At 38.5% G+C, this 137964-nt stretch overlaps 10 protein-coding genes across 17 annotated transcripts; 5 read left to right on the top strand and 5 right to left on the bottom strand.

Annotated features, from left to right (window-relative positions):
- Positions 1-1655: 1655 nt before the first annotated feature.
- myl13 (myosin, light chain 13) lies at positions 1656-4992 on the bottom strand. The gene is made up of 5 exons (XM_063886518.1): positions 4742-4992; positions 3045-3072; positions 2498-2647; positions 2169-2342; positions 1656-2065 (listed from the first exon to the last, which is right to left on the bottom strand). The coding sequence occupies exons 1-5, from the start codon at positions 4850-4852 to the stop codon at positions 1959-1961; spliced, it is 570 nt and encodes a 189-aa protein (XP_063742588.1). The 5' UTR covers positions 4853-4992; the 3' UTR covers positions 1656-1958.
- An 11695-nt stretch (positions 4993-16687) lies between these two features.
- Positions 16688-57524, top strand: pth1r (parathyroid hormone 1 receptor). Its single transcript, XM_063884876.1, has 13 exons — positions 16688-17813; positions 35461-35563; positions 41562-41672; positions 42017-42138; positions 45656-45750; positions 47612-47798; positions 50042-50195; positions 50648-50708; positions 51782-51848; positions 52001-52095; positions 52982-53123; positions 53493-53534; positions 53623-57524. Exons 1-13 carry the CDS (start codon positions 17757-17759, stop codon positions 53983-53985), a joined length of 1599 nt encoding a protein of 532 aa, XP_063740946.1. The 5' UTR covers positions 16688-17756; the 3' UTR covers positions 53986-57524.
- A 178-nt stretch (positions 57525-57702) lies between these two features.
- Positions 57703-66836, bottom strand: tmie (transmembrane inner ear). The gene is made up of 4 exons (XM_063886742.1): positions 66425-66836; positions 64132-64249; positions 63161-63310; positions 57703-58013 (listed from the first exon to the last, which is right to left on the bottom strand). The coding sequence occupies exons 1-4, from the start codon at positions 66533-66535 to the stop codon at positions 57703-57705; spliced, it is 690 nt and encodes a 229-aa protein (XP_063742812.1). The 5' UTR covers positions 66536-66836.
- A 4327-nt stretch (positions 66837-71163) lies between these two features.
- Positions 71164-80297, bottom strand: ccdc13 (coiled-coil domain containing 13). 4 transcript variants are annotated; one of them, XM_063886643.1, is made up of 14 exons: positions 79987-80297; positions 78528-78718; positions 78184-78332; positions 77954-78096; positions 77752-77832; positions 77548-77664; positions 77361-77465; positions 77050-77220; positions 76804-76980; positions 75940-76143; positions 75670-75770; positions 75403-75465; positions 74790-74907; positions 71164-74689 (listed from the first exon to the last, which is right to left on the bottom strand). In XM_063886643.1, the coding sequence occupies exons 2-13, from the start codon at positions 78707-78709 to the stop codon at positions 74829-74831; spliced, it is 1572 nt and encodes a 523-aa protein (XP_063742713.1). In that variant the 5' UTR covers positions 78710-78718; positions 79987-80297; the 3' UTR covers positions 71164-74689; positions 74790-74828. The 4 variants fall into 4 exon arrangements, with proteins under 4 accessions (XP_063742713.1, XP_063742715.1, XP_063742714.1 ...); XM_063886645.1 differs by having other exon boundaries at positions 77548-77661; XM_063886644.1 differs by lacking the exon at positions 79987-80297 and adding an exon at positions 79299-79952.
- A 741-nt stretch (positions 80298-81038) lies between these two features.
- Positions 81039-83965, bottom strand: higd1a (HIG1 hypoxia inducible domain family, member 1A). The gene is made up of 4 exons (XM_063885942.1): positions 83755-83965; positions 83212-83286; positions 82660-82794; positions 81039-82451 (listed from the first exon to the last, which is right to left on the bottom strand). Exons 2-4 carry the CDS (start codon positions 83279-83281, stop codon positions 82378-82380), a joined length of 279 nt encoding a protein of 92 aa, XP_063742012.1. The 5' UTR covers positions 83282-83286; positions 83755-83965; the 3' UTR covers positions 81039-82377.
- A 5005-nt stretch (positions 83966-88970) lies between these two features.
- On the top strand, positions 88971-91338 carry LOC134866467 (7-alpha-hydroxycholest-4-en-3-one 12-alpha-hydroxylase-like). Its single transcript, XM_063886671.1, has one exon. It carries the CDS (start codon positions 88991-88993, stop codon positions 90524-90526), a length of 1536 nt encoding a protein of 511 aa, XP_063742741.1. The 5' UTR covers positions 88971-88990; the 3' UTR covers positions 90527-91338.
- A 1536-nt stretch (positions 91339-92874) lies between these two features.
- On the top strand, positions 92875-103020 carry gjc2 (gap junction protein gamma 2). Of its 3 annotated transcripts, none has more exons than XM_063886907.1 (2): positions 92875-93018; positions 101032-103020. In XM_063886907.1, exon 2 carries the CDS (start codon positions 101061-101063, stop codon positions 102315-102317), a length of 1257 nt encoding a protein of 418 aa, XP_063742977.1. In that variant the 5' UTR covers positions 92875-93018; positions 101032-101060; the 3' UTR covers positions 102318-103020. The 3 variants fall into 3 exon arrangements, with proteins under 3 accessions (XP_063742977.1, XP_063742978.1, XP_063742979.1); XM_063886908.1 differs by lacking the exon at positions 92875-93018 and adding an exon at positions 98574-99255; XM_063886909.1 differs by lacking the exon at positions 92875-93018 and adding an exon at positions 100550-100598.
- Positions 103021-104993: 1973 nt separating this feature from the next.
- Positions 104994-108153, top strand: iba57 (iron-sulfur cluster assembly factor IBA57). The gene is made up of 3 exons (XM_063885850.1): positions 104994-105462; positions 106979-107328; positions 107445-108153. The coding sequence occupies exons 1-3, from the start codon at positions 105131-105133 to the stop codon at positions 107834-107836; spliced, it is 1074 nt and encodes a 357-aa protein (XP_063741920.1). The 5' UTR covers positions 104994-105130; the 3' UTR covers positions 107837-108153.
- An 89-nt stretch (positions 108154-108242) lies between these two features.
- Positions 108243-110625, bottom strand: jmjd4 (jumonji domain containing 4). Of its 2 annotated transcripts, none has more exons than XM_063885846.1 (6): positions 109924-110625; positions 109643-109808; positions 109426-109551; positions 109079-109292; positions 108787-108933; positions 108243-108683 (listed from the first exon to the last, which is right to left on the bottom strand). In XM_063885846.1, the coding sequence occupies exons 1-6, from the start codon at positions 110174-110176 to the stop codon at positions 108348-108350; spliced, it is 1242 nt and encodes a 413-aa protein (XP_063741916.1). In that variant the 5' UTR covers positions 110177-110625; the 3' UTR covers positions 108243-108347. The 2 variants fall into 2 exon arrangements, with proteins under 2 accessions (XP_063741916.1, XP_063741915.1); XM_063885845.1 differs by having other exon boundaries at positions 109025-109292; positions 109924-110624.
- Positions 110619-116880, top strand: snap47 (synaptosome associated protein 47). Of its 2 annotated transcripts, none has more exons than XM_063885847.1 (5): positions 110619-110870; positions 111290-111811; positions 112008-112510; positions 112813-112937; positions 115784-116880. In XM_063885847.1, exons 2-5 carry the CDS (start codon positions 111315-111317, stop codon positions 115928-115930), a joined length of 1272 nt encoding a protein of 423 aa, XP_063741917.1. In that variant the 5' UTR covers positions 110619-110870; positions 111290-111314; the 3' UTR covers positions 115931-116880. The 2 variants fall into 2 exon arrangements, with proteins under 2 accessions (XP_063741917.1, XP_063741919.1); XM_063885849.1 differs by having other exon boundaries at positions 110625-110756.
- Positions 116881-137964: the final 21084 nt, after the last annotated feature.

Here is a 137964-nt window from a genome sequence, read left to right as displayed (position 1 = left end):
TGAAATACTCCAACAACCATTAACTGGTGCGATCCATGAGGTCTAATGTGAAATTTACTGTGCACAAATAACTGCTAAATATATAGCCTGGTGCTCAGGAGAGCTGAGCTGAATGACAATATGAGGTGGTCTGATGAAGGTCAGCAGACCAGAGAGGAAGAAGTGCTTGCAGAAGTTATTTGTGGTGAATGTGAAGGTCATGTTTATATTAAAATTAAAATAGTTTATGTGAATTTGTTTCCAAATTATATTTTCCAAAAACCCCGTGGGCTAGTTATTACAACTTATGCTATGCAGACAAACAATGTTCAAGCCCAGAGCCAACTTTTAGTTATAATGTATACCCCCAATTTTTTTCAAACATACCAAATATAGCACTTCCTGGGGATATGTATATAAATTAATGCTTAAAATGTTGGTTTAAATATTTCATTTGATTTTAAAGTGTTAACATTGTTTTTATTCAAAGCCCCTTACGGATAAATACAACTAAGAGGATTATGATCCTTGGCCTCCATTTGAACAATTTGAACACACTGCTATCTCACAGCTTAGTTGGTGGCGTCGAGAGAGTTGTTCAAAATACTGTGTAAAGTAAATGCATTTTAAAAACACCAGTATATACTAAAAATCTAAATTAAATCTAAAAAGTATTGATATTCTGTGAGAGCAAGTAAAGATGTAATTTGTCAAATTTGCAGCTGCTGGAGAGATGTAGGTTTTTGTCATATTGTGACTGCAGATTGTTTTTCAAAATGATTGAACATTTGCAAAAACTAAGGAGATTTCATTTTCCAAACCTGTTCAATTAAAATTATATTGCATGAGACACCAAACTACCCTGAACTCAAAAAGTTCAAGCAGCAGTGGAGCAGCATAGAATTAATCATATCAAATCCTGTGAAAAGGTTGTGTTAAATGTATCTGATTGCAAATGTGTCTTTTGAAAGAATAAGAGAAAAATAGAGTCTTTTTTTATCAACCTCAAATGGAGGAACGTCTGTATTGCATATTTTAAGGGAAACACATCTATCAGTTCTGATAATTAGACTTATTATAAGTCTTTATGTGAAGAGTTGAAAGAAGTGGATTCATCATCAACGTGATCAAACCAGTCATGGATTGGATCAAATAGAAATTTGAAATTAAATAACATTCAGTTTTGTGGCACCAGCAAAATGGATGGCTTGTGACCTTGAGAGGTTTTGTCTGATCTCATTGGCCAATCCAAAAAGGTTGAAGCATTAATGATGGATTAGACAAATACAACCATGCTTTCGGGGTGTTTGATTTATTCATTCATTCAGAAATGAAGAGCGTGTTGTTTTTTGTCATGTGTACTGAATCAATACATTTAGAACAAAGTCGAAAATGATTTGAACAACAGTTCCCCCTGCTGGCTAAATGAGGGAACTATTACTACACTTTTCAAATGAAGCAACCATTTCTTTTTCTGTATTTTGTGAAAACCTATTTATATTATTTGTATTTTATGACTTGCCATTTTTATTCAGTTGTTTGCTTTTAGTAAAATACCTTAATAAAGTTGAACACAACATTAAATATGCGCCTACTTTAGGTTTAAGAGTGTATTAGCCACATGAAGCTAAAATGGCAATTGTATACACTGAGTTGTTTTGAGAAAGAAAACACAATCAAATTGAATGTATTTATTCATTATGATCTCCAATATTAACAGGGATTGGGTGCAATGTGTGCACTGAATCTACACAAGCGGTCGTAGATAAACAAGGTGAAATATAATGAGTTGTAAATTCATGGAAATGGAAATTATACACGATGGGATTTACAGAACCATAAGGATCTTCTGCGCTCAAGAATTCAGGGATTTCCTGGTGAAGGACAAGCAAACTAATTAGCCTACACAGTCCTTGTGATTTGATAATGAGTGACGCACAACCAGAATGACAATGACGTTGAATACGCTTGTAGACCTTTTAAGATGCCATAATGTATTTCACAAAAGCTTCATAATTGATGCATCCATTAGCATCCTCCTGGTTTTGCATCAGTTGATCCACCTCATCCTCCTTCATCTTCTCCCCTGTGGCGCATAGGAAAGAAAACAGCAGGACAGTTTGTTCAGCAAGCATCCTAATAATGATCGCTTTATGAAAATCGTTGTGTTATAAAACTCTTTAGCTCACCCAGTGTTGCCAGAACATGTCTAAGCTCAGCTCCCATGACTGTTCCATTCCCCTCTTTGTCAAACACCCTCAGACCCTCCACAAAGTCCTCATATGTGCCACAGTCCTTGGATTTGCAGATGTGTTGGTGCATGGGCAGAAACTGGTCAAAGTCAAGCATCTTGGTCTGCATTTCTGTGTGAAAAAGTGGTTTTACCAAAGGAAATGAAATCTGCGCAGGCTGCCGTTATGATTGATGTTGAACTAAACTACATTAAACTAACTAAAACTAAACATTTGTACCAGTTTAAGTGCAGAATATAAACATCAAACTGTGCAAGGTTGACCACCTTCAGCCTTTGGCTTTCCAAGGACATGCATGATCTCTGTGTTGGTGGGATTCTGGCCCAAAGCCCTAATCAGATCACCACACTGGGCGTAAGCTATTTTCATCTCGCTGGCTGGTGTTGTGTCAAACAGCTGGAAGGAATCTCTGAAGTCTAAAAATACAAAGAAAAACAGATTATTCCTCGGATAACTTTTGAGTTCATTGTGATCCAAGATAGATGCAGAATCTTTGAAATAAGGCCTTGAAGATGCTTCAAAGTAATCATGTATTATGACATCGATGAGATGAATAAGTCATTTTCCAGAAGAAGAAGGAGCCAGAAAGAGTCCATCCCTAAAGTGCCTTCATCCCCTTTTGAAAGGGATTTGCTTAGATGGAAATATTTACTTAATAATAATATCCCTGATCTGTTGAATCATCAGCTGTTGCCTTCCATTTCTCACACACTAATAGAGAGGGCACGATTACACAAACCACTCAATCCATCTATAAATAGCTGACACTTCATGAAACACAAACTACAACTATGACAACAATGTCAATCTTACCCTCAATTTGCTCTGGGGTGAATTCCAGCTGAAAAGAGACAAAGCAAACCAGGCGGTGAGATGCGTGATTATCACAGTTCACAAGGCAAGTGAGGGAAATGTACAGCAGAACAAATTTAGAAAATAAACACAGAACAAACTATTAAGTTTGATCTTTGGCCTGACCTTTGTCTTTACGGCACTTATCCAACAGATCAAGTTACATTCTGATCATAGTGTGTTGTTTATCGTTGACCTTGGGTCCGACAACGGCTTGTTACAGTCCGTCTGCTACTTGTTTGAGTGTATTTTTAGTCGCATTATGTGGCCAGGAAAGTTTGATACTGTTAACACCATCGGGAGGTTGAATAGAATTACATAGGTCAATACATTAAAAGTTGATGACAATGTGCTGTGCTGTTTGGATGCACTCACTTTAAGAACAACTTATCAACCAAATGTAAATATCTGGTTCAAAGCGTACAAGATAAGCTTGTTTACTTGACAACTGGTACAATACAATTCATGAGATGTATGTGAATAACTTTTTTAATAAGGCTTAGGGATTGTTTTTTGAGGAAACATTGAAAAAGTGGAGATATTACATATCCAAAGGACGACCATCTCTTGTTTGATTGTGCTTCTGTTTACTGCCAGAATGTCTGTGTATGTGTATGTGTACATATGTGTATATACCTTGTTTAGAACTTTATTATCACTCTCTAGGAACTCTTTCCAGGGACTCTTCAAGACCAACACAATCTTTTAAGAAGTGTATATCAAAGAAATCTAGCATCAGAACGAAAGGTCGAAACTTTTTAAAAATAATTGCTGTTTATTTAATATGTCTGTGTTCTATAGCAGGGAAAGAGATGTTGAACCAGCAACATGGAAATTGAATCATACGTCTTAAAATACATTATTGTTCCTGATATGGATGACAAATGATGGCTATTTATACTGTATATTTTGGCCTCCTATCAGATCGTGCCCATTGTTTCTATCTGATGTCTGGATTTATACAAACCCTAGCTCCCCATGAAGCTTTGTGAAAATATTATCCAAACACTTATCTGAACTTGGTTAAAGATGAATAGCGATGGATGTAATTATCTATATTTTTCTTCCTTTCCAGATTTTCCAACCACTTGCCCCCAGAAAAATGGTGCGGGTGGTCTGCTATTCTCAGACATAATGAAAATCATATTTTGTGGCTTTAACCAAGGTCCATTGTAACATGGAGACTCCCTCAACCAGGAAAACATTTATCCATTGAGAAGGGGCCAAGTCAGCAGAAGACTTTTCCATGTCTGGTATCAGTTTGTCTCCGAACCTCCCCAACAAGAAGTCACAGCTGCATGTTTGAAGTTTAACAAAGTGCTGAAATAACTATAATCAACATACAAATTGCAAATATAACCTTTCATGTGTACAGTCCTGTTTACCTTGCACTGCCGATTTTAAGTCACACGGGGTCTCTAACGCTCTTTACACACCAGCTTTGCTTTCAAACAGACCATTGTTGTGAAATCTCCTTATAAGTAATATCTAATAGTAATATCAATAGAAGTGCTACAATTAAAACATAATTTGTGTATTTACAGGTTAAGTTTCATTTCAAGTGTGAGTAATTACTGATAATTAGACCAACACACTCAAATCTGTCTGAAAACAGAGCTCTGCATTGCTTGTTATTGCTGTTTTTTCTTTTGTTTTACCGTTACTGTTGTAGGGTCAAACTCCGGGGTCTTAGGGATCTCTGGCTCTGGGGGTTTGGGGGCTGCTGGTGCTGCTGCAGGTTTTGGCTCTTCTTTCTTCTTCGGGGCCATCGCAATAATTCAAAGTGGAGGAAAGGCACAGCAGAAGGGTACAGTGCACTGCGGTTAGATGTGGACCATTAGAGGTTAGGTCCCTTTATCCACTGTCCACAGGTGTCATGTCCTCCACCCCCCCCTACAATGGCCAACCACACTGCCAACAATACAGGGAGGACTATAAAAGGATATGGCTTTGTGCTTCTATTTAAGACAAAGGTTGCCATTGTTGCTGTATATCATCAGAATGTCAAAGCTCTATACGCCTGGGAATCAATCTATTTCCATCAACATCAGTGAGACCTTGGTGTAACCTCTGCAATCCTGGACAGTTGACCGTGTTCAGTGAAATGTGGTGGTTATTAGTGAGGAGGGGATGAAGACAAAGATGATTACTGGACAAGAGGGGGTGAAGATGTTGAAATTACAGTGCAGCAATGCTGTCTGATGGGAAGTGGGAACTTCAGCTCCAAGCAATTATCCTTGATTATTATTCATCGCAACCAATGACGGAGCAGTATGTACCTTGTGCACATGCTGTGCCAAGAGACACATTTATGACCATTTATCTGGTCTGATCATAGGGATTTGCAAGGCATTAAATAAAAATCTGCTGGCCTAAAATAGGATTCATAGAATGCTCTCACCGTCTGATCTCTGACTTTCGGGTGTAGTTATACAGGCCTCTCTAAAGGCTGGGCATCAACAACACAGTCAGGAAAGTACAATGAAAGAAATCGGGGATGACACTAAGTGCCACTTGGTGAAACTGCCATTCACACTTGAATGGAGACAAGCTTTGTATACAGAGTGGCAGCCAGGGTGACGTATCTGCTGTTCACATTGTTTTGAAATGAAGCTCATTTGAGTGTAACCAACCCAAGAAAACATTCAATTGATTTGCAAATCATTGTAGAGTGCAGCAGGCAAAAGCCATACTCTCTGTTCATAAAATAATCATAGTTTGGATTTTTATAAACACTGACTGAGATATTCATTCAAAGATCTTGAAATTAATATTTTTGTTCCCATAAAATGTGCTGAACTTCGTCCTAACTGTAACCTGTAGATATTTTAATAAAGGTTCATGTTTGGGTTTAAGCTGTCACATCTGTGTGTTATTTACTGTGTTTGCCAAGAGGTGTCGCTGTCCTATTACCTACTGTAGGGCACAGGTAATTAAGGTGTGTCATGTCACATGATTGGGTGTGTTTGACCCGGAAAGGCATGTGGATTTTGATCGCTGTAGCGCGAGTGTTGTGAAGTACCACAATGATTGTTCGGGCAATTTATGAAATATGAATGAAATGGACTCTACTCTGATGATGGCAACATAGACAATACATGGATTGTATTATGCTGCAACGAGTTTACTGATTCTTCATGGAAGCTACAAAACAAACGGTATCTAGTAGTAGGTATCTATAGCATGTCAGCCAGGTCATCCCCCGTTAAAACCCCAGGGTAGTTTTAGTATTAGTCTAAAGCTCCCACAGTAACCTGTGAGTCCACCTATAGAACAGCACGCTAAGATATACATATATATCTGCAACCCTTTTCATCTGGTCGGGGAACAATGGACTTAAATATAGACTTGATGGAAGATTCAACATTTTCGTTAAGAAAGTAATAATCATCTATCCTGAAGTTTTTGTGTTTGCACCGGTCCTACACTACCTTGTTTTGATGATGCTTTAATACACATTTTTGTTTCATTTGGCTTTTTCATTGTTGATGGTTTGTATTCATGTGTATTATTTGCATTGTGTACTGTATTTATACAAGTATGTGCTTCACAAACGATCTCGAACCTTCTATTTACACAAAGAAATCCTGGCTTCAAGTGCTTAGGCCTACAAGGGCGAAACAATACAATTTAACAATGAGACATTACTCTGCATTGAATGTATGTTATTTAGAAATATGGAAGTTTTACTAAAAGCTATGGATAGTATGCTTAACGAATTACATTTTTGCAGTGATCATTTAGCCTATCACTCAATTAAATTTCATGAAAGCATCTGAAAATATTGTCTACTAAGATAACAAGTTTCTCCCGCTTTTTTCCGCTGCTGTTCTTTGTGAGGTGGGTGCAGTTAACAGCATGGATTAAATGAATGTGTTGATTTATGTGTGGGTGCTGTAATCTATTTTGAATGCGTATACATATTGAGTATAAGCTAAAGAAAAACAATTTCCCCTGCAACTTCAATACTTGATTTATCTGATCAGTGTCTGAAAAACAATCAACATTGGTGATAAACAGTGACACAAATTGGTAGTGTTTGTCTGTTTTTCATATTTGAGCTTTAGAATTTTGTAGATTTTCCCATCCTGCACGAAGGTGCCCGAATAATGATTTCCCCCTCTTGAAACATTTATAGTCTAATCACACAGACTTCAATACATGCCTTTGTCTTTGCACAACCTTTTCAGCTGCTCTGGGCTTGTATGTAAAGCATGGGCTTCCACTCATCTCTCATGTGACAAAAGGGCAACTAATCAAACCAATAGTGGCAAATGGTGAGTATTGGAAAATTCAATCCAGTCTGTGCAGTAAAAGCATGGCCTTCAGCATAATGTGTTGATCTTGCAATGCTGTACAACAAACATCCCCCTTATGTATGTCCATTTTCCTATAATCTTTCAATGCCAGCATTTTTAGAGGAAGCGTTTTTATAGTTCATGAACTTCATTTTATAGTTCAAATACTTTTAAGTCAATATGAGTTTTTAATGAGCTGTGAGCCAACAGGTTGGGGAAATAACAACTCTAAATGGGGGCCGGAACAGAATAGTGAGTGATTATGCAGTTGTATTAATGATTTGGGCAACATTTACCCACATATTTAAAAGCTAATGCGATTACAATTCTGGCGGATAATGTATTGAATTAGACACCAGCCTCAAGCCTTATGGCTTAGGGAAAAGATAGTGAATTAGCATGACCTGTCAGGAGCAATCTGTGCATCAATTGTTTAGAGATTGTTACACCCGGAGAGACTTTTTTGTCTGTCATTGCAAGGTGATAATATTCATTAATGCAACAGAAGGCACTCTAAGATCTATTAAATAACAACTGGAGAATCCCACTCTGAAAAATAATCAGGCTGCCTCTCTTGCTTCCGCTCACTGTGGCTTGGTCGGCCGTGGAAGAGAAGGCACATCGGAGCATAAAATATTTACCAGATTAGTGCGTACTGGAGAAATAATAGTCATGACTGCGGTTTTTTCCTCATTATTTTCAAACAGAACATGACTGAAGTGGTCAATGTCTGGTCAGAGCTAACCTACATAGAGACGCAAACGGAAACTCTGTGTGTCAGTGCGATTATAAACAGATCCAGCCCTACATAGCTCAGCGCCAACCCCCCTTCAGATCGCACCAGGTGATTGCCATTGACAGCCTGCGGCAACAATTCAAGACATGACCAACCACACAGGGTCAAGTTTTTGAAACATCAAAGACCTGCCCAATTTGCTATTTTGGAGTGAGTATGTTAATCTGCCTGGTTTGTACCCTGGAAAGTTTCCAATTTGTGTACAATGCCGATTGTTACTTGGAACCATCAGATGACCTTGGATGCAGCTGTAGCCTTTGTGGTGCAGTGTTTTACAGCCAGTATAAAGGCAGGGCTGTTATATAATTGGGAGTGCAATTTAGACGTGTCCCAAAAAGAAAAACACAAAATAAAATCAGTACTTCAGTACCCAAAGTATCACTGCCATGTAGTTCGATTCTGAGGCGATATATCTCACCCTGCAGTATGTGCTGTTTATGGGTCCCAGGTGTGAAATCCAGTTAGGCAAGATAAAGAGAACCCTATTTTCAGAAGCAGAAAGATGAAAAGGAGAAAACTCTGAAATTGAATGCGGTGCCCCCCTCCTGGTAGGTGGAAGAAATGTAAATCTTTCAGCTACATACATTTTAAAGTGTATGTTTGTTTTTAACTGCATGTTAGATGATCATGGATCTGTAATTGGAGGTTTTGCATGAATTATAAACAGCCCCAGCCTCGTTTTAGTTCATTAAAATGAATTAACTGTCAATATGTACATTACGTACATTACATAGATGTATAATTCATAAGATTAATACCAAATCAGAAATTCAATCAATATGATATCCTTCAAAATCTTACAGAAATGGTCTAACTACTTACATAAACCACAGAACATGTTTTCATTAACATACATGATTGAAATGGATCATAGGTCTAAACTAATTTTGTGTGGTTTTCATTTGATCAATATTGTTTGCAGTCATTTACAACAATGTCTGCCCTAAAAAGAAAAAGCCCTTGTGTATTGTATTTACATTTGCTTTGCTTTAACTAGAGTAGTAGATGTGGGGATGTTCCTTAATCTGCTGACCTCTATTTTCTTTCTTTTTTCCCATTTCCTTTTTGCTACATGTCACAATTCCCCTGAACTGATTGGAGGGTTATTCGGATCACCTCTCCTGCAGGGTGTGGGGACTTGCTCATAATTAAGAAATGAGAAAAGCTTGGTGCTTTTCCTCTCACAGGACTTCTTTGCTGTCTTAACTTTACTGATTGAGCATACTGAAACCTAGCTGGAGTAATTAGTAACAACACCTTTACGCTAGGTTACTGCAACATGGCGGATTGTAATACTATTTGAGCAAGAAGGCTTGACTCACATAATACTCACAGTAAGTAAGTGATATTTTGTATTACATAGCTCCATTATTTGTTTATTTTTTTAATCAAATCCCCTTTAATACACATTTCTTTAAAACAAAATAGATGTAGTTCTATTGTGAAGGCAGTTGAGATTTGTTTCTCACAGTAAGTGTATTTTTATGTGGTTGGTTTTAAGTGTTTCTCCTCCTAATAACGTGTTATGTGAGGAGTCATTACTCCACAGGTGTATGTTTTATAATTCCCATTGACTGACAGGAAATAACTGGCTCCGTATACCTCTCTGTGGAGCTGTGGTGACACTGTTCCACTGTGATCATTTACCAGCACTCAGGATATGTGTGTTCATGCCAATGCTAAAACTAATAAGGTGGTTAATACGCCAGCTGGATTCCGGGTAGATGTGACATATTCATTATCAACTCCACAAGGCATCGGTGAAGTGTGCGACCGTGTAATTAATCTGTCCCCTTGTCCAGCAAGGACCCAGTATCCAGTTTAGAGTTCAGTGCCAGCCTGTACCGGCTTCCCTCCAACATAGACTCTGTTGCCATGTTGTTTGGCAGAAATTCTTATTTAGTAAAGATAATATAAACACTGCTTTTTTGGGACTCACAGCTTGATTTCCGTGTACATTTTTTTATATCCATCTTAGAAAACAACATTAATGATGTGTGTGTGTGTGTGTGTGTGTGTGTGTGTGTGTGTGTGTGTGTGTGTGTGTGTGTGTGTGTGTGTGTGTGTGTGTGTGTGTGTGTGTGTGTGTGTGTGTGTGTGTGTGTGTGTATCGCGTGTGTGTGTGTGTGTGTGTGTGTGTGTGTGTGTGTGCGTATCGCGTGTGTGTGTGTGTGTATGTGTGTGTAACCTAGTCAATTTACTGATTTTTGAACTATTCTCGGTCCCATTCTTTTACAATCAAACACCTCCAACATTGGAATGTTTCTTTCAGTGTTTTGCAAGTGGAAAATTCATGCATCATTCTAAAACCTAACAAGGAACACAAGTATGATTTTTTTGTTTGTTTGTTTTTTTAGGGGGGGGGTGTCAGACTTCAGACGCAGCAGCAGAGCCAGCAGCTGTGCCACTGCGCCCCCCTTTGGCCACATTGACCAGACAACTATAGCTTTCACTGAAAACCAAAACTTTAATGCAATTTGAGAGATTTGTCCTTTCCTTATCTCCCTTCTTCCTCACTTTTTTCATCAACTATGTTTTTACCTTAATTAACATTACTTTGCATTTAGAAACAAAGATGTCATTTTGGACATTGGGATATTTGCATCCCTGAAGCTTTCTGACATTTTCCAAGTTAAATTTGTTTTAAAGCATCTTCACATTGATTTGCTCATTTGATAAAATCCCCTTTCTCCCTATGGCCGTGTTACACCAATATCTACCCTGCCCCCTGCTGTGCGGCTTTCTTACTCATGATCTAATGAAAAGAACAAAGATAATTATGTTTATGTGTTCAAACCTAATACACTGAAACTGAGTCAGTAGAGCAGCCCCTCTGCGGCACATGTTGACCACCACACACTCTGTCCTTGCTGCCAGGCAACTGTGCTTACCGCCAAGTGACTGTGACATGTGCTGGTTTATCTTAAATTGCATTGTGTGTTGTGATCTGTGCACAGTACAGAGACAGCCTCAAAGTAACAAAAAAATCTCCTATCACAGCTTTTCTTCTCGGCCTCAACTCGACTGCTGCTTTTTCTTATTGATCAGTTAAATGACCCACTTTGTCCGTCATATTTATCTACCAGCCTCCGCTGATTTCATTAGTTGCACTGGGCTGTGAAAAGAAAAGATTACGGTGGCGATGCATGTTAATGACAAGATGAGATGTTTCTCGAATGTGAAATATCAAATTCAATATGTCTTGTATAATGAGGCAGGTAATATAAAATGTCATACATGAAAAGACTGACATATAATCATTAAGATGCGGAATCAATTTTCACATCAAACATCTTGTTTGTATGCATTTGATACCACTAGTTGACAGCTTCAGTGTTGCTGTTGTTTTTAAATATGAAATGATTCAAAACAATCTGAAGAAATTGAAGTGCCTGCACTCAATTCAACTGAGTGCAGGCACTTGTTTAAACCAAACTTGATGCGCCCAAGTTTTGTTAATTTTCATTTGCTCCATTAATTTATTGTACAAATATGCGACACACTTAGTTAAATGTAGCATCATTTTCTTAATGATTCACTATTTAAAGTGAGGTTTTTTAGGCAACAAATTAAAAAAAACATACAATATAAAAAGCATTCTGTTATTGAAAGTTGATTTGCGATCTTGTTAACAATAGTTGCTAACACAATCCCCATTTACAAACTGTTCTGAAGCTTTAATTTTAATTTTCTTAGTAATGTTGGGACTTCTTATAGCATTCTGTGAGACCTCTTTTGTCACTTGCTTGACATTGACATTATTACAAACTCCCCCACTCTGTTTTTGTAATTCGGTAAAGTGCATTTTTTTGCCACCACCAATGTCCTATTGCAAAACACTTTGGTTTCTTAGGAATTTGTTGACACTGTTGGACATTGCTGACAGTCAAACATTACATCAAATATTGTACTTGACATGTGTGTTAAGCAACTCTATGTGTTTGAAATCATGGTATTTGTGTTTGATTTATAATTATGCATTTCAGAAAAATAATTTTGAAGCTGTTGCATTTTAGCTGTACTTCCTTTGCAAGAACCCTTCTGTGTATTGAACAAGCTTGAGGTTTGTTTGTGTTTTATAGGGTTGAGGATATCAAAACATATCTATAATGACTAAATTCATACTTCACCAGGTGACAAAAGATCTGCCTGTCAAGCCCCTAATGGAAATACACCCACTATTGATATTTGTGTCATTCCACTGTCAATAAAATGTGACAGCTGTTGAGGTGAAGCGATTCCTTTGTTGGGTGTAGAGGTGACTCAAAGTCATTAGTAACCTCATGTTCCCTTATCTTTTTGGGCCTTACATTTGATCATAGTTGCCTCAATGGCTTTATCTCAGCAGTCTGTATGCCTATAACCCATGTTCGGGTTGTCAGGGACAGAGTTTCTTCTCTATTTTCATGGAGTTCCTATGGGAGAACTGAGTGTGTGAGCTGTCAAGACAATAGGAATTGCTTCAGAGAAGATGAGATGACCCTAATCCAACTGGAAATAGCTTCCCTACAGAGGTTGCACAAATTGTTTAGAGACAAAAAAAGAATATTGGTTGTGTTGTATTTGACGTTTATTGCCTTGAAATGACCACTGAATGGCATGTAGAGTAAAGCTCTAAGTAATGTTCGTATGGAAGAAAAATCCAACTTGAAGTATAAATATTCATACGTGGTTCTTAAAACATACACTCAGGGAAGTGCAAAAAAAAAAAAGATCACCCATGAAAACCATCATGTTGCCAAAACATACATGTGCTTTAAATTTATATGTGGGTTTTAACACAGCTTTTGGGAAATGCGTCACAAAGATATAGGGTTTCAATGTCCCTATTCCTACATTCTTCTGGATGGTTAGGGTATATTATATTCCTTGCTGCTTTTCAGAGGAATTTGTCAAGCAAACATAAATGTAATATGTCAATACTAGCTTATCTGATTTTGTGTTCAATAAACATCAGAGGAAGACCCAAAGAAACATCCAATGGAAAGCCAGTTAATAGTTCAGGAAGAAATGGATACAGTAGTAGGAAAAGACAATACAGACTTTATGTCAATGTACTTTAATATTTGATAGTTTTTTGGAAGTCTCTAAGGCGTACAAACCTGTGTCCGACTTCCATTCGTGATGACACTTTTCTCACTTTCCTGAGATCCATTAGCATCTGACTCATATCATTGAAGCGATCTAAACACATGAAAAAATGGATCTACAAATTGATTTACTTTTGAGTGGGACTCACGCTATGATGGCAGCTTGCCAAGCTCCTTCTAGGAAAATTGCACCATCATTTCATATACTCGACTTTCGCAAATGACTCATTGAACTAACACCTCTTACAACCCCAGAGATGTTTAGAATTGTTCCCATGTTAATAAGCTATCATCTGTTTTGTTGCCTGCAATGGATGACATTTGCAAAGCGCTTTGGAAACTTACAGAGGGTGAATGTTAATCATTCCTGATGGACAGGATAATGATGACATATGATGGTGGTGGTTGCAGAAAATGGGCACAAAGTAGCCAAAGACATTTCAAAGGTAAAGCTTTGACGCTAACAGATTGCAAATGAAGATTAGGCATACTTCTACCACAGTATATGTTAAACTTCTGCTGTAGTATATTGAGTTTCCCATGGAGATGCAGTAGAATGAAATCTTTCTGCATGATGAATACGCAGATGTAATGTATAGTCACAGCATATTATTCATTGTCTTTGAACCCAGGAATAACCTTTTCCTGTTGGGTGAAAAGTCTCGGCTTATTAAGGTTGATTATATTTTACAAAAACATGGCCTCGGAAAGATTAATGCACAGAGTTAAAGAAAAAAGGGAAGGAAGAAAGGGAAGTGGAAAAAGGACATATATTTATATCCTCAGCACTGTACTTGTAACACATGACGATGGACAAGTTTGTGAAGCAGGTACTTAACATTTCACATGAGTAGAGGTAAACATTTAAAAACACCAGCGAATGGTTCAATTTTTGACTGACTAAGAAAAGCAACTAAGCAATAGATTGGACACCAAGGACACTTTCCGGTGCTGTGGGCCCCAAATTTCTCCCACTCAATGTGTCTTTATGTTTCGCTGAAATTTCAAGGCCACTGCGGTAAGTACAAAGTCTTAATACATGGGATAGCTAAGGTGAGCCCAAAAACTGTTCCATTTTGACAAGAAATCTAATGTCAAAGGCCAATGAAGTTGGGGATGCTGAGCTGCTACGACAAGTGCTGTCGCAAAAAAATAGCATGATATACCTTTTGGAGTGGGACTGTGCGTGCAACAGGGCATTCAGTTGTAAATAACATGACAGGTGTCCTAAGAACAATAGTTTTGCTTTCAACACATTTTTGCAGCCTGAATGTGACTGGGGGTCTTCTCTTAGAGTGCAGGGATGAAGTATGTTTGTTGGCCTTTCCGGATGTTAGCATCAAAAGGGGGCCCTCGACAAAATGCAATAGGATTTTTCCGTTGGATTTTTGAATATTGCAGAAAATATAGTCCTTGGCAAAACTTTGGCTAAATGCGATTGCCAGGAAAAAAAGGCCAATGTTAGGCTATGAGTGAACAACATCACAGTTGGATGCACATCACCGCCGCTAGGCTAAAGGCGGACTCAAGTTTGGCGTGTAGATGTTTAGTAGTGTCATTAAATCTTTGTTTTTAGGACAAATGCTCTGGCCAGGACAACGGATGAGTCTTCAAAATCCCTTTAGTGTGTGCAAACCGCAAATCTTTTTTTCCACCAGGACTTGAAAATGCTAACTATTTTTGTGGTTTTAGGAATCATCCCTGCAGCACTCTATTGTTTCCACAAAAAGATAACACTTAACTTTAAGTCTATTTAAGTCCAGCCTCTATTTGGGTGTATTTTTACAGTAGTGCTATAGTTAAAGTGCAAAATAAATTGTATATATATATATATATATATATATATATATATATATTGTATATTTGATGTTCCTTTACTGCTTGAAAATGCTAAAAAGGTCTAGTTAGATTTTAATATTTAAGTGCACATCCGGCAGACGGGCCACAGAGACGCAAGTTCAAATTTGATTTGGTGTCATGTCATATGATGTCATTGTCAACAACATGGGAACTCCACATCTGGAAAAACTGCACTTAACAGTTGCTTTGTGTAAAACCTATGCTCTATATTTAGTAGTAACATATGGCAGAGAAGACTTTTGCTGCAAAAACAGTATTTTCTGTGTTTGATAATGCATGTGTAATCTCTCACAGCAGAGAGATTGTGTGTCAGAGCTTTCGCAGGTTTTCTTTTTTATTGTTTCATTGTTCACTGCTTGTTATGATGTGTTGCAAACAGCAGAGCCTGTGAGGTAATTACTGCATTACCGCATTATTCTGCTACCATAGCTGTGGCCATGCATGGTTTAATAGATGGAACATTTCATTCATTTTGTCACAGTTAAGTGCTGGTTCACTAGACCACACATTCATAACACCATATTGTACCCTCAGCTTTTAGAGCAAAATAGAGATAGAATAAGCAGTGGTTTTGTACAATATAATATTGTGTTATTGTCAAAATCGGCTTGATTCAATAACAGCACGTTTCTGTGTTCTTGTTTGGCAATGTTGTTTTTCAATCAGTCTTTGGACATTTAACACTGAATCTCCCAACAGCTCACTAAACAGCTTCAACTTGGTATTATCCATTTTAAAAATCACAACTTCATGTAATTCTAGAAAACCTGCTTGATGAATTTCAACAGACACTTTGTTTCAGGGGGATGGATTTCCTCGTGCATTTTAAATGTGATTAGTGTTGACAGTACACTCTAATGCTGCCCTATAAATGACTTCCATAATTCATGTCCTAAATTCAAATTCCTACTTAAGTTAATTACGTATTAAGTTAAGTACTGGTTGTGCCTTAAATTGTTCTCTGATACAAACTATTATATCAGATTTGTACACAGATTTGCACCCCCTTACATGTATTGGTTGCTTAGTAATACACATACAGCAGCAGGGTCTGTTTGATAATGAATTAACGCCAAAGCCAATAAGAGTTAAATAGCTACAACTGCTCATGATCAAATTACATTTTTTAAACATTTCCTGAGACTGTGCACAAACACATGTCAAACCTCCCACTGTTAAATGTCCAAACTTGAGAAATATGTTAAATACTATATGTTCAAAAATTATAGTAAAGAAGGATACAGTGCCTGAGATAAAAACGGACGTCTCCTGCATTATGTCTCGGTAATTCAATCCTACTAGATGCAACTTTTGAGAGACTGCAGGGGGAAAAAGTGGTTTGGCGAAGGCCCTGCGATCTGTTGAATGTAGAGTTTGTTTGAGGGGTGAGAAAATATGTCATTTCGGACTCGTGGTTTATTCCAACGTAAGAGAGTGTGCACCAATCAGATGCCTTTACGCTCCACCCTACCTGCCTCCTCTCCGCCCCCCCTCCCCTTTCCATCCACATACTCACTACTGAACACGACCTGCCTCCTGCCACATCTGGAGACGCTTCCCCACACGAGAAACTTCAAGTTTTGCGTTTACTCTGCGCAGAAACACTCAGGCGTTTACGAACTGTCAATCCGTCAGGGAGAATTTGGCTTTGCTCGGTGTAGTAAGTAGAGCTTCTTGAAGCCAAGTTGGCGTTTCTCTCTTTCTCTGAGTTTTTAAAAATGTTTGTTAACATTGGTAAACTGTTCCCGTTTGTGACTTTCATACATTCAGTTCCCGTGTAACTGCCACGCTGAATTGTGTTAGTTAAACGTGGTTTCCTGTTAACATGAAATGACACATTTCCAAGTTGTGCTTTTCTTGATTCAGAAATAAGAAAAGTGAAGCGCGACATTGCGCTACTAGAGTCGATTCACGCAAATCAAGCCAATAGATCTATGAGAAGTTTGAAATTTCACGCTCTGCTCTGTCACAGGATTTGTTTTTATTGATAACTGTAAAAAGTAAACCCTGTCTGAGACTCTGCTTAACTGCTGCCGGCACGATACAAGCTTGACTGCGTTGATGGGGACATGAGTCAGAGAGAATCAAATTGTAAAATCCCACAGCGACTGGTGATGGAGTGATACATTTCGGGCTTGTTTGTGCCCAACACTGATCTAACACTTGGAAGAGAGGACTGGAATAAACCATAAGCCGCACGGCTCCATACTGAAGTGTTTAAGTTAGTCTGGGAGGAAATTTAAAAGACCTAAAAATACAGCGTTGGTTTCTTCCCTACAAAGAATCATTTGAACTTCCCACCGCAGAGCGAGAGCGACATAAATAGTTCTGACATGTGGATGTAATTTCAGACGAGGAAAAAAAAAGACAGATGCAGAGAAATAAAGAGAGCGGGCTGAGCCTGAGCATATAGTAGATTAAAGGAAATTAAATCGAGGGCAGAGCGAGGCGATTACAGAGTTATGATTTCACAAGCCGTCCTAAACATCGAGAGGCCAGATGGAGTGAAGAAATACAAGTCGCTCCACTTTGAAGAGAGTTAGACATATTAAATAATTTCATCCGAGCATCATCAGCGTGTGATTGAACCCCGCAAGGACTCTTGGAGGTAGAGCTGCTCAGGTCAGCAATGGGATCCTCCAACCTGGACTTCCTACTCATCTCACTACTCAGCAGTTTATGCCTGGTAAGTCATTTTATATTTACTGTTTTATTAAAAACAACTGCAGTTCCAGAGGTGCATCCTCTGTGCACACGCCACTGAGAGCAGCATCTCCTAAAAGAGATGCTGAAGAAAATATATTGCCACATTAATTTTTAATAAGAAAAAAACCTGAATGTTGACCATATCTTCAATATTGACTTTGATTTTAATCGAATCTGCTCAGTGCATCTCCTGCAAATAAAAAGGTAGCATGCTTTTGAAAGGTGTATTGTAAAAGATGGACAGAAAATAGAAGTGTTGCAGCAGAATCACCCCTGTGCCTTTAATTGTCTGTGCTGTCATATTTATCTGGCGTTGTTGCAGTAAATACATGCTATTAAAGTGTTGGAGACACAGTTGTTTATCGACACACAAATTGACATATTGACGTGGGCTGAAGGGGTTGAGAGGGCTCCTAACCACAAGCTGCTGTAATTAGTGATCACACTTCCATTAAATCCATCTCCCCATTGTTACAACAGCACCATGTTTGTGTAAATCAGCGCCTGGTAACCTAGTTTCTAATAAGCATGGCATTGTGTTAACTACAAATTGTTTCAAGCTCTCACCTGACTGAACCAAAGCCATTTTGCAGTCATATTTCATTCATAAATACAGCAGCTCTTGAACATGTTCACCTCTCTGATTCACAGCTGTAATTATACTTGCCCAACATTGTGATTTATAATTGCGCTTTCAAATATTGAAATAGCTGTATCCAGAGGGCCTGCCCCATACACACACACACACACACACACACACACACACACACACACACACACACACACACACACACACACACACACACACACACACACACACACACACAGACAGCGTAGCAAGTTGGTTCTGTGTGTGTTTTGGCGGTGGCTGTTGTGCATTCAACAGGCAGTTCGCCCAGGCTCTGAGGTACAGTGCATTTTCCCAGTGATGTGGTCCATCACTGTACCGCAGTGGACCTCTAGACTCATTGGTTTAGATGGCAGAGGAAAACAATTATAACATTGCTGTGTATTTATAGCTGATTCAACATTTAGTCGTTAAAAGGCTCTGTCTGTGCATGGTGTTTACCCGTTTTTACATTTGGTGTTTGCTCAGTCTTCCTCTCTGCAAAAAGGTAATTTTCTCATCAAACTGTGACCAAGCGGTAGATTTCCCTGAAAGCTTAAGCTGTGCGTGGAAAGTGTGTGTCTCAGTTAAAATAAAGTATACATCTTAAATTGAGACACACAGATGTCAAACTAAATGAGTCTGCCATTTTTCCAGAAGCTCAGCACGTATTATTAAAAATATATCCTTTCATAAATGGCAATTTTCAACAGCACAACACTATGATTTAGTTGGGTCCATACATCTGCATTGTGTTTTACCTCACAGCAGGCATGTTGCAGTGACAGCTCACAGACAAAGCTCCTCATCACAGAGCCTTTGTTCAGTGTGACTGGCTGCCTCACACACTCAGTTATTACATGTTTTAAGCGGAAGCTCTGCTTTAGGAACTTTAGTGAGCGTTTAATTTCTCCCTCATGACTGTGTTTTGCCCCGTGATGATTTGCACGTGTCTGATTCCTGACTGGAAGGACTACAGTTGTATCTGTCTACCATAGCCAAGTATTATGTCAGCACTGTAAATGCTCTCACGTCCTGTGGTGCACAAGGCAGTTTTGACCAGTTTGACTCCATGTGGAAAATATCTTGTTAACGACATTAGCCCAGAAACAGCGACTTAGTTCCTCGACGTGGCGAAAATCTCTTGATTAAGTATGTTGCGTTGGACCTGAAAATCTAAAACCATTACAATACAAGTTTACAGTTTCGTCAAAATGGATGAAAAAGTAGAGAATGTGGCATAACAGGCAAATATATCTTTAAACTGATATATTTTATCATTCAAAAGCCTTAACATTTCCTCAGAATCAGATTACCTTTATTCATTGGCCCTAAAGCACATAGTGCCCCCCACATTAACGCGTCTGAGTAGCTTTAGCCAAATAACCCTCTATGGAATTTCATAACACAGATTAAAGTGCGGGATAATCTCAACTCAATCTGTCTGTGGTAATTAGGGCCAGCAGATTACTTCCCACTAATTCATGTGAACTGCTGGTGCATTTGTGAAACATGTGCCTATATTAACATTTATTTTTGCAGGGCTTTTTAACTGATCTCTGGTAGGAATTGTGATAATTTTGTTCACACTTTTGGGAGTTTGTATGTGTGCCTGAAGAAGCATGAAATGAAGCATCTCCTTGGATGTATTCACTTTTAATTATTCTTCCTCTGCAGAATCTTGCCGTTAATCACCATGGACTTTGCTAATTAAAGATAATTCGAGAGATCCTTTTTTATTAAGTATTATCGTGCCCTATGTTAATATAATCCAACAATATTTTTCATAATAACTAAAAGATTTTCAATCTCAAATACAGGAGAGAAAAATAGATTTTTTAAAAATGCATTCGACTTAATGTGGAAAATATAGTTAGAATTGTAAAATAAGTGCCGTAATAATGCTGCCTTATTATTGTACAATTAATTCTGGCCACATCAGTGAGCCTCATTTGCGATGACTGATTTTCATGATTGTTTTTAGGTTCTCTTGTGACAGCTCTTTTGATACTACCTATTGGTCATTTGCCTTTAATGTGTTGCTTGTATTCAGGGAGTTGAAACACTTGATCTTAATCCTCTCTCTTATCAGACCCCATTGAGACATTCCTGTCGACATGATGTCATTTCTTATTTGTTTTGTTAAAGAGAAAAACCCACCAACATTTCATACAAATAGAAATTGTTGTTTTACGCACAATGGGCAGTCCTGTTAATTTACCAATCAGAGTCCAGCCCCACTTCTAACAAAGACAATGAAAACTGTCTATTTATGACTTTATCAAGTTAGTTCAACTTTAGCAGCCGAAGATCTGTGGAGTGGATTGCTAATTGTTGATTAGCTTGAGGAAATTTGAGCTCTCGCCTGATGGGAAACTACAAACCAGGCCAAGGCAGCAAGGCAGGACATGCCATCTGGTCATGGCATTCCAGGAAAACAACAACAACGGACAGAATAAGCATCGATAATCTAGAATTGTTGGCTCACAATAATTATCAATTCGATTTTGTCTATGCTTCCTTGGGTGTTTGTACATATCATATTAGAGGTGTTGTGATACCCTGGAATTAACAAGAGCCGTCATATTAAACAAATCATGGCATAATCAACACAGTTTAAATAATTGCAACACCTCTTAAATCTCACTTTCCATTACTGTTGTTTTATTTGTGCACTTTTGAACAGTTGTTTTACATTACATTTGGTTGACGCTTTTATGGAAAGCAAAAACATAAAGAATTAATCTCTGAACAACAAGCAAAGTGCACATATATTCATATCAAGCAAGTCATATACAGTATTATGATAACCTATGTCTTTCCTATTGTATAACATGACTTTAGTTTGAAAGCTGCCACACTGGTCAGCTACACAAACAAAACCGGCAGTGAGCTTAGGTCTTGCCCCGAGGTAGTTTTGACATTTTGGTATGTAGGCTGATAATTCATTGATACTTATCATACAAGTGGGAAAAGGATGATACAATTTCATTATAGCTTTAATAAGGCGTAGAGTTAATGATTTTCATCCGTCAGGGAACTCCCACTCCCAAGTGCAGGTCCCTGAAACTGATGATATTATCTGGTTATATGATAGGGATTTGAATAGTGTTTGTCACGTGTACCTCATTGACTGGCCTCAATTCAAATAGCCTGAAAGAGATTTTCTCTTTGTAAAGATTAGATATTAAAAAGTTGGTGATGTCTGCTTGTACCGGTATTGTGTCCGTCCTATGGGCTGTCATGTTTGATGCCCTCGCAAAAAATATAACACATTGTTATATCAGGTGGTGGCAGTCCACTGATTGTAAGAATTTATGATTTGCTGTTAGTAAGTGGCTTGAAATAAATAACACACAGTTTCACCTCATCCTAACACTTCAAATAATAGCCCTTTGAAATGCTGACAGTCGTTACAATTCTTCTTGTTCACTGCTGCATATGTTTAAGCTCTCTAAAAGTAGTCATTGTGATGAAATGATTTATCCCACTGGTCTTGGGTGTGTGGTTTGTGTATATTCAAAAAGCTTTTTCTCCCTATTGACATATATTGATCATCTCCTCAAGCTTGATGGGAATTAGCAGGTATGAAGGGGGGTGACAGGCCGAGAAAGCTTTTAAAGTGTTTGACGTGTACTCATGGAAAGTGCTTGAAACCACCGAAAGCTTGCAGCTCTGCGGAGACGGTCTGCAGACAGTTGCACTCACGTCTCAAATGAAATGTCACATCATCGAAAACACACCAAAAATAACAAGTTTACTCCCTCAGATTTGAGAGTATCATGTAATTGCCCGTGATGGACTCTGGATAAATTGAAATCAGCAGGAGTTTAAAACGCTGAAGGGTGTAAGAGGGGATATTTTAGTGCACAGATGGTACCACCTTGGTTCAAATGTAATTTCTCCCTCCAAATGAGATTATGTGGTTGGCAGACTTCAGACATCCTGTTTTGCAATTTAGTTTTACAGCGCGTTATGTGGATTTAAGCAGCATGGAGGTGTAAACTCTGTATCAGCTGCTGTACATGTTGGATATTGTGAGTCCTCGCTGTCGTCACTGGTCAGTTAACATGTTTGTCTGAATTTTCCCTGGGATTAGTTTAGGATTGAGCTCACAGAGGCAACTTGTATTGGGAAAATACTTTTAACACACATGCCATTATGCTCTGTGTTTCACTGCAGAGCTTTACAGTAGCTGAGAGGATTCCTCAGATAATTGCAGAATAATCTAATTACTTGAACTTCTTTTTAAAAGTCATACATCCCGTGCCACAGGTATCTTTTTTTGTGTATTGACTGACACATAGCTCAGTTTTTAGTGGGCTTGTGAGTCAGACTCATAACGTGTGTGTTAATAGGGGAGTCTTCAGTTTCACCAGCATGGTAAGGTTATACCATGGCTGTGTTTGACTCAGGAAAGGGCTTGTTTTCTTGACTTACCGTGACCTCTGCTTTTTTTTCTTAGCTTTCCCCTTGAAAGATGGAAGAGTATGTGTAACTCAATGCCACTTTGACACTTCACTGAAAAACTTTAACTTCTAACAGATTCTTTAATGATGTGCCTCTGCTCTACGAACTTCAGCATTCATAAATAGTTTGACTGTGTACCGTAAGTTTTGCTTGTTGGCAACAACATATTTTTTCCTTTCTTGTATGCCTTTTACATCTTGTAACCTTGACGACTTAATGATGCATTTAAATCAGCTTCCTAGTACTAAATAATCCTGGGAATGACGCATCTTCAAAAGCTAACTAATAGCACTTTGACAAGGATCAGTGAAACAGAGGAGGCAAATTAATGAGGCCAAAGAGGTTTTATCAAACAACATCTGACATAATAGCTCACAAAACACCCCCTCCACATTTCCCTTATTTTGGACATGCCATGCATTCAATTTGTTTTCTCCTGACGATGGACAACTCCAGAGTTTAAGCTGAATACCACAGGCATTGGGGATACTGTTATCTCGTTGAAGTTGAAAACCCATCTTTTTGTCTATCAATATTTGACAAATAGACGGGGGATTGAGTGATAGACTGCCTTTCTCCTGTCTGGCTTTGATAAGGTGATCTGGATTTCATCATGTCCAATATCAAGATTGTTCCACTCAAGCATTGCAATAAGAAATTGCTGGAATAGCACTTTAACTCAACAATTCTAAAGGTTAAAGAATGCTGACTGATTGACAGTGCTTTGATACGTTTTCTTCTTATGTGGTCCTTCCTCATCACTTACCTGCTGTATCAATATTGTGGTGCAGACTTCCTTGCGGGCAATATGCTTGGAATCTCAGAGAACCTCAGTTGAGTTGACATGTGAAAATTCTCAGAAATGTAGATGCCTTTGCAGTTGACCTACGTTTCTGCTCAGCCCAACCCCCGCTGTTGGTGAAGGGATTGAGTTTCCATAATACAGAAGCAGCCAGACATGCTCTACCCTCCTAAATGCAACACCAATTGAGTTTGTTCATAATTCATTTACCCAAATTATCAGGGGCAGGAATGGTATTTTCCCATTTAGTAGCTATATGGTAAAACAGCATATTTTTTTCTCATGATACAATATCAAACTCCAATGGTAACCAATCCTTTTATCCCGTAAAAACAAAAATCTTTTAAGTGTAGTATTTCATACATCTGATCCAGTTGTTTACGTGATTTGAAAGCAGCTCAAATCTGGGCCAGGAATACTCCCCTGGCACATGGCATATGGCTGAGAGGAGGCCGCATTTCTTAAAAGGACCTTTATTAGTTTCATTGCAAAACTCTCGGGCTTATGGGTTTGTAAGTATGCAGTTCACAGCTCCAGATTTTCCAGCAATAAGTAAGAAATCCTCACACTGTACAGAGGAAGTCTAGCTGCATGGCATTTAACGTGTGAGCCAATGAGAAAGCAAACTCTGAATGTGAATGCATGTCAGTTTAGGTTTTTGCAGAAGTAATCCTTATAAAAATACTTGTAATGATCTACAGGAATTTAACTCATATTTGCGACTGACATAAGCGAGTATAAAGGTAATTAACATTAACGTATCAAAGGTCAGATAGATAATTAACTCCAAGTGTTATCACATACTTTTTTTGCACAAGTTATTCCTGCATCATTAGAAGAAGACATTGTCCAATGTCCTGTCTTTCCCTGCTAGACTGGGACAGGCTCCAGCCAACCTTATGGCCCTATATGTTCAGTGGCTCGTAATAAATGAATGAATGGATTTGTAAATAGGTTAAGTAACTATTAAACCATGCAATGTTGGTTGATTACATTTAATATGTCTATGTAAATGTTGTTGCGGTTTAATGTTTGCATGTTATGTTATTTTTTGAACAATCATAATCAGCGCTTCAAAGTTGCGCAACAAAAGCATATTAGTGAATTTGTGCATTGCACCAATCACAACGTTCATGTTGTTATGCACTCAAGTATGTTCGAGGCATTGTTCGAAATGTAACCAGTTGATTTTGCAGCTCTATGTATTGTTTGGTAACCTTGATGTGCTTTATTATTGAGTTTCAATACTTAAAAGGTCACTTTCATGCTTATTTTTGGCTTTATCTCTGCAATAAGGTGTATTGTTGATGTGATGTGGCAATGCAGTTATTGAAAGAACAACACTTCTGTGTTGAAAAGTTCATATTTATTTGTTTTAAATGATTGTTAGGGATAGGGATAATAGGTATTACAAAGCCTACAGTAAAGAATTGTAAATGCCGATCAACTACAGTATACATTCAGCCTGTACTGTAATATAGGAGGCTGCTACATCAGTTTAACAGATTTCCATTCATTCGTTCACACAGAGTTAATTATCCCTTGTCCAAAATGACAACTTAAAGGGAAACCTATGTGCATGTAGGTTAACAGGTCTTGGAGAGCACTACTACATATTCAAAAACAAATCTTAATGCATTTTGCGGTTCAAGAGGGGCTGCACCAACTCTGGTTAATTGGCTCAATTGATGACACTACTTGAGTCAAATACGGTTGGGGCTGCCAATTTTTAAACATTAAAAACAAATGTGATGTTGTGGAGCTAGAAGGAATCACCCAAAGATTAACGGAACTCCGTAGCCCACTTCGCATATTTGCTGCAGGTTATCAGCTCGAAAATACATTAGCCACATCTAGCATAACACACCTTAATCATCACCAGTGAATTCGCATTGTGGTTAATGCAGGCACCAGGTTTTTAAAAGGAAGAAAATGTAGGAAATGAAAAAGGGGTTATTTTTGGTTCTGCTGAAATTAGGTCTCAAAGAATTTTGATAGTGGGCCAAAGAAGCACATTTCTGTCTGCAAGGTACAGTCGTCTGGTTTCGGTTTCTGTGACAAGGCACATTTTGTCTGAATTTTCCCCTGGAAACATTTTTAAATGATTGCTTGCTAACAATTTTGCAGATGAGAAGATGCTCAGAAATCTGATGCTTTATTTTTATATGCTAATAATCAGGTTCACTCGGTTCACCACAGTGTTAGGCCATGACTTTAAGAGTATATTTACAATATTAAAATGTCCATAAAGATGGTGTTATGTTAGCGCTCATTTTCAGTGTCTGATGTGCAAAGCTAATTCTCTTTGACTGAGTAACGGTTGTGTTAACAGTAAGCTGAATGTGTGATATCGACTTGCACACTTTTTTCATCCGTGCAAACTGTTTGCCTTTTCGCTCTCTGCTTTTTACCCAGTTCAAGCCATTTTCAGTCAAATAAAAGCCTGGTTCAAAGACCTCAGCACCAGTGACCCTGTAGTAAGTGGAAATTGGAAAGCCAATGCTGACAAGCCAGTTGCAGGCCTCCCTGTTGGAGCACACCATGAATAGTGTTTGCTTACATTTTCCTCACTGCACTAGACAGTCTGTACATCCTCAAATGAATGCATCAACATTTGTGACTCTGATATGTATTACATCCGTAAACGCAGTCATATATATGTGTCTTTGGAGTTAATCCATTAATGGCTCAGCACATCATTTAGTGGGTTTATGGAATCAGAATTGTACAAGAACATCTTTTTATAGAGCAAGCTGGCTTGTGAGCAGGATTTGACAAATACAATGAAAAAAACCCACCCTATTGAAAACACACGACAATATCTACAGTGGGATTTTTATATAATCTTCTTTATTATCTTGTGTTTCAAAGGGACTTACTGTATGTCTTGTGTAGGCATTTCCCTTGAATTCACATTTGAAATGATGTTGCATGTTATTTATATTAACCCCTCGGCCTTGCTTTAAGGAAAGACGCTACAACAGAAATAGTAAATATCACTTTGAAGGTCATAGTATAGTTCTAGTATAGTCATGTTATATAATGGTGTTCTGTTGTTCAGAAAAAAAATGAACCCTGTGCAACAAAATATTGTGTTAAACTAAATTGTCTCAAATATAAATATATAACTAAGTTATAATAATAATAATAATAATAATAAGGCTGCCGGTTATTTAACCAAAGTGTTATTAATTGTATTTTCTCTTCTAATGAATTAGAGAGATGGCTGACCTTGCTTGATGATTTTAAGTAGTCTTCTGCAAAGCACCTCAATCAAGGTGACCAAGTGCAAAGGTTCACTCTCAGTAGCCACTTCAATAAGCAAATCAAAAGGTTGAATATTAGTAGGCAATGAGGGACACCTTGGGGTGTTTAAATGGTGCCTAATTTGTCTACAATTTAGAGGCTTTATTGGGAAGCCTGTAACAATTAGGGGTTCTTGTGTCCTTGTCCTAGTTGTTAGCAAGCAACAGGCTGCATGGTGCCCCTTTGGTTAACAGTGGATAAGGGACTGATTGCCTCTACATGTGTCACCTTTTTTGCACTCAGCTCCTTCTTCACTCAAATGTTAAACCGTGTCTGCAGCACTGATTGCTGTGTTGTGCTTGGCTCTTGCTAGTAATGGCACACAACATACTTGCTTAGGAAATTATTTTCATCAGGTTCCTAAGGTCACAAGGACAAGCATTTGCTTCTGGCTTCCAAGGCTGCTTCATTGTGTCCACCCCTACCGGTCAAACTGGTCAAATTCTTTGCCCGCTAGCCCCCACCGCACACCAATTTTCTGTGTATGTGTTTTGACTCTTGGAAAGGCAGTTCCACATAGTTTTCTGGTTCGTTGACTTTAGTTTTATCATTATGTCATCAAAATCACTCGGTGAGCTGTGACTTGAAAGCACAAGATCATCCAGAAGGACCAGCTCTAGTTATTGGGCTGCTAATTACAATTATTTTCATTATTGATGAATCTACATCCAAAATTGCGAGAAAAAAAACACACAAAGGAGCATCTTCCAAACACCAAACTAAACAAAAAAATAAGGCACAACGAAAGGTCTTTGATGGCCAATGCTACGTCCTTCAACAGGCTTTATGTAAATCAGGCCAATAGATGTTTTGAAATCCTGCTGAAAAACAGACAAACAGTAGAGGCAGAGCGGGTGTTTCTGGGATAACTTCTTTAAAGCTGCATGGAGAAGGGAAAAGGAGGTCACAACTCCAGCAACACTTTTAGTATATAGAGCATCACTTGTAGTGTATGATGTCGCAAACAGACCGCAGCTATGAACCCCTGGACTAGATCATATTATCAGGTGAAAATATCTTCATTGATTACCTTGTTTCTGTTTTAGTCGCTATTGGGTTTTCATGACCAGCATGAACAAACAGCAGTGTGGTCTGCGTGCCGAGAATACTGATGATGGCCGATACTCCCATCCATTTAGACTTGTTAAAGTGCCTCTCTGTAATGACACTTTGGATTTGTCATGTTAAACAAAATGTTATATGAAGTGAAAAATTGACTTTGAGCAATTCATTATAATGATGACAGTGAGATTGTGGGCTCCAACTGGAACAAGGTTATGCAAATCAAGTGCCGTTAATTGAAGGCAAAGACACATTTGTGGCAGCCGCAAAGACGCTGATGGGAATGTACTGACGTGTTTTTTTTTCGCAGTGGAAACACCACCTGAACCATTAAGTCCACCTGGCTTCATTGTCATCATTCATTTATGAAACCTTTTGTGTAGAATAAAAAAGACCACTGAGAGACTTTCAGTCGTTTTATGGCTCAAGCTGTGTTTTCTTTTTTTGTATTTTGGTAAAAGTGTCATTTAAAAATGGATGAGTCCATTAGAAAGTACCTGCTGTCAATCCTTATAAATATCATAGAGCTAGACCTATTTTTTGTGACCTCACCTATTTGCCTTTACAAGAAGAACTGTAGCTAAAGACAACTTGCAAATATTTTGTAAATAATTAATATTGAATGTGTGATTGTGTTGATTTTTAGTCTGAGTCAATGTTTACCATGAATTAATGATGCTGTTTTCATGCTAACATGACACCATTTCATGTTTTATCTTTAGCTGCTGTGATTTAGAAGATCATTCCTGAGGTTGCCAAGCTGGGACTGATATGGCATCATTTGCCATTAATACTACAGCGTTTGTAGAGAACACAGTCTGTTACAGATGAAAAAATAAGCTTTTAGGATTATATTTCCATTTAGAAATATATTTTTAACCTATGATCCTTATAATCTATATAGAAAAAAGACGACTTAATTTACATTATTGTAGCCCTTTGTCCTGCTTCCAGTCTGCCACAAGTATTATTAGTTGACAATTTGAAAAATCCATTAAGATATTATGAATCGTCCAGTACATTAGATTGTTGCATAGGCAGTAGTTTTTAAGCTTTTAATGAAAATGAAAATGCTTTATTTGCATTGCTTTATTGCTCACATGTCCCTTATGTAACGCACACAAAATGTCATTTTTGTACATGGGAGAACAACCCAATCAGAGCTTTCTGGGCTCTATGGGATGTGTGCTGCCTTTTAGAGCACACACAATGTTTCCATCAAGGACAAAAGTGCTGTTCTTCAGGCTTATGACCAGAGCAGGGTATAATTAGGAACTAAATGCTGCTTTAAGTCAGAATGTGGTCTGCAAGCATTTCCAAAGGACAACCAGTCTTGTGGTTTGCGGTTTTTATCATCAAATGCAAATTGCACAGTTGAAGAGGAGTGGCACTGACTCATAGAGTTTATAATATCCAGGAACCTCATCCGCTAAAACATTCATGCGGTGCAATATGTCAAAAGTAACATATTCATGTTTTTTCCAGATAGTGCCCTGGCCATTAAAAACAAGATTCAGTGGAGATATAATTTTTGTAGACCCCCCTTATTTTGTAGAGAAAAAAACATACAGGAAAGTCCAAAAGCCCTGGAGATCAAATTTTGAATACATGCCAACAACAAGGAAGTGAATGTTAGCCAATGGTGCAAAGAATGGCAAATGACCAAAACAAGTACATTAAACAAACATTGGACTGTATATCCATAATAGAGGCGCTTTACAGTGACCAGAGTAAATATTATCTGTATATTATTTATCATCCATGTGATGAAGTGTGATCTGGAAAGGAAAATCTCACTTTATATGCACATTTACCTAAAAATCTCATCCTCACTGAGGAATCAGCTCACAGAGGAAAACATTATTGGGCGGGTTTGGAGTCGGTATGGAAATTAATAAGTGTGTCTTTCCAGATATAAAGAAGTTACAATCAGAGGTTTATTGTTGACAATCAAAACACAGTTTGAATTTACATCTCGCACACACATTCCCAGAGACGGCAAATCCCACACAACATATGTCTTTAAAAACATCCATCAATAGAGAGAATATTCAAGAATTATGTAAAAATATTCAAGATCACATTCACAAAGAAATCTGCCATTATCCATTCAGCCGCTGTACTCATATTTTGCATGATGAAATTACATCTGAAAAATGCACAAACCGTTCTTGTGCATTGGTGATGTGTTATGTATGATTGATATCTTGGCACAGTCAGTCGATAGAATGAAATATTAAACTCCGTGGTTAGTATTGAGACATATTGATTTTCAATTTATCTTTATTAATGTTCAGGGATTTTTCTGTTGTAGCTCACTTCAAGTCAATTTCTGCTGTGGTTCGAAAACATATATTTTGTAACGCTGGAGATGAAGATGAAGAGGCTGTCTAAACCCTGACTGTTGTTTTGGCTCTCTGCCAGCGACTGGCTGAGCAGAGCCAGCTTTTCGACTTTTAGTGGTCCTCTTGTGCCACCATCAAGCTGCCCTTTCAGTTTACAAATGCATTCATCTCCTATTCCCATGGTTCCAATAGCTGTCCTACAACTGCTCTCACTGTGGCACCATTAGGCCACAGTGGCTGGGAATTAAAAGTATACATTCAGTTGATGGTTCTTTTTTTGCCATAATTTACTCATTGGTCTAACCTTTAATTGGAATTCTTAAGGATATTCCCATGATTGTGACATATTTCATGCCTATTTTGCTCATACATTATAGCTAATAACCTCCTATAATTCATGCTTCATGGAGCCATGATCATTCAAATATAAAAAAATTAAAAAATGAATCCACAATTTTTAGTAATCAATCAGTTAGTTGCAATGCAATTATATATTTTAATATTAATGTCATGTTGTGTTTTAAACTGTCCTTAGATTCATTTATTTATCTTTATTGTTTAAATTATTCAACTAGGGCTAGGGTTAGGGTTTGATAAGTATAGCTGGCATATGTTTATCAAGATGCTTGCATTGTTGATGTATGCAGATGTGGAAATATGCTGTTAGTGATTTTAAGGATCCACACCACCACGATAATGTATAATAATAAAATTTTCTTTCAGTCAGTACGAAGGTCACAACCATTTAAAGCTTCAGACTCTGGATGACACAATACTTTGCGGTCATGATTTTACGAAAATATGGTTTGATATGAGTATAAGATTTTGGACTTAGTTTTGTTCAGTAGTGTAGTGTGTAGACTTTTTCCTGGTCTCAGATACTACCGATGAGATCTTTAGATACTATAGAACTACTAATATAGATAATCACTTGTCTAAAACTCAGTGGAGCTTTCGCTGCTCATTTAAACCCTACTTTTTTGCTTTGTGCTTTCTAATGAAAGTCTACCTTACGAGTTCCAGCATTTCCCTCTCTTATTCACTGTAGGGCATTTCAGGAAATGACTTTGGTCAACCACAACTTTCTTGAAAAAAGAAAAAGCGCAAGGCTGTCCACAATCAAGACTGCTGGTAATGTACCGGAAACCCAGTGTCTCCACTCCATGTATGCACGGCGTCTATCCACATGACTCCATTTGTACATTAATAGAAATGTATTTTTTACTTTACTTAGAAATAGTCCAAAATCAACAAATGAACACTGAATACATGTGGGACCAGACACACTGAACCTTTTTGAGTAAATAAAACTTAGCATTAAGTTACTAAGATATTATAGAAACCAAAATCTGGAATTAGAAATCACTGTAAATGTTCCATCAATCACACACTATGTAGAGTCAGTATTTAGCCATAGTGGTTCAACACTGTCTTGCACACAAGCCTAAAAACAGTTCTCTCAATATTGGTCTTATATCCTTGCAGAGCATTGCAGTCTAAGTCATCAAGCCAGAGTTTGCGAAGACAAATAGAAACATGTGGTTTATTCAAGTGGAGTTTGCAGTCTAGCGACCGGTGATGAAAACACACATATGGCCTGTATTTTTCAAATTTTCATTTTGGCACACATGCAAAAATCATTTGACAAAAAGATTACTGTGTTTTGAGTGAAATGCAGTAAATAAGAATGTCAATGTTTCTCCCCGTAAATGTTTACTTTGGAGGTTTGGAGTCTTGCCAGGAGAGGAGGAGTAGTTTTCAGAAATAATCAGGGGGCACACTTATTACAGGATTCTCTTCTTAAAATGGTAAATTATTCTCTACTATGTCTCTGTGAGCTTGCGCCTGCAGATAAAGAAAGAAATGTCCCTCGTTTTTAAGGGTTAGAAATAATATACCCCAAAACTCCCCACTTCATTTTAATTTAATGTTTTACTGGGGTTCAAATTGAGCTGGAAAGGTTAAGAAATGTGTTGGAACGGCAGCTATACTAGACAGGTTTTTATAAGCAAAAGACTGGTGTAGAAACAGAAAATGTGTGTGTGATAAACATATAACTTCACTTTGAAGTGTGTGATTTTTCCAGGTTTGAAGCTATTTTTCACTTTGAAGTGTTGGCCTGATGGCAAAAATATAAAATATATATAAATGACTGTTCTATAACATATAATAAGAGCTTGGTAATTTAAATTTAAGCTGTGAAAATGCACAATTGCAAAACTGCCAAACCACTGATGCTGTTCTTCATATGCTTTGACGATAATGACACTTGTCCTTTCAGAGCAGTTACCATCCAGATTTACTGTTTCTGGTTTCCTGTTGGTTCAGCTTTTCACCTTAAGTAACACCAGCCGGTTATTCGGATGAAAATAGTGTGACCGCCTCAGCAGCGTTCAGTGGAATATTCTATATTGGCATAGTTCGTACAGTAAACAGGTAGTATCTATCCTTGTTCGCCTGCGGTCAAATGTTGTTCCATTTGTGGTTGTTTACTGTGCAAAGCCATAAACGTCTTCATTCTGTAACCTTATTCAGCCTTCGGACTGGACATCCTTATTTCAGGACTGAGAGTAGTGAAAATATTGATGGATTGAGGTATTATGGTTTTGTGTGCAGAAAATCCATGACAGCTCGGTATTTACAGTTTAATTTTAAGCTTATGAAATGACGCGCTTGCATCAGAGACAATGTATACACGTCTTTGTTCCCAAATTACTTTTTTCTGTAAGCATGCAGATTTAGAAGTTCCTCGGATGCTTACCCTAGACTTTAAACAGGCTGCAGAGAGGGCTTAAAAAGTCTGAATGCAAGTAAACTTTGCTCTGCTGCAATACAAATTGTGCTCAGGTCATTTGTTACAGCCAACTGTTGAGCTATACATCCTGCTTGGTTTAATGTGCATCTTTACTCCAACTGTATAAGCATTTCAGTGGTGCAACAGTAATGTAATGTGCTTTTACAACTTGATAAATCAAACGCTACACTGTAATAATAACCCAAAAAGCACAATATCTTACGAAATAATTCTAACAAGGGTATTTTTTAATACAAATGAATACTTTTCTTTTGATATTTGGATACTTTAGATAAAAGCACATTTTGTTTTGACAGAAGTAACACTCAGTTAATGTTTGTACTGACAATAATGTGCCGTTAAATTGAACAAACACAGATCGCAACATTTCATATGCGCATTTCTAACGAGAGAATCTTGCTAGACAGATTCAAATTAACAAGGGAGAGATGGACAAATCATCTGCAGCAAATTGTGGTTACAGAGAGCCTGAATATGATAATTATATTCTAAGAACATATTAAGTACAGTTATTTGTATCTGTGTATGAACATAACGTCTTCACTCTTTCTGTCTCTTTTTTTTCTTCTTCTCATGTTGGGTCTAAATTGCTTCTTGTCAAATTATTTTCCTGTCTTATTGTAAAACCTGTGAGCAGAATAAGATTTCTACATAACAGCAGCCTGAGAGTCCGCTGCTGTGAGCAAACGTCTGTCTTTAATTTGTTCTGTTTGCTCTGCATCACTGAACCAAAAAAATAAGACTAGGAGGTTTTTTTAGCCATACCTCCGGGCGCATTATATGGCATACACGTTCGTTTGTGTTTTTATATTTCATTTCACAGCAGTATTGGCTCAAAGCACCATGAAAACCCCTGTATAACAGACTATTCTGATTTGTGCGCTGATCCATGCTTTAGTTTCAGAACTAGGCTTGCATTTCTATGTTTTTATTTCCTTATTACTTGTCACACTCTTAAAAAAATATATATGAATGTGGTACTTTTTCAATACAGTCACATTTGTCATGCCAAAAAGTTATCCTCCGACAAACAGAGAGCCAGTCGATGTGACTTATTAGTATGGAAAATGTTTTCATGACTGGAAAAACCACACCTGAGGTTCCACAACACTCTCTAACTCAATGTTCAATAGCTGAGACGTAAAGGGTGTAAGAACATTTTAGGAATATAATAGTGTTGTTGTTCGTGTTATACATTTGTCGAGTTCGATTAATGACCACACAGTTGTTACCACCACAGGAATACAAACTGGGACTATAAACAACAAGTGAAATGGAAACTGTTTATATAAGAAAAAAAATCAGTCCTTTTTTGCTTCATGTCAGGAATAAATGTACTCCTTTAGCACTGACGGCTGGATTGTTACGGTCAAAGTACAATTAATCTGACCTTCTAGATAGACCAGGCTGTCTTTCATCCAGGCCACCCTGTTGCTTTCCCTCATATTCCAAAAGACATTCAAGGAAAATGTCAGCAGTGCAAATTTTCAAGAATATTTCACAGAATGAAAGCAGATTTAGAGCGTGTTGCCTGCAGCACTATGACTTTAGATGAAGAAATCAGTGGCTAGAGGGTTTTAGAAGCAGCTGTGAAGAGAAAATCATGTAGGGAGATACCAAAAGTTGTCAATCTAGCATTGAGTTACAGTCAGTAAGGTTAAGAAAAGTCTAATAAAAAGTAGCAATCCCAAACATGTTGTCTGCGAAGTGAATATCTATTGCTGATGAAAGCAATTGCATATTCAGTGTTACATTAGTGTGTGTGACGCAGTTTCTTGGAAAATTACAATAATGATCTCTTACAAAAGGAGATCCAAAAAATACCTTGTGGTTAATTATTTGTTTCAAAATATCAAAATCAACTAAATTCAATACCAGATGGCTTTTTAGATAATGCATATTTCAGTGTTGAATTGATCATAATGAGTTTTCAATTTGGTAACAATGATTCCCTGTTGAATCAACCACATTGTTCTTTCCAGCTCATGCATTTACCACTTGTTTATATTCTATTGGAGAAAAGATCCATCCCCAATTGTTGAGTTAAAAAAACAAAAACCTGTCTTTTGGAAAAAAGCCTCTTTGGACGTATCAGATATATGGCTTAATGATGTTCTTCTATGGAGGACCTTAGGGTTTCCTACATGGCTCTTGCACATCACTGCCATTTACACTCTAAAGTTCCCTTTATTAACTCAATGTCATTTTCTAATTTTGCAGGCTTACGCTGATGATGTGCTGACAAAAGACGAACAGATAGGCCTTTTGTTCAGAGCCAAACAGAAGTGTGAGGAGAACAACAAGTCAAAGCAGAAGGTTCCTGGTGAGTAGAGAAACAATATGCTTATGTAAAGTGGTAATATGTTCTCAATGTCAATGATAACATGCTTATTATGCAGGTTTATCATTTTCAACATTGAAGTTTAGCATGTTAACATTGTGCAGTATGCAGTGTGTTTCCCCCGTGTGTCTATGCTGCACCAGAATTGCCCTGAAAAAAACTCAACCTCATAATGGTCGATATATCAGCAAGGGGCCATGAACGTCTGTAAAAAGTATCATGACAGACAATGTGAGATAATTGTTTAGATATTTATGTCTGTATCAAAATAGTGGGCTGACTGCAGCCATACGGCAAGGTTCAAGATAAGAATACAAATAAGAAAAAAATCACAGTTTTTAATCCTATATTGCAGGTTGTCTTTTTTGCCGCTGAGCACTTTTTGATGCAAGGGTATCTGTAATCACTCTAAGGCTGATATATGTTTGTCCATCGCTTTTGTTCCGTTAACTAGATAGTGATTTTGTCATGCAATATTCGATTGTAGAAAGGGGGCTTACAGTATTAGTGTTTGATTTTTGTATAGATAACAGATACAAATCGACATGACTGCCCATCATGGTTTGAGTATATTGACCAGAATGCATTGCTTAGAAAACGTATTATGTAGGATACGAGCGATTTTGACAGCTTCCCGTGATGGCAGGGTCCCACTTCATTAAGCTTGATTGGCTCGCCAATAGTTTGATTTTCCACTCCCTGCAAAGAATTTCTCAGAGTTCAAAGAATATCGAGCCATTTCACAGCACATAATGGTTTCATCTGTCATAATAGGCTCAGCTATAGAGGGGGCGATACAATGAATTCCAGTTGGGACAGGAGGTTTAATGGGGAGTGCCATTAATCACCCTGGGGCTAAACTACAGGTAATACTCAAAGCAGAGGGTGCCGATAAGATGTGGAGGAGGACCTAGAAAAATCTGCATTGATGGAGAAAGTAAGGAGGGAAGAGAAAAGGAAGAAATAAATTGACACAAAATATAAAGTGTAGCAAGAACTGTGAGAGTAAACAGTGCAGCCAGCAAAAGAGACATAAATCAAAGTGTGAGAGTGTGAGTGAAGACTGCCTTGTTGTCTTGATTGAAAGTGATTGGTGATTTGTTCTGAATGTGATTGATGATGTGCACCCTCCAGAACGACCTTCATGCTTAATTAAAAAAAGATAGAAGGAAGAGGCTGTTTGTTTTTGTTTACACATTCAGTATGTTTTTCCGGAGCAGTAGTCAGGCAGTTCAACGGTAATGTTAGTTGATGGTAACATTTTAAAATGCTTTTCTCTTTCCTTTGTCCTCCATGTGGCTTTTTCTGGGGGTGGGATTGAAGGCGAAGCTGATCCTGCTCGAGTGTATTTGTGTATTTATGGTTTTCTCGAGGGCAGTATTTTTCCAGCAGACCCCAACATCTACTTTATCCCATTGTGGTTAGTGTCATTTCCCAGCTGATTTTTCGGAGACGGATTTTGGGTTCCAATGCCAAACCAATCATATTATTTTCTCTTTAACCCCAGTGCATTGTGGTCACATTGAATAATTTGACCCTCAGAACGGTACCCCCTTGTGAATGAAACACATCATTAAAAATGTTTTCTTCAAGTCTGAGAACACAAAAGCCTTTGTTGACCATTCCCACTAGTCAGAGAACATTTCCCTGTGTGGTATTGTCCCAACTTTTCATGGTTTTGATAAAAATCCACTTCTTATTTTTTTAATCCGACACAATTGCTACTATTGAAAAATGAAGGCGCCGACCAGAAGCTTGCGAAAGACGTCAAAGGCTTATATAACATGGTGCTTTTTCTCCAAGCGTATTTAACAGGATGCAGTAGATGCTAATGCAGGGCACAGCAGTCAGTCATACATTAGGACTCTCTCAGATAAGAGGCGTGCTGCACATCTGACCACCATTATGTCTAATCCATCCTGACACGTCAAAGTGACTAGCGTGCCTCGTGTCACACTCCATCAGCAACCTCCAAGCACATTTGCAGCTGTCTTTATATTCACAAGAAAAGACTGATACCACTTTCATGTCAATGTCAAGCTACAGCTAGCAGATGGTTAGCTTAGCTTTGCATAAAGACTGGAAACAGCTAACCGTGCTAGCAGGGACAGATTAAGAGTCATTGGGCCCCTGGGCCTGTGACGCCCCCCCCCCCCCCCCCCCCAAAAAAAAAAGAAGCACCACGCTAACCCTCATGCGCAAATCAGCGGTGATAAAGGTTGCGCTAAAAGCACAGTCGAATTTTATTCACGTGTATCTTGATGATTTACAACAAGTCAAAGAACACACATAAGCACACAAGTCAAAAATAAGCAGGCGCAATGCAAAGGGAAATGGTAAATGGTAGCGCGGAGGCTTGGGCTTCAGGGCCCCCTTGGCCCTTGGGCCCCTGGGCCTGGGCCCGGTAGGCCCGTGCAGTAATCCATCCTTGCGTGCTAGGATACAACATCCACCTACCAACACAAACCCAACTTATTTAAATGCAAAGCAAAGGTTTTAATTGGTTAAAATATGAATAGTGCAAACAACAATGTATAATGTGGTGTAATATTTCTTGCCCAAAAGCAGAATATTTATTGCTAGATTTTGTCGATGTTTAGAATTAATGCTAAGCTCGGCTAACTTACTGCTAGTGGAAGTTTCATATTTACTGCATAGACAAATCTTGATTAAAGAAAGTGCCTGTGTGTTTTTTTGCCAACATGACCTAATAATAATTTTGCCTTATGACCTACATAACATGGTCCTTTAATTGTAAAGTGTGATGTAATTGCCCTTTATTTTTGTACTGTATTACAGTAATACATTTATTAATTTAAAACATGTGTTAATATTTTATTTATTGTTTTTAATAAGGTATACTGCTTAATGTTATATTTACAGATTCGGTTTAATACTTAAGATGTAGCTTTTGGTCAGACAAAACATGCAACACCTACACAACTTACTTGACCTTTCACATATTTAATAATTGTTGATAAGCAAAAGATTATAGATACAAAATATGAATACAACTTTTGTGGTAATGTGGTTTTACATCAGGAATGATTTTTATACTGAATCTGGACTCTCACAAGCGCATCAGGAAGGTCTGGCTGGAATCTGTGATGTGCTTGGGGTGAAGTTTCGGGGTACATTAGCACATCATACATTATCTGTTCTGCATACCTGATGCTGCGGGCAAACACTCTGGATATGAATCATCCTGTATGTGGGGGCTGTTTTCTGACCTCTTTCGGAAAATTGCACATCGTTCAATCAATTAAAATAAACATATTACCTTAATAAAAAAGAATCCCTGATGTGGTTGTTGTATGCCTGGATGAGCAATATGTGCTCATTAAACACGCTTGATTTGATTTTTTTTTTACTCAACAACACATGACTTGCTTTGACATAATTTCACCTTAAATGTAACTTTAGTGTCTCCTGTGGTTTTTTGTTTCTAACGATTTAATGTGGAAATAATTACAAATCTGAGCAATATATAATTTAGGAGGCTGTCAAGATTTAAGATTCAGTTCAAGGAAAGCATTTATTGTGCTTTCTGGTGACCCATGTAAATGTTTTCCTTGAAGTGGTCATTAGGACTTGGCCAGAATTCCCTCTTGTGATTTTTCAAAAAATTGTTGTTCCGCTTGTATTTTGGTGTGACCTTAAATTTTTGGGTTGAGGTAACTCAGGGAATAACAGCTTGATTGCATTTTTTAGGACATATTTGCTTTACTTCAGGATTTGTCTTGCCTGTGTCGAGCCTGAACACCCCCATCTGTCTTTTTTTTCTGGCACTGTATAAACATGTGGTTTTCTGAACTATTATAGGAGACGTGGAGTGATGACTGTTTTAGAAACGCTTGCTCTGAAATGTAGGTTTTGCTCTGTAATTAATTGATTGTGCAATTCTAGGTCCAGAGAAAACAAATGATCATGTGTTAGGCTAAAACCATAGTTTTAGTTGAATTTCAGCATTTTATCTATTTGTTTTTGTTTCTCAATTGCGCTTTAAACACACAAAAATCTCCATTGCGTGGCAAAAACAAGGGTTTCATTGAGGGAAACACTGAGGTTTGCTTGGAGAGGACAGTGGAGGGATGTGGGTTCAATGCCCCAGACCTTGCAGTGTGAAAATAGCTCAGCGTTCAAGCTTGTGGTTTGCGTGTAGAATAACATCAGCAATCATTATAAAAGGTTGCATGTATCATGAGAAAATGCAATATGTGTTTTGACATCTGCAGGTCAGAAACCAATGAGTTGGGGGGAAAGAAAACCATATTAAAACCCCAGTGACATCACTATTACCAAAGTCCCTCCGTAGTCAGGATTATATTTAAATCGTGGTCAAGAAATCTACGGGAAATTATATATGTGTGTGTTCTGTGTTTGATTTAAGCCTGTTAGTAGGTGGTCCTATGGTAATGAAACCTATGGCAAAAAATGAACACCAATTCTACTTTTACTCCCAGGATGTGTGGTCTGCGTGATTTTCAAATCTAAATGCTGTTTTTCTCCCAACAGAGATCTGTAGGAATCAGTCAGCTCTTTAATTTAGCACTCCAAGTGACAGGCAAATAAAAAGCATGTCGTCATGGCTTCAGATGTTTCTTTGTATAGTTTGATTATAGGAATGAGAAAATAATGGATCTACTGCAAAGAGAGAATAGTTTCAGTTTTATTCTTAACTACTTATTAGTGGTCAAAGTTGGGCAGATGTTTTCAATAATACAATATGGATGCCAAGCCATAAGTGAGGCTTTTGCCAGGAATCTGTGGGGAAAGGGACTTTGCTTCCACTATCAGAGGGCTGAGGTCCATGGTTTAGCTGACAATTAGGGGCCTCTACGGTCGGAAATGACATTTTTCTTCTCTTTGAGCATGCAGCTCTTTGTCTGAAGTAGACATGTATTTTTGCAAAGTCTCATGTTGTGCATTCTTCATGAAAATAGATGAAAGAGATTTGGTGATCCTCAGGAGAAGCACAGAGTAAGCAATCTTGAAGCTGCCTTTCCACATATTCCTCAGCAGAATCCCACAGATGTGAATCTTTAATTTAATGTGTCATATAGTCAGCCAATCCTGTAATTAAAAGCAAAACTGTGGGAAAGGTAACAGGATGTTATGGTTGTTCTTTTACTTTTTTATTTAATGGTAATGCCTGTTCATTAAGGACCACAAAGATGACAGGGATGAGTTATTCCACAAGACATACAGGATGATCATTTATAATAATATTTGTTATTAATATTAATAATTTGAAAATAGTATATCTTTATTAAATAGTTGAATTGATAGGATTTTGGTGGTCAAAGCCAAGATCACTGTGAATGAAAGAAAAAGGGTTTTGGCAAAAAATCCATATTCATATGCTTATACTGATCATTTTAAACATGTCTAATAAAATAAAACATATAAAATGATGACATTTTGGACAGAAGTTGATGTAAGTGCATTCTCACTGGTTGACGGAAGCACACAACCCGCATTCAACCACCATTTATTAGTATTACGCCATAATAAGATACTAAGGGTACTACAATGCAGTGAGGGTGGCAGGAAATATTTTGAATGAGATCCAAACTGAAATGAATTCCATACCCCAAAAACACAATCTGCTGCAACTAACAAACAAGCATTAATGAAAAAAAATGATTCAATCGACAACTTGTTATCTGCATGTGGGAAATTAAAAACATTTCTAATCTTAATTACAAGAGAACAGATGGGGTGTTTGTTTTCTCCCTAACCAAGGCTTTCTTTAAACACAACAAAGACACATCACACATTACAAAGATGTTTTACAGTGCTGATTTACATACTGTGTAAAGTTCATACCTGGCCTACTTTTCAAAGGACAACATAATCCTTAGCAACATGCTGCACTACTTCTCTTATAAATGCCTACAGCCATGTAATGCTGGAGCTGAGGGAGAAGAGCACTCTGTGGTTCCAGATTTAAAAGTCAGTTCTGCTTTTGTTTCCACAGATAGTTACTGCTCACCAGAATGGGACGGCATTGTTTGTTGGCCTGGAGGGCCTCCGGGAAAACTTGTATCAACCGCCTGTCCGGAGTATATCCATGACTTCAACCATAAAGGTGAGCACTAGCCCTGGATACAGCTAGCAGCTAAAACCGTAAAGCTTTTTTCCAGTTGCTCAAAGGGCATCAGGCCTCTGGGTCTAACATGTACTGTAATCACAACTTGGCTTCTTTGAAACCTCTCTCTCTCTCTCTCTCTCTCTCTCTCTCTCTCTCTCTCTCTCTCTCTCTCTCTCTCTCTCTCTCTCTCTCTCTCTCTCTCTCTCTCTCTCTCTCTCTCTCTCGTTCTACAATTATTCAGGTCCAATTAAGAAGCAAGCTGAGGATGAGTAATTGCTTGTGTTGAAAAAACAAGTGGCAACATCTGTAATTAAAAATAGCCTTTTCTGTTTGGTGTCTAGGACTAGCATACCGCCGGTGTGACAACAACGGAACGTGGGAACTGGCCACAGCCAACAAGACATGGGCCAATTATACCGAATGTTCAAAATTCCTCCTCCATTACAACCATAGCCATGAAAGGGTAAGATCGGTCTCATCGCCATTTCCATGCTCATGGTCACAGTTACAGTGTATACCTACAGAATAGCCTTTGTCAATTCATTAATTGTAATGCTTCAGATATTGCAGCCTTTTAGGCATTTTCTGCACCATTCAACCCTGCAATTACAACCCCTTTTAAATGTGTAGCACATTGTCAACATGCCTGCTAAGTAGAGTACAGTGCAAATGAAATTGAATCTTATTGAATGAAATGTAGATATAATGATGGGAAGTTAATGACAGGAAGGCAATGTGGTGGCTTTTGGGTAATATGACACCTCAAGCAGCTAGATATCTGTATAAACAAAAAGGAGTAGTACACTGCCTTAATTGCTAATTGCAAAACTTCTCTGAAAGCATTTAATTTCAAAGAAGTCTAAGAACTCACCAATAATAACTAAACTTCAAAGACAACTTCACAGCAACTACACATGGAAAAAAGAGATGAAGACCCAAATCACTCATGTACCGGTGTCATGCTGCTTTCCTGGTAATGAAGTAGTCAAACTTAAAAAAAGGAGTGTCTCTCAACAGGCATTTGAGGCCTCTAGTTATCTCAGTTATGTAGCGCTTTTTAAAAAATCTTTATTTATAGATTTCTGTTTGTTGTTTTTCATGAATGAACTCAAATCTTGTAAATGAGTACATGTATAGACTGTGAATAACTTAAGCTTGCGCACAGCTGAACACTAAACCCACATTTTGAAACCTGGCTGAATGGGAGCAAATCTCTGCTGCCAGGTTTCAGTGATTGGTGATAAGACCCGTCTCACAGTTGGCGGTCTAGCTCGTCCCAGGTGTCCTTAAGGTGTTTGATGGGGTTCAGATCAGTACTCTGCTATCAAACTAGGTCTGTGTAACCCCAGACCTCACTTTGATCACATTGAAACATTTGGTTGAAGATGGAGGTACACTTTTGTATCATCATTATTCATAATAATACAAAATAGCTACAGAAGAAGCGTAACAAAAACTGTGTGTGTTTTGTGTTTTCGACTGCTTCCTGGAATATTCCCAGGCTAGTTGTGTGATTTAATTGTATTGTTTTATTGTTGTTTGCTGTGTTTATGATTGAATAGCAAATCTAACATGGGGATGATCATTGTTCCATGCCTGCCTCATCAGTCAATGTATCCTTATACAACAAGAGTTATGTTTTTATTTTTGAAAGTCCAGCAAAACAAGGCAACAGACTACTTAGATAGGATACTGAAAATATGGTGGTTTGGGTTCAAATAAATATGGGAGTGCTCTTAATTAAGTACAGATGTAACAAATAAATCAACGTTGACTTTTTGTTTCACAGAGGACACAAACAGTGTTCTCTTCGGTGAAAATATGATGATTTTGGATCCATCAACCCTCAAATATATTACCTTTCCTGTCTCACAATTTTGTGGATTGTATATGAATTGATTACTTGTATCATACAAATTATAGTGCATTACTATAAGTACCAAGAGTAGGAAAATTGCCTACATCAGTAGTAGTTGAAACCCTCCCTGCCTCTTTGTTTTTGTCACACAAGTACATGCACACAGTACTATTACACAGTAGTTGTTGTGTAATATCAGTATGCAATACCATGGTTGTACATTTCACACAACTTTAAATACACTTACATAACATCATTAGCGTCAATGGTAAAAATAACACAGTATATTGAGGGTCACATAACTGTCAGTGTCTAACAATTCTCCCAGGTTACAACCATCACAGCACTTTTAATATTTCTAATCATAACATCACTATTGTGTCTTGTTTTTATTAAACCACTAATATCTCACGCTGTGTTCCTAAACATTATAATTAGGCTCAATCATCTGTCACATAAAATCCAACAGACTCAAACCTGGGATCATAAATACCATGAGTGCTGACATCACCATCACACCACAGCGCTTGTAGAGAACATTTCTGTAAAGCAGGCAAGAGAACCTTCTACTTCTCAGTCCGCCCTATGTGACTGACAAAGGTGACCCTGACCGCAGATTTGTTTTTTTCTCTATCACTGCATAAAGGTTGGATGTCAGTACATAACACTAGTGAATAGGACTACTGGGTATTGTAAGTGGGGTGGAAAAATAACTGGGAGGCTATAAATGGACAAAATAGCTCTTTAGTAGCTATTATTTTGTATATATGGACAAATGTGTTTCAGTATAAAAAGCATTGTCAGCAGGAATGATGCTGACAATGCTTTTAAAGGAGGTTTGGTTGTATTTTCTTTATGGTCTCAAAACATTTGTATAATCTCGAATTTAAAACATTTAATAGCCTTTAAATAAATGAGGTGTATTATTACCACATTAGAGGTTAGTGTTTAGTGGCAGTGTGTAGTGTGTAGTGTTGCTAGTGGTTACAAAATGTTTTGCCTTTTGCTAATAGGGGACCAATAGAAATGGAGGAATTATTCCCTCGTTTTTAGAAACGTTGAATGTGAATGTTGTGTAGAGGATGTGGGCACAACCTCATCATGGCGCCCTTCAGTTTCTCTATGACTTCAGATGTCAATGTTGATGGGTTCCCGAGGGAGCGGTTGCAGCAGTTAATGACAAATACATATGCACAAATGAAAGACCCACACAGCTCAACTGCCATGCCGCAGACCACCACCACAACTTAGACACAACTTCGTTTTTCTGGCACAGGACACTGATGCTAAATGATAACAGCAGTGCAGTATCTGGTTACATCACAGGGGGCTCTTAACCCCCTTCTCAGCATGTTGACGCACAGAAGGACTGGTTAGTGGCTCTCTTCTGGCTGCCAGCTCACGAGTGGAAGATCAAACCGCCCCACCCAGCCTTTCTCAGCCTTGCTCAGCCCCGTCACGTGTTTTCCATCAGAAATGTGTCGGTGTTTGATACAACTCTGTCACCAGGTGGAAATGGCATATTTTAAAGTTCAAGGGAAGATATTCCAATATAGGGTGAATGCTGTAAACACACGCTCTTTCTAATACAATGTCTTAAGTAATGTAGTCACTAATAATGTTTCAAATCATCTATATCTTAGAATATTTAACAAACAAATATGTGAACTACATTGTTGGAGATACAATTTTTATTTATTTTTTCCATGAAAGGATTTCTAAATGAGGCCTCCTGAACATTTTCAGTATCCAATTTTAAATATCACTAGCATTTTCTTTACATAACAAAAGGAACCTGTAAACTGTACAATCATTAAGCCTACAGTATACTGTATATGTTTTGTGTTATAAATCATGATTAAGTACAAAAGTACACAAGATTCTAATTCATGTATTTACTTTGTATTGTTGACATGTCCTATTTACTAAAGCCATTGTTACAATTCATACATTTTCTAGATACAAATTAATAGTTGTTGTCCAGAGTTCTTTGAAACAACATGCTGGTAGTTCATTTGAATAGGCACTACAATGCACTGCAAGGGAGGATATGCTGTAGTCCTGTCCAGTATTATTATCAATTTTACAGCCTATATTGTGACAAATGATGCTCTTTCAACAGGAGGTCTTTCATCGTCTGTATCTCATCTACACAGTCGGGTACTCTATCTCTCTGGGATCACTCATGGTTGCTGTCGTCATCTTGGGATATTTTCGGTGAGTCGATGCCGTCACTGAAAATGTTCCAATTAATCCTTTCAACCACAGAGGCTCCCAAGAGAGGGATTTAAGAGCATGTTTGGAAATAAAGGTAGAGCCTGCAGCAGGGATCGAAACAGAGTGTAAAGGTTTACCGGCATGATGGCACAAAGAAAACGTCTTACCATGTTATCAGTCGCAAACATAAATAACAGAAAGTATTTCATTTGTAGGATGGCTTAATAGATTAATGGCTTTGTCATGAAATCATGCAATACGCCATAGGCTTTATAAGCATGCAATGGAGTGTGTCAAGGCAAAAACACGAGGATTTCAAACTGAATCAAACATTACCTTTGGCCTTTACTTTGACTTTTAACAGTCTATGATATATCCACCTTTGAGGAAGAATCTGTCTTCAGGCTTGCAGGAGCGCATGCTCCACTCTGTGACATTTAAGTTCTTTGTTATTTTCATGCTAATTTCAAGATTCGATAAACAACAACCAAAGCTTGGATATTGATTCTGTTATTCCGACAAGCTTGCAAAGATTACAAGTCTTAAGCCTTTTGCCTTTATCCTTTTCCTCTACTATTCAAACAAATGAAGAAATAAGGAACGGCTTAAATGTGAAGAATTAAGATAAAAATTCTGAATTATTGCATTTGAACTGCTTTGCTTCTCCTAGGAATATTAAATATATACTGTATCTTACCATTAAAGGAAACCCTAAAACAAGGTTGAATTATTTTCCTTTTTGAGGCAAGTTTGTTTTTTTCCCAGCTAATTAATGCAGGGCACATTTGTCAGTATTTGCTTATATGTTAAGCATGGGGAGTATCAGGAATCGATGTGAAGGCGCTGTTTACCATTGCTCCCACCAGCGTGACTTACTATACAGGCAAGCAGTCAGACGGCTTTAGGAACGCTCCCAACTGGCACCAGGAAATCTATGGGCCAAATGAGTTTAATAAGTTATCCCATGGGCCCTTCTGACATTCTGGCTCTGTGCTCCGGAGCACTCCAGCCATGTCTCCCCTTCAACATGTCAGCTTTTAGACAGGAGAGCTCATAAATGTTTTCCAGGGAGAGAAAAGGGATATTTCACATTAGCAGTTGTGTTCAGAAGGTTTCACTAGGGAAATGAGCGCTAGATTAGTTTTCCCCTTGAATCAATATCTCTCAAAGGATAGCTTGCCAAATATTCAGCTCATTAATGAGGCTTTAGAAGAAACATACCTAATAATGAATAGAGATTTTCTTATATGCAGTGTTTTTCAAGATAGCTTTTAGAATGAATTAAAACTTTATGAACATTCAGTTGTATTATTAGTTTTTATTATTATTGTGCTTTCGATCAATGTCATGTTTATGGCTGATCTTTCAGCAACCTCGTTCAAATACTGGAGCCTCACCCCAAAGGCCCGCTTCCACAGTAAATGCTCAGACAGGATGTTTTGGATGAACTTTTGACAGATAAACTTCTGCTTGTCTGGAAGAAAATTTGCATGCTTTTCTCAACACATGTTTGCAATTTTGTTTTTACAGCTCCCTTAGAGCCGAGCAATTCAATATTTGTGTGTTTCAAGCCTCTAAATCTCAAGAATGTGTTATAGTCAGCGTGGACTCAGCTGGCTCTAATTAGGATGAGTATTGTTGGTGTGTGTGTGAAAGTACTTGAAAGAAGTTGTGCCAGCCCACACACACACACACACACACACACACACACACACACACACACACACACACACACACACACACACACACACACACACACACACACACACACACACACACACACACACACACACACACACACCATACCATTTTCAAAACGTCTCTCTTTTGACCTTGCCGCTCTTGTTTGTTTTCTCCCTAGACGATTGCACTGCACCAGGAACTACATCCACATGCACCTATTTGTGTCCTACATGCTAAGAGCTATCAGTATCTTTGTGAAAGATGTTGTCCTCTACTCTGGATCAGCCGTAGAGAACATGGAAAGAGTCACCGTGGAAGACCTCAAGTCCATCACTGAGGCTCCACCAGCCAACAAAACACAGTTTGTAAGTACACCAGCACAGCACACTCTGACCTTAACGGAATAAAAATGAGAGGAAACCACTCACTGAAAATGATGTGTGCCACAGCACGCGACAAGACTTCTAGTACTTTTTCAATGTAACATTAAGTATTAATGGTAAAATACAGGTACAGTGTGCCATTAAAGGATGATCTTCTTTTTTTTTTTACAAAAGCCATAACAGGAATCATCCTTGTTTCATTGTGTTTCTTGCACAGATCATTTGACTTATCGTGTATTTGGGCGTCAACATTTTACTTCCAAGTCTCACCTGCCTTTCCAGTGCTGGAGCAAACAAACGGCACAGTTTGTCACCATGCCAAGCTTTTACTAGGCCAGTACTTGGCTTTACTTTTCAGAGTCAAGTTTCAAAAACGAGTAAAGACTGGGCACTTTTCATGCTCGCTTAAAAACGCAAACAAACAATTTGTGCAAGTTATTTAGCGAACACATTCTGGCTCTAAATTGTGTTTTACTAGATTAAGCATATGAAAACCTTGGAGGGAATATTGATATCACTCTGGGCAGATTGTATTAGTACAAGAGTTACTTGACTTAAATAGTGCCTAGAGTTTTAATTTTGGCATTTGTCTTTTATTAAAGAGACATCTTTATTATAATTGGAAACACTTTAACATTATTATTTGGAGGATTTTTTAATTGTTAATGCCCATGTGAGATTTGATTTTCAAGTAAATATCAGTTTTGGTTTTGGCTCTGTTTGAGGAGTCAGTACTGCCAGGCAAGTACTGTATGTAGAAAATAAGAGACCTAATTTTAATAGACCTGGCCATTGTTCAACACTAAAACATAAACAATATCTCCTTGATATAGTTTTAGTGCTAAAAGTTTTCAATTTACCTTTCATTTGCACATTTCATTTGTTGATTGTGACAGCATATTCATCAACATGCATCATGAAACTGTCTGATTCCTAAACATCTGCAGGTTATTGTCCGTGACAAGAACCTTGTAGTCAAGCTTTTAAAATCAGTTTTATTGAAGAAATAGGAAAATAATGTTTGGAGAAAACTCAAATATCCAAAGTCCCCATGGCACAATCCCTGCTCTAACCCAGAAATGCTTTTTAGAATACACATGGATGACATAAAATGTTGTTTTTCAGACAGGTAATCAGTATGGAGGGAAATAGGGAATAAGTGCTGAGAAGAACTAGCCTCTAATCATGGCGTGAAAATACAATAGCGACAACCAAAGCTAGAAAACAGAGTGGAGGTTGGCTTTAATAGGAGCCAAATCGATGGCTGACTAAATTAGTAAAGGCTCCTGGGACTTTCTGTCAATGCAACAAGAAAACAATAGGTTTTATTATTTTTTTATATCCAAATTGAAGAGCTAACTTCAGAGGAATGGAGGATAGAGAGCTTAATGATCAAATTGACTTGACTAGACCCTGTTGTTTCACAAGCAAGAATATCGAATTAAAATACAATGTGTAATGCTGTAAATTAAGGGCAAAGTTTAAGATACTTATTTGTAAAAAGTTCAACTTTACATTTTACTCGCGAGTGCACTTTTAAAGAATAATGTTAGAATACAGATTGGTTTTCAACGAGTGTAGATAATGAATCAAAACAGGGTGAAATACTATTGACGTACTTTTTTTGTGCAAATCGTTACAATTATAGGCTGTGTTTGCTCAGAAGGAAATGTCTTCTTTCTATACTGATTATAGAAGGCAATATATTTAGTCATCAATCACAAACTACATCTCATCTCTAGCAATGTGTTCATCGTTTCAAGCAAATACAATGTTGTATCTGGCAGAGCCAGATACTGTAGGAGGTGGAAGCCAGCTAAGATGGAGGAGCTGAGTGGCAAAGTAATGCACATTAAATGATACATCAACACAAGAAGCTTCACAAACTCAAAGTTTGTCAGCCTCCCAGGAATGTCCTGTAGATCATCTTCAGTGACCCCTCTTAATCTGATGTTTTCCTTATTTTGCCTCCTTCTTTCTCAAGTGTTTTAAAACCAATTCTTAGACACACAGGTAGCCAAATCAAACATCTTAAAACTGGAGGGATGTGATCCAAAGGTCTTTCTCGGTCTATTGAGGGTCTCCGGAAGCAGCATTCTGATTCACTGGCAGCTGTCTGTTTTGATGGACCCTTTTTGTTTTTTAGGAAAGTGTTCAAAAAAGGGGACTATTTGTTGGTGTGGGTATTGATTAAATCCGTTCTCCTTTTCTGTTGTTGTGTATAGATCGGCTGCAAGGTGGTTGTGACCTTGTTCTTGTACTTTCTGGCGACCAATTACTACTGGATCCTTGTGGAGGGTCTGTACCTCCACAGCCTCATCTTTATGACCTTCTTCTCAGACAGAAAATATCTATGGGGATTTACTCTGATTGGATGGGGTGAGTTATGTTTCATTTACATTCTACACAGGCATGTGACTGCAATATGATTAGTGGACTTGCAATGCTGATTAAAACATCAAATATATAAGGTATTTTGTATGATTATAATGGTCTGATGTTAAAAAAAGAGAGACAGAGAGATCTGCTGTCATATCCCTGATATTTTATTATATATATATATATATATATATATATATAGCTCAGTACAGTTGAGAGTGAGTCATGTCTGTAAACACGCTGCCTGAATATGGGCTTTACAGTTCCTGCATTGTACACACTGTGCGTGTAAGTGACTTAAGCACAGCGCATACAATGTGGATGCTGTGCTACCCGGGTTCTACCAGTATTGACAAATTATGGATTTCTTTTGGACTTGTTGAATGTATTTTCATATATTACAGCAATGTGTATTTTATCACAACATGTTTAATGTGTTTTGTATTTCTCAGGAGTACCAGCTATGGTTGTGACAGTTTGGGCCACTATGAGAGCCACATTTGCAGACACAGAGTAAGTGATCTGTAAAAACATGAATACATGTTTTCTTGGTAAATTTAAATATAGATAGAAGTACATTTCGCCTCAGTAGTTTTACTTTGTTGATCAGATGTGGAATCTGCTGTAAGGCTGTAACAACAGCAGATCTAAGTTTCAAGATAACAAGTCTAAAAATATTGCATTCATCACAGATTCTGATTACCAAGTACACCATATACTTGTGTAGTAAAGCTTGAAGAGAGGATTTAAAAGCTGTGAAGAATAAAGTGGATTCACCTTCAGAAAATATTGCCTTAAACCAACTTGGCGGGCCCTCAACCCCCCTCTTACTGACACTATCTGTAGTCTCCACATTGGTCCTGTACCACAGTCAAACGTCAAGGACCCTAGAGCTTATGGCTAAGCTGGTATCCGGCTGATATCCAGCATATATTTCACTTATCATTAACAGGAGCGCAGCTCCTTGCAATGCATTTTGGGCAGGAAAACAAACCAAGCATGATAGCAACCAAAGCTGTAGTAAATTATTTGGGAAGTAATAAGCATTTGACTGAAAATCTACAGCAGACCACACTGGTAATACTGACCCGCTAGCAACGTTTTTACGAAGGTTCTGTGATTTGCCCCAAAAGGCCACGATAAACACGAGGTTAAAAAAAACAGGGCAGTGTCCTAATTGGTAGCTTTAGGACAAATTAACATTTTTTTTTATGCCAACTGCAGCCCCAGTTTTTTTTATTTCATAGGAATAATGAAAAGTATTTTCAGAAGTGCAAAAGCCTTTGAACATAAGGGGACTTTATGTGAAGCCCAGGGGTTATGAATCAATTCAGTAGGAAGGAAGTAAATCAAATTCATTTCTCAATGGTTTTATATGTAGCCTATATATGTATCAATTTGAGAGATGGGGGAAGATAGACCAAATATCGTGTGTAAAGCTCCATCTAAATCCTATGATTTTTATGAAATCATGGCAATGATAATTAGAGACACCGCTGTGGACCTGAGGAATCCTGGATCATCACAGCTAGCAGCTACATCCTTACTCATCTTTTGCTAATCCTTATGTTGTTTATCTACTGCAGGTGTTGGGACTTAAGTGCAGGCAATTTGAAATGGATATATCAAGTGCCAATCCTGGCAGCCATAGTGGTGAGTACATGCTCACTGCTTGCACTTCTCTCCTGCTGAGTTGTAAATAACAGTGGTAAACTGCACCTGTGGCATAACAGTTGTTGGATAACATCTCATTATGTTTGTAATTACACTCACTGATATAATTGTGTTTCTATTTTCATCTTCAGGTCAATTTTATGTTATTTCTGAACATCATCAGAGTCTTGGCAACTAAACTACGAGAAACAAATGCCGGCAGGTGTGACACAAGGCAGCAGTACAGGTACTGAGACAAGATGTATATAAGACTGGCTGCTCCTCTTCATTCATCAGATTAGATAGTTGTGGATCACTGCCAGTATAATAAAATCATGAATATACACTGCCCGACCAAAAAAAAGGTCACAAGCCTGTGGGGGGCATTGCTATGATCTGGGGTTGCTGCAGTGGGTTTGGTCTAGGTTCAGCAAAGTTATGTCCCCAAAGAATGAGGTCAGCTGACTCCCTGAATATACTGAATGACCAGGTTCTTCCACCAATGTTTTTTTTCTTCCCTGATGGCACGCGCATGTTCCAAGATGACAATGCCAGGATCCATCGGGCTCAAATTGTGAAAAGGTGGTTCAGGGAGCATGAGACATAATTTTCACACATGGATTGACCACCACAGAATCCAGACCTGAACCCGATTGAGAATCTTTGCTGGAGAAGACTGTGCGCGGTGGTTCAAATCTCCCGTCATCAATACAAGATACAAGAAAAAAAATGAATGCAACTCTGGACAGAAATAAATGTTGTGAATTTGCAGAAGCTTGTGGAAACGATGCCACAGCGAATGCATTCCGTAATCAAAGCTAAATGCGGTCCAACGAATATTAGAGTGCGTGACCTTTTTTTTGGCCGGGCAGTGTATGCACTCCTACTGCATCAGGCCTTAACGTAAGACCGCATTTGTGATTTGATTTTGGCTTTGAATGGTTGTTAAATGGTTCAAAGATCTTTCACAATATTAAAGGTTATGTCTTTCAGTACGCCACACTTAGGTCATGGAAGCAGACACATTTTTGCGTTAGCCTTCTGTTAAGTTACTCAAAGTTGTTGTTTTCTGTTACGGTTTTAGCTCTTTAACCTGCTGATAATTTGTTTTCCCTTTTTTCTTACCATTACAGAAAACTGTTGAAGTCCACGTTGGTGTTGATGCCACTCTTTGGTGTCCACTACATCATATTCCATGCCATGCCGTATACAGAGGTGTCCGGAGTCCCGTGGCTGATACAGATGCACTATGAGATGCTGTTCAACTCCTTCCAAGTAAAGTTTCTGAAATTGCAGAAAATGTTAATTTAGCTCTAAGCATCCCAATACATATTAATGTATCCTTTCAAGTTGAACAAATGTGATCTGATCAGGATTTAAATAGTGGTCATGGTTAATGCATATTTATCATTAAAAGATTCCCAAACCCTGTCAGAAAAAAACCTGGAAGGGATTAGTTAAATATTTCTGCTTACTTCAAAGATGTTTGGATGTGGTTAGATCTTAATTTAGATAAAGAGGAAAGAGGGATGGCTCATGATTTGAAGTACCATACAAAATATGAAAATGTTACAGCTAAAATGTCATGTTGTTACTCACAGTTAGTCTGTTTATTCATGAAATTATTCTCTTCTCTTTTTCCAGGGATTCCTAGTTGCAATTATATACTGCTTCTGCAATGGGGAGGTAAGAACTCAGTTTGGCATCTTAAACAAACAACTCCTGCATGATTTTTAAGCTCCTACATGACTGACTAATGTCTATCTGATATTAGGTGCAAGCTGAGATCAAAAAGTCCTGGAGCAGGAGGACTTTGGCCCTGGACTTCAAAAGGAAAGCTCGGAGCGGCAGCAACACTTACAGCTATGGTCCGATGGTGTCACACACCAGTGTTACCAACGTCACTGCCAGAGGACCGCTGGCCCTTCACCTCACCACGAGGCTGGGGCCAGTGCCTGTTAACGGGCACAGGAACCTCCCTGGGTACGTGAAGAACGGCTCAGTCTCTGAGAACTCTTTACCCTCGTCAGGACACGAGCTTCACATTCCTGATGAGGAGCATTCGGCTCATACACGGCCCTGCGAGAACGAGAAACCCTCACCTGTGGTGGAAGAGGAGAGGGAGACAGTCATGTGACCTCCAGGCCACTGTTGGTAGGGATGAAAACTGGAAGAAAATCAATGAAATCATGAAACAGTCTCAGGGGGTCTGAAGGGGATGACTGTGTGTATCAACACTGACAGTTTTTCCTGCTTTGAATCAAGCCAGGACGTTCCCGACAGATGAGGTTCAAGGCATAAGGGTGTATCACTTTTGTGTGCTGGGCCACCTTTATTTCAGAGATGATGACTGTCAATGTTGTCACTCAACTCTGTCACCAACCACCTGCCACATTGAATGTGTAGAAGGATGAAAACAGACTGTTGTTTCTTTTCCACTGCCAGGACTGTAGTTGTTTTGTTTTCTGTTTCATTGTTTTGTGCATACATCAAACTGGGGTTAAATACAGTGCAGTACTTGCCAGGAAAGCCTTAACCACTGGTGTAAAACCAGGTGGATTTTGAGTCTACTTAGTGACACTTACTTATGCATGATTTAATCAGTGTGATCAGACAAAGTAGGTGTAGGGTGAGCTAAAAAAATTTGAGGCATCTTTTCGCTTTTTCTGGCATGGTATCTCATTAGTTGTGCATAGACATGAATCCACTTCAGTGTAAAAGGGAAGGTACTCAGGTAATTGAAGCCCTCTTTTGTTGCTCAGCTATTTTTGTATTTTTTAGGTGGTGTATTATCATGGTCAGCATTTTTCTAGGGGTGTTGGTGTCTTATAGAAAGCTGTTAAATATATATTTGACTTTTTTTTAATGTAGTATGATTTCAGCTGTTTAAGAAACCCAGCATTCACCTCTCTAATTACAACTGATTTTGACGTGTTCAAATGAATGTTTCATATTCAAATTTTCTACAAGATTACCCCTCCGTCACACACACACACACACACACACACACACACACACACACACACACACACACACACACACACACACACACACACACACACACACACACACACGCACACCATGATGCCAAATATACAAAGAATATCTCTTTGAAGACTGTCTCTGTCCTTAGCATCAGGTACAGGGTTAGTTGAGGTAAAAAGGTAATTAAAAGGTATCATATGCCCCCACACAGTTTTCACAAGACGGGACCCCCTTTAAAAACACAGGGTGAAGGAAGCAGTCCTATATTTGAGAGGAATGTTAATTAAATGAGGATTCCAAGGAAATCTCCAATTCCACAATAATTCCAAGAGTGACATTTTTGGTGGAAAGGAAGGAAAACCCAGAAATTAATAACACACAGTTATTTGTACAGATGGTCCAGTGGTATGCTGCTTTTTGATGTGTACATTATATACAAGTCACAATGTTTACAAAGATCAGAAATACATTCTAGTTGTGAGCTAATAGTGTTCATGTGTATTGTTATAAAGCTATATGTTTCAATGGTTGTTTTTAAATCATGTTTGTTTACAGAATGTTTGCAATATTAGATAATGTATATATTTCTAAACATAACTGCCGAATATATTAACAGGTCACGAATGGCATTCAAACGAAGTAAGCATTTAATGAAGCATACTGCAAGACATTCTACACTCCGTGATTTGTAATTTATCTCATTTAATCTGCATACGTTGCTGGTTAAGAAAACATTATCTGTTAAACCAAAGAGAAAAGGCCTGAAATGCTGAGAGGGAGAGGAAGGTTATTGTGAAATGCTTTTTGTTTGTTCATTAACCATCTTGTTTACACTGACCAAAACGTCTTAAAACCACCCTCTCTGTCATAAAAATGACTTGCTACTGGTAGGTAGATAGAAATAGAGTTATGGAGCACCCACAAAGATTGAAATTTCATTGTAAATATTCTAATGTAAATAGCATTAAGACAAATCAGAAGACAATTTGAAACACCAAGATCATTCATATTTAAGGCAGTTGTGTTCCTCTACATGGAATTGGTTCTCAAGTGCTTAATATATCACTGTTTGGTTATTTGTCTGATGGAGTTGTGAGAGTCTTACCTCACATCACTTATTTTATGTGACCAAAGCTAATATTGTACGTAGTATTTTCCCTCATTTCTTTACATCCTACAGTCCTGACCGTCAAGCTTTCTTGTCCCGCCGTGCTTCTTTGTTGTTTTGATGACTTCACACTGACTGAATCGTGCTCTCAGTTGTGTTCCCCCTGATGCTAGATCCATTAAACTATGTGCTCTTAGTCTGGTTTAAAAGGTTAAAGCAGTGCCAGCTCTAGTTTTTACTGGCCTACAAAAAAAGTAAATATAGCTAAAAGTAATTTATATTTAACAAATGAATCAGATATCTTTACAAAAAATCTTTCCATTAATTTGATTTTTAAAAGGCTGGTTATAACCTATGTTTCCCTATTTTAACAAATGCCATAAAAGTACCAAAACAAACAGAGAACTGACACACAGAAAGTCTAATATAACTTATACCTCTGCGTCATACATGTCTATTATTTTCTAAAATCTATTTGAAACACAATATGGACACACATTGTTGTACCGGGTGACATGTTGCCTAATAACAACGAATGTGGGCACTGTAGTTAATGTTAAGTAAATCTCACAAAACACCTCCAGGGTGTATAAATGCGTACAAGCTCACCTATTGTGTAACAATCGGCAGCTGAAAATAATCCCTCACAAATGCACTATTTACTCATTCCTGAATAATGTTTGCTTGAAGCTAAATAGCCCTGTTTTTTATATGACTTAAAACAATGAAACTACATATCAGTAACCTCAACAATATACAACAATACAAGAACCAATAATAAGCAGTGGAATTTCAAGAAGCGGGCTTTGGTCATTATTACAACTTGCGAATGAGTGTATTGACTACAACACTAATTACAGGAGGCTGCAGTGAAAGGGTAGAGTGAGACCTTTGTCTCTTGATAATACAGTATTTGAAGATCTCCAAAGATCCTTTCATATTTATTAAGCTACTTTTAGCTGTTATGTATCGCATCTCTCTGACAAATCTGGAACCTTTTTCTGAATTTATAACCCTTCAAGTGTATAGCTGTAAAATATGTTATTAATGCGATTGTCCAAATTCAATCAGGCTTTCCACTTATTGCCAACGTGCTAGTAAACATTATCTAACGTTTGTGTATGACAGTTTTTTTTTAATTAAAAGGTGGATGGTATTGGAAAAAGAAATATAAAAAAAGAAAATGTGGATAATTATATTTGAGCACTTTAATACTCTATAAAAGTAATTTGTTCTGATTGTATCTTGTAAAATGATTGTGTTTTGGAATCAAGTGTACAATAAGGCCAATCTTCACAGAGCTACTGTTGTAATTCATTGTTTTAAGATACCTCTCATGGAAGTATATAAAATGTGTGGTTGTTTTTTATTTATCTCGTGCCGAAATGTACTCAGTGCAGTCAACATTGGTCTTCATGCTTTAAATATAGTATGTGGGCAGTGTTTGCATTTTCGCCTTCTCATCACTCTGTAGTGATTTAGGCACGTTGTAGATATCAGTGTAAAATTGGATTAAAATAGTACGGTGTTTTCTGTTCTCTAATGTTCATCAGTGAATTGTGAATAAAATAATACATCTGTAATTTGACTGTACACACATTCTTGCAACTTTCATTACTCTGAAGTACATAAACAAAGGCATGTTCTTATAAGATCTTTATTTCAAATATAATATACAAATTTCATCTTAGAAAAAAAGTGTGCAAAATGCATAAATATGATAAATATGAAATCATTTTTTCTGTCCTGTAAAAGCAGAGATCACTTTTGAGCTTTTTTAGCTCCACCTTTAGCTCCTGCTTTTCCTCCTTTTTCTCCTTTGCCTCCCTTTTCTCCTTTGTCTCCTTTGTCTCCCTTATCTCCAGATTTCTTTCCTTTCCCTTCACCGGCTTCTTTCTTGGATGATCCCTGTTCACCTTTTTCACCCTTCTTTGTTGACGCATCCTTTTCATCTTTCCCCCCTTTAGCAGCTTTGCCATCCTTCTTTCCCTCCTTGGTCTTCTTCTCTCCTTTATCCGCATCCACTTTGCCGGAAACGGTTGTTACCTCCTCTTTTTCTTCTGCTTTCGCAGCTGTGGAATACAAAAAAATCATTAAGGTATCATCTGGGTCCTGCCTGTAACGCTAAGTGGGAGGAAGATTTTGTTCCAACAGAATGTGGGGCTAATTAGGATGCATTTAATGAAGTGGCATCTGTTTCTATCTGTACTAATAAGCATGGTCTATTTATTCCTTAAATTGGATTGTTTGGTGTAATTTCTCTATGAGAAATAAGACTAAAGTTTACTGTTTTGTGTGAGACAGACAGAGAAAGTTTTTCCTGTTTGTTATTATTTATCAGTGGATGCCCTGAGGGAGTATCATGGCTAACAGAGGAAGTGAAGATTATTATCTTGGTTATAAGATACTTGTCAAACACATTTACACCTTAAAGAATATTTTAACTTTTCAGCAACATGTACCTAGTTGAGAGTTCGATGAGACGATGGTTACAGCTCCTTGAAGCTACCGCTAGTAGTATGTCAGCTTAGCATACAGACTATAGAGAAGAGTTAACCGAGCTCTGTCCAAATGTAACAAAATATACCTAAAAAACCCCTAAAGCTTATTAAAAATATATATATTGTTTGTTTTTATACAAAAAGTCTGGTTAAAATAACATTTTGTAGAAGATTACGATAACTAGAAGATAAAGACTTGTGTTACTGCTCCTGAAAAAAGAACAGTTCATCACATAACTTTACCCGCATATTTGCACTCGATCAAAAACACTTCAGTTGGACTTCAGATAATTTAAGTAATCTTTCAACAGAAAAATAATAGCCACCTCCCCCTTTTTCTAGTCTTATTGCCAAGCGAAACTTGGTTTTAGTTGCATATTTAACAGACAGATAAAAGAGTTGTTTGGATGATATTTTCCAAATATCTATCATATATATAAACTTGTGAATTTTCTTTGTGTAATTGCACCCACACGCTTGCATTCATAAATGCTGATCTTTTTCCAACAAGATGTCTGCATGTGGAGATAAGGCTGTAGCTTCTTCTTTTGATACATTTTGCTTTTGTCTCATTTATTTGTAAAAATATTCAAATAAATAAATAATGAAAACTCAAATTCACTGACCAGAATTCAAAGGTTTCCACTGCTCATGAACATCAGAGCCAAAATATGCACAGCGTTCTCTTTCAGGAATAACATTCAACATTGACCAATTTTCCATATGAAAGATGCACCTATCAAATAAAGCTGACGCTGAGCTAACTGACCCCCTAAAATATATGGAACAGCCGTAGGCATGAATTAACTAATTACATTTTATACAGAAAGAAACATCGGTGTGATTTTACACTTCGGCATCTATTGCTTAAAAACTGTGAAAATTGCTCAAAGGACCTTCTCCAGTCGGGGCCAAACAGAGCTTCCAAGACTCTTTTTTCCTAGAGCAAAGCAAACATTTCTTAGGTGCTTTACAAATGCTGCAGAGACACTCGATACACAAACGCAGGCCAAGAAACCCAATGACAAACACACACCAAATGTCAAACTTTGCCAGAGGGGTCAGGCTAAACCTGAAATTATTTTGGTCCCGTGTTTTCCTGTGTTGGGTTAATCTATTTGTCTTAGAATAATCAACCAACCATCAGAATGTTTGTGAATAGATGTCTTTGTGTCTACCAGTCTTATCCCTGGGCATTTCTCTTCCACTCATCAGTTCTTTTTTGTTGCACTGTGTCTTTATATAGCCTACCAGTCAGATTTAGACACAACTTGGAGGGATGATGCAACGGGTTAAAGAGTGGGTTGGTGATGAGAAAATGAAGAGCTGTAATTAAATGTCAGAACTTGACATTGTTTGACATCCACATTGTTCTAATTTCGACCAAACTTTGAGTGCTGGTGCCATGAGTCTTGCTTTTTCCATACTGTGTATAGTAGAGGAATAATTAAAGGTTAACAATGCCCTCTACAAAAGGTCTTAACCCTAACACCACCTTTAAATGTTAAAAGTTCAGCTCCAGATACTGCTGGTAGAATTTTTTATCAAACTTGGGGGCACAGGGCATTTTGACATTGTGACATTTTAAGGAAATCCCGGCTCAGTGTTCCTGACAAAATTGGAAATTTAAACCGAAGGGATGTTACTGCTAGCAACAAGCTGTCTTACTGATATAACAAATATTGCCTGTTTCATTTTAAAAATGTGTTTTTCCTCCTGAGGAACAACGCCGGACTTGTAACTAGACCAAATTCCTTTTCACAAGTCTGTCACTCATCAGGTGGCGTGCTATGAGCCTAAACGACTTGCTGTCCAGTCGGAATTATAGCAGATGTTTCAGAAAGGTGTTTGATGATTGTTAAAAACAACAGCTGAAACTGTTTGGTGACAATAAGAACATTCTTTCATTTCCAACCACTTGAAATCATGCAATTTGTACTGTGTACAAGCAGGTCTGGTGGGAGTTGATGGCAGATAAGTGAAGGAAGTAAAACGGACAGATTGATTCACAGCTCTGTCTTTTTCTTCCTTGTATTTAATGCTTGGAGGAGGAGAGGGGGTGTTAGACAGAGAATAGACCTGTGTGGCCTCATTCTCTGTATGCCCTGTGTTGCAACAGATATTGGCCACGTACTTGCTTTTGACAGCCAGGTAAGAATGAGGAAAACCAAAGATCAGAGACATTCTTAATGGGAAATGTCCCATATCTGAACAGTGCAAAAACAAAGGATGTTTTTCTACAAATCCATAATCAGATTTTACTACTGTTTTGGGTGAAAAATGTATTCATGCACACATCCCATGGATAAGAGTGGGCATTTCCTCAACCTCATTTGTCACATTGAATTATGTGCTAAAGTTATATTTTGTGTTGTTCGTTCTGATTGCTCTGGAAGTGTGCTCTGCTTTGCATAATCAAGCCCCCATTTAAAAAGAAGAAAAAAAGAAAAAGACTTCTGATTATGACTTTCATTTTATATTGAGATTTTTACATCATTCGACGAAACTACATGCACTCTTCACATTCTGTATGTGGTCATTTGGTTTGTCGGATGTTATCGCATTTTTTTTTTCCCCTGTTTGCTCTAAGCACGACATAATCACTTTGGGATTCAGCAGTTCGCATCTTTGCTTTACATGTACATTTCCCTCATCCTAAGTTAATGCGGAGGCAACATCACAATATGGGTAGTTTGGAGTTCATGGTTGAGAACAGATAGCAAATGTGCTCATCCTTATTCTTTATTAATTATATAGGCTGCAGTCAGTGTACCTCCCCGTCTCCCAGAGGCTCATGGTTGATTAGTTTGATTAGTTATAGAATCACAAAAGAGGATTTACTCCAATGCGTATTATATCAACTCCCCAAACTACACTAGGGATTGAAGTTATATGAATGCTCTCGCCAAAGTAGGTTTAGCATGTGAACCCCCCACTCCCCTCTAAGGAAGATCTTGTTTGACACAGTTATCATGCAAGAAAAAGTTATCAACAGCTCAATGCTTTCCCTTCCACAGTTAACTACTCAAGTACCAATGAATGTATTTTTGCACTTGAACTCGTAATATATCAACCAGAGGAACAAACAGATGTCAGTCCTTATATTCATCAGATTTCTTAACCTGAGAAAAAACACTGCTATGCAGCTAAGATGTCTTAGACGTATAAACAAGGCAACACATAACATTCCTGAGGAATAGGGAAAGAGAAAGAAAAAGAAAGGAGAAGTTAAGACTAGAACATTAAAATACAGATGAGACCGGTGTCGCTGACATCAATGATTATATTTAATTAAACCAGCTGGACGTAGTGTGAATGATTTGCTTTATTCAAAGCTAACCCAAGGAGAGCAAACAGGCAGGTAGGAAGGGAAAAAGGCAAATACAGAGCCCAGACATCATGCTGCATGCATTACCATTTTCACAGCTTACAGTAGTAGCAATTTTCCACACTCATAGGTATATGCTGTTGACATTTCCATTCAAATATGAATGAAGCAACATATCATCTTTATTAAACAGATCTTTTTCAAAAGAAAACCTAAAAAATATACAAGTATAAACAAAAAAATGTCTGGCTGCTTTTACTGTAAGTAACTTAATTTGCAAAAACATGACAATCTGAGTTTTGTTGTCACAGTTTAAGTAATTTCTTCTGCACATACAGAGTTACTGCAGCACTACTACTACTAACTTTGCAAAGTTCAAACTCTATTTTCTGGCCATAGATTTCTAAAGTGATGTGGTTGAATGAGAGATGCATACTTGTTTGCCTCTTGCAAGATACATCAAATAGCATAGGAAGACCAGATGGATGGGTGTTGCATGAAGAGGACTTTTAAAGTGGCCACTTGTCAGTGTATGAACTGTGTACTTTAAAGCCACTTAGCGAAGAGAAAAGTCTGCAGGAAGATAAAGGAAGAAGAAAAAGAGGGAAACATTCATCCTGTCTCGGGCAAGGTGAGAGAGTCGGGTTGCTCCTCGCTGACCCTAACTACTGAGAGCTGGCTGTTGTTGGCACTTTGAGTTTGGACCTGTTCAGAGACTGTTTGAACTGCAGATGCATCTGGGGCAGCTGGAAGAAGAGAAGAGTGTAAAAGAGAAAAGAAGAAGAGAGAAGAGGAAAGGAAAGGAACTTTAATTTAATACAGCAAAAAGATCTGACACAAGTGCAGCAGTTTTGTGAGGTGAGAAGAAGACAATTAGAAATTACAACTGGTCTAGTGAAGATGTCAACAGATGTCCAGGTAGACTTAACCACAAAATGAGCAAAGAGTCTTGTAAGACCTTTTGGGTTAAAAGATCAATTCTGTACATAAAAATGCTTCTCTTCCTAGATATAGAAACCCAGATCCAGAGCTTTAAGAACAAATAATTGGTAATCCTTTTTTTCTCGCCTCTATGGCGTTCTATCGTGTAAAGCAATAATACGGGATTAAGGGGCATCATATACATGTGGTTTATAATTGTTACAGGGCAACAATGTTTTATACAGTCTTATTTATCTTACTTTATTTTCTTATTCTACGTATTTTATTTGGTGCCACAGGCATTTGAAGTTGAAAATTGCATCTTCAAATTAAAAGCAAACCCATGCACAAAAAAAACAAAACACAAATAAGAATGATTTCAGGAAAGAGCTTGTGTATCTCAGCTTGTTAATACGACCACGTTGATAGTCCCATTCATATTGGAAAGATATTAGAGAAAGGTACTTACATCCTGGGATCTCAGTCAACTCATTAAGAGGTGGCACTGTCTCTAATGTGTTGGCGTATTTCTTGGCGGCCTGTCTTTGCAGATTTCGTGCCTCTATTTCCTTTTTGGTTCTTGGAATTCGACATTTGAATATACAACAAAGAGTGATGACTGAAAAGAGAGAGGAGAGGGGACACAATGAGCTCATTAGGAAAGTCTTGACAATTACAACATCCTATCTATGATGATAGGTTTAGGTATTTTTAAGGCACCTACATACATTTAGATATATAAGAATGATCACCACTTTCACAACTGTGTTTTATAGTAAAATATCGCAACAGCTGCTGGGTAGATTGCCTTGAAAATTAGTTTTTGGTTCATTTCAAAGGCTGATAATTAAAGTTTCAGGTTAAATCTTTTATTTGTCTCATCCACAACAGTAAAACAAATCCTCAGCTGAGATTTTTGTTGCTACGTCTTAAATTTCAGCATGCTAGCCTTAAAAAGATTATAGAAAAAAGACAAGAAAAGAAGATAGTTAATATCAGCATTGAGTTAGCATGTGAATATTTTTTCCAACTAAAGATTCAACAAGCTTTACATGTCTGCAGACCTGTTGAAAATGAAAATCTGAGTCCTTTAAATACCACACAAATCAAATCATAGCTACCTGCACGGCTAGATGACACTAGAATAATGTAACTTATCAGAAAGTGTCTAATACCGTATGCCTACGCAATTGCACTTTGCATAACAGTGCAATTATGTTCTTTTTCCTTAGTTGCTGCCTCTGTGACTCACTCCTGGAAACCCCTTGCCTTTCCTGAAAAATCTCTATATCATTACTTATCAGATTGTGGTTGATAATCACTAAGTGGCAGATAATTGCATGCATTAAAATCTTTGGCCTGCAGTTAATTCCCAAGTTTTCAGTCTACTTGAAGAATAGTTTGTGGAGGTTAAAAACATATTTCAAGAGGTATACTGACCAATTGCTAAAACAAACACGGAAAAGATGGCAATGACCTGCCACAACCGCAGCCCCCAGAAAACAACAGACTCTGAGGTGATGGGGTCCGGCTTCTTCGGAGGATCAGTGGGCAACAGCTGTGGAAAGAGAGACATAGATTTTTTGAGTTTCTTCATCTGCAACCTAAACCTTTGTTGGCCAAAATCTGTGAGGGTCAATTCAATGATTTCATACTACACGGTTGACATGTTCATCACATTTATTTTCTTTCTAACTTTGTTTTCAAAACACAGGCAATTTTTGAGCAACACAAACTTCTTTTTGAATTTCAAAACACCCTCTATCACCAGAGCTACGGATTGGGGAATAATAATATAAAGTGGTGAGAGTGTGTGTGTGTGTGTTTGTTTGTGTATGTTAGATCGATGGCTTGGATCACTGTTTTTTTTTGTTGGAGCATTAGAGTGTTTGTTCACTGATAGAATCATTGTGAGGATTTCTCCCTGTCCTGTATATCGATCACTTGATTGGATGATACAAGGTTGTTTTGGAAACTCTACACTTTAGTCCATAAACCTTCCTACAAGCAATGTATCAGCTAACACTTATTACAATTGCTGCCTTTACTGATAACACCATGATGTGCTGAAATTGAAAAAATGTTCTGAGAATAACCTGTCACAGTGATGTAGCAAACACTTAGGGACTGAGGATCTGCAACAGCATGAGAAAAAAAAAGGAACTCTTTTCTCTTCAGTGGAAATACATTGAAGAAAACATTATCAATGTGTGTGTTTAATTTAACACATATGTACATATACTGTAAAGGAAACAATTTGCATGTCAGTGTTCACTTATATGTTTCAAAATGAGAGATAGAAAACATTGTAAGCGCACACTGATGTCTTGTCTTGACGCTTTCAGGGCAACTTTTCTAGGGTTCATGTGAAAGTCACCAAATAGATCAGAAGAGCTTCTTTTTTGCACCTTTTCCAACATTTCCATGTGCTTTTTCCTTGGTGCCATGTGAGACTCCAAGCAAAAAAATGGGCAAAAGAACAATTTTTCAACCAGTTGTTGATGTTTGTCAGACCTGATAGGCTTCAGCTAGACATTATGTGACATGTGACAGCACAGTCTGTCTTCAGGGCCTCTGTGTGTCTGCTGAGGAGGACACAAGAGGGACTGTGAACTTGAACAAAGAAACTCCATGAAAAAATGATCTGAATGACTTTACAATCTTTTTTTTATTCACAACTCCCAAAGAAGGATTAGCATTGATAGGGATATTTAGAGCTTGTCTTAAATAATAACTAGTTTTGCTTCAAGTGCGATTATATAATGGTAAATCCGTTCCTCTGGGTCCTCTTATTGGACAGGATTAGCGATGATAAGCCTCAAGTATCCTGGTGGAACAAACAACACAAATTCAGGAGATTATTGACCTCAAATGACCTTTGTTTACCATTTTATACCCAAATGTATATCATAGTTTTGTTGGATGGTTGGTCAGTTAGATTTATCATTACATTATTAAATTCTTCCTCTTTAGAGATTTTGCTTTGTTCTTTTTTAAGAAGATCCTTATCGAGGAAGATTAGTGCAATAGAATGGAGGATTATCATCTAAAAATAGAAAAACCAGCCTTGGGTTACAGGTTTAGTTATGACATGTATTATAAAAAGACCAATTACAAAGCATTGACTTACAATAAGATTTCTTTACACTGAATAATTGCAAGCATGCACCATCCTACCACATTTCGGTTCTATTTCCTGTGTGTCTATAGTTTGTTTCAATATACAACCACTCATTTGTTTACTATAATACAATTGTATATATTAGACTCTTTTTTCAGTAATAATAATATAGTATTTCATATTTTTAGTCCTGTTTCTACATGGGCACTGCAAAGAAAGTAGCCAAATGGTCTATTTTTCAGAGGCAGAATAATTTCATTGTTTGTTTGTAGTCAAAACATTGTAGTCATATTTTGTAAAACGTAACCCCCTTCTGTTCAGCACAAAAACAACTTGTCGTACCACAACTCGTCATGTTATCCTCGTTTGCCACCATAAAAAACACATGTGGCTCGGCTATTCATGTAATACCATATAATGTATCAGGTTTCTACAAATGTTCCCTGTCTTTTCAACAATAACACAAGCAGCCTCTCAGGCAAGCAAACAAGTAGAAATTACATAAAGCAACCTTTAAACGGCAAACACAAGCACCCATCACAGAAAACCCTCAGGATAGTCCATCCTCAGAGGGGGACCTGTGGAGGACACGGTGGAGTATCAGGCTCTTACCTCAGGATCCGGGACCTGGGAGAACACGGAGGACAGACACTGAGACAGCAACAGAGCTCCCCAGCCTCGCAGCAGGGGCTGAGGTGGACATACAGGCTGATCCCCAACCATTCTCTCCCCCTCTTTCTCCCTGCAGCCACCCTGCCCCCTCTGTCCCTTTGCCTCTTCCTCTCTTCTTCTTTATCTCTGTCTTCCTGCCTGCGCTGGCGCTGTTTAGAGGACAGGACCACAATGGCCCTTTGGTGATTAATGGTGACTATGGTGCTCACGCTTTCCTCCCATCTACAGTTGTCTGCGGCTTTGCTCCTCTTGTTTTTGCCTTTCCCCCTCAACACTGCATAAACACAGGCAGACGCCACTGCAGGCAGCTGAAAACTGCTCCACTACTATGCAGGGAGCCAAGCCTGCAGTTAGGGTACATTAATTAATCAATAGACCTGGTGTGGTTTACAGTCAGTTCATCCTGCTGGGGACAGGCAGTGTGCACAGTGTGGGGGGATGGGCACTGGGCAGTGCAGTTAGCCATGAGGTTGGCCTGCGCAGGACAGTGAAGCAATTGGCTGTGAGCGTCATCATTTTTATTGCCTTAGAAACTGGAGTGTGAAAATGCTCACAGCCTCCTCCCTTCTCTGTAGCAGAATATGTCAAACCAATGTGCCGTGGAAACAAGTATTTCCAATGTGACTAAGAAAAGAGCAATCCGGTCAAATGGTCATAAGTGTGTTTGTGTAGTGTTTGCTGTTAATCTATGATGTTTCCAGAGATGGAAAAAGTATTCAATTCAATAAAAGAATCCGTAACAAGTTACAAGTTACTTTACAATTTAAAGCCAACAAGTTCCGTTTAAAGCTCATAAAGAATAAGAAAGTCTATAGGCTACTAAATGTTACATCTGTTTAATGTATCTTTAATGTCACAGCTGGTCCAGATAATAGGCAGGGCTCTAAAATGTTCGTACAATGCTGTATGTGGTTTAAAGTACTATACCTTTCTATTAGCTAATTTTATGTTTTGCTTATAAATTCTTTACCTTTTAAACAACCAGTACACCAGACACAGCAGTGCACAGGAAATCATGACAATATAATTATCCCTCTGAAAGACCCTAGAAAAATGTAATACCATAGTAAAATAGTATATCAATTCATTCCAGTATCGCAATATTGCAATTTAAGCTTTTGCACATTCACACATCCAATGTGTAAAGCAGACAGTTGCTTGTTTCAGGGTCAATGAATGTTTCTATTTCTTTACCAGTTGCAATAGCAGAACTTATTTTCTTTTCACCACAATGCGTCTGTGTGTGTCTGTGGACAGTGTTTGTGACCGCAATAACCACAACTATGCAAGATACTAAACAATACAGATGTGTAGTTGAGGTCAAAATGAATGGGAAGAACAGGGGGCCAGCTTGGTTTGGAAATGTCTGTGATATCGCCACAGGATGATGGTTAAGCTATGTTTGTAGTTAAGTACCAACTCCTGAGTAAAATATCTGGCCCTTAACTGATAAATGCTACACTATGTTTATAAGCTAGATGCCAACCTTGCAGGGCAGATGGTGTATATTGGATTTTCATTTTGCTGTGGCCGGTCACAAATGCTTACGATGCTGAGTTTAGACCAACATTGATATCATGTGCTCTAAAAGTACATCCTGTCCATTTGAATAGATCATATTGGCATGAGGTACTTTGGCACCAACCTCACCTCAGCTTCTATTGTGCACTTAAAATCCAATTTTCAAACCCATACTAGATAGATAGAATCGGAGGATGAAACCCTCTTTATTTGTCACATGCATGCACACAGCAGAGCACACACAGTGAAATTAGTCCTCTGCATTTAACCCATCCTAGTACTAGGAGCAGTGGGCAGCTATCGTGCAGCGCCCGGGGATAATGGCCAGACATGAGACTTGCCTGCAGTTTACATAATGATTTCAGTGAAATACCTGCATTCAACTGCCTGAAACCCTGTTGAAGTATCAAGCATCATCATCAGTACAGGTCTATAAGGCATATTATATACACATACACTTTTCTTGGTCCAGGTTAAAACTTGAGTGACAAATTGTCTTGTCTACAAATATTAAACAATGTGGCTCACACCATAATCACCATAGAAACTGGAGCACTATACATTGTGTGTATTAATCTAGGAGAAATCACTTGACCATATGTGGCACACTTGAATCTGACTTACCTGTTATGATTAATGGGAAATGCAGCCCCGTCCTATGGGGTTTTGGTGATAATGGGAACCCTTGTCCTCAGCCTTAGTCGGAAACATCTCCCAGTGATTGGCTCTTGTCAGTGGTGTTGGATGCAATCACCATACCAGGAGTACAGCTAGATTCAGCACCACGAATGGAATATAAAAGAGCCCGCTATGTTGCTTGCATAAAGCTTTGGGTTTTGAATCTCTTACATTACATACATTACATGTCTTGTCATTACATTATTTTAGAACAGACTCTCTTTCTGTAGCCTGGCTTTCAATGTTTTTGTTAACAATACAATAATAGGTGATGTGTCAAGAACCAACATTTACATTCAAATAGTTTTCCGTCCTGGCATGTTATTTGTCTTCAATGGAGGTTTAAAGACGTTAAACATCCAATTCACCCCTTTATTATTACATGTCTATCTGTATTACGGTTACGCAATCATTGAAATGATTGAGCGTGTGCTTTACCATGTTTTATTTATCATTCTCACAAATGCTGTATGTATTAAGAAATGTGTTGGAAATTGTACACTGGATGAACAAAATACAAATTATGAAAACACACCCAACAGATAAAACACACGAAGCACTAAATCTGTTTTGAAATAAATAAAAAAATATGGAAACAAAACACAGCACAAAAACAAGGAAATACATTCAACAATTTGACAACATGGAATAAAGAAACCCAGAAAGGACAGGCAAATGCAGTCCAACAAAACTTTTATTCATATTTTCAAAATCATTGTTGATATACACTGCCCGGCCCAAAAAAAAGGTCACAAGCCTGTGGGGGGCAGTGCTATAATCTGGGGTTGCTGCAGTTGGTCTGGTGTAGGTTCAACAACGTTATGTGCCCAAAGAATGAGGTCAGCTGACCACCGGAATATACTGAAGGACCAGGTTATTCCATCAATGGATTTTTTCTTCCCTGGTGGCACGGGCATGTTCCAAGATGACAATGCCAGGATCCATCGGGCTCAAATTGTGAAAGAATGGTTCAGGGAGCATGAGACATCATTTTCACACATCGATTGGCCACCACAGAGTCCAGACCTGAACCCGATTGAGAATCTTTGGGATGTGCTGGAGAAGACTTTGAGCAGTGGTCCGAATCTCCGGTCATCAATACAAGATCTTGGCAAAAAATGAATGCAAGACAGAAATAAATGTTGAGACATTACAGAAGCTTGTGGAAACGATGCCACAGCGAATGCGTGCCGTAGTCAAAGCTAAAGGCGGTCCAACGAATATTAGAGTGTGTGACCTTTTTCTTGGCCAGGCAGTGTATGCACTCATGCTTCGATCACATAAAGTTAGATGCATGCCACTTAATAAATGAAACAGATTGATCTCTCTTTGTATTCTTACTACTATCTGGATGTGTTGGTGAAGAATTGGCTAAGAAGGATGTGTTGCATCTTCAAGTATCAAACACTGAAGGTCAATTCACTTGTCTTGTAATACAGGGAGTCAAAAGTCCTCCTCCGTCGGGATTTACTGGAAGTGCTTGACATTTCCGTCCTATGGCCAAATGTTGAGTTATATTCTGTGCGATAGAAAAGACATGCTTGGAGCCATTAACACCTGTTACCAGTGTAGAGGGAAATTAGGGTGCTAGAGCTTGGGGCCTGTTCATTTGTGTTATGTTATACAAGCATGTCCCACTTTCTATGTTTTTACAGAATAACAGATCCGTTACATAAGATAGATGACAGACAACAGAGTATATAGGATGGGGTGGTGACATAAATAAGCACAACATATCTACATTTTTTAAATTGAGTGGCGCTCTGCTTTAATAAAGGAACTCATTAGGGATTGTCTCGGAAGCTTAAAATATCTGAGCATTTTTTTTTTACCACCTTTACATAGCGCACTAAATAAAGCCAGTTTATTAGCCTGTGCAAACATAATGAGACCCATTAAGCATTAATCATCGGATGTGATTGTGTCAAGACAAAACATTTATATTCATAAAGCATAAACAGAAAACATATTTCTCTGCCAGCCTCCTGGGGCTTCGAGGTGGCTCAGCTGGCATGTCATCCCCTTTTGTCTCTCCCAATTATTTTCTATCTCTCTCTACACTGTGAACTCTCAGATAAAGGTAAAACTTAATAAATCAGCATCCTGTTAGCAGCCGTGCTTATGCACACATCTCCCTGAGGCAGAAACTCCCACTGGCAGTGATTGTATTCAAGAGCAAAATGTCAAAGCCATTGTGTCAGCATGTGTTAAGGGACTGGTTAAACAAATGTGTTCTTCAAGGGGACTTGCCCTCAGAGTGGCTTAAACATTGAGATACCCTTATCGATCCCCAGGGGCGATTTTTGGTTGTTGCAGAAAAAGGGACAGGAATATATTATATATATATAAAATATAGATTTGTTTACAGAAACATACTGTACAATAAGGTATTCACAAAATATAAAAAATACAACTATATAGAAAACAACACAGTAGCATTTGGAGACAAATACCTTGGTGAGAGGACAGTAGGTGCTGAGAAAGTGACAGTGTTGTGATTTATTATTAAGGATATCCACACGAGCGATGATGGACACACATGTCACAGCCAATGATGCAAACATCCGGCTCTGGAAGACTTTGGCTACAAATATATACTGCCTGTCTTTCATCTGACAAGGGTCATTTTTTTGAGGCATTTCAAATTGCTCAAATGTATGTGGAAGATTTCTAGATGTTGAATTAAAACAAAACTGCTATTTTCTTTTTCAAAACGGTCATCAGACGTAAGGTTGAGTGTTTCCTGGAGAAATTGATTATTTCCGAGACGGAACATTTGACAGAATATGGGAAGCAATTTAATTTTAGAGTCAAGTGTGACGGCTAGATTAGTACAGCGATTTGAGGGGCAGAAAGCTGCAAACAGCAGAGAACATGCCATTGTCAGAGTTTGAGGAGCTACAGTAAAATGTATACCATTTTCTATTCATAGTGAGTTTATGTTAGGTGTCACTTTGTTTCATTGTAGCAAAAAATACAGATATTCTTCAGAAATGTCACCACTGTATCTTGTAGCTTTCAGAATAAGTGCGATCATGTTTTTATTAATATCTATTGATTTAACCACAACTGGGTAATTCTAATGACAGCTAAACTGTACTGTATTGATAGCACATCATTGTTGTGTACAACAGATTACACAACAATTGTTTAAGTGGCATATTTGGCTACAGAGAGTGTTATTGCTGGACAACAACAAGTCACTGACTGTCAGAGCAACCCATCAGAAGAGGTTGATGTGCAGTATATGACTAACTACACTGCCATCTAGTGATGCCACCCTGCAGAGATAATCAAAGGATTACAAAGAGCAGATGTATTGACTATGGACATGATGCAAACTGCCTTTTTGTTTTTTAAAGCTGACATTAACTAAACTTTTGGGGAAGATTGTAGTAAAACACCTTTATACTTTATTGTAGAAGTCATTGTCAGCAACTATTCTGCTTTACACTACAGTATGATCAACATTTGACTTGTGCTTATCACTGTTTCACCAATGGCTTAGTAAAGATAACAGCCCATTACTTTATTTCTACTTACTGTAAATGAGCACATTAGGACACCGCTGTTTATTTTCTTTCCATTACATGTAAATGAGAGGCAGTGGGAGATGAATGGACTCATAGAGGCACAAACCGTTTGCTGGCCTGAGTAAAGTTCACAGATCCCTCATATACTGATGGCTAACTTTAACCTCTGCGTTCACGGCTCCACTATTTACTTTACTTTCTGGATGCAGTCAATGGTCTGCAGGAAGCATTGGTCCAGAACGAGGGAATACCTCTGAGGAGAAGGATGGAGAAAGGAGTCATTCAAAGCTGGAATGACAAATAGGTGAGGCTGTTTACGTATGCTGTGTTTACATAAGTTTGTGTTTGGTTTGGTGGGTTATTGGGCATTTTGGAATAAATCTACACCTTTATGCGTAATACAGCTACATAAAACAATATTAAAATTGTCTGGGGAAGTGTAATTTATTTGAAAGTGATGACACTATTTAAAAAATCTAATCAAGCAGAGTAGTCACATTATCTGTGACATTGGTTTGTAACTGAAATTAAACAGTGAAATTAAAATTGAACAGCAATGAGAATGAATTCACTTTCAATAGCTGGTAATATCTCAATATCACCTGGCCAAATACAAGCTTTATATTTAATGTTTGAGAAGATGTTCCACATGCTCTACAAAACTGATTCATGAGGTCGTATATTATTAGATTATTTAGATTAAAAATCTCTTTTACAAGAGAGTCATGGCCACGATTAGCTGCTGCCAACTTAAAGCACAACTGAACAAAAATGTGTTAAGTTCAACATTTTCTCTTGAATTGAATGCAGTTAGGGACCATGTATGTCACCTTTTCTCACGCACATTTCAAAAACCTCATAGGCAATCCTGTAAGGCATGCAGTCATGAAGCTTATGTTATCTCATCTGTTCCTACAATGGCATCTCACTCGACTACATTAAAGCGTTCCTCACCTTCTATCCAGGAGGTATTTAACACAAGCAGTTTTTTGTTACTCTGAGCATAAAGGCTTTCTTCATCACATCCAAACTCTGATATTTTTGTCTTGTGGCACTTTTTCTCGCTCAGTCCAATGGGGACCTGCCAATCTCCCACAGGGTCCTGGAAGAAATAGTGCGGTATTTGAAGCAGCACACTAACTCAGCCATGGTTTTAAATTAAGCGTGATGTGGAGGCAGAGGAAAGGTGGAGGGGGGGTTTCTGCTGAAATCCTTTTGGCTACATCGGAAGAAAATAACTCGGATGTTAGTATGAATGTAGAGCGCAGTCCCACCAGGCTACGCACATCCAGGCAACCTTTGGGTTGAGGAGCGAGGCTTGCATTCTGTACATACGTGTGACATGCTCTGGGGAGTCTATGGAGGACTACAGTGGGAGTTTGTGTAGCTTGAGCCCTCATTCATTTTCAACCACTATTCCCACACATCTGGTTTTAAGTCAGAAATGATTAGCAGGAATATTTAAAAGTAATATTGAAATGTATGTGAACTTAACTGGGGTGTTTACTATTTGGCTTGGCCTGTCACACATTTATGTACAACCATCTGGAGCCAAAAAAAACTCATAACTCTAGGAAGGTCATAGCCATGAATGTAAACAATATACTCAAAACATTTGGTAAAGATTGGGTTTGCCTTCCATTGATTAAATTGGACATCCGGATGGCTTACAAAACAGACTGTTGCTTTCTATACCGCTAATGCACTTCAGGTTACCCGCAGAGGAAAACATTTAGAAAACTGCAAGCAGAGAAAATGTGAATCAAACATTTCTGTAATCAGCAGGAACACTTGTCACACCACAGTTAAGCTGAAAGCGCTGCTGCTCAAGCTACTCAAGCTTTTATGTTGGAAACGGCAAAAGCACAAAGGAACCAACAGACACCGTCTTGAAGGGTTCCATAAGGAGAAAAAGACCTAGCTCCGTGTGATGTTTTTTGTGGCAGAGGAGGAGAGCCTGTTTCCTGCAGACTGCTGTTTGTCACATGTGACAGGAGAAGGTAGTGCTCAGCTGGAAGTGAGGTTGAGCAGGGACTGGCTGGTTCCCCTGGTTAGTGTCTAGTCTGGGCTGTCACAGAGCCTGCAGGAAAACACGCTTGGCTTGTCTCATCACGTCATTGCAGAGCTGCCGGTCATGGTGGAGAGTGCTCTTTAGCAATGCCCTCAGCGCCTGTGTTTCCTCCAGCTAAATGACCAACCAGGAGACAACATAAAAGAGCAACATGGACATCTCTGTGCTGCCCCAACATGAGGGGTTGAAATGAGCACTGTCCATAAGCAATATGTCCTTTGCCAGGCATCGTTATTTCCGTTTTCTTGTGAAAATCTTGAGTTGGAAAAAAAAAATCTTGCTTCTTTTAAAATAAGATGTTGACAAATGACAACCAATTTTTAGGACCATCTAACAGTTCCTGTTGCTCGGCGACTCCTGCCACACTGGTGCTGAGGGAAACTGCTTCTGAGGGGCGGAGTTCTGAAAGCAAAAAACAATATAGAAATGGTATATTACTAATAATGCAATCAGGGAATTGAACATAAGAGGAAAAATGTCCAATCTATTTGATATAACTGACCTTGGCATACCAGTTTTACCCTTGCTGACTGCCCAGTCCTTACTTTGGATCACATTGTGTTGACTCCAGCTGCTGTTCGAGGATCCTGCGGCGCTCCTCCTGGTTCATCTCTTTCTCTCTGGATTATTTAAGCAAGGATTTGATTAGAAATGAATCTAAAATGATTATATTCCTTCATCGATGGTGACTTTAGAGATGCACTAATGAAACTTTAGATGGACATTGATAAATGTACTAACTCGTTAAATAATCTTTTAGTTGCAACACACAACAACCTGCAGTGCTGGATATCAAGAATCCATGGCTCTGCAATGTGCTTGCATTAAGAACCACAAATTTAAATATTTTTGGGGTGGTGAATCATAGGCATAATTTTGATGTCTATGATGCACAAAAACATGCCCCATGAAAATGTAATCTCAGAGGTTCAGCGTTTCTCATGTGAATAATTTAATAGAACCCCAAACAAACAAACTCTCAGAGTCTCATATCTCATGGAGTCTGTCATTTTCAGCACCGAGGTTTTTATAGTCATTACACTGGGTTGGCCGGTTATCAGAGTGACACATTTATTATGTAGCAAATAGGGTAGGGTAGCATTGTGTCCACTTACTTGAATTCTATACTGCTTTGCACAGCAGGCAACACCAGTTTATGACCAAATTTAGAAACAGAACTGCAAAAATATTAAAAGACATTACTCCCTGAAAAACAGGCATCACACAAAATGGGTGACTTGTTGTTCAAGATGTCTCAAAAAACAAGTTCACTGTAACAGTTAGCAAAAAAGAAAGATCTGTCAGGACTAATTCCACTGAAGTAATATGTTATGTATTCATATCCAATGATAAGTTGGCATAGGTTTCATTACTGTACATACCCTGAACATGTTATTATTTTGTCAATGTCTCCCTCTTCAGGCGGAAACCCTGAACTGCAAAGTGTTGTCTTCAGGCTGGACTGCCTCTCCATGCTCTCCTCCTGCAAACATTGATTTTATATCACAAACTTATTTTTTTTTAAATACTGCAAGGTTTTGGAGGGAGATATATTACAGTTGTGTTCCATGTGCAAGAATTCAAATACAACATTTCCTTGCGTCAACATTTTACTATGGTCATTACCATAATTTTACATTTAGTTTTTTTACCTTGACAGAAAGCTGCTGTATTTTGCCCTCTAGTTCTTTGATTCTGGCCTCTCTCTCAGCAACTGTCTGTCTAAGCCTGTGGATAGGAGCGTTGTGCAGAAAAGGCTCGCTGCTCTGCTGTTGTCTTGACTGGGTCTCATTGCTCTGTTCATGTTGCTGTTGGCCGAGCTGTCTCAGCACCTCCTGCATCTGCAACTGCTGTTTCTGCATGAAATACAGGAGGCGGTCATTGTTAAGAGCAAGGTAAGGCATAGGCGTATCACATAGATCTTTCTTTGTTTAGTCTGTGACTCATTTTAACTTTTAAATGTGATGTGAAAGACCTGATAACGTATTGTTTTTCTTCCCAATAACTGTGGGGTTTCTTATTTCCTTGTCTGATAAAAGGGTTTAATGACAGAGGGTGTGGTATTCAAATGATGTAAAGTCCCCTGAGACAAATGTAACATTGTTGTTATTGGGCTATATTAATACACTTTGAGTGATTGAATGTGTTTGTCTGTACTTAATAAACCATTAGATGGATAAAACCTTTTATGCCTTTAATGGAGCATTTGCAGCTAAACCCAGAAAAACCATGTGACACCTTCCCCCTTACAGAGCTACAATATGAAAAATATTTGTGTTGCTGAAAACCTTTCAGTTCACAGTTTTCAATGCTTTTCTGCAGTTGACAAAGGTCCATTCATTTTGAAACATGTACATCTACACTTGGCACTACTTTCAGCATGACAAAATGTCCTAACCTCTTACAAGATTTACTGTAGAACTGAGAAAAACACAATTTTTGTGTGTACACATATTAGAAAGATGCACCTTTAAGTTTACTCTTATAGATATTCTTCTTTTGTCTAATAGCCTTACCAGCAGGGCATCCACAAGCTCATTATCATGTTTTTCCTTTTCCAGGAGGGTGGAGATCTTGGCCTTCAGAGATTTTATTTCGGTAGAGAGAGATTTGTTTCTGGCTTTAGAGGCTTCCAACTTTTTCTTCACATCCTCATGGTCATTCAGGATGGCCTCATAGTCTGCTGAGATCCTCTGGAAGAAAAGCAGGGTCTCATCCACAAAAACTCATATTCAAATTAATTGACAATAAATTATACATACCTCAAATGCCTCCCTCTTTTCCTTTTCCATGGTGCGGATGTAGCTGAGGTTCCTCTCTTGATGAAGGGTTTTCTGGAGGACTTTCTTGTCAAAAAGCTCTTCCTCCAAACTCAGGATGCTTGGTTGTCTCTGCTGAGTATACTGGTTCAGCTGCTGCTCCAGGTCCCGAACCTGTTGCACAACACCCAGTTTTGTTTGTGTTGTTGTTTGTTCTATATGTTTTCTTTTTTATAGTGACTATACAATATATTTTTAACGCTGTTAAGTCAATGACTTAACTTTGAGGTGGATTGTTATGAGTTCCAGCTTACCCTTGTCTGAAGAGCCAGTATCTGCTGCGAGCGACCTCTAAAGCTCCCAGGGCTGTTCAGTAATTGCTGAAAGTTGACCTCCTCTCCAATCTCACTGGTTAAAACCTACAGTACAGTTCAAATAGTCAATGCTGATTAATCATATCAATGAGAGTAGTTAAACTTGGTATATACAGAATAATTCTACCTTCTGAGCTACTTTAAGCTCCTGTTTGACGGATTGAACCTGGTTTCGATACTCAGTTGCTTTCCGCTGGGCAGCTGCTAACTTTTCCTGAAGAGATTTCACCATTGGATGTTCCTGCTTTTGTGAACGGATGAATCGAGATTCAGACTAAGATGCCATCATTACAATTAGAAAGTTATGGTGAATGTTCACAATTATTCTTACCTCACAGTCATCATATGTCTTATGCTGTGACCTTGTATCAATCTTTTGCCCAGGTGGAAAGAGCGCCAAAGCCGCCTGCAGCTATAGAGAACAACATAACATACATTTATAGTTTAAAACAGTGAGTGGCGAAGTGTAAGGAATTGTGTGAAATCAATCTGCAAATCCAATAAATGTTGCAATCAAAACAAAACTATGCTACCTCCTTCTCAAGATCTTTGACTCTGTTGCTGTTTTGCTTGGATTTAATTTTTTCCCGCTCAATTTCAGCATGAAGTTCTCTATTCTTCTTGGACAGCTCGACAATCTTGGTGGCTGCGATATCCCCTGCCAGCCCTGATGTGCCTAAATGGAGGAGAGGTTAAGTCACAAGGAAGCTCTGATATAGCCATAATTCTTATATTACTGAGGTGCAAAGCTTTGGTGTTTTACCTGCTAAAACCATTCGCTCTTCTTCCCTTTTCTTGTTCAGGTGTTTAATTTCAAAATCTTTCTCACTCAGTAGTTTGAACAGTCGACCATTTTCATCCTTTAGCTCCCTCAGCTGGTCTAGCAAAGGTTGTTTGTCTTTCTGCAGCAGTCTATAGGGAGGTCATTAAAAATATACAATTGAACCACTCAATGATAATGAGTGGCTCAATGCCAGTATAAAAACATGATTCTTCACCGATACATAGGTGACATATAATGAATACTTATTTATAGTGTTGTGTCATTAATAAAGTTCCAAAACAATAAAGAATATTACAACAAAATATTTTTTAGCCAGGACTCACCTGTGTTCGACATTGTCTGACTGAATTCCTTGCTTAGATAGATCCAAATCATCCTGGGTTCCAATGACATCAAGCTCATCTGGTCGTTTCTCCTTTTTCCTATCCAGTTTTCTTCTTTCCTGCTGCCTTTGTAGCGCTTGGAACTGAAGTCTCATGTCATTTATTTCATCCTCATTCTCCATGATCTAAGACTTATACAATAAGAAAAGATCATTCAATTTATAAAAGGTGAAAAATAGTTTAAAAAATTCCAGAAATTGGTTAAAGTAATATCGTGGGTATGTTGGACCCTCTGGATTTTAAATGAATAGATTTGGCATTTTTTCAGTTTTAACTCATTCAAATAACACAACTGTACATTTACGAGTTTAGCAATTGGTAGTTCCAAATCCAAGAACTTCTTTGAATAAATGCCAACAAAGGTTATCTCTTGTGAGATGTATAGTAAACATGAGGACATCATATCTTAATAGCCCCCACAGATGATGACTCCTTCTTGTTGCACAAACTCCATGACTGTCAGGTTGTTATTAATACACTACACTGACCTATATTTCAAAGGCACGAACCTTAAAAGACTGAAACTGACAACTTTAAGCAAAAGAAACACATTATGTTACATTACGTAACGAGCGATTAGCAAGCTTCTGTTGATGTTGACGATAATATGACTGCCTGTGAATACATCGATGTTAGGATTCATTCGAGTCTTCAAACTATTTAATAGGTAGTCTTCAGTTAAATTGTAAAAAGCTAAGAAAAATGACTCACCCGTCGTGTACATGCGTCCAAGTAACGTCTTTTTAAATACATTAGAAATACCCTTCCCCTCTGATTGCGACGCTACTGTGTCCATAGCAACGGCACTCTAGAGACGTGGGACAAGATCTCGCGAGAGCAATAATGTAGCTCTGGGAACAACATAGCAGGTAACAGCAGGTAACCCCAAGGCCAACACAGTGCTCAACCAGACACATTTGTCTGTGTGATTTAAAGTGTGATGAAAAGTATTTCTCCCATGTGAATAGTATTACTAAGCAATATCTTAAAAGTCCACAAGAGGGCGACATACTTTAAAAAGCGAAGGGTGTTTATAAGTCTCAATCATATGCAAATACACACAAGCACATTTATTGTGCTGTCATGGAAAATATGGGTCTCTGGTGATTTTTGAACTCTTTATAAATAAAAATGGCAATGGAATCCTTAATTTGAATTATTTTGATTAAAACAAACTACACTGCCAGGCCAACAAAAAGGTCACACTAATATTTCGTTGGACCGCCTTTAGCTTTGGATGTACGCATTCGCTGTGGCATCGTTTCCACAAGCTTCTGCAATGTCTCAACATTTATTTGGAGTTGCCTTCGCCTTGTGCGTATGTAAATGCTCTTACTTTCACTATTAAACATAGCTGTGAGTTCTACTGTTGTTTTTCTACGATTTGATTTCACCAAACCTTTAAGTGATCGCCGATCACGATCATTCAAGATTTTTTTCGGCCACATTCCTTCCTCGAAGATGATGTTTCCCCACTGTCTTTCCAGTTTTTAATAATGCGTTGGACAGTTCTTAACCCGATTTTAGTAGTTTCAGAAAACTCCTTAGATGTTTTCTCTGCTTGATGCCAATAATTTGACCCTTCTGAAACAGATTAACATATTTTCCACGACCACAGGACATGTCTTTCGACATGACTGTTTAGCAAATGAGAAGCTACTGTAACTGCTTAGTTACTGTAAATCCAGGTGGTGACCTTTTTTTTGTCCGGGCTGTGTATATAGAGATTATATAGTGTAACCTGATAAGTATCATGTGACATCATTGCACAAGAAGTGCAAAGTCACAATGCCACAGCATTGAAGAGCTTTTTGCCACTTGCCAACAGGAAATGAATACATTATTTCAAGTTCTGATTTATTTATTAGTTATTATTTATTTATTAGTTATTAAGTATTTCATTCCCATTTATCTTAGGGTGGGACAACAGGAAAGTATTTTAAAGCTTGATAGTCATAAGTCCAGGAATGCAGAGCAGTTTTAGTTGTATCAATGGGCGAGGTAGGTGAATGTTCAAATGTGTAATGGCTTTATGATGGGAAATTGTTGACACCAGCACAATAAAACGATGAGTAAAAATGTCCCAATTACAGGGAGTATCAAACAAGAAATATCGACATACATACAAGAAAAAACCTACGTAAGGTTGGCTCCACATTTATAAAACTAAAGCCTTCTTCCATTGATACCTACATGAATGTTTCAATATTCACTTTTTGTTTTTAAACGTTTAGAGTTATGTTGCTGGAAGCTATGGTTTGATGTACTGTTGAGTTATTGTTTAAGGCATAAAAGGAGAGGTGTTCCTCACAAAGATTGTATTCTATGTTTCTGAGTGTATATAATAAACTGGGAAGTGAGCCTTTGTTGGCATTTGTTAGGAATATTGTAAAATAGTCAAGACATATGTTCAGTGCAATACGGAGACTTTTCAAAACAAATATAGACAAGTTCAGTATTACAATACTTTTTATCTTTATTTCCAGGAGGAAAAAAAAAACAATATTTCCTGCATTTCACACAACATTCAAAACTGAACTTTGTGAATAACTTAACAAGGCATCTATATAAGCAAATCCCAAAGTAGGCTTAATGATCAATAATAAGTGTGCAGGTGAACCTCAGTTAGTTTAGCTCATATGTCCCACGAAGATTTGCCAATCTTCTGAAACATTGGACCACTGTGCATCACAAGATTATGACAGAAATGTGAAGAAAAGCAATTGGCCTTGGCAATCAATTTTATTCCAACAGGAGACCTTTGTGGTTTTGTTTCATGTTTTCTTCCTTTTTAAATTTATGCGATGAGTTTATAAATGTGTGTGATTATCTGATACTGTGGTGAGTCGCAAACCTTTTGTGACCTCGTTGTTGTTGAAACACAGGCCATATGGTCTCAGGTTTGAGACCATATGTGGTCCAAGCCTTACTATAACTATACTCCTTAAGCATTCGGATGTCCGTTTAAAAAAAGAAAAAAAAAGTGTACCAAAGGGCAATCATTTTCCACTCAACAAAAATCCTTACAAAAGTACATCAAGTTAAATCGCTGGTGTAAGAAAGAAAAAACAAACAAACAGAGAGAGAAGAGTCAGATTTGTCAGGTTGTTTTAAACTATAGGCTTAGGCTAGTCGTACTTTTTTCAATTTTTCTTCCCAGTGGTTTTTGATTTTTGAACACACATACTTCTTCTGGAAGAGCTATAAATAACAGGTGGAGTTAAAACACTCCAGAACAATCATGGGTTTGCAATTATCATCACTAAAACCATGGCATATGTGACATGGGACAGCCTGCTCAAACCTGCCTTTTTATAAATAGCCAAGTTAAAATCATCGCTTTTATTTAATTCACTCAAACCCCTTAAACAATTGACAGACCCTTAATACCAAGTTGTACACCAGACATTTTACAAAGTGCAGATGTTCCTCGAATTGTGTGAAAAATAAAAGATTCAGAAAATCTCATGTTGATGATGTTGTGACAACAGTTACACACAATTTTGCTATGCTGATCAGCGGAGTATCCCTCACAATGAGGCGATCCTTTCAGCAGGACAATTTGAAATTGAGTAAAGGAACCAAAAGTCAGTTGAGTTGGGTCGATTCAGTGGAAATTAGGTATTAGAGGATAGGCATTAGATGTACTCAATTGGTTAGACCAATTTACAGTAGAGGTGAGCTGCTAAAGGGGATGTGTGCATATAAAATATATCACACATCTGTAAAAATAAACTTTCAACACACCTTAACATGAAGTCATATTAAGGGATATACATTTCCATCATGTTCACTTGTTTTGCAAGGCTTTCTGTTCTTCTCTGGGTTTTACAATGTAATCCTTGTACATTGAATATATAACCCCTGAAAACAAAGACACAAAAAGGACAAGTTACAAATGAACCCTTACCTTCCACTCAAAAAGTGTATAATTGAAAAGCAAAATTGGTGATAATGTAACCAGACACAATCCAGACCTATTTTTTTAAGGATACAGTTTAAGTCCAATTGTAATTCAATGAAAAAATGTAAGCAGTGTCTAATCAGATACACAATGACACAAGATACATACCAATGGTCATGGCTCCAACCACAAAGCCTTGGGCAGCTACACGCATGTGAATCAGGTGAACTGACATCTTTGTGTCGCCTCGATTTTTCATTTTCAGCAGTCTGTAAGCCACAATGGCAAAGAATCCAGCCATTCCTGCAATTAGAAAAAAGAAAGCTACAATTTACTTTGATAACTTAAACAAACTTTAACGACGACAAAAGTATTAAAGACGGGGAGCACTCAAAGGTACTATGTGAAATAATATATTTGTGGATAATTCCCCTGTGTTGTGAAAGTGCGAATTGACCTTAAAACGGAGAACTTCCCTGACTTTCTCGGTAAAAGAAGCAAGCCCTTTTTGCCCTAAAAATTTGTGTTCAAGCTGCCTATGTCTAGCATCTCCATAGATCCTATAGTGGCTACAGTGTGTAGCTAACGTGGAAATCACAGTCTCGAGCGGATAACTTACACACACTTCTACTTACACACCGGGGACACATTTATGTATAAAAGACATCAAAAAGTGCATTTTGCATAATAGGGGACCTTTAAGGCAAATGATGTACTTACCCACTGGGACAAATGGATTCTCCTTTGCTTTTCGCATGAACTTGGATTCATTCTCTTCATAATCAGACATCTTGACTAAGTAGGGAAAAAAAGGAAAACAATTGTGACTTGGAGGTTAAAGCATTCCAGCTCCTTCATTACATGATCCATCCTTTGTTAGATTCATATAACCTGCAATGTTAACCTATTAGAGTTTGAGGTTAGCTTCATTATTTAGCCTTTATTAGTAATCCAAGCTTGTTTTCAACTCAAATGTTCAGGTAGATCACATGTTCATTTCACATGAACTTCTAAAGGTTAAACATGAAGGACAGAGGGAATACACGACCTTTCATGCATTCATGATTATGCTCTGCATATTGTAAAACATGTACAAACGATTGTGTTATGCTAAGTAGTACTATTTTGTCAACATAGTAGAAACACCTGAGATAATAAACTAAAAAAGTCCAGATAGAGGATTTACACGACGGAGGATTTACGGTTTTACCTACAGAGAGAACATCTATTATTCTACGCCATAGTTTTCAAACAATGTCTTACCTGTTTAAGGGTTGTGCCGTCAATTGAATCGCCTGCAAACAAATTGTCCCTAAATGTTCAGCAGTCTGAGATCGCACGTACAGTAGAGGAAGTAGTGCCGGCTATGTGATGTAACTACCGTCACACGCAGGACTGACGTCAGCGGTGACACGGTGTGTGATGTTCAATCACAAGAGAAAATTGTAAAACATAGGATACCACTTTAAAATGAAGTTCTGAATAAGATTTCTGTCGGTACAGGCAATAATTAAGTTAACATTAAGGATTATACAATATAATGTTCACTCTGGCTGCATAATATATGCTCTTCTTATCATATGCGTCTGATTATGCTCAGGTTACAGTGCAACAGACAGATGATGGTAGTGAATCCGATGTGTCATGAACGCAGCAGCAGTTGTACAACCTACTCGGAAAATCAAAGATAGTGAAACAAATGACGGATACAACTTCCTGTCAATTAACCGTGTATTTTGTTCTGCAGCTCTAAGTGTAGCAGCACATATTACAAATGAACTCTTATTTAATGTTAAACACGACATGCACACACACACATACACACACACACACAGACACTTTGGGTTACCACGTTGGTTTGCTCCTGTGTATGATCCCTTTTTACATTAGTCCCTGACTTAGTGTTGTTTTAACGAAGATGGAGGTAGTTGGGGTGAATACTCTTGCTTTACGTGAGGCTCTTTGAGAAGATGTAACAGAAGGTTCATATCGTTCAAGTTCTCATGGCTGCACGTTTCTGAACATGCTGGATCCGACTTAGGACAACAATACAGAAACATTAAGCTACTTCTAATAATAATGACCCACAATTTTTTGTTTTGTGAGACACTTCACAATTACATTAAGTGATACAAATAGGGGAACTTCCGATTTCTTCCTGAGATGCTCAAATATTGCCACCCAATTCAAAATTTAGAAACTACTTATTGACACAAAAATACTGTAGTTCCTTTTTTGAAGAGCTGATTAAATATTTGGTACCTACATAACAAACCTTGAAACGTTCTTTTCAGAGCATCTGCAGTGTGTCCTTTCTTGAAAATCAGAACAGCTTTGAAGCCCTAATGAGCCTGAAGTATTTCCTTGATGCAATTATGGACTATCAGGTCCCACTGATCATGACCTCAGGCCTTGATGAGTACTCTAGATTAAAGTAAACAGACAAAGTAGGAGTGCTGCAAACAACCTTTATCTTCCAGACAACCTTCTGAGCACGCTGTTGTTTAGTGTTATGTAGTACCATATCTAAGTGTAGCATACTTCTTACTGATCCAACACATATGTCTTTGCTGATCTGGGGAAGTAATATTGCAAATGACCAATTCATGTTTTTACCCTAGCTTTTCACTTTGCCTTGTACCCAGATAGGGAAATAGCACTGACATTCAAAGAACTGTCTAAAGTAAGTCGCATCAGGCAATAGGAACAAGCCTGAATTGTATCTATTGTCATGTCTGTCACCAAAATGACACGCAAAACACTTTTTTTGTTGTTGCTAAAATAGATATCTGATAGATCAAGGCTAACCTATCATTGTAGCTGCACCGTATACGCAAAAAAAAAAAAAGTCTTAAAAGCATAAATAAAGCAACTTAATGTTCATACCATAGACAGACTATAGTTTAGATGCATTTACAAACTGTGATTTTTGTCCGATCAATTTATATGAGTTACTGTGAAGCTTTGAATGCCAGGTACCACAACCAATGGCTGATCTTTTTTCTTTTGCATACATTTACAAGACAGCCTCACACAAATGATTCGCTTGATTTAAAAAATATATATGCATCTTTGCATCTGTGTCTTTTGCTTTGCATTGACTTTATGGATGAGTTTGTATGTAGTCACTTTGAGTAAAGGAGTACACTCTGGCACAACTGTATTGTTGGTTATTGAGGGGGTGCTGTATGAATGAAGTGTTGGGTTATTCAGAGCAGCTCAAATATTTTTGCATGATTTTGCAGTTGCTCTTAATAATGCTTTTAATTCACCGAAAGATCACATAGTATGAAGTTGATAGAATTTTGCTGGAGTAGAAACAAATTACATTTTCCTTGATTAAATAAATTATAAAGTGACATGTTTGTTGCTCTACATGTGAAGTGTAATGTTTTTTATACAATCAGATTTGTTTCAACAATTACATTCAAGTACTTCATTTGGGTCTTACCTTCTAATGTAGTTATCTGCCTTGTAAAAAGTTAAGATAATATATAACACTTTTTCCGAAAAATGTTGGTTAAGGATGTTGATTATTCGTTTTATTTCTGAATCACAGCAAAAATACCATGTCCTAAACGGCATACAATATTTGTATGCCATTGAGTTTAAAGTATGAGTGTAGGAGCCAATTAACACTGTGGGTATAAAGGTAGGAACCAATGTTTGTGTTTAGAGGTTCCATCGGAAGGCGAAATAGTTTTTGATTGCTGATGGAGGAAATTCACCTTCAGCAAATCAATCGAATTCCACCTGAAGGTTTGTTCACGATAATGCAAAAGCAAAATGAAATAACAGCTGCACTTGTTCAACAGCAACCTTTACTGTCTCTACCAGCAAGATAAATTCCTATCTTTGATGGAGACCTGTTTCAGTACAAAGCTTTCATTAAAGGATTTGAACAAGGAGTGGAAAAGAAAGCCAGCAAAGTTGATTGCTTGTACTATTTAGAACAGTTCACAAAGGGACAGCCACAGGAACTGGTCCGTACCTGCCAGCACATGGCTACATTTTGGCAAATGGTCTCTTGCAAGAACATTTTGGGAATGAGTACAAGATTGATGCTGCATACATAGGAAAGGCTCTAGCTTAGCCAACAATAACAAATGCAGAAGACATTAAAGCGTAACAAGCCTATACTTTATTCCTGCGTGGATGTGTTAATGTAATGGAAGAACTTCAGTGCATGCAGGAGTTGGATTTGCCCTCCAATATGAAAATGGTTGTCTCCAAGTTGCCATACAAACTGCGGGAACAATGGAGAAACGAAGCTCATAACATCCTGGAAGCCTCAAACAACAGAGATAATTTCATTGACCTGGTCAAATTCATTGAAAGACATGAACGAGTCATTTCTGATCCGATATTTGGAGACATCGAGGATTTAGGACATAAATCAGTTACCAGTTCACTGCTTGGAGTTCTCACTCATTTCAGGCAGGAACCTGTGGCATTCATGGGTGACATACAGGCTATGTTTCACCAGGTCAAAGTCAAAGAAGAAAACAGAGATTTTCTCTGCAGGAAAACTGCTGAGGCTGTTGAAGTGGTTAAGCAACATTTCTATGTGGATGACTGTTTGATGGGCTTGGGGTCAGGGAAGACAGTGATACAAATGGTTGAAGATCCTAATGCTCTCTGTAAAAGACGGGAGATTTGTGCTGGAAAAATGGATCAGCAATAGTCGGGCAGTTTTGCAGATGATAGCAGAAGAGCAGAAGGCTAAGGAGCTAAAGGACCTGGAACTGGATAGAGACAATCTTCCTCTTGAGAGAGCTTTGGGACTATTTTGGTGAGTCGAGTCAGACTCCTTTAAGTTTAAGATGAAAGTGAAACAGCAGGCTCTAACCAAATCAGGTTGATGCCAGGGTGGAGAAAGAGGAACACATGGCCATCGTCAAATAGTATGACAACATATATGTAACCCTGATCTGTGCAGTTGAACCTCAAGACAAAGCTCAATGCTAGAGCAAGTCAGGCAAAGCCTTTCTGGAAGTCAACAGGCCACACATTGTGAAAGAGGACAACACATTCATGGGGGGGATAGACTTCCTAGATGGATGCATTGCAAGTTACAAGTACCACAAGACTCATATTTGTTACCAAACATAAATAAACTCTCAGGCTGATGTATTCTCAAATGGAGAATAACTCTACCATTAAGGCCCAAAGTGACATACAGTATATGTCACTTTTCAGATCTCTGACAATGGAGGGGAGGGTTATTATGAAAGTTTTTTTTTTCTGGGGCTGTATATATTTCTCTTGGAGGAGCTCGGCACGGTAATTCAAGATTAGTTGACTTTATAAAAGAGAAATGTTGTTTGGAAATTCAAAATATGATTCAGGGATATATGTTGATGTTGTAATATAAAACCATCATTGCAACACATGTTGCAACACAAATGTCAACACGGTACATGTTTCAAAATAAGCGTAGAAGTAACTAAAGAGCTGAATTTGTATGGGATGATTTTCACTTCACAGTCACACTGTGAATGTTTTACAAAGACCACTGTTAACTGCACCCACAGTGCCACCCTATGGTTACAATCTGGTATTAAAAATAGAGGGGCACGTTGGGCAATGGAGAGGCTATCTTGACCCTTTTTCTCTGCCAAAAACAAGACAGATAAAAAATAAATATACATTAATAGACATCTTTATTTGCAGTGTACTAACAAAACATTGCATTATTATTTTCTTGTTTTTGTCAGAGTACTTTTTTGTATAGCTGTTCATACTATATTATCATTGGTGCCAGTCCCAAGTATATACGCAGTTTCATGTTTAGCTGACCTGTGAGCACACATGCCGACCAGTAAAGGTCAGGCATTGGTCAGGCTTGTCCCTGTTTTTATCATCTCCAAATATGGTGTTTCTTCAAACACATTACAGGACATTCAAAAAACCCGATTACAAATGGGTTATTCTTGTCCATATAAAAGCATGTATTTTGTTAAGAAATATCAGTTACCTGCAGCGGAAATTTGTTGTGATGTAACAAATGCAGAGAATATTGACCTTTAGTTAGTCAAATACAATTGCATGTCACATTGCGAAAGTATCACATGTTTCCATCAAGACAACAAATCCATTAAATTCAGCAGTGTTTTCACTTTTTGGACTGTGCTGAACTGTATTTGGATATTTAAAAATGTCAATTCATATTCACCATGCCCAGCTGTCGTTATGTGTTAACTGCTTTTGCAACAACAGCAAAAAAGAAGGTTTAAAGACGTTATACTGTTATGTTGCCTGTTTGAGGCCATATTTTGTAACACACCAATGATTTACTTATGTTTCATTCAGAAAACCATGTGCTTGTTTTTTTTATTACCAGTTAATTGTTTCCTGCTTAAAAGGGAAAGTATTGAATGTTCAGTTTCTTCAGTGGGACAACTGATCCCACTGGAAAAGGGAGGAGCAAAAGTCAGTATATTATGAACGATGTTCACCTCAACTATCACACCCTGTTTGTCTTTCAGAGGAATCAGTCATGGGGCTGCTGCTGCCGATTCTTCTTGCCTTTCTTGCTGCTCTGCTGGGAGGGCTGTACCTTCTCGGGGTTTTTCGACAACAGAGAACAGGAGAACCCCCTTTGGATAAGGGGCTCATACCTTGGCTGGGTCATGTCTTAGAGTTTCGCAGGAACACATTAAATTTCCTGGAGAGGATGAAGCAAAAGCATGGCGATGTGTTCACAGTGCAGCTGGGAGGGTGTTATATTACATTCCTTCAGGACCCGCTTTCGTTTGGATCAATTGTTAAGGAGAGTCGAGAAAAGCTGGACTTCAGTAAGTTTGCTATTCAGTTGGTTTACAGAGTGTTTGGTTACGAAGCTGTGGAGGACGGACACACAATTCTCCAGATGGCCAGCAACAAGCACCTCAAGGGGGATGGTCTGGAAGTAATGACACAAGCCATGATGAGTAATTTGCAGAACCTAATGTTGCACAACATAGGCACATCTGCAGACCAAAGAACCTGGATGGATGATGGGTTGTTTAATTACAGCTACAATACTGTCTTCAGGGCCGGCTACTTATCTCTATTTGGTAATGAGCCAAACAACACAGAGGGAAATGACACAAAAGCCAAAGAGAAAGACCGAGTTGATTCACAAGCCTTATTTTACGAGTTTCGTAAATATGACCAACTCTTTCCCAACCTGGCCTACGGGATCCTGCTGCCAAGGCAAAGGTTGGAAGTAGAGAGGCTAATGGGAATTTTCTTGGACAGTGTATCAGTGCAGAAGATAAAGTCAAGGGACAATGTTAGTCGGTGGTTGTGGGACATTCAGCAGTCCACAGAGGAGAAGGGTGTAAAGGAGTCAATGATAAGCAGATACATGTTTGTGCTTCTTTGGGCCTCTCAGGGCAACACAGGGCCTTCTGCATTCTGGCTGCTCCTTTTCCTCATGAAACACCCAGAAGCCATGGCAGCAGTGAAGGAAGAAGTAGATAAAGTTCTAAAGGAATTTGAGCAAGAAGTCCAACGTGGTGGCCCTTTAATAAACCTGACCCGTGAAATGCTGATGAAAACACCAGTCCTGGACAGTGCTGTAGAAGAGACCCTCCGGCTCACTACTGCACCTGTCCTCACTAGAGCAGTGATTCAGGATATGACACTCAAGATGGCTGATGGACGTGAATACTTCATACGAAAGGGGGACAGAATGGCAACCTTTCCTTACAGTGCCGTTCACATTGACCCAGAGATCCACCCTGATCCACATGCATTCAAATATGACCGCTTTCTCAATCCAGACGGGACCAAGAAAACAGATTTCTACAAAGCAGGGAAGAAGGTGAAGTACTACAACATGCCCTGGGGTGCTGGGGTCTCCATGTGTCCTGGGCGTTTCTTTGCTACCAATGAGCTGAAACAGTTTGTTTTCCTCATGTTGGTTTATTTTGAGTTTGATCTGAAGAATCCCGATGAGAAGATACCTGAAATCGACTTCAGGCGATGGGGCTTTGGATCAATGCAACCCGACAGAGATGTTCAGTTTCGATACAGACTCAGAAATTAAATGAATCAATGGTTAATATCTTTCTGATTAAATGTTACCTGACATCACTGTTTATTTTTTTTGACAATTATAGGAAAATTGTGATTCTAGTATTAAGTGCAATTTGTGTTTTCATACCAATAATGTGATAATCACATTTTGAATATCATTACATGTCCATACAGGGATGAGAAGTAAAAAAGAAAGGGCCGGTGTTATCTAGCTTCTGTGTTATGTAGGTCATGCACTCGATTGGAACGTCATTCGGCTTGTTCCAATAGAAGGTCAAGGTTGGGTTTTATTCTGAAAGGTTCCAACCTCAAGTTAGACATTTATTTCAACTAAATATCAACACTTCACATATAATGATTGATGATTAATGTGACTGACGTAGATTCAATAACATTTTCCTTGACACTGAACACTTGAACTGGGAACTCTTTATTGTTTTACATTACTCTAAAGACATTGTAATGTCTTTACAAAATCTGAAATGTGGTTTCATATCTTACATTTATCTTCCTAATTACAAACTAAATGAATTTAGCAATACAATTCTTAAAACATTATACTGTTTTTACAAGTTGGTGGTGGAGGAAGTGGATTATGGTGTTGATTGCTGAACCACAGAAATAATATAATGTTCTAAACTGTATAATATACCATGTTATGCCATTCAGTAATAATAATGGGAATAGATATATTGCTGTGTTGCCAAATTTTATTACATACATATTGTGCTGTTGTAATACAAAACGATGATTAAAATACTCGAGTTGGGAAAAAATGACAACATTACTTATTATAATAAATGCTTTCGTTTTATAAGGGGAGGTTTGCAGTTTGTGTTGTTTTACTGGTCGAGAGAACTACTTGTCAAAGTTGTTTTCACAACTAAATTCCATTTAAAAACGGCCAAAAGCTGACATTTTGGAGAAAGCTGAATTTCACCCTACATTCCAACTATGTTTAACAGATGCTTTGATGTGGGTCGACCACTTATTGTTGTTTATTGTTTTGAATGGAATGCCCACACAGAAACAAACTCTTGCATACATCTGGTCCTGATGCTTTCCACATGTCTCCATGTCATTACAAGGAACTGATGAAAAAAGGTCCCAGGAACAAAAAACCGTTGGATAAGCCTGCAGGAAATACTATTGTAAACACAAAATAATTACTGCCATTGCCAAACTTGGCTTTTATATTATAATATTTCTGGAAGCATTAGTGAAGGTTGGCTGATGCTAACATTAGATTAGCTATATGTGGGCTTAACAGTTGATGTTTGTGTGTGTCAGCTCAATTTGCTAGTTTTGCATACTTTATGATTTATTTGTTTTATTTTCAGTCAAAGTAGATGAAACAAAAATCAACATTCAGGTCAAAGATACATATATCGCCTTGCAACCAAACATATAGCTACTTTTAGTATCAAAGAAAGTTATTCAGCATTAGCCGAAATAGTTAATTGTAACAACAACAACAACATTGCAAGGCAAGACATATACTTAACTACTAGCTAACTAAACTTTCCTTCAACATTTTGGACCCATGCGGTTACACTTTGTTTGGATTATCAGATAGCCTCTTCCCCAGCTGCCCTTGTATTTACACAACCCCTAACACACTGTTTTAAATTACTGTAGCTCCTATTCCAAGGCAATATTTAATCAATGCTAGCAAAATATTAAGCCAGCCAGTTCACCAATCATGATGAATCAATATTACCTGTGTGGTGCCAGTCCCAAGTTCCGATGTGTCTTCAAGAGTGCCAAATTGCTGGGTAGTTATAGTTACAAATACATTGTGGGGGGTTTATGAGAGTGGGGCTCTTGTGTGTGTATCTGGAAAGAACAACGTGATTAATTTAATATTATATATTATTTTATTGTATAACACACAGTTCCTGGTTTACTGATATCATATCCGTAAGAGTAGTGACGATCAGAAACTATATAAGTTTCATGCTGATAAGATGTGTTGGTAGATGCCTTGCTTATCTTCATTACATGTTGAAAGGTTAAGGTTTAAATTGAATGCTGATCTGAACAGTTCTGAAGAGTTCAAAATGTGATTTCCAATGTTTGTATTTGAAATCCAGTACCCCAAAGAGGATTTTTTAAAAGTTGGTTATTTATGAGCAAAAGCTCCTGACTTTACTTTACTAGGGACGATGCAATTTAACATAGTTCAAATACAAAGCATGAAAACCGATGTGATACACAGAGAGTTTATAGCTATTGCTAATTTTCAACTCTTGTCCTAAGCTGTGAAATAAGTAAGATACGGCAATGGCGGTGGGTGGGCTGGGTAACAATGGGGCCTTTGGCAGGAAGCTGGCCTCCTGAGCATTCTGCCTGTACTTGGTGGAGAGGGGTTTTGAAGAAAAATGACCCATTGTCTCTCATCCTGCCTCTGAGCCCGAGCAGTGATACGATGCCTCTGGATGACAGCCCAGGATGAGCCTACAGAAAAAATAGAATCAGATCCAGCTTTATCTGCATGGACAGGTAAGTACAGCTTTGTTTTTCTTTTACTCTGTGATGTGGATTACTTCTTGTGTTGTCTTTTGGCTATATATGCCTAGACAAAGGATTTAACTTTACATTACATAGCATTTGAGTTCCACTGAAGAAATATGCAACTTCAGATGGGAGAACAAATTAGGTTTTTGCTTAATACACTTGCCAAAACATTATCTAAGCATTAGAATTCTCAATCTTAATAGAGGGTGGTGAAAGAGACTCGAAATGGGGAATAACACTACATCGAGAGGTTTAGTGTTAATGCCGTTGTCCTACAGCTTGGATGTCTCACATGGTCTTGGTGTTTTGTATTTTATCTTTTGACTTTTACCTGACTCTTGCCTGTTAATTGTATTACAAAAGTAGACATTGGCAAATTATATGAGCAAATGAATCTCAAATTGTTACATGGTTATTGAGAACCATTAAACACTAACACAATTCATTTATTCTTGTCCTGTAAATTTGAATGGTACCGCTTCTACCTAAAAAGCGAACAAACAAAAACATATTGTGAAAGTTTTAAACCAACAAAAAGGAAAATAATCTATTTCTGTGATACAGAGTTGAGAGCTATAAACAGGAAACCATTCAGAAGTCTAATACAATGGGCCACTGCACAACCCTTCCTGTTGTGATGCAGCCTTCATATAAACAGTTTGATGCCCTTCTACTGTCGTACAGTAGGAGTATTTATTGAATGCCTTAAAATGCTGCGATAGTAAATGATTCCAAAATGTTTTGGTAGTTATTAGATCTAGACGTGGATTTGCTTTCCAACGATTGTCAACTGAGTCATTGCTCCCAATCACAAAGGTTGTTATCCTCATGCCTGGGTCGAACAAACAGTTTTCACAAATGATTCACAATAACTCAGGATGAACCGAAAATGTTTGAATGTTTTCCAAGGGGTCTGTTAATAAAATACTTGAATGCCATCTAGTGGATATAAATGCCCACTCAAGGAGAGAAAAGTGTAAAATCTACATCCAAAATCAAGATTTCAAAGCAAACATAAAATCTAGAATTTGTATGTATTCAGTTGTTTTTCTATTTAGTAAATGTAAAATAAATCTTTGCACAAATCATAATCCTTGACCTTGAAGGTTAATATTTTGCAGAATTTGTAAAAATATATAGCCTGTGCCTTTTGCTCTACAGATTGTCTTGTCTTATCATTGGCTTAATAACTGTGCCACATGTATCCCATAAGGGTATATTGCTGTTATCACTGTAATCCTGCAGCGTTGCCACTGGAATTCCCTGAGTCAGAGAATGTTAACGGCACTAAGACGTCTTGAAAGAAAGAGTTACATTAAACTTATCTCTGGTAGTCCAAATGACCCTGACTAGGTCTGCTGCTCCTTTGGGCTTGCCCCAGATCACCCCATGACATAGCCAGTTTAGACAAGATAATGTCAAAGATTAAGGCCCTCCAGCACTGCAAGTACAGCGTTGCTTTTTTAAAATTATTATTATTATTATTTGGATGGGTAGTAGTATGTTGGAATTTTCTGCCCTGATGGAAAACTTTATCAGCAAAGCGTTGTAAAAATGATGACAGAGAATAAAAAAGCAAGAAATAAAGTACAATACACACATCAGCAATACATATCATAAATATCTTCTCACTATCTAATTCAGACAGTGGTTCCATTGTATAATCTCCACATGTTCATATAACTTTGCCAGTAATATAACCAAATATGATCCCGATGTATCATGTAGCCAACAATTAATCATGTCTTGGAGTCGCAAACTTTTCAAATGTTTAAAACATTTCTGTGAAAAATAAACTGATTGACCCTGTGAAAAGTCAGCCTCCTGCTCATGAAGTTATACATATAAACGAGGCATGTTTTTTGAGCTATTGATGTTAGGTTTACAGGCCAAGCTAATAAATGTTAAGCAATGATGTGTAAAACACCTTTTTCTACAATCAGAATAAATCGCTTGTTTGAGGGCAGTAAACTACATGGAGCTTTTCTCTAAGACCAATAATAAGCATTTTATTGTATTAAAACCATTCAAATATTGCTATACTTCCTAATTGTCTCTGTTATATAAATTCAGAGTATGGGATGAAGATATATGTAAAACATTTTTTGAAAAAGACAACTAACGTAACACTTAATCCCCCTACACTCGCTCAGTCTCTTTGCAGTAGTGGCTATGCTTATTTTAAATACAAGTTGCTGTGCTCATGTGGGAGACGCATAGCCCTGGCTGAGAGAAGTTGTTGGCATCCACCTCAAGGCTTTTCATCTCAGTCGCTTCAGTGGAGTACAGCCTCAGTAAAACTGGCACGGGACGCACTAACCCTTGGGGTAGGATAGGCTTGGCTGAGAAACTGGGAGAAAAATGAACAAATGAGATGGGACTGCCACCACTGTCAGGCTGCCTATGGGATAGCCCCCTACAGCCTGGTGGGAGCAGTTTAATGATAGTAATAGGAGAGATGGGAGAGAGAAGGAGTCCAAGCACCAAGTTGCATGTTTTTGCTCTGGTGTCTTGTGTCACTCTTTTCTCTGAGGGGGGGGGGGGACATCGAAGTCACATGGTGGAGCTTGATCTGTTACATAAACACAGACCTCCACAGCCCCCAGTCTGCTCGCATCAACTTTGTTCAGTAAATACATGTGGATAAAACTCTTGTGATGACATTGGTGGCGGCCAAGGAGAGTTGTCGAGATGTTCACTCCTCCATGTCGCATCACTTCAACACTCGGCTATGCTGCAAACCCTCACAGCTCGCAGTGACCTCCTAAAGGTGAAACAGTCTGGGAATAAAAAAAAAAAACATGTTGTCTGTTAATATGTCTGTGATGAAATTCTGTTTTTATAATTGCATTGATTCCTAAAGATTGTATACAGCAAATGCACTACAACATTTTGCTGATTAGGTTTTTTATTATTTTGTCTTCAAAGTAAGTTTGTCTTTAATTGTCAGCTGTCATGTTGGATTATTTGAAAGTTGTGTGTCTTCCAGATGCTACGAAAACTGACAATTCTGCTCTATTTACATTCAACGCTAAATATAACTATAACCCTAATGAATATTAAACATTCATATTTGGCTCACATGATGCCAGTCCTTGTGACAAGAGCAATGTCAAACAATGTCTTACAGGGTTGCTTTGACTTGCTTTGGGCAATCCAATCAATATTTATCAGCATGACCTAGAGTTTCTCAAAGCTAGACTAGCCTGAATTGTCAGAGGACACAGTGACAACACATTTAAAACTCGACAGTCATTGGTTTGACTGCATGCATTTGTGCACTTTTGCCTTTGCTTAAAGTAACTGTGAACAATTAAAGTGTTCAAATGCTGTTTCAAAGACCAAATAATTGTTGGAATATCAATCTTTTGCTTAATTATTTCCTTTTTGACAAAATGACTTTTTTGTATTTGACATTATCGCAAATTATAAACTATGTTAGAGCCTTTTTTTGTGTTGTTAAATGTAATATTTTCTAATTAATTTAGCTCTTAATATATTCTTTCAATTTATGAACTTGTATTAAATTAAATATTCTAAGAATAATTTGGATTTATTGTGATCAGCTGTAATATAAAGGAAGGGGTGGGACTGAGCCTCGGAAACGGGGAATCGGTATAGTTTTTGAACTCACGTTACATAGTTTGTATTTATTTGTTTGTGTAATTTTGTGGAAAAGGAAATAAATCAGCCAAGGAAGGCAAAGAAATCAGCGCCAGCAGAGCTTTATTGAACGTGTGAGTCAAGAAGCAGAGCCCTGTTAATGTGGCACCGTTTTAAAACATCCTACGAGAATGTGCCTTGACAAACTATGTTCTAACACACAAATGTAAAGACAAGGATAAATTGCAGTACCTTGGTATTACATGTGTCAAAGTAAAACAGTTGAACTTGAAAACGAAAACGAAACTAAAATAAGGGTCAATTTTGACATAATTTGGGCATGTCAAAAAACAACTATCTATTCAAGCTGTATCACAAAATATAAAGGTAAATTAATTAAGTTAGACTGTAAATAAAACCTTTTTAAAAATAAATATCACCTGTATTAATTAGAGCAGAGCATAGTGGCACCTTAGTGAGTGTAAATTGTAAATCCCCACAAGTTCTACCAAATGTTGGAGGAACAACTTTGAGTCGAATGTTGACTTAACAACCATCTCCACTGGACCATCTGTGCTGTTTTGATGACGGAAAGATTTTGGATGGAAAGAAATGCACTGCAACTTACAAACACGTGCTTATCTGTCCCTTAGGGAAAGCACATGTCCAAACCCCAAATGCTCTAGTCATTCCAGCAGCATTCCCTGTCTTCTTTTCTTCAGTGCTGCACCAGGGGTGCTCGCCATGCCACATCTCCTCAATCAGACGGAAAGGGGAGTCCTGAAGGCCAGGCCTCAGGAGGACGGCTCCTGCAGGCCCAGATGGCTGGCTCTCAGAGCTTTCTTTCGACCACAAATTACTCAAACACAAACAGGATCTAAATGCATCTAAAGACTCCTGACGTGCTTGATTCTCTCTGCAGATTTCTTTGCTATCTTCGGTGTAATATCCTAAAAATATATTAAGGCAGGGCCATTTTTCATTATCATTTAAGAAGCTGAGTTGAAAGTTTCATGTGCCTGATGGTGGCCTAACTGGTGTTGTTGAACGTTATTCTTGGCTTTATAGCTGTACACAGGTCATAATTTAGGGTTATTGAGGGCCTTGTGAAAGTAACATTATAATAATGTGGTCGCTGTGAGAATGACCAGATACATTTCATTAACGCAAGCCAGACACACACACACACGTTTATCTGTCCTCTATTAAAAGTAGTTGACTTTAAATCCCTTCCCAAATTGACGGGAAAGCCTGGCACACACAATAAAGAGATGGAGAAATTCCTTTCCGTTCTTTATCTTGAATGAATCACCTCCTCCTGTGTGTGTGTGTGTGTGTGTGTGTGTGTGTGTGTGTGTGTGTGTGTGTGTGTGTGTGTGTGTGTGTGTGTGTGTGTGTGTGTGTGTGTGTGTGTGTGTGTGTGTGTCTGACAGATAGAGAGGAAAAGGGAATGAGAGAGAGAGAGATACTTTCTTTACACAAAAAGCCACTCTTGCCATATGACTTAAGAAACAACGTGTGCTACTGCAATCTGCAGGCTTATGTGAAAGCTTGAAGGTATAAACATCAAGTCGGAAAGGACGTGTAGCATGAGTGCTAAGAGCGACCTGTCCACTGCTCTGTTATCTGGCCATCTGCCTGGATGGAGGATCTAAATATTATGACACTTGATATGACTGAGTGTACCTGCTGGTTACATTCTAACGGATCTGCACGAAGGCAAGGTGGCTTATGTCTCGGTGACACTTCTGTCCCCAAACTCTGTGTCTTTTTCTCCCCAAAAATGTTCTTTCATAACTGACACACAATTTAAACTGTTATGTAATTGACAGATCATATAGACTGTGGTAATCTGCATAGTTGATATGTGTGTGATTGCGTGTTCATGATTAAGATGAGAAAATGCTCTAGAGAGAGAGAGAGCTTTAAATTACCTTTCGAAATTTTACAAATGTGTGTGAAGTGTGCCATGACTCTATATATCACCCTTCACCTAACAAGTAGATACTGCTGTTGCTGTATAAGCAGAGCATGTAGATATTAACCTACAAGAAGCCAAGACATACATAGATGCAGAGAGAATGGGAGAGACAGAGAGAGACAAAGTAGAGAAACCAAAGAGAGAGAGAGATAGAGACCTTCATCATCTGCATTACAAATGTTGCACATGAGCATTGGGGGGTAGGTTGACTGTGTTGCGATTAACACGCTCCCTCAGCTGGGTGTTCATTTAAATCTGCAGTACGATATCCTCAAGTCTGAACCCTTGGATAAGGGTCACTTGCCAGAGGAGGATTTTTTTCTGCCTCTGTTTTTTATACTTCCTTCTTGGGCAGAAGGCTGGTGTAATAGAAACCAGACACAAGCCAGAATGTGAGGCATTCACAGCGGCGAGACCTCACTTCTTCACAGAGTGGGAAAAAGGAATAATTAGAAAGTCTAGTCTGATAAGTTCACCCTTTTTAGTTTTATTTTTGCCATTCTGGAAGTTATAAATAAGAACGAAAAGGTCAGGACATTAGGATGGAAGCGCTATTCTAGGGATCAGACTGTGCAGAGGACATCTAGAGAAGGCAAAGGAGACCTTGAGGATGGGAAATGCATTTGCAACTTTTCCAGGTGGGTTGTTTCAGTTATTGACTGTCTCCTTATGGAGCGGTATTATAGTTCATGTTCAGTCACATAATTGAAAATGCACCTTTTGTGAAAGTAAAATTGTGGACAGTTTGTGATGTCCTGTGTCAAAAATGTATTCTACTGAAAGATAATTGATTGACACTGCAACACTCCTTTAAATGTATTCTGCTATAAGCTATTTAACCAATGTTACAAATATACAACGCAATAATATGCCTGTTTAATAAGCGGGCCTGCATCTGCGTTGATTATGAAAATCCTGTTGTTACAATTAAGAACAATATCTTTTTAACATTCATTCTGTTTCTAAGTCTAATTTATTAAGTGCGAGTGCTTCCAAATTGGGAAATGTATCACAAGTCAAGGTGTTCATTAAATATGTACATTTTCTGTAACTACAAATAGCTCTATAGCTTGTATTGTAAACTGAGATAACCTGCATTAGTGAAACATATACATCCTAAAAGTACATTTTTCCCCATAAGGATATAATAAAACCTTTCTATAGCTTGTCTCTACTGACACACGTCAAGCAAAAAGTCATACCCCAAACTTGATGTTGCTTTTTCTTCAATACAATCTCATCCTTTTTTAATAAACTGGCAAGTCTAACTTAGATTACAAATGCGTTCTCGGGAGAGTTTGTAAAAAAAACTGAAAATTAAAGACAGACTAGGCAGCAAATCATCAAAGTAAGAAAATGTGGGACACTTTGAAAAACACAGTAACGGCTAGCAGATATCTCAATATTCCCAATGTACGGGTATGATGTTGATGCTATAACACACAACAGATTTGTTCGTACTTAAAACTCTTCAGTGTAGCAACCCTCTTGTCATGCCATCCTGGGGCAGACATAAGTCGCACACCATAGGTGCCATCTGCCTCCATACGGCTGTACCCCTCCCCAGCGTCAGCAGTGCTGGATCTCGAGGGGAGGCCTCGTGGCAGAGCAACAAACCTCTCCTGTTCACTCAGATGGCAGGCGAGATGGCACATCCCAAGCCAGGGAAAACAGTGCCGCAGTCATGAGATCAACTTGAACTCTGCAGCTTGCTCTGCCCCATGAATGAGCGGACAGAAGGGATATGTTGTCTCCTCAGAGTAGCCTTATTCACCTCACAGAGTCAGAGAGTTGACACTGTGAGGTCTCGTGTCATGTCATCGTGTTGAAACGTTGAATACAGTGTGTTTCTGAGGGTGCTCTCTTGTACAATAATGCGCTTTCAGAGCTCTGTCAGTTTATTTATATGTTTTTCAGCCTCTTTTCAGTGTTCTGCGTTATTTGGTCAAAGCTCCAAAGGGTTGTTTTTGCTGTTACGTGGGTGAGCATGGAACCAAGTGTTTTTCTCTTTCTTGTTTGAATCTTTTCCCCTTGCTATTTCCAACCATTTTCATAATTCTTTGGTGATATTATCAACACACTGTGTAATTTGTGTTGGATAGGGTGACTAAATGACATCACCCTACTTCCCGACATGAATCAACACAAGCCATTGTCTTGTGTTTGGCTGTGCAATCAATTGAAAACCAATGTCTCCTCTTCATCAAATCTTACTGTGCAAATTAATACAGTTGATGTTTGACATTCCACATTTCCTTGTTATCCTATATATCCACTTATATATATGAAACTGTTAGTAAATTAATCAATTACAATTCCCTATAACATTGAATCCATCTTCAACTCATAGCCAACTGAAAGTAAATTCTTCCATCTATACTGATCCTAATGTATTGCTCCTTCTCTCTTTACAGATTCTAGTTGAAAAGCTTGTGAGAGCAACATGAGCTGGAGCTTTCTCACTCGTCTCCTGGAAGAGATCCACCACCACTCCACCTTTGTGGGGAAAGTGTGGCTGACTGTGCTCATCATATTCCGCATTGTGCTCACAGCGGTTGGAGGGGAGTCCATCTACTCGGACGAGCAGACAAAGTTTACCTGCAACACCAAGCAGCCAGGTTGTGACAACGTATGCTATGATGCCTTTGCCCCTCTCTCGCACGTCCGCTTCTGGGTCTTCCAGATCATCATGATCTCTACTCCTTCTATCATGTACGTGGGTTACGCCATCCACAAGATAGCCCGGATTTCAGAGGAGGATCGCAGGAAGCTTCAAAGGCTCCGCAAAAAGCCTACTTCTCACTCCAGATGGAGAGAAAGCCACCCTCTGGAAGACGTCTTAGAGGGGGATGAAGACGACGATGCTGAGCCCATGATCTTTGAGGATACACTGGAGGTGCAGGAGACCAAGCCTGAAGCTGTGAGCAGCACTAGCAAAGACCCACCAAAACATGATGGCCGCCGAAGAATTATGCAAGAAGGCCTGATGAGAATCTATGTTCTTCAGCTCATGTCGCGAGCTATTTTTGAAATAGCTTTTCTTGCAGGACAGTATCTCCTTTATGGTTTTCGAGTTAGTCCTTCATATGTATGCAACAGGGTCCCTTGCCCACACAGAGTGGACTGTTTCATCTCCAGGCCCACAGAAAAAACAATCTTCCTTCTTATCATGTATGTGGTAAGCTGTCTTTGTCTAGTGTTAAATGTGTGTGAGATGCTTCACTTAGGGATCGGCACTTTTCGGGACACCCTTCGAATTAAGAGGAACCGGGGCCGACGGATGTCCTATGGCTACCCGTTTTCTCGAAATATCCCAGCCTCCCCTCCAGGGTACAACCTTGTGATGAAGACAGACAAACCTACCAGGATCCCCAACAGCCTCATCACCCACGAGCAGAACATGGCCAATGTGGCCCAGGAGCAGCAGTGCACAAGCCCAGATGAGAACATCCCTTCTGATTTAGCAAGCCTACACCGGCACCTACGTGTTGCCCAGGAGCAGCTTGATATGGCCTTTCAAACATATCAAACAAAAAACATCCAACAGACCTCCAGGACCAGTAGTCCTGTATCTGGGGGCACTATGGCAGAGCAAAATCGAGTAAATACAGTCCAGGAGAAACAGGGAGCAAGGCCAAAGTTAGCCACAGAGAAGGCTGCAACTATTGTAAAAAATGGAAAGACATCTGTCTGGATATAGCCTCAGTCTAATTTAAGATATTATAACAGTTAAAATGATTTGGACTCAAAGACTTCACTGCGACACCGCTGCAGGATGTGTGTGTGTGTGTGTGTGTGTGTGTGTGTGTGTGTGTGTGTGTGTGTGTGTGTGTGTGCGGGTGTGCGTGCGTGCGTGCGTGCGTGTGTGTGTGTGTGTGTGTGTGTGTATGTGTGTTACTTTATGTGGGAGAGATGTGACTTAGACCATCACTACAGGAGAACAGAGTATAATACACATTTTTTTAAATTCAGAAGAACGTATGAAGAAACTATTTTAAAAAAAAACATCACAAAACTTCCTTTTTACTGTAGCGTGTCATTTTGTACTTGCCATAGCTTTTGGACATGGGTAACATGTGCATACTTAGCTTAAGATCTTTAATTCCAGCTAACATTTATTAGACAGACTGCTTGGGGCTATTTATCTGATCTACCCTTGACTGCCGCTGAACTGGATTCATCAAGAGAAATCTAACTTTATAAGTGTGTGATTGTACCCTTTAACTTAATTGAAAATTGCAGTAAAAACACTGTCCAAATGTACAATGACTCATTTCCGTAGAATGATGTTACTTTTGGAAAGATGCATGTTTAATATTTGGAGAAATATTTTTGGATGTAGTATGGATGAGCATTGCTGGAAGCAGATAATGTGAAATATTTTGATAAAGATAATGAAACAGGGATGTGTCACTGTTTGCTCTTTTGGTAGACACCTGTAAAGTTGTGATGACTTTCAGACATCGCGTGCAAAGCCTTTATATATTCTGTATTTTCTAAAGCCTTGCCATTTAAAAGGGGAAAAGGTAAGTTAATAGAAAATCTAAATATTGATTTTCTGCAATCTGAAACAGATTATGCATGCTTTACAACTGGGAACATACACTTAAGCTACAGTAGAAATCCCATCCTTAGCTATTAAAACAGCTCTATGTGTTATCTTATGTTTGGGCATGCTTGGTCTATAAAATTACCATTTGAGTTTTTCGGTCATAGATGATGTTTGTTTCTAAAATTGTTTTTTGTGTAATATTTAATCCTGCCTTCACTGTAGTCACAATTCAAAGTGCCTCAAACTGTTAAAGACTGTTCTGGTATTTTATTCATGAAGAAATAAATTTATCTGAAACCTCTGATATGCCTTTTTGCTTTATCACAGCAATTGAGTGTTTGTAAAAGTATGTTGTTATAGCTAAAAAAACCAGACCCAATCTAAACAAAAATCATTGTAAAATTGGAAATGACTTCTTTAATCAAATGTATTATATCTTATTTCATGCTCGATACAAGACATGTTTAACTTGTCTTTTTCTGACTAAAGAAAATGTGTGTTAGTATGCTTTCCAATAAGAGTTTGAAAATATGTGGGGCAGTAAACTGTACTTACCGGTAAAATAAAGTAAAGCACTGGTGCAGGAGGGCGATTAAATGTTTATAACCTACAAAAACACACAGCATTTTATTATCTTCTATATGGGAAAATTCTATAAAAATGGAAAAGCACCTATTTTCCAGAGTCAGCTTCAGCAATAGCCAAATTAAATCAAGGCTTAGGTTGTAAGCGTGAAATGATTCATTTATGGAAGAAATTAACATTCTTATACCCATTAATTTACTAGCACCAGATGTGGTACTCGAAACAAAGAAATCTAACCTACATAAGAGAGGTTCATTGTATATAACTGCAAACCCAATCACCAATCCATATGACTATCATTTCCATTAACAAATTATTCAGTATTTAAAAATATATAGTGCATGTTCCCAATCATTATCAGTGGTTTATCATTTTCAGTTTTTGTTCAGTAAGTAGTGAATGTTTAACACTTTGGTGTGAGCAAGGTTTAACAGTTCATGCTTATACTGCACATTGTGGCTTTACTATAGGTATCCAATATAATTGTCATTATAATTGATGCTGACAATACAAATAATATAACTGATATGGCAGACAGTGAAGGACGTAAGATGTGACCTTGATATAGACAGCAATCTTATCATCCTGGTTAATATTTATAATGATAACAAATAGAAGTGTATTGCATCAGGTTTCAAAAGTTATTAAAAAACGAATATATCAGCCTGATTGATACTGGTACACTTTGATACAGTTATGGGAATCCTCTATCAGGAAACATTCAATATCCTTTAGCCATAAAAGTGAATCAGGAAGGAAAAACTGATGAAACGCATTTGGTTTAATAATTACTCTCATATTATAGTATGTTTAACTGAATCAGAGCAGTCAACAATAAAGTATTACATATTTTGAGATTTGGATAGCCAAATGGTCAGACACTAGTTCAAAAATATTTCTGTAACAAATGTACATTTATATTATTGTTAATTGTATTTGCTCAATTTCACTCCTTTAAGATTCCTTTTCTTTTGTTTTCTTATTTCAAAATTACAATTTCCACCCGGGTTCAAAGAGCATTATCTCACATGGGTACGAATAGCAGTGGCCAATATAGTGCAAATGGCATCTGCCTAAAAATAATTGACACTGTACTTACTTGATCTGCAAAGTAAATCAAGTTAAAGTTATTATAATAATTGTCAAATATTCAGTTATTGTACAATATTAATCCTTCAGATATACAAATTGTGTAACTAGGGGGGAACACACGTATTTTGTTATTATCGAGCAATGCATTGTGGGATTTCAAAATGGAGCCCTTACTGATAGAGCGAACTGAGATGTCCTGTCTTATGTAGCCGTCGACTTCTGTCAACAAAGGCAGTGTCTCCTATACATTGAACACTGAACACATTCCTGTGATATAACACAAAATGGGGGTTCTGTGTTTCGCCAGGGGAGCATTCACGTCCGCCAGAAAATACACCGGTCGGCATTTGTTTTTCTCCGGTGTTTCGGCCCCAGTAGGTGCCCGTGTCAGAAGGTACAGCCAGGACACTGTGCAGAGAAATGTAGCAGCACAGTTTGTGTGCTATCACCTTCCTCAAAGGACCTTACTTAAAATCGAGGGACAAGACACGAGTTCGTTTCTTCAGGGGATTGTAACCAATGACATGGGGCTGCTGGAGGAGCCTGGACTCACAGCCATGTACTCACATGTGCTAAATGTACAAGGGAGAACACTATTTGACATCATGTTGTACAGGTGCAGTACTTTTTTTACAATACTATTTACACTAATGGCAGTGTGCAGTGGACACAGGAGGTAGTTGCTACTTATCTTGGAAGTGCAGTTGTTGGAGTAAGTACTAGCCCAACAAACCTCAAGGCATTGAACCCAGTGTTGTTTATACAACCTGGATCAAAACGTTATATAAAACTGTGTTTGAGCTTCCAAGAAATTAGTCCAATTCATTTTAAATGAGATTTAACAAACAGTCCACACTTTAGATCAGTCAAAATAGTAGAAGAGGTGCAGCTGTTGAGTTATACTCAATGACCCGAAATACATTTTAGGTTGGATATTTCACAGACGTTTGAAGGACACAAAACCATTGTTATTTGTAATAGTGTAACTGTAAAAGTAGCACACACCTCTTTTTGTTGGATTTTGGTCCATCTTCTATAATATGTTGATATATTAAAAAAAAGAGCATTTTTCTTTTTTTATCGAAAGATTGGATGTTTTAAACGTCACTATGTTATTGCAACAAGTGACTCTAAGTTATGCACCATTGTATTACTACACTGGATTTTATAAGATGTTATACTGTTTTATTTCATATGAATACTGTAATGAAAATTTGGCAGTTTCTTTATTGAAAATTCGTTTCGACCACATGACAAAAAAGTTCTTCAAATATTAATATAAGAAAGGAAAAATGTTCTACCGGTGTTTAACTACATTGCTGCGTTAATTTGGAGTCACTGGGGTCAGCAGCTTAACTTAAAAAACAATATTTGTTTTGAACACCCTAAGCCCTAAAATGAAATATAAATAGGTAATAAATGGTAATGCTGGGCCACCTACCATTACTGTGCAAACATAACCTCATAAGTTCTAGCTCCAGGCACACAGCACATGTCAGAAACTCAAATGTAGCATATTTTGATCTTCCGCACTGACAATGTTGGTGCAGCTTGTCAGAATAGTTCTTCCCACGCAGACTGCTGATTCGACTAAGTTGAAAATATAGTTTGCGCTCTGAGGATGAATCGTTCTTATGAGTTGCAATTCCATTACACTTTATAAACTGATCAAACTGTGATGATTAGGAGCTAATCACCTTTTAAGATATTCCAATCTAAGAAATATCTTTCTAATCGTCTGTGATGTGACAAAAAGATAAAACGAACCTATGTAACTTAGTGAAGCCTCTTTTTGATGGAAAGATGATAATAAACAGAAGTTGTCAAAAAATATCATATCAACATTTAATGGACCTGTACTAAAATGTGTTGGCAGTGGATTCGGTAACCAGTGACACTGGAGTACCTAGTAACTTTGCCTAGCAACCTTGTCTTATAATCCAGCTATGCTATGTATCTTTTGATGCTATTCCAAAGTCTCTCCAGGAAAGAAAAAAAAAAAATTATCTGTAGTTATCTAGGCAGATCAATTATCAATGCATCACAAAAGAATGTGGTGAATCAACCAATTGTAGTTTGTATGTTTTATTTTTCTTGTGCGAGGCATTTAATTTGCTGTATTTCCCTTTCAGTCTGAAAGAAGCTGATGCAGGGCCGGGTGTTTTCTTGGAGTGTGACAGCACAATTAAGCACTCCATCTTGAGACATTTGAAGATGTACAAACTCCGCCGAAAGGTCAACATAAACCCCTGTCCAGAGCTGTCTGTGTGCGCAGTGCTCTCAAAGCAAAAGACAGCAGGTCAAGAGGCCAGTAAACCTGAGCTTTCCTCCTCAGACAAAGCTCTGGTATGGGAGGCTGATCCTCGAACTCAGGAAATGGGCTGGAGATTGGTGTTGGACAGTCAAGATAACCCCTTGGATATCATTGCATCATGTGAGAAAGGTGACATGGTCGACTATCACAGACATCGCTATGCAATAGGTAAGGTCGGATAGAATACTAGCATATTGTCTTTAAAAGAAATTAGAAGAATTAAGAGTTTGTATGCACATGTTCTTGACATTTTGTTCACTTCCTCTGCTGTCATTGTTGTCTAGGACTTCCTGAGGGAGTGAAAGACCTTCCCCCTGGGGTGGCACTGCCACTAGAATCAAATCTTGTCTACATGCAGGGTATCAGTTTTAGCAAGGGCTGTTATATTGGCCAGGAGCTCACAGCCAGGACTCATCACACAGGGGTGATCCGTAAACGCCTGATGCCAGTACGCTTGTCAGCTCCTCTTCCAGACCTCGAGGACGGAGCAGCACTGCAAACACAGTCAGGGAAGCCAGCTGGGAAGTACCGAGCGGGGGTTGATGAGTTGGGTCTGAGCTTAATCCGCATGGCTCATGCCAAAGAAGCGTTGACACTCAAATCTTCTGATGACACCACAGTGGCACTTGAGGCCTCTGTGCCAGACTGGTGGCCTAAAGACGTGAAGAACAACTGAAGAGAAGGACGTTTTATAGTTCCCTAAATGTGACGTACATTGAATCTGACAGACTTCTCATAGACTGAACCCTGAAGTACAGTATGTTACACTGTCATTGCTTTACAGCTGTGTGGCACTAATCCATGTGTGCGAGTGATTTTGTTTTGTTTGTTATACAATCTAGTTTTACAGTGACAAAAATGTAAAGTATTAATCACAAAAGAATTATGCTATTTATCAAATCTATTGCAGCACTATACAACAGGATGTACCAACAGTCATTTGGTATTGGTGGTTGTTGAATAAATATGAACAAAAGCAATACAAAAACTCAATTACCTTGTGTATCTTTTATTTTATCTTTTTATGTCAGTGCAAAAGAAAACATTCAACTTGTAAGATAAAAAACACATCTCAAACTAAAGATGAAGTAAGACCTTTATTATTCACTTATTTCCAGTAAACATATTGGCACTTTTCATTCAAGCCGTTTCCAGTCGATAGCATTGTTGAGACGCCACTGCACATCTTATTCTTGATAAAGGAGATGCTGCCCTCTTGTGGACTGTATGGTGTCCCGAATTTGCTGTAACATGGTTTCTGGCTGCAAAGTCAAAGTTGAATGGTCGAGCCGCTTAAAATCTTCATTGCAGAGAAGACATTCAATTATGTGAGCCACTCTTTGGAGGTCAAAGGCAGCATGGTAAGGTCCAAGTGTGGTGAGGGTCTCTGAGAGATGCCGTGGGTAATCGGAGGAATCCCCAGAGGAACAGGCATTAAGGAAAGACATCCGGTGTTCAGCAATGATTTTCAGGAACGAGGCAAATTCTGCATAATTAATGCCAGAGCAGGCCTTCATAATGACCTAAAAGGTAGCAAACAACAATAACTTTAAATATGACATTGCAAACATTTATGGCAACGGCATGTTTCAAGAAAGCATGGAAGCTGATAGGCCCATGAAGTACCTGGCAGTGCTGATGCCACGAGTCCATCGTGTTTCTCCACTCATCGATCTCTTTTTGAACAGACAATAGCTCACTCTGAAGGAACTGCCACATGATGTCTACGTTACAGCCATTCAGCCAGTTATGATTTATAGAGATGGTGTCCTCCTGTAATAGACATTAGAGAGGGAAGTTTAGTAAATAGATGTTTAATTTTGAATTCATTTTTGCATATATTTGGTGAATTTATATTTCCTACCAGATTATAAACTTGATGGTGCCACCCACTGGGCACAAAAATGATTTCACCTGCCTCCTGTATAATTTCAAGAGGTTGACAAGCTTCCTCAGAGTGGGGAAAAAGGCTTCTGTCTCGAAGCTCAGCTGATGTTACATCGTAAGGGAGGTTGCCGTGAGTGTCCCTTAAAAACTCTTCCTGACCTGGGGGATACAGGAGCCATTTCTTCCTGCCACATATGTTTGCAGACCAACTGTAGGAGCGAAACACATCGGCGTGGAACGGAGTCCTGGAGACCAGAAAGTGAATATGATTGAGAGATGTCCCACATGTGTCTCCCCATAAATATAATAACAATAAATATATTGAGACCAACATAATGTAATCTTGGTTTTGCCAACATAACGTTAATTGATTCATACCATGAGCCTTTAGGTCCCATGTAGACAAATCGGTAGTCATCCACTTCAATCGTATCCCAGTATTCATTCAGCCAGTCAGAAGAAAAGAAGGCTGGTGTGCTGTAAACATTATGCTCTGGATAGTCCCTGTGGAACAATAATAACACTTTCATAGTTACATATTTTGCAAGTTGTGCCGACTAAAATAAATCTCTCTTTTGTCTGTATCAATTCACACCTTGACATGTGCCAGTCTTTGAGATAGAGGCATCCTTTAGGTGAGGAGTGGCCATTCTGGATGTATTCCTTCCAGTAGTGTATAAATTCTTTGAAAGGCATTACTTGTTTAGGGTTTGCATTGTACTCCTTTGCATTGCAGTTTGCAACAGGAACAGGAGTCTCGTCTGAAACAAACAAAAACATTATTAATTAACACTGCATGACAGCTTCCAATGCAGCAGCTGCATCATGATGCATGGTAGTAGGTTATTATCATTATCAAGTAATAGGGCTACATACCAAACTCTTGCAGCAGTTTCTGGAAATTCGGCTTCCCTTCGTCAGACACCCATTGTTTTCTACACTTCCAGTCCTCTGTAAACCTTTTCGAAAACATGCATGGGTGATTGGGAAGCAAGTACTTCTTAAAAAACTTGGAATAGCTCAGTTCCTTGTCGATGTAATCTAAAAAATGTGAAGACCAAAACTGTTCGTAAGACTGTCTCGGTATTGTTACCAGGCTGCAGCAGTTACGGTACGCGTCCCTGTCCATAATGGTAAACAAGACCTCTGCTAGCCTGTTAGCTTAGCTGTCAGCGTTTAGACAGCAAAAGACTGTAAGGAGAAGCTCGTCGGTCGATTTGCTTTATATTAACTGTTACATAACGTACACATTTTCACTTCTTCTGTCAATCTCGAGCTATATTATGCTAAAAAAATCTACATTGAGCTAAAAGTATTTCACGACATATCGTTGAATATGACCCCATCCTAAAAATAGCAGCTTTTTTTGTTCCCGAAACACACACATAAGATACCGATGCTTTTATTTAGTTTGTTTCTATTTATTTAGCATATTATGCTGTAGGCTATTTTCGCTTATTCAGAAACTGCCCGCCCTAGTTAAAAATAATTATGTTTTACAAAACCTTGTCGCGATAGCCTTTTCTGACAGCAGAATATTCAAGTCGGACAGTAAATACAGCCGTGCCTCTCAGTGACGTCACTTCCGTAATAAACAGCCTACTGAGAGGAGTGTAGGGTAACAACGTTATTGGTCAGGACAACAAGGTAATGTTGTCGATTAATGTGTTGTTGGACGGATATAATGCACCAAGAGGAAGTGTTAAATGGTAAGAGTGTTTAGTACGTTATAATGACGCAATCTTAGAGGCTGTTTCTTATGAAGCTGTCAGTGTAAACGCCTCAGCCTCAGCTGCTGCTAGGATCCGTTATTAAACTCTGAGGTACGTTTGTATTTACTATCAGGAAATTGAAGTCATTGCTAATATTAACTTATGGTGTAATTTACAGTAAAGATGTGTGCATTAGCAGTGGTTTAAAGTTGTAGTAGTAGTGGTTTTACTAAAGTACTGTTCTTAAGTACAATTTTCAGATAATTGTATTTCAATTTTCTGCTCCTTTGTACTTCTACTCCACTTCAATTAAGAGGTACATCTTGTACTTTTCAACTACATTTATTTAATATCTTTAGTTACTTTAGATTTTGATAAATGATGTGAAATATAATCAAAACCTAAATAGAACTATTTCAAAAATTCTTCTACTTTTACTTTTTAAAGGTACCCGAGTACCTGAGTACTTTTCCCACCTCTTTGCATAAGTATAGTACATGTGTTATACTGAACCATATTTGTCGTTCTAGGTGAATCACTGTAACTCCTTACAAAATGAGCCGGGATGTTCCTATCCACAGCTGGCCTGGCTCCTATTACATCAACACTGAGAAGCGGTGGGAAACTGGCACTCTGTCCCTCACCAGGACCATGGTGCGCTTTGTCTCTAACCAGAGTAAGGAGAGTCTAACCAGCTTTCGCCTCTCCAGGATCATGGAGATCAAAATGGAGTCATCCAGTTTCATCTTCAGCACTCTCACAGTGCTTGAAGAGGGCAATGTGAAACACTGGTTTGGGTCCCTTAAGCCTAATAGGGTGGTGGTTTATAACGTGGTAGAGCATTTTTGGAGGGAACGCCTCTTGTCACCCGGCTCAGAGGCACGGGGGGCCGAATGCAAACCCTCTAAAGGCAGTGAGCTGATCAGCCTGGTGGCTGGGGCCCAGAAAAGATTGGAGGACACCGGCAGGGTTCTCACCCACCAAGGAGAACAGTTTGACAATGCGATGCAGGGACTGGAGAAGATTGACTCGGATCTGGGCGTGGCTGATAAGTAATTATCAAAAAAATGTCCTGACTCTGATATGTCCTGTTATTATGCACTTTTTTTATTTGGAAGTCTTGTTTTATTCTTGTACTCTGGACTGATCACTAAGTAGATTTATAATACAAAACAAGCCTAATGTACAGTGATACTAAAACAAGTCATAATGCTATGAAATTTCCTTTCCCTTTTAACTATTTTGCAGACTTTTGTCAGAGCTGGAATCTCCCCCCTGGTGGCCTTTTGGTAAACTTCCCTGGAAAACTCAGCAGGAAGCTAAGGCGGAGGACGCTGCAAGAGCTGCGGCCCGTTCAGCAGCTGGTAAAGGGTCTGGTAGAAATAAGGTCATCGCAAGCATCCCAGCTGTAGTGACCAAAGGAGGGGACTCAGACTTAAAACCTGGATGCTTGTTGGTGCTGGTGTCCTCACTGGAGGTTCTAGACATAAACTGTCAACTCCTTCACCGCTTTGAAAGAAATGATATCGACGAAGTTAGAGTGCACAGTCCATATGAGATCACTGTTAGACAGCGGTTCATTGGCAAACCAGATATATGCTACAGGTTCCTGTCTGCCAAGATGCCAGAAGCAATGTCGGTGTTAGAGATTCAATACAAAAAAAAAGTGCAGTTCACTAGTGAATACACTGCTTTCCGAGCAACTCCAGTTTCATCTCCGTGTGACACAGAGGGGCAAACCTGGAATGAAGGTAAGCTATGTTTAATATAAATAAATACTCTTCCACTGTTTCCACATCTAGCATGAAATTGACCACTAAGTGGCAGTAAAGCTCTATGTTTCCACTTCTATCTAAAAGTGTGTAGCCAAATGTAAAAGCATCTCATCCACATTACTTTTGGACACGGTTATTGGTGTCTTTCCTTGACAGAAATTTGTTTTGATGAGTCACTTTGTCCTGATTGCCACAGTTGCTTTGAGTTTACTGTCTGGATTCCACATAAACTACATATGCACTCTGCAATTATTCACATTCTCCACCCATGGAGTCAGGTTTGCTACAGATGTGCCAAGACACGGAGCTCCCACTTGAGGTCCCAGCAGGAGCGCTGTCCCAGTTGCAGGTGCACGTCCTCCAGCCATCTGTCAGTCAGGCTGAGGCCCAGGAACTCAAACAGGTGAGACCTGTGTTAATATATCAAGCATGCACTAAGGTTGTATTTCAAACTTTCATGTTTGTATTTATATGTATTATAGTAAACAACCCTATGGTTTTTGTGAAATGTATTTTGATTCCAACCTAAAATTCACTATAATGATTTTTATTTTTCATCCTGTATGATTAAAATGTGATTTAGTGAGACCACAAACCAAAGTCCATACTAGTTTTAAGAGTTGGAAAGAAACCTGTTCAGTTTTTTGGTCAGACTTTACAACGTCTTTCCATTCAGAACCTCTCAACACTGAGAATGTTAGCAAAATGGTCTGTGGTGGCAAAATTTAAACAGTGACGCATATTCAGGCCTATCATTCAGATATTTGTTTTTTGTGTGACACACTATTCAAAATCCTTAGAAATATATATATATATGTACTGTAAAAACATTTTAGTAATCTACTTTTTGTTTTTCTTAAATTTTGCTGAGATACAATCTGCAAGCGGCATTGAGATGATTGAATTAATGTGGAATGTTCACGTGTCACTGAAACTTTAATGGTATATTTGCTGATTTTGATTTTATTTTAAATGCAAAACATAAATATTTTTGGTAAATATCCCTCAAATTATTTTTTGAAAGTGTTATAACCAATTTAGATTTTAGGATCCTAAAGACATTCGACCTTCAACACAGAATGTATTAATTGCCCACACTGATGGAAAATTATTAAATGTTTGAATATGTCAAATAAAGCCTCTCAAAAGTATCAAGGAAAGCAACAACTGGCTCCTAAGGGTGGAACAACATCTTCTGTATTGGGCTTTAGCATTGTAGGGATCATTATAATTCACATCTCATTTTAGCTGATATTTACAGCCAAAAACTCTTGGTTCTGTTGAGATTCCTTTGCTGTCTAAACTTTTTCTCATTGAGGTGGATTTTGAACAACTCCGTAACCTAGCTGAAGTGAACAACTAAAAGCACAATTCTACTGGGCTACTGCAGCATTGCAGATTTTAGTTCTATTTGTGCAACGGTTAGTTAATGATATTCTTTATAAAGGTTCTCTCTAGGGAGTTTGGAGCATATACAGTATATGTTGGAGGATTTCCTCCACTAGGCTCTCAACATGTCCATGGCTGGCTAGCAGCTATTGTTGCAAGCAGCTATTGTTGCTAACAGCGAGAATGTTTCAAGCTATGTCAACAATGCTAACAGAATAACGCCGCTGGTCTCGACCGTGTTATCAGCAGTAACCACCGTATGAGTACATTGTAGAACAGCGGCCATTAGGTAGCAAAACATACAAAGAAACTCACATGCATGCAAGGCTAGAGCGGAGACAAATTTACTCCCCAATATCTCACATAGCAAATAGTTGTTTATCCAAAAGTGTCATGTATAGCGTGGAACCTTTTTTAAGGAGTAACGTTATCATTTTGGAAATACTTGTAAGATCGGGTCTCCAAGTTTGTCTTTTGTTGTTATTTGGTTTGGAACTAGTTCTCAGGGTTCTTTCAGATCGGCTAAAATCTACCGCCACAACTGTGTACCTGTTATTTAATTAATTGTGCACAATAACAATGTACACTGTTCAACTATTGTCTTTGTCTATATAATCATTCTTCAAACAAATGTATAATAGCAGTGGCAGCAATAGGCCATTTATCCAGGTTGGCTTATTGTATTCATAAATGCCGTATTGTCTACAGCTGATAATGGTTCAGACTTCAAAGGCTGCCAATTTGAAGTTAATGCTATGCTTCTGTACACACCCTACTCTTATTGTAATTCATGTTGAGATTAAAATCTACAGTGGTGCAACTTGTTCAGACGGTCACTAAGCTTAATTTCCTGCAGTAAGTGCTTTAGCAAATATTCCCCTTTGTCCAATCATCTTATACCAGTATTATTGTTTGAGGTTGGAAATTCCATCTTTAATATCAGCACAAACTCATTCGTAGATTTCATGTACTGTATTTTTGTATCAATTCAAAGTCCTGAAATTAGCCCTCTCATCCACAAGACCAGCATCAAAGCTCATGTGCTTTTTCGGTTCTAGCCTAAATGTTTAATTTTAGGGCTTTCTACATGACTTAAATCCTCTCACCATTGAATAAGCAGTGGCTAAAAATATTCATTTTCTCTGTTTTTGTATGACGCACCGAAACTCCTGTGAATGTTAAATGCAAGGTGGGACAGACCTGAGTGAGCGAATACATGTGCTCCTCTTTGTGTATTGACATACTATCCTTTTTTTCAAACTGCTGTCTGGTCTTGTTTCTGTGCTCGGTGTCAGTGACCACGTGTACCAGCCAGTGAAAACTGACATAATGTCGAGGGGTGTGTGAGAGCATTTGTAGCAAAACTTAATATTAGTTTAGAAACCATGGTGGTGGGGTTGTGAGTAGTGTTTGTTAGGTTTTGCTTGGCACATCACCTTGTATTTAACTTATTCCATCAACTATAACATACACAGTTGTTGGGCCATGGAGATGAGGTTGCAGTATTCCTTAAAATCACAGAGAGCAGAAAAACAAACAGTATTGTATATCAATGAACCCAGGAGATAAGCCAACAGGATATTTGAATATCTTCTTAAGCTTTTTATTCTGCATAATATATCATATTATATCTGCAACATGAGTATCTGTTTGGTGTTGACTTGTACGGTTTCTCTTCTCCCCTGCAGACATAAATCATTAGACTATATAGGGTTCAAGTTTAGGTTAGAATTTAGGGTCTAAGGGTTATGATTCGTCAGCATGTTAGGGTTAGTGTAAGTCTCCTGGATAGATTGTAAGACAATGTCCTCTACAGTGATGAAAACATGACTGTGTGTGTATGTCTGTCTGTGTGTGTAGATGCTGATGCAGCTGAAGACCCTTGCCCTTGAGGCAGAGACAGAGCTGGAGCGGCAGGATGATGTTCTAAACGACCTGACCAGCTCCACTGACCGGGCCACCATGCACATAGAGAAGCACACCTGCCGCATGAAAAGACTGCTCTAGCTGTGACAACGTGGAGTCCTACGCCCCCCACCCTTAGGGGTGCACAGCAAGCTTCCTAATCGTCTTCACGGGATTGGTAAAATATTGGACCAGCATAACACAGCAGCTGGGACATGCATATTCTTAAGACACTTGACAGCATTTCGTTGCTTATAATTACATAATCACACAGGTTTAAGTGCATGTGATTTACGGGACATACCGGATTGTTGGCCTGATACTAATTACGTTCACCAAAATCCTTGAAATTTGCCTTTTAAATTATGACTTTGTGTTAAAATATGTATTTATTGTTTTGTTTTGTTTATTTTTGAAATAATTCAAACACAGCACACCAAGTATTACGTTTATCATTACTTGGTGGAGTTAAAACGAAAAAGCAGCACCCGATTGCCAACCAAATGGTGAATAGCTTTCATTATGCCTGAAATAATAAAGCTTGGGAGTCGTGACTCTGGATGCCTGGGAAAACCAGAACGGAAAACGCTTCCATGATTTGTTTTTAAATATTGTACACTAAATACTCCATATTGATCTCATCATTTACTGTATGTCTTGTGAGAGTTTGATAATTGAATTCTGTATAATCTGTAAGTGACAGATGCATGTACTGTGATTTTATTGTGTTCTATTATGACTGTCAACTTGTAATAAGCTGAAAGTTATACTTGAATTTATTTCAAAATAATAATTTCAGAGCTGTAAATGGGCTGCTTTTGCTGATCAAACTAAACTTATCCTGACATTGGATGGAATTAAATGATCAGCTATACATTTAAAGGGAAACGTACACCTACATCTGTTTATAGCAAACAAATGGAACAAATGAAGCAACACAACTGGCATTTCAAATATTAGAATTCATTTTCCTTTTTAATTCAGCTAGGAAAGTATCACAATTGTAGGCCTGTCATGTCATATGATCTGAAATAAAAGTAAGACTCCAACTATCATGAGTAAAACTAGTGTTTGTTTATTTTGATACATTTTAAAATGCATTAACCTTTGAAGTGCGGTTAGTTAGAAGAGTTGCTTAAGTGCTCTTTGATATAGTTATTTCTTGTTAAATAGCAAAGGTAGTTTCTTTTTAACTGAACTGGGAAACTTTTAGACTAAACAGTAAAGGGTAAAAAAACACAATCGGTCAAAGTCTATAAACCATATAAACTTAGGTCTGTTCGAAATATGCCTTTTGAACTAGTTTGAGATCAGTGTCATAAGCATGTTTGGAATAACAATCGACTGAAATCAACCGAACACTCGAGCATGGCACAAAATGACTATTAAAGCCAAAAAAACGGGCATAACTTAACAGCATCTTTTGTTTTATTGTATGGCGAGTCGGGTTCAGTTTTATTGAAGAGATGAACATAATTGAAATGAACCTCCTGAAAGCAATCCTTAATAAAAAGTCAGGGGGCACCGGCCCTCGTACTCGGCTACCATGTAACAAATTGCAACGGAGAATATCAAAACACTCGCAAACTAGAAACGTATGTTAATTATTGTTTCATCCGCTGTGCATGCTGTTGTCTGGAAGTGGCTAACTTTTTACTACTATTATAACATCCTGTTGGCACCAAGACTGTTGGCATCAGACGTTCACCCCTGTTGGACTGCCTTTAACAAGGGGGGAATGACTTTATGTCAACATTGGACCAGATTTGTTTTGGATAATGGCTGCGCTCTCAATTATGAATCAGGAAGACGCCTTACACAAAAGAGTTTGAAAGAAGACCGACAGCCTCACTCAACAGTCTGGTCCTAGTTAGCATGAACTTATCACTTCTATTAAACACAGCCCACCATGAAAGATGTGAGACTGAAAGCAGAACACATGAAAACAGTAAAGGGATGCCTAGTTATGACATTATGAAAAGCTCTTCCAGCACGGTTGAAAATGTTTTCAGCATGGACTGTTTATTTTTGTCTATTTGAGTGATAAACAGTGAGATTCTGGAAGTCCCAAACTCCAGAAGCACACCACATGGTTATGTGAATTCCAACACTTAAAAAAGGGTTAGGGAAATAGAGCACACACTGGCGTGGTTTTGAAGCAGCCTTGCAATACGAGGAAGTGGTGGCGGTCTTGTCTGACCACAGATACATGAGATCCGGCTTTGCCTTCCTAACGGATGGTATGGAGACACAAGGGATTTTGCTGGCCTTGACTTCCAAGTCTGTTTACTCGATAGTTCTGTGGCGAGTGTTCTCATTCAACGAGCAAGTCTCCATCGATGGCCAATCAATCAACTCTTTTCTGGGAAAAAACAGCCCGAGTTTGTTGGCTTCGATGACACGTGGGTTACACTGAGCTTCAAGTTATGGAGACGTGATTGCAATACAAATGGGCTGGAGTCATCATCCAAATTAGTATGTTTTTCAATGTCTCATCGTGACATATTTTTTAAATTTAAGCACGTTACCCTTCAAAGTTGTAATAACTAAATAAATTATCTCAAGTTTTATGCTTTCATTAAGATGTGTGCTTAGCAATGTATAATATTCACAATGAAGTACATGTACACCTTTTGAGTAATCGTTGATGTTGAGCAGACCTGGAAATTATTCACCAAATATTAGAGGAATTTCTCCTCTAGTGTTCTATTGGACTGTGTCTCTGTCTAATGGCCTGAATTTTGACTCACGTCCTGGCCGGCCTCCCACGAGTGCAGGTGTTGCTGGGTTTCCTTTTGCTGAGGGAGTTTCTGGTTTCACGAAATAAGGCCTGTTGGTTAATGTTAGAACTGGGGAAAAAACTAGCTGGAAGTAAGGTGCATGAGTCCAAACAAGGGATGTTTATGTAGTTTACAACAAAAAAGTCATATGAAACAACAACACAAATATAATCTTTTATCTATGTGTATCACCGTGCTATCCTTTTCTCTTCTGTTCAGGACACGGATATCAGACTGTGGATCAACATTAGACCATTTTTTTGTGAATATACATTCCTTGCACATACATTGTTTGGATTTGGATCTTTCTTTAGTTTAGACAAACCATAAATGTGCTCCGTATGGCCGTTATCATGGTACTTTCCCAGATGCTGAGCTGCATGATGATATCATGTGCTCTTGCACTTATTGTTATGTTTTCCTTGGTCTTTGAAGCGCACTTTGGTTTTTCTGTTTTATTTGTTCTCTTTTCTTAGTGACAGGTTTTAACAGCTATTCAGCCAAACCCAACTTGACTGTGGTTTGTACAGTAGTATCAGCCTCAAATCAACTTCAGGTGATTTCCCACATTACAACCTACCTGAACCTTACTTAAGTGCTTGGCTTTTCACACACCCACTGTATTACTTGCTACTTCTGTTAAGTGTTATTACTTTAGGTCAACTGAGCAGGTGTGAGGAACAGTTCCACATAAAAACAAAGTCTCACCATGTTAATATTACTAAAACACAGGATAAACTTGTTAAACTTCCCATGAGGGGATACAATAATTCATAAAGAATACTAGTTTGACAAAATTGTTGTTATTGTGTGCTTCTAGATTCAGTAGAGGGCAGCAGTGAGTTGCTACTGGAGAGTTTAAGCCCATTACAAGAATTCAGTGCATTATGACCTGAGCACCTCAGAAAGTATCATGGTTTTAAAATGATGTGGGGTCTGGCTTGGTAATACTGTAAGTATGCAAATGTAAATGTCTCTGTATATGTATACTTGACATTTTTTACTGTATTTCCACCCTTCCATTGGATTCAGAGGCATATATTTGATTTGATCTTGTTTTGTTTTTTGTAATTTGGTCGTCTGGATTTAAATCTTTGCATTCGCACCCGCACCCGCACAGAAACCGAAACCAACAATAGATATTTCTTTGCAGGTCTTGTTTATTTTCTTTGGGAAACCTCTTTTAAAAATGGCATACCATTTCTCTGCTTAAAGTCAATAAGAACACAACAGTCTGTAGTTGCAAGATCAGCAAGTGTGAAGCGTCTTTTTTGTAATGACTGGATTATGTATTCATTAAAACTCCATCAATATAGCTCCCCAAACAGGTTGTCAGGCTATGAGCCAGCTCACACTGCATCAGTACTTTTACAAGCAGGCCCCCCAGAAACCCCTCAGCAAGTCTGTTTTTAGTGGCTCTCACTGCAAATGGAAACACTTAGCTCCTACAATAAATTACCCACCTCAGTGATGCCACACTGCACAGACCCCCAGCTAGTTGCAGACAGACAGATATTTTAACATTAAATCTTCTTGGAATCTGCTTTTTATAGTGACTTAAGGTCACACGAGCTTACACGAGAACAAGAAAAAAAGTATCACGCAAGGGTTGTTGCACCAGCGTACAGCGTACAGCCTGCAGGGCCGGCGGCTTGATTAAAGTTAAGGATGTGTCCCCCCTTCACATCGGCGGGGTTGACACTAGGGTCATTTCAGGATAAAAATAGACTTTCTTGGTTACTTATTGTCCCTTGAAAGTAAATAGCCATTAGTGCAGCAGGCCAGTGATCTCAAGGGCAGCACTAGTGTTCAGCCTAAACTATTGTTTATACTGAAGCTGGATGATTAAAAGAGAAGACGGTGTATAGCAGGCCCTGCTGTTAAATAGAGCATCCCCCAACAAAAACAGTAATGATGGTGCTCCTGTGAACACAGTCCAGTGGGGTCAACTGCAGACTCTGTGAAAACATACTTAAAAGCACTTGACATAGTCTTCTGTATTAAATGTCAAGGTGTCTTAGGAAACAAGAGCAGCATCTTGGACCCTTGCTAAGAGGGCACGTGAAATAATCCTAATTATCATTCCATCAAACGAATGTGTTTGACCACCTAGTGATGTAATTGCAGCTGACCAAATAGATTGTTGTTGAAATATTGCCCCACTGTTATAGCTACGTTGTGACAGCGTTGTGTGTTCGCTGAGGGCCGGCACAACCATAACAAACACAGCTGAATCTGGGGTTTACATTTCAGCAGGATGACGGCGCACGCAGCGTCTTGGTGGAACTTGGGAAAAGGAACCTGGGCCAGCAGCCCCGCCTGGCTCCATGCCAGCATGGTAAGAACAACCTTGACAGTGGGACCTGCGAAATAATTGTCCATATGCACCATTTTAGCAATGCAAGTGGATGAATAGACACATTGGTTTTATTGTTGCATCAACACAAGGCAAAGAGTATGTTTGACAAAGTTTGCAGAGCCATGCCGGGATATTAGATTGTGCCTGTAATGAGGGTGTGGACCGTCACGATCAGGTTGGATTTATTGTGATGTGCTCTTTAAAGAACTTCCCAAAAGGAAGCCGCCAGCCTAATACCATGGGCTGACTTTTAAAGTCAGTACAACCACAAACGGAAAGAATAATGGTAACCATCTTTGGTCTATGAATGGGTTCAATTTAAAATAAAATGGACTTTTTTTATTGCTGTCAGTCAAGCAGTTTATGCATATCTTCTCTTCTTTAACACAACTAAAACAAACATGCCTTCACATTTTTGTCTGTTTTTACTTGACCGTCTGTTGAAAGATTTTGCCTCCGAAATTCTTTCCCTTCATGACAGATTTGGAGATAAAAAGTTAAAAACAAAAAGAAAAAAAGTAACCCAATGTTATGCCATAAGCTCCTGCTCTCTACTTTTCTGAGACTCTATATCGCTTTCTCTTTTTGTGGGTTTATTTCCATAACTGCAAGGAATTTTTGGACAACACCTATTTTGTGGAAACTTCTTCCGCAATCCCAAACGGTTTGTCCACGTAACCTCAGGGGAGCAGCCAGCAACTATGTAATTGGAGAAGATTGAGTACACACAGAGAGACCATAGCCTGGTGAGCTATTGAGAAGCTGAAACAAAGATTACCAGATGTTTACCCAGCCCTGCCATATGTGAGGTGGTTACTGAACTTATGTGTAAAATGTGTGTAAAATGAGTGGCAGACAGAAGGAGAGTGAACCTTTGACCCAGTGTCCATTACAGGTATAGACAAAACTGTAACGTCGATTGACCATTAAGCTGATGCAAAACAATGACGTGTTACCTCTGTTTGGTTTTCCTCTAAAAGGAAATCTAGTGTTGCTCAGTATATCACTCAGGAATCCCCTTTTACTGATGGAAACCATGGAGCCGTCAAACCAGGGCTCAGTGATTCTGCTGCCTGGTTTCAATTAAAGCATTGAATATCAAAGACAATCACTCCCATTTTAATGTGCATTTTTTATGTGCTCCCAGTTTATTTTGATGGAAAATTTGTGGGTGGAGCACTTGCTAATTGGTATGGAAAACTTGCACCTGTGGTAGACCAATGTTTTCTGAGTCAGAAACATTGAATATTTGTGTTTCTTTTTTGTGAGAAGGGGCCCAATTTTATCCCAAAAACAATCCCAGACTCGATCTGATATGTAATATTGTCTGGAAGAGTTTTTCAAGCTTTGAACTTCATGACGCAGTATAATTTGTCACTCATCATGACCATTTATAAACCATTTAGTAACATATAAGTTAATGGCATCAAAAAAAGAACAAGCATTATGAAACTTCAGAACTCCAGATACTTCAGATTGAGTAGTTAATAGTTATGCGATGTACAGGATTTTGCCATCCCATGAGTGTTTACATACTTTACGTCATTGTTTTTGCAGCATACGTCAACCTGTTAGATATTTCCTGTGTTATGTCACAGCACTAATTCAGTGAAGTTCATGCCATTTGCACTGCTACAATCATATGATATACAACTCACTCGTACTAACAGTATATCCTACACACCCTTTACAATAAGGATGCCGGCTAAGTGTGCATCAGGGCGCTTTGAGATGCCTTTGTTTCGTGTTTGCATTACATTTTTTCCCCTATTCTAGCTTTTGGAGACTCATTGTTCATCTAGTATTCTTCATAGGAGCTGTCAGCTAACCTCAAGCTTAAGCAGTAGCTGTGGATCATCACAGTCCTTTCCAAATATGTTAAAATGATGACAATCATAGCTGTATTTTTTGCTCCCAATATGCCTATTGAGCTGGTGTCTTGGCTCTATTTCTGTATTTATTGTTGGCAATATGGTAGAGGAGACCATACTATTATCAATCCCCAATTTCTGCAATACTGAATATGCTTGTATCCTACAGAGTTAATATCAACCCTCAACTCATGCTGTTTGTTTCACCCTTTCACATAATAACTGTGTTGTGACTGTAATTAAAACAGATTGGCTTCACATTATTGTCAGGTTATTATGATGGCGCTACGTTACTGTAAGTGTGTCTTTCCTGGTGAGAGAGAAGTGGAATCACTGTGTATATATATATATATATATATATATATATATATATGACAAAGTGCGTCACTAGCCTGCCCTCCTCTCCTACTCTGTGGTTTCCAAGACTCGAGGGAGATCTATAAGTTACTGCGGTGTTCTGTCATTAGTGGTGCACTTTAATCTCCAAATTAGAGGGGTAAATCATTAAATATTGCTTACATCTGCAAACAGGAACACATATGATGAGAGTTTCCCTTTTAATAAAGCAGATGGCTGACTTGTAGTTCATGTGGTGCACGGCTGCTAAGTGAGTTATGGCCATTCTGATATGACTATATTACGTTCTCAAAGCAAGTGCGATTTAAAGGAGAGTAAGAAAACACAATTTAATGCAACATGATTATCTATGTCTATAAAGGCCTTTAAGCATCTCTTTTATTACACACATCTGTTTAAGGTGTACATCTGGTTGTGAACTTACATTATGTCAAGCACATTCATTATGCAGTCGTGTAAATTGGTTTCAAGCCAAGCCAAATTGTATAATCATATTAAGTTTGACCATTCAACACGTGTGCATGTTCAAACTGGCCGAGGGTAGTATTATATTAAAAATGCAATTTATATTCAAACTAGTATGCTCTACTATGACAAAAAAAAGACACTTTCACACAATTGCAAAGATTTTAGAATCAGTATGTGCTATTGCATCTGTTAGAGAGTTAAAAGCTAAAGTACTGAGTTGCCCAGCTTTATACAAAATCTAGAACATAAAACATAGGATTATCATAATTAAAAAATAGAATTTATTTTAAATTCACATCACAAAACATAATAGATGTTGTACTTGATGCCCTGTGCTTTCATTCATTCATGAGTTAAAGAGTTTTGGTTGGTCAATAATTAGCTCACTCCCATAACTAGATTTTGAGCAGTCCAACATTTCACAACGTATTAGAGCGTCAAATAATTAGTTGGATTTTGCAATCTGTTTTCCTGAGAGATATGACGGAAGTCTGAGACAGGACGCAAAGTAAATGTTGTGTTTGTTAGATCAGTTACAGAGTTATGAAGCAGCTAGGGCCATTGGGTCTACAGTCCTCGGTGCGCAGAAACACATCACTCTATGACGACATGAAAACATCACGCCAGGCGATACCAAAACCGACCACTTAATCGCAATTACATCATGTCTCCCCAACGAGCAGGCCAACATAGATGTCATAGTTTTGCGTAAGCAGTATATTGGACCTGACCACCATCAGGAAAATGATTTACTTTGTTGTAGACTCGCACGATATCTGAACTGTTTTGGACTGCTTCACAATAATATTTCTCTTCATGGCTATAGACCCCTATTAACCCTCTTGGAAGATTGTTTTAGTTTTATAAGCCCACTGCGCAGTATTATTACCGTTTAATTCCAGGTGTCAAATAAAGTTATTTAATCTCTTCACTTCGCAAATTCATATGCCGTGATTTTGTTATAAATTTTATATGTGCACACCTGTTCTTGATGCATTCTCCTTGTGGTCTTTAGAGAGGTTATAACCACCATCGATTACGTGAGTTCATGGGACACATCCTGCATTTTTACAGTCCATTGAAAAGTAACCGTGAACCAGAGAAGCAGTAAATGAATGTTCAACTACGACACCATGTCTGGTTTTATTATTATGCTCATGTGTCAGTTCACACATAACTCCCTCAATACAAGTGTCTTGCAGATAATTTAAAGTAACTGCTTTACATTAGATTAACTTCACATAGACCTCCCTGTTCATATCAGAGTGCTCTTCTCTTTCCTTGTCACTTATTTCTGTTTCCTTGAGTATACTGAAAACAACCATTCCCCTGTAGAGTTTTTTGGAATGATCAAGTATCTTCTCTCAGTTTCAACTGAAGACACAGCTGGGAATATTTCTCTACAGTGACCAGATTGTAATTTAAGACTTGCAACTAACGATTGGACATGGTGACCTCTTGTGATTCGGGCTTACGCTGCAGATTACACAAGGTCGCCACACCAGAGTGAGGAGGGACATGGGTTTTACAGGCCCACCCGCAAGGAAAACGCAACTATTTCCTATCCATAAATCAAAACGGACACGCTCTGTCTGGGGGCTTTCAATAGGAACAGAGAATGTTCCTTTTTTAAATAAAAAAAGGCTGGAAATAACTTTTTTTATGCTGCTGTGAATGTGGCTTTAAATATAAATACTGTACATAAATGATGTATGCTGACTTTGTTTCTTTTCATTGAAAGTTATGGTCAGGTATTTCTTTGAAAGTACACAAGATAAAACAACAAAGGATGCCTCAAGAATAAAACTCGCTAGAAAGCTGATAAGATAACCAAAAGTCTATTAAAAAAAGTCATTATTCATGTTCATGATCCTTAAAAAAAGATGTGCTGCTCAGTGTCTAGTCGAAAACTTTGCCTGTCTTCCCTTCGGTGCTTGGCAAGAAGAATGCAATAGATTTTTTTGAAACATTTTTGCTTTGAAATACTGATGAGGGTGTTATAAATAAAGCAAAACAGTAGATTTACTGGAATGTGTGTGTGTGTGTGTGTGTGTGTGTGTGTGTGTGTGTGTGTGTGTGTGTGTGTGTGTCATTTCATGGTGATCAATATTCTTTACCACTAAACTGTCTCGTCCTAAGTTATTGAACGTTTTATCACATGGGAACATGACCTTGTAGTTCAGTTGACGTGCAGATAAAAGGTTTGACCATGCAGGTTTTTTAAATCAGTAACACACCTTTGTTAGCTGAGTTGGATCCACGTCACCACTATCACAGCAGTCCTTTTGGTTATGTCTCATCATTAACATTGCTTCCACTCTGAACACTTTCTGACACGTTGTTCCTCTGTGCTTTGACATATCTAGATTCCTCCTCCCGTCACAAAAAAACAATCACCACAATTTTCCTTGTAATGAGACTCTCTGCAGGGACGAGAGGTTATGGAACACACATACAGACGAGTCATGAAATGACTCACCCGCCAAACAGCGTCTCCAAATATGTGCCTGATGTCAATGACACTATGTCTCGGATACTAAAAGCGTTCACATCCCTGAGAAAATTTCAGGGAGTAATTACACATGTCCTATGAGATACAACAAATATTAATATGTGTTTTAGTGGTGTGTCACTGAATGACCATTTAGTGATCGAAATCAGAACGAAAAAGAGCAAATCATTTTCACCACATGGAAAATTTACCAGACTAACTGCAACTGACTTTTTTCAAAATCAATCCACAGCTTCCTCTGTGTATTGGTTAGTTTATGAAAAAATGTCAGTCGATGCCAGTCCATATTTCCAATGAAAACCCACAGGAGGATGTCCTGGAACAATTCAGCCAAAGCGTCTGGCTGAGACTCTGCAGAGCTGCGTGCGTGGGTAATTGGTTGTAGCAGCAGAGGAATGACCTTAAGTTTAGATTCAGGCAGTTAGGAGACCTTGGAGACGGCCTTGATCCCCGGGCTGTCCCTCACATGCTTATACTTTGAGACTCTGCTTATACTTTGCCACTGGGGAAGTGCGCATAGACATTTTAGTGCCTGTGCAATGACAGCACAAGGCCGTATATGATATAAGTGCCCTAATCATTTCTTTATTAACAAATTCTGAGTACTTACTGAATGTCAATGGAAAAAGTACAGTTTTTATTTCTTATACTATGAAGCGTGGCTCCCCTGGTTTCTGTTTCATTTTCAAATAGGGGGGCAACATTTAAATACTGGATTGTTAATCATTTTCATTGTTTCTGTAGATGATGAATGATGCAAATCTACAAGCCACTTGTGTATTTTACAAGCATTTACCAGGTAAAGAGTGCTAATTTTGTTCTTTGATTTGGATTAGTGGAATATTAGAGGAAAAGGAAAAGAGTCCTGTCCTCCAAGTGAATAATGTTAATATATAATATAATATGTAAGTTCCTCTGGATGATCATCAGTGTAAGGCACTTAGATTGGCAACAGCCAGTTTCATACAGGGAAACCTGGCTCCCACTCAGCAAAGAGCTTGATGGAAGAGCAAATCTTACCCCCAGGGCCTCCCCTCCTATTCGATTCGGTCAATATACAGCACCACTGGTGGCTGTAAGTGCAGGGAGCTCCCCATTGATCAGTAGTGGAACAGAATCCAGATCCAGCCAGCTGGGCCTGTTAGCTGGGGAAGCCGTGTTCTTTGCAGTGAGGTAATACTTCAGACATCTGCAGCAGGTTCTAATTATGCCAGAACAGCTCAGTGTCTGGCTGGTTCGGCCAGAGGAATGGCCAACACAAGCCATTCTCCTCTTCTCTGTGCGTAAGACATAAAGGCCAAGGGGATGCCCTCGTACCGCCCAGCTTCGTCATTGGCTATGTGAGAAATTCTCAAGAGCAGAAATCGCCATTTCTCGTTAATAGTTAATGATATAATGTTGGTCTTTTAAGTCCCTCAGTCTAGAGACTGTTGTGACTGTGACATGTATCTTTCCTGCTACAAGTTAAGCTTAAGATTAAACAAGTTTGATAAAGATTTAAAAAAGCGGGTATTCTGGAGACCTTTTAACCTTTGACTGTGCCACAACACAAGGTGGTGCTACTGTATCTTCCTGTTCTAGTGCTATGCAGTAGCATGGCTGCAACAAAGCCAAACAGGCAACAGGGTAAAGGCTACATGTTTAGGGATCAGGAGTGTTTTATAATCCCGGCATCCAAATTGACTTCCCGTAAGTATGGAATGATTAAGAACGTCATCTTGTACTCTGTACTGCCTGAGGGGTGATGCATTCCCAATACATCTACATCATTTTTTCAAAGTTGACTCAATTATCTTTGATCCCCACCCACCTTGAAGTTTTTCTCATAAAAGCATAGCATGGTAATTCATTTTCAAATTAAATTGATATTTCCTTCCATGATACAAAATTAAAGGTTAGTCTACAACACCCCTCTTTTAAAATAAGATGGTAATAAGAGCAAAACTGCACTTTGCAGTGAAACCCTTGAATTAAGTCAGCTGTAAACTGTAAGTTGACAGTGATTAACACAAAAACATTTGCTGCTATAGTTACCGTTCAGCACACTGTGTAACAGACATGCCTATGTTATGGTGCAGACATACCTGGCAATTATCTTTAATCGTTTTTAATTGTTTTTTGTGAAGGGCTATAATTCTACTTTATTAAAGAGTTGTAGATTTACAATCAGTCAGTCAGAAAAAGTGTGGTCTGGTTAACCTTTGCAGGTCTGTTACATGACTGCATGTGCCATACTTTCGCCCTTGTTGACCTCATCCAGCGCATGAGGATACATGTGTACAATGTGTGCACCTCTACATGCTCATGCTTGCTGCAGCTCAACAGTAGCTGCAAATACAATCTTGCGTTTTGATTACGCATACAGCAAAGTGGCTCTCAGACCTCAAATCTCATCATTACCAGTGTTACAGGGGACCATAGAAATCCGTCTGTAGTCCCACCTCAGAAATAGAGTGGTGACAGTTTAATAGTCTCCGAGCTCAAAGCACCACACCCATGCCACTCTATATTAAAGACCCTACTCCCACCCCAGCACGTGACGTCAGGTGCTTGAACCTGCTCTGCAAAGCTTTCTGGGATAGTTAATCTACAAGGGGGTTGAATTCCCTTTAAGCGATGACATTATTGTGCGTGACTGCAAATGGAAATTTTGCAGCCCTTCATCACTGTCAAGGCTCCTAATGCTAACATTTACTTCTCATTTATTTATGCTAATCAGTAACAACTGGGCTTTTTTTATTTCTTTTAAACGATTTGCTATTTAATATGTCTAAATGACTCAAAGCTGGAAGGACACATAAAATGTTATCATGCTTTGTGAATTCTTCCTTTCGCTGAGATGAAAAGTTCATTCCATTGTAATGAATTCTTTACGCCTGCCTATGTCCCCTACATCCACTCTGAATATTCATTAATTTTCCCCTTCAAGGCTTTTCCAAATAATATGACTACTTTTTCCTGCACACTCAGTGAGACATCTGTATGGAGAATTACAACCAACAGACTTTCTGTCTCTCTTAAAGCCTTACACTCCAGAACACGGGGACCTGGCTGAGACAACTGTTGAAAGTTTGCTGGACCCTCGGCAGCCCATGTGGCCCGACATTTGTTTGAGACAGTCCAGATGGGATCCCACACTTTGAGCTGCCCTAATGACCCGCAGTATCACCAGAACCATAAGTGAAAGCCTCTGATGTGACAGAGAGGGAAGTTACATCATTAATAAAGATAATGAAGCAGATGAGTGCTCTAATGGGTGGCTGGGGTAAAAACTGAGAATTCGGTCAGGGGTGAAGGCATGGGGTGAGCTTGTTGAGAGACACTCGGATAAAGAAACCGGATGCTTAACAACTGTGTGTTTTTGACCTTGAATAACCACAGTAAACACAGCCAGTTTTGCCAAAGATGAGTCAATGAATATACATTTAATTGATTTGATGGCTACACAAATCCACACTGCCCTCTCCCACCTGGACCAGAGGAACACTTATGTGAGAATGCTGTTCATTGACTACAGTTCAGCATTCAACACCATTGTGCCCTCCAAGCTCATCATTAAGCTCAGGGACCTTGGGCTCAACAGCGCCCTCTGTGACTGGATCATGAGCTTCCTGACGGGCAGATCCCAGGCAGTGCGGATGGGGAACATCACATCCTCCACCTTGACCCTCAACACCGGAGCCCCTCAGGGTTGTGTGCTCAGCCCTCTCCTCTACTCCCTGTTCACGCACGACTGCGTGGCCACACACAGCTCCAACACCATCATCAAGTTTGCTGACGACACGACCGTCATCGGCCTGATCACAGACGGCGACGAGACGGCGTACAGAGAGGAGGTCAGAGCCCTGACATCTTGGTGCCAGGACAACAACCTCCATCTCAACGTCAGCAAAACAAAGGAGCTGATTGTGGACTACAGGAAGAGGCAGAGAGAAGCACACACACCCATCACCATCGACGGGACTTCCTGTGGAGAGAGTCAGCAGCTTCAGGTTCCTCGGGGTAACATCAGTGAGGACCTGACATGGACACATCACACCAGGTCATATCCAAGACGGCTCGACAGCGGCTCTCTTCTCCGCAGGCTGCGAGTTCACATGGACTCAGGTATCTGAACTTCTACAGGTGCTTCATCGAGAGTAATCTACGGGTGTGAATTCACGCCTTGTAGCATTGACATTATTGTGCGTGACTGCAAATGGAAATATTTGCCAGCCATCATCACGATTGCTCAAGGACTCTACTACATTACCCATTAGTTATGTAATAGTAAAACGGTTTTTTTATTCTTAAAGATTTGCCATTTAATATGTTCTAAATGCTCAGCTGGAAGGACCTAAAGTTAGCTTGAATTTCTTCGCTGAAGAAAGATTCAGCATGTATGATTCTTTACCACTGCTATGTCATGCTCCTGAATGTGTAATGTATTTCCCTCAGTATTTACCACAATAATATATACTTTTCCTGCAACTGCATGATACATCTGTATGAGAATACACAAAGACTTTCGTCTTCTTAAAGCCATAACTCCAAACACGGACTGGCTGAGACATACTGTGAAAGTTGCGGGACCCTCGGCGCCCATGTCAACATTGTTGAAAGTCAGATGATAACTTTACTGTAATCCCATATATGATATAGTTGACATCCTCTAATCTGATAGGTAATATTTATAAATATCGTGTGCTCTATGTCTGGTAATTGCACAAACCGTTTTTTACTCTTGTATGACGAGCAGTGGATGGGAACTCTGTTTGAAATGAGGAAAGGATCCCATCAAACATGGCTCACTTGACACAGGCTCAGGAGCCCAGGAGGTCAGGGGGCCCAAAGACAGAACATCTGTATGACATGACATTAACATTTATTGCTGGAGAGTCAAAGCATTTAATCAAATCCATCTGAAAATGTAAATCTTCACTTTAAAGATGTCACATCAAAGAAAGGAGTCTATGTGGAATGAGGGGCCACCTGTGCCCACGGGGCCCATCAACTCAGAATCCATCAATGCCTCAATCTTCTTAAAGTGAGTTTTCACAGCTACTGGGAAATACATGCAGGCACATTATACATTTGACATTCTTGCGAAGATTGGTTATTCCAGAATTGAAGGACAAATGGACATCAACACTTTAAAAATGAATCCTTTATTTTCAATTTTTCTGTTATGTATTTGAGAGAAACAGGTAGGAAAGCATCACAAAAAATATTTAGCCCGCTCAGGCATCAATGGTACACTTTTTATTAGACTTGTTGCCTTTCAACAGCGCTCAATGGTGGGCATGAACTTGAAATCAATAGAAATCCATTTTAAAATGTTAAAACATGTAGATTATGCAAAACTAATACAAACATTTAATTTGACTAAAGATAATAAATTGTACTACAGGAAATGCAACCTGTTACTGTACTTACTATTGATTGATTGGATTTTAGTAATAATGCTTATGTTAGCTTTTACATTAGGGATTCCTGCTAGCTGCAGAAAGTACTTTTTGGGGATCGACCCTCTAGGAGGAGTTTGTAAAAGATTGCTAAAGCAACAAGAAAATCGAACAATATTTATAATGACCGACTGCCGGATTGGTGAAGCTGATAAAAGCCAATTTGAAATATGTTCGCAATTATTTGAATAATATTTAAAGCAAATTCTGCGACTATAAGAAACAAAATTGTGATAAAATTTGTAATTGGCCTTGAGCCCACAACCTCGCTGTTTAAGCTATCAATTATTATCAAATAATAATAATAATAACTAGAGGGGACTAATTATCTCCAGCTCTGCCAGATTTAAAAGCACTCTTTTCATTTTTCACCTGATAAGGTCAGAGTACATTGCTTTCGTTTGGTCAAACAAGGAGGTAATAACTAACACCAGTGTGATAAAACCAGACATTGAATACTATAACTCTTCTGACATACTCATGAGTTGTTTTATAGCACAGGGACTTTTAGGGCTATAAAGGATCAAGTCCTTAATGTCCTTTTGGATATCAAAATATGACAATACAAAGTTACATAAAAGAGATCATAACAAGATTTTGACCAACTTACATCAACAATTCAGTTTTTTAAGCCTTTATTTTTAAGCCACATCTATGTTTTGAGCTTTGTATACAGTGAGCCTTCACATTTGGAGCCTTGAGGCTAGGAGATAGAGCCCTCTGAGAAGGGAAACAGTGTGTTGATACGCCCAGGGGCAGTGGAAAAAAAGTCCTGTGTGAACTGTCAGCACCAGATAGACACAGGAGCAGCTAATCAGGCCACTATTCACCATGTGCCACTTGCACTCTTACTGACCGACTTCCCCCATTTGTACACAGACAGACGTGATGAGGGTCTGGATGTCCAAGCAGATGGAAATCCTGAGAATAGATATACATGCACGAGGAGATGATTACCAAACATCAGATGCAATTGAACACTGGGAATTACACTTCCTGGCGAGGGACAGTCGGTTGTCAAACTGCTTTAAATGCAGAGTTTAGTGTGGGTTGCTTACAAAATGAGACCATATTTTCATGTGAATACAACTGTATTATCTAACTCCGTACACCAGGGGAGGTGCTGACATGCAGCATGTACTTTATTTAAGTATAACATTTTCCAGAAAATGTAAAATTGATCTTTTAATCAGTCATTCCTGGCTGAATGAGAAGAGCAAATAAAGTATTGTTTGCTCAGTGACTAAGATTTGGAGATGGATTGAAGATGGATAGCTACAAAGGAGACCAAACCCCATGATATCATATCCTTTACTTTTAATCTCCTCCATAAACACACTTCACGATCCATTAGCATTGAACAGAGTCTGTCGTCATGAAGTCTGTTTAAATCCTTTGATTTCTGTTGAGCAATCAATAATAAATAATTCTTTATTTGAATGAAGTATGGATGACATTTGAACAACATGATATAATCTATGTTTTGGGATGACCTGTCAATCATTTAAAGTGTAACAAAGATAGAAAAACTGCATGACTGCACCTGCTGCTATATAACTGGATGCTGGAGCAGTTTTGCCTTTTATCTACAAAGCTGCTCTCCAAGCATCAGGCTAGAGTCTTTGTGGCAGAGGCACTGGCCTTATGGCTTCTGCTGCCTGCAAGGCAGTCCAGGAGCTGGTCTGCAGACAGATCAAAGTTGGAATCATGCCCCACCAACAGAGATAAATACACACTTCCTCTATTCCCTTTCACACTGGTTTTTCCCACACTCCTCGAACCCCCATGCTGCAGCGAGGCCAGCTTAGAGGAAATGACAGACCACATCAAGAAGCTCGCTGTTGCTTTGACAGGAGTGCTCGCACCGGCCTTCAGGAGAGAGGGAGACGCTCTTGCATTCATCAGATTTTTGGGTGTCTTTTGCAAATGTTGGCAGTAGCAACAGCGAACCAAATACAAATGGTTTCACTCATTTTGCACCATGCATGACCTATTGTATATTCACCATACCCACACATCATGCTACAATGAAATGTAATGCCATTAAAGCTGTGCCTAGTTGACTGATGTTATTCCAATTGAGTGGCATATGACCCTCAAATAACTTCCTAACAGTTACATTTTACTGCCTATTATTCTGCTGGCTCTTCCTGGGCATTGCAATGTTGCACACCAGAGTGCATTTCAATGGCATGTAAATCCTACATGTCTCATCTCATCTGAGTCTTAAAGAATAGACTTGCCTTACAGGAAATAAGAATCTCGGCAATCTGGTGCTTGAATAAAACCCCTGACAAATAAATAATGATAGATTTTCTTCTTCCAAGGTTTTCAGTCATTTTATTATCCATCCTGTCCCTGATGTATCAAACTGCCAGTCACAAACTACTGAACTAAAGACATCCCTCTGTCCTTGACATCAAGAAACAGTAGCTCAATTCCAGGTGGTTTTCTTCAGTTTGGCCTTGATACTTACCTGTTTCCTCAATCTGTGTCTAGCAACAAAAGTCCCTCTCATGTTGAGCAACTCATGGAGTAAATCAACTGTACTTCTAGACAACATTTCTCCAACATTATCCTTCTGAGATATGTACATGTCATGGCAAAATATGGCAGTTGCAAGGAAAAACTTCTCCTCAAGCTATAAAATATGTTTGGGCATTCCCCGAACAGTGGCTGTTTATATTTTCTTGGGAGGGGATATGCAAGGCCACCCAAAACAAAATTGTGTTATATTATTCCACTGCTTTACTACAAACAGGAGAAAACTCTAGATCCCCCTCCTAATAGGGCTGTGCTACTTTTCCAGTTTTCTGCTTTATTTTCTGCTTCTTCTCAGGAAATCCACCCATGCTCATAAGTTTCTCCACCTGTTTGGAAATATCTTTGAATCGTTTCTGGTCCCTGTGAAGGATCATAGGCAAGGCCTTTAATGAGCAAATAAAGTTTGGCAATGCTTTGCACCCAAAAGCGGAGAGAATGAATCATTCTGCAGATTCATCTTTTGCAACACCTCATATTGTTTGTGATTCATGTAGACATGTCAAAAGAAACATGTGGGAGAATGGGAGAACTGAGCCTTGATGTCCCATAGCTGAGTCCAGCTCCATTAAAACAAACTGAACAACCAAGTCCAGCTCCATTAAATCTATCATTTAATAATTGTACGCTCAAAAACTACACTCCGTACAGCTGGAAGACTTCAAAGACCGAATGTGCTCTTGACCAAAAAACATCTTGTCCGATGTGGGATAATGTCTTTCGAAACCGATTCAAGCACACATACTTTAGAATCCAGAACACAAACATCATGATTTTAGAAATGAAAAATAAATGCTATTGATTAAAAGTTATAACATACAAGCTATAGTTGAGGGAAGAAACGGTATGTCAGACCGTCATGAAAAAAAAAACGGTTCTCAAACTGACTCTAGACACACATTTTATTTTTGTGACTGTCTTTCTTGAGCCCACATCTCAAGTCCATAGTTTTTATTACACCTTAAAGTAACACATAATATGCCTACATGAATGGTAACAGACCGAGTACACGTTCTAAATGCAGATATGTGTCATTTATTTTTGATTTCCTGCGAGGAGCAAGATATGGCCTTTTAAAAACCAGTGTGAGTTATGTCTGCCAGCCAGGTTTAAGCCATTTGAGCAGAGCGGCTGCCTCAGTTAAGACATGTGGAGGGATACCAGAAGTGTGTCTAGCCAATGAAAAACAGGTGGCTGGACAAAAGTAAACGAGTCGTAAGGACAAGTGTAAATTGCTGTTGGCAATATTGGAAGGATTTTAAGGCTGGGTGGGAGATGTCTAGAGAGACTCACAGATACATTGATGCTGATTGTGGAGTGTCTTATTCATTCCTTGCTAGGAGCCCAGTGACGTAATGGGTCTCGTGTCTCACGTCACCATTAAAGGGTATTAAGAACCCCGACCTTAAATACATCACTTTGAAAGTCAGTGTCAAGGTAATGTCAGAGAAAAAAAATGGGCCAGAGTTTTTTTCGCAATCTGTTTGTTTATTTTTCTTTTAGTTCCTTTGTGGCTGTTTTAAAGCCTTTGGCATGGGATGATTTCGCCTGGCAGCCCCCCTCCTCTCTACCGCACACCTTCCCTCTTGCCATCGGTAATTACCACACTGTTCGAGTCCTAGCCTGTCCAAAAGCCACTGCAGGTCTGATTTTTTTGGCTTGGCTCCTCTCTGACATGCCTGGGAAGGGCAAGGAAAGGAAATGGGTGGACCAGCCGCTCTCCGTTCCCCCAGAGCAGGCCTGGGAGAAGCCAGCCCAGTGTTTTTCGACTCGGCCGAGCTTGTAAGGGAGCACAGCCCATCTGGTTCTAATAAATCCTCCATGCCGGCTTCGCAACTGGAATTGCCTGACCTGTTTGGGGACGTGATCACTGATACAGTCACTTTTTTGCAAAACAACAGGGAAGAGCTTGAGAGCCGTCGTGGACGTCATCAGGCTTGAAGTCCCCAAACATGCTCGTACGAGAACAAAGCTCACATAAAGCAGACCCCCGAAATCCTACAGGGCTAGGTGATGGATGTGGGGTGTAATGTTGACCATATTGTTAATTTGCATTCCTGCCAATAGTGGGCAGTGTGTCATTATCTTGCTTCATGACTCTTGGTAATTTATCAAGCACCGACTAAGGGGTCACGGTCAGACCAACACTCATTTTTATAACGAACCTTAAGTGACCAATTAGCCAATTTGTAATTTGAGTGCTCTTGTGCAAGTTGTAGGTCAAGGACATCTTATTGACATGACACCTGTAATAGGAATTAAATAAAAGATGCAAATGTAAACATTCTACAAACTTTTCTTCAATTTACATTCACCGTTGTATTTTATTCTTTACATTTTATTAGAACAAATTATAACCATCTTTGATCAGTATTAGCTTTACTATATTCACACCAGAAGAGTCATCTATTTTGTTGAATGAATGGTAGTACGGGAACACCAAAACAAAACACTACGCCGTCCTTAGCTTGCCAGATCATTAGCTCATGCACCACTATGTTGGTAATGTCTGCCTCGCGATCCCAGGCATATATTTATGACCTGTTGGCTGCGAGAGTCCTGCTGACTCGCACTTATGAGGTCAAAGCCATCAAAGTGACCTCACCATCAGAGACAACACAACATCTGTCCTCATCTTTCACACCTTCAGTGGCATGGTTTCCTTAGACCTCCCAGCCTCTCCCTGCATTCACCTCCCTCTAATTAGAAACAGTTTGATATTGCACTATGAACACAGTAGATAAAATAACAGCCATCAAGCCTGTTAAGACTTAACTGGGAAACATTTACAGGGGCTCGTCTTACAGATCAGCACAGTGCACTTGACATAACATCACGGTTAGTAGCAGAATCAGACAGAACAGACTTAATCACATGACATGAAATTAGGAAAGAAAGATCTTCTAATTTAATCTTGTCAATTCTGTCTGCTGACATTTGACTGGCAAAGGTTTTGAGGAATGTGAAGGACTTAATGGCAGCCCCTAATTGGCATTTAAAAACACATCTACTGTATTAACAGTAGCAAATCTCTATCTGCACGTTTGTCCTCTCGTGAGTGAAATGGCATCTCAAAAACACAGCATGTGATGAAAGTGTCAATCAGTTGTATATTAATAATATTAGCAACAATAATGATACAATATCCCACAGGTATTATCCTGTAATTAAAATGGGTAATAATAGGATTTGGGTGGGGGTTAAGGGCAAGAGACCACACATTGGGTAAGCTTGTATTGTACAAGCATAATCTGATTAAAACTTAAATGTGATTTTCAAAAAGAGTGACACAGACTTCACAGGAGTGTAGACATCCATCGAGTTTGTCCTTACAGTCCCTTATGTTATCGTGCAGGGTTATTAATGTTGCTATAATTCTCCTCACTGAAGCTTTAGGACACATTTTTTGTGGGGATTTACGCACCAATATGGGCTGACAGAAAGTTTGCAAGCTGCTGGTGTATATTTTAACAACTGGTACTGGATCATTTCAGTTCAGTAAAATATATTTTTCCATTCCACATAAATTCATCTGTGTCTGATGACGTAGGGCCATTGTTATTGCTGAATTTGGGTGTGAAGCATACTGGGTTGGTATTTACCCAGTTAATGTGACTGTCCTGTAAACTTTATATACTGGTAAACATGACCATTACCTCACTTCAAGAAGTCATGCAGCTCCTTGTATAACTCCTCCGATATACAGGGACATGAAATCAAGTGAGAAATTACGTTTTTTTTTTCATCTATACCAAAATAACTAAGGCAGCTATGATTGTATCACTTTGATGAATTCACAACAGC

This window comes from Eleginops maclovinus, chromosome 6, assembly GCF_036324505.1.
Source record: "Eleginops maclovinus isolate JMC-PN-2008 ecotype Puerto Natales chromosome 6, JC_Emac_rtc_rv5, whole genome shotgun sequence".
NCBI classification, from domain to species: Eukaryota; Metazoa; Chordata; class Actinopteri; order Perciformes; family Eleginopidae; genus Eleginops; species Eleginops maclovinus.
Note: the sequence above shows the minus strand (reverse complement) of the source record. Positions and strands in the feature narration are given on the sequence as shown.

What these genes read in the sequence shown, in the direction of transcription:
- pth1r (XM_063884876.1), top strand. Translation starts at nt 17,757, where the DNA reads ATGGGATCCTCCAACCTGGACTTCCTACTCATCTCACTACTCAGCAGT. An exon ending in TACTCAGCAGTTTATGCCTG is followed by an intron (nt 17,814 to 35,460) that starts GTAAGTCATTTT and finishes CTAATTTTGCAG; the next exon opens with GCTTACGCTGATGATGTGCT. An exon ending in GTCATCTTGGGATATTTTCG is followed by an intron (nt 45,751 to 47,611) that starts GTGAGTCGATGC and finishes TTTTCTCCCTAG; the next exon opens with ACGATTGCACTGCACCAGGA.
- ccdc13 (XM_063886643.1), bottom strand. Translation starts at nt 78,709, where the DNA reads ATGGAGAATGAGGATGAAATAAATGACATGAGACTTCAGTTCCAAGCG. An exon ending in AGACATATGATGACTGTGAG is followed by an intron (nt 77,665 to 77,751) that starts GTAAGAATAATT and finishes CGTTCACAAAAG; the next exon opens with CAGGAACATCCAATGGTGAA. An exon ending in AAAAGAGGGAGGCATTTGAG is followed by an intron (nt 76,981 to 77,049) that starts GTATGTATAATT and finishes CTTTTCTTCCAG; the next exon opens with AGGATCTCAGCAGACTATGA.
- tmie (XM_063886742.1), bottom strand. Translation starts at nt 66,535, where the DNA reads ATGGTTGGGGATCAGCCTGTATGTCCACCTCAGCCCCTGCTGCGAGGC. An exon ending in CCCAGGTCCCGGATCCTGAG is followed by an intron (nt 64,250 to 66,424) that starts GTAAGAGCCTGA and finishes CTCTTTCCACAG; the next exon opens with CTGTTGCCCACTGATCCTCC. An exon ending in GTTGACTGAGATCCCAGGAT is followed by an intron (nt 58,014 to 63,160) that starts GTAAGTACCTTT and finishes TGTATTCCACAG; the next exon opens with CTGCGAAAGCAGAAGAAAAA.
- jmjd4 (XM_063885845.1), bottom strand. Translation starts at nt 110,176, where the DNA reads ATGGACAGGGACGCGTACCGTAACTGCTGCAGCCTGGTAACAATACCG. An exon ending in ATGGGACCTAAAGGCTCATG is followed by an intron (nt 109,293 to 109,425) that starts GTATGAATCAAT and finishes TCTGGTCTCCAG; the next exon opens with GACTCCGTTCCACGCCGATG. An exon ending in CGTGGCATCAGCACTGCCAG is followed by an intron (nt 108,684 to 108,786) that starts GTACTTCATGGG and finishes GCTACCTTTTAG; the next exon opens with GTCATTATGAAGGCCTGCTC.
- snap47 (XM_063885847.1), top strand. Translation starts at nt 111,315, where the DNA reads ATGAGCCGGGATGTTCCTATCCACAGCTGGCCTGGCTCCTATTACATC. An exon ending in GATCTGGGCGTGGCTGATAA is followed by an intron (nt 111,812 to 112,007) that starts GTAATTATCAAA and finishes ACTATTTTGCAG; the next exon opens with ACTTTTGTCAGAGCTGGAAT. An exon ending in GGGGCAAACCTGGAATGAAG is followed by an intron (nt 112,511 to 112,812) that starts GTAAGCTATGTT and finishes CCATGGAGTCAG; the next exon opens with GTTTGCTACAGATGTGCCAA.
- myl13 (XM_063886518.1), bottom strand. Translation starts at nt 4,852, where the DNA reads ATGGCCCCGAAGAAGAAAGAAGAGCCAAAACCTGCAGCAGCACCAGCA. An exon ending in TGGAAAGCCAAAGGCTGAAG is followed by an intron (nt 2,343 to 2,497) that starts GTGGTCAACCTT and finishes TTTTTCACACAG; the next exon opens with AAATGCAGACCAAGATGCTT. An exon ending in ACATGTTCTGGCAACACTGG is followed by an intron (nt 2,066 to 2,168) that starts GTGAGCTAAAGA and finishes TATGCGCCACAG; the next exon opens with GGGAGAAGATGAAGGAGGAT.
- gjc2 (XM_063886907.1), top strand. Translation starts at nt 101,061, where the DNA reads ATGAGCTGGAGCTTTCTCACTCGTCTCCTGGAAGAGATCCACCACCAC.
- iba57 (XM_063885850.1), top strand. Translation starts at nt 105,131, where the DNA reads ATGGGGGTTCTGTGTTTCGCCAGGGGAGCATTCACGTCCGCCAGAAAA. An exon ending in TTTGACATCATGTTGTACAG is followed by an intron (nt 105,463 to 106,978) that starts GTGCAGTACTTT and finishes TTTCCCTTTCAG; the next exon opens with TCTGAAAGAAGCTGATGCAG. An exon ending in CAGACATCGCTATGCAATAG is followed by an intron (nt 107,329 to 107,444) that starts GTAAGGTCGGAT and finishes ATTGTTGTCTAG; the next exon opens with GACTTCCTGAGGGAGTGAAA.
- higd1a (XM_063885942.1), bottom strand. Translation starts at nt 83,281, where the DNA reads ATGTCTGATTATGAAGAGAATGAATCCAAGTTCATGCGAAAAGCAAAG. An exon ending in GAATCCATTTGTCCCAGTGG is followed by an intron (nt 82,795 to 83,211) that starts GTAAGTACATCA and finishes TTCTAATTGCAG; the next exon opens with GAATGGCTGGATTCTTTGCC. An exon ending in GGTTGGAGCCATGACCATTG is followed by an intron (nt 82,452 to 82,659) that starts GTATGTATCTTG and finishes CTTTGTTTTCAG; the next exon opens with GGGTTATATATTCAATGTAC.
- LOC134866467 (XM_063886671.1), top strand. Translation starts at nt 88,991, where the DNA reads ATGGGGCTGCTGCTGCCGATTCTTCTTGCCTTTCTTGCTGCTCTGCTG.